Genomic DNA, 144179 nt, shown 5'->3' on the forward strand with positions numbered 1-144179 from the left:
TGCTGGGCTTGTGGCCAGCAGTATTGTTCAGCAGGTTTTCATCAAGGATCTCTCTGTACTTTGCTCCGTTCATCTTTGCCTCGATCCTGACTAGTCTCCCAGTCCCTGCAGCTGAAAAACATCCCCACAGCATAATGCTGCAACCACCATGCTTCATCATAGGGATAGTGCCAGGTTTCCTCCAGAAGTGACACTTGGCATTCAAGCCAAAGAGTTAAATCTTGGTTTCATCAGACCAGAGAATCTTGTTTCTTGAGCTCTGTCAGACCATCAGGTTCTTGGTCACCTCCCGGACCAAGGCCTTTCTCCCCCAATTGCTCAGTTTGGCCGGGAGGCCTGCTCTAGGAAGAGCCTTGGTGGTTCCAATCTTCTTCCATTTAAGAATGATGGGGACCTTCAATGCTGCAGACATTTATTTGTAACCTTCCCCAGATCTGTGCCTCGAAACAATCCTGTCACGGAGCTCTACGGACATTTCCTTTGACCTCATGGCTTGGTTTTTGCTCAGACATGCACTGTCAACTGTGGGACATTATATATACAGGTGTGTGCCTTTCCAAGTCATGTCAAATCAATTGAATTTACCACAGGTGGACTCCAATCATGTTGTAGAAACACCTCAAGGATGATCAATGGAAACAGGATGCACCTGAGCTCAATTTCGAGTCTAATAGCAAAGGGTCTGAATACGTATGTAAATAAGTTATTTATGTTTAAACATTTTTATACATTTGCTAAAATAAAATAAAACTGTTTTTGCTTTGTCATTATGGAGTATTGTGTGTAAATTGCTGAGGATTATTTATTTTTCAATCCATTTTAGAACAAGGCTGTAATGTAACAAAATGTGGACAAAGTCAAGGGGTCTGAATACTTTCCCGAAGACACAGTAAACACAAACACAGTGCATCAACAAGTTAATTTGCTCCTCCTCATGAAATAGCATCGCTTTCTTCCCAGTTTCTCCATGTCATAGCCTGGGTGAGGGGCTTGGGTGGGCAAGCCCATTGCACACACCAGCACATACAGTACACACACACAATGTGGGCATAGAGGAATGTATCACCCCATGTCCCTGCTCTGTTTCCCCTTCCACTCTCACTCTGCAGTATCTTCTCTCCTAGTTTTCTGAACATGTCTCATACCTTCTTCTTTATCAGGCTACATTCACCTCATTTCTCTGTGTTCATTAAGACAGATTTGCAGGCGACTCCTGATAGGTGCACAACAGATCTCCTCCCATTTGTTTTTCCTTCACCTGCATGGATTTGTCTCTATCGTTGTTCCATACAAACCAGACCTGACTACACCATTAATACATATATAAGTTAAGATACCTGCACCCACATTTCTCAACAAGCCCCTGGGGGGCCTCCCCTTCACTCTCAATGTGCTGCTTAATAGTTTTGTCTCCCAGCCACTTAGAAAAAGTGAACAGCACTATGGTGTGACTCACAGTAAGATGGCGCCGAAGAGGATGGCTGGCGGTTTATATGCTCCTAACCAACTGTGCTAATTTGTTCGTTTTTTGTGTTGTTTGTAACTTTCCCGAAAACAAGCCCAAATCCCCGTCATTTGCGTGAAGAAAAGACGAAGCAAAAGGCAGGTCAGGCTGCCTTCTGAGAATCCGTAGGCGAGCGAGTAAACTCCCACTGCCCTCCATTAACCTGGCTAGCATACAATCATTGGAAAATAAAATTGATGACCTACGATTACGATTATCCTACCAACAGGACATTAAAAACCGTAAATCTTATGTTCCACAGAGTCGTGGCTGAACGACAACATGGATAATATAGAGCTGGCGGGATTTTCCATGCACCGGCAGAACAGAGAAGAAGCTACGTCTGGTAAGACGAGGGGTGGGGGTTTGTGTCTGTTTGTCAATAACAGCTGGTGCGCAATGTCTAATATTAAAGAAGTCTCGAGGTATTGACTGCCTGAGGTAGAGTACCATATGATAAGCTGTACACCACACTACCTACCAAGAGAGTTCTCACCTATATTATTCGTAGCTGTGTATTTACCACCACAGACCGATGCTGGCACTAAGACCGCACATAACCAACTCCATAAGAAAACAAGAAAACAAATAAGAAAACAAGAAAATGCTCATCCAGAAGTGGCACTCCTAGTGGCCAGGGACTTCAAATTTTTACCAGCATGTCACATGTGCAACCAGAAGAAAGAAATTCTCCATTTGGCAAATCTGACCATTCAATCCTCCTGATTCCTGCTTGCAAGCAAAAACTAAAGCAGGAAGTAGTGGTCAGATGACACGGAGGCTATGCTAGAGGAATGTTTTGCTAGGACAGACTGGAATATGTTCCGTGATTCATCCAACGGCATTGAGGAGTATACCACCTCAGTCATCGGCTTCATCAGTAAGTGCATTGACGACGTCGTCCCCAGAGTGACAATACGTACATATCCCAACCAGAAGCCATGGATAACAGGCAACATCCGCATCAAACTAAAGGCTAGAGCTGCCGCTTTTAAGGAGTGGGACACTAATCCGGATGCTTATAAGAAGCTGTGCCCTCAGATGAACCATCAAACAAGCAAAGTGTCAATACAGGATTAAGATTGAATTCTACTACACCGGCTCCGACGCTTATCAGGTGTGACAGGGCTTGAAATCTATTATGGACTACAAAGGGAAACTCAGACGTAAGCTGCCCAGTGACGCGAGCCTACCAGACGAGCTAAATGCCTTTTATGCATACTTTGAGGCAACCAACACTGAAGCATGCACGAGAGCACCAGCAATTCTGGATGACTGTGTGATAACCCTCTCGGTAGCCGATGTGAGCAAGACCTTTAACTTCCTGGATATAGGGGGCGCTCTTTTAATTTATGGATAAAAAAAAACGTGCCCGTTTTAAGCGCAATATTTTGTCACGATAAGATAATCGACTATGCATATAATTGACAGCTTTGGAAAGAAAACACTCTGACGTTTCCAAAACTGCAAAGATATTATCTGTGAGTGCCACAGAACTCATGCTACAGGCGAAACCAAGATGAAACTTCAAACAGGAAATGAGCAGAATTTTTGAGGCTCTGTTTTCCATTGTCTCCTTATATGGCTGTGAGTGCGCCAGGAATGAGCCTGCCCTTTCTGTCGTTTCCCCAAGTTGTCTGCAGCATTGTGACGTATTTGTAGGCATATCATTGGAAGATTGGCCATAAGAGACTACATTTACCAGGGGTCCGCCCGGTGTCCTTTGTCTAAATTGGTGCGTCTAAATTGGTGCGTAAGGCATTTTCCCATGAGATTCAGAGGAGAACGCACACTTCCACGAACGATATATCATCGAAGAGATATGTGAAAAACACCTTGAGGTTTGATTCTAAACAACGTTTACCATGTTTCAGTCGATATTATGGAGTTAATTTGGAAAAAAGTTAGGTGTTTTGATGACTGAATTTTCTGTTTTTTTTGGTAGCCAAACGTGACGCACCAAACGGAGCGATTTCATTTCATTTGCGATTTTCATGAATAGTTAACGTTGTGTTATGCTAATGAGCTGCGGGGAGAATTACACTCCTGGATACAGGTTTTTTTGTAGCTAAACGTCAACCTCTCCCTGACCGAGTCTGTAATACCTACATGTTTCAAGCAGACCACCATATCCCATGTGCCCAAGGAAGTGAAGGTAACCTGCCTAAATGATTACCGCCCCGTAGCACTCACGTCAGTAGCCATGAAGTTCTTTGAAAGGCTGGTCATGGCTCACATCAACAGCATCCTTCTGGATACCAGAGCCCTTGTGTTGTCTTAAGGGTTAAAAATGACTCTCCACTATGTTAAACAGCAGAGAAAACCCCCTAAATTATATTTAATTCAACTTGAAATTTGTTGACTTTTCCTAGAGTGACCCCAACATTAGAAAAAGTGAAACATTGCCTTTGTTCATATTTCCATGAAAGCTGTATACCACCAGGGTACAAAGATTGTCTTAGGGTCATTTTTGACCTGGCAGTTATACAATCATTTACACACCACAAAAACCACAAAGACACACACACACACACACACAATGAAAAATGAGATTATGTGTGCTACTGATTGAACTCAGCCAGCAGCTCCTGAAGAAGAAGATCACCATAGTTGTCACAGTTAGAAACAACAAGCCTGAGCTCCCTCCTGCACTCCTCGCAACAAGGGGGATCAAAGCCTTCACCCCCACCACCACTCTAGTTTCTTACCTCCCAAAGAGGAACAAGAATGTGGTCCTCCTGAGCACTGCACAAAGCGGCTGAGTTCAGTGACCGTGAGGTCAGGAAGCCAGCCATCATCCTCGACCACATCCTCAACAAAGGGGGCATAGACAACCTGTAAAAGGTGATTGGAACTTACAGCTGCAGGAGGATGATTGCCCGCTGGCCCCTGGCCCTGGTCATCTTCCATAACATCATTGATGTGTCCTCATACAATTCCTTTGTGATGTGGAACAAGATCAACCCTACCTGGATGTCTGATAAGCAGAACAAGAGGAGGGTGTTCCTGGAGCAGCTGGGAAAGGCACTTGTAATCCCACACATTCAAAGAAGGGAGTGCCTCCCCCACACAGCAGCCTCTGCAGCGCTTTTGAAAGCTGTTCAGGGGGCTGAATCTTGTCCTGATTCACCAGAGGCTGCAGCTGGGGTAGGCAAGAGGAGGAGATGCCAATTCTGCCCCCCAAAGAAGAACTGTAAAACAAATACTATGTGCTGCACATATGAGAAATACATCTGCAAAGTTCATGCACACACACTTGCATACTGTCCTACATGTGCTAATTAGAGTTGATTGATTTATGTCCTTCATGTTTTTGTTTTGTATCTATTATCTTATTTTATTCTTATTTATTGTTGTTATTTATAAGACTAGTATTTTGTAGTTGAATTCCTCATTGTACAGTAGTTAAGAATATATCACTATGTTGCCAAAAAAGTTCAAGACTGTTATTGTTTCCCTTCAATAAAATGTCTTCAAAACTACTTTCTGCACATTTCTGCTACTTACTAAGGCTATACAAGTGATAACTCTTACTAAAAAATGTGTTTACACCTATGCAGTACCTTTAGTAATAATAAGAAACCTCTACTTTAGTAAAGCAAACAATTATGACAGGTTTATTGTAATAAAAAGAGTGGTGTCCACTGATTAAATGCAGTCTTTCTGCATTGTGTACAGGGAAAACCCAAATATTTACAAAGTTTGTGATGAATGGCATGTTCTTTCTTCATGCAAAATAGATGTGGGGGTTAAAATCCAATTAAGCTGCTTTATTTTAGGGTTTTAGTGAAGGTGGGTTATTTTTTAACCTTAGGACAAGGGGAGTATACAAAATGTTAAGACTACACAAGGGCTAGACTCACTCCAATTCGCATACCGCCCCAACAGATGAAGCAATCTCAATCGCACTCCACACTGCCCTTTCCCACCTGGGCAAAAGGAACACCTATGTGAGAATGCTGTTCATTGACTACAGGTCAGCGTTCAACACCATAGTGCCTATGAAGCTCATCACTAAGCTAAGGACCCTGGGACTTAACACCTCCCTCTGCAACTGGACTTCCTGACGGGCCACCCCCAAGTGGTAAGGGTAGGCAACAACACATCTGTCATTTGAATCCTCAACACTGGGGCCCCTCAGAGGTGTGTGCTTAGTCCCCTCTTGTACTCCCTGTTCACCCACGACTGCATTGCCAAACACGACTCCAACACCATCATTAAGTTTGCTGACGACAACAATGAGACAGCCTATAGGGAGGAGGCCAGAGAACTCTCAGTGCCGTGCCAGGACAACAACCTCTCCCTCAATGTGAGCAAGACAAAAGAGCTGATCGTGGACTATAGGAAAAGGCGGGCCGAACATGCCCCCATTAAGATTGATGGGGCTGTAGTAGAGCAGGTTGAGAGTTTCAAGTTCCTTGGTGTCCACATCATCAATGAACTATCATGGTCCAAACACACCAAGAAAGTCATGAAGAGGACACGACAAAACCTTTTCCCCCTCAGGAGACCGAAAAGATTTGGCATGGGTCCCCAGATCCTCAAAAAGTTCTACAGCTACACCATCGAGAGCATCCTGACCGGTTGCATCACCACCTGGTATGGCAACTGCTCAGCATCTGACCGGAAGGCACTAGGTGCTCCTCTACTGATCTTCTGCTTACCTCTTTAAATTAAGTATCTGTATCTATGACAAAGAGGATTGCATGGGGTCCCAGAGGACACAGTGACACACTGTGCACAATCTCCTTTTGAACCAGCTCGATGGTGTTTTCTATAGGGCTGTATCGCCACTAGCCTGGTGCATCGACCACAGTGACCTGCCCCCTAACACATTCTCTTGTCCCTTAACAAACTGGGCAGTTCTTTACAGTATTGAGTAGTGAAATTGAATGCTTCACGGGATGCTGTTTCCTACAGCACTCTTCCTACAATACCTGGAGCCTAGAACCACAATACTCTCTGAGAGATGAGGAATATCACCTAAACAAGGGAGGGAGTTGACCAAAATGAACATTAGTTTTAGATTGTTGAACTTCAAATCAATTTCAATCAATTTGTTTTATGCGCCGAATATAACAAGTGTAGACTTTAAACGTGAAATGCTTACCAAAATATTTACCAAGTAGACTAAAATAAAAAGTAATAATAAAAAGTAAGACAATAAGAATAACAATAACGAGGCTATATACAGGGGGCACCGGTACCGAGGCAGTGTGCAGGGGTACAGGCTAGTCAGGCTATATACAGGGGGCACCGGTACCGAGTCAAATTGTCCAGTGGCGATTTGATTAATTGTTCAGCAGTCTTATGGCTTGGGAGTAGAAGCTGTTGAGTAGCCTTTTGGTCCTAGACTTGGTGCTCCGGTACAGCTTGCCGTGCGGGAGCAGAGAAACCAGTGTATAACTTGCAAACCAGTATCAGTCAGATAAATATCTGATTCAATAAAATAAAAAATATTTTTGACATCTCACTGCCTGATCTGGTTTGAATCCTCTTCCACCACTCATTTGATCTTTTGTTTTCTTCCTACTTTTTCTCTTCAACTTCCTGTAAAATCAGTCTGTCGATTTCATAATGTTGGCCTCTGTTTCTTTCCACCATCTTCTTTATCTTCTTGAGCAGCTTTGTGACATGAGTGCCTTTACCGCTTTTCTGATTGTTGAAGACCTGACACCTTTTCTCATTTTTCTTTTAGAGCCACTGAAGAGCCTCCCCTTTACTGTCAACGTACTGCTCAATGGATGTCAGCTCGTCTCCTTTAGTGTACAGCACTATTGTGTGACACCAGACTCGCTCACTGAGAAGCTCCAAGTGCTCCTCTGCTACTCTTCAGAATTTCTCATAGAAGTTTTCTAAGTTCACATCAATGAATAGAAGGAAAGTATGGAGTCCTGGAGTACACCGAGACACACTGCACGCAATGTCTATTTTCACAGTGACCTGCCTCCCTGCTACTCTTCCCTTTCTCTTCACACACATAAGCGTTGCCCCTGAGTTAAAGGTTGCGCCTGTGTTAAAAGCCTCTCTGCCGAGAATGGTCTCTTCCCAACTTGTCTCGTCCCCAGCAGCTCAATCTTCAGTTCTGAAGGAAGAAGAGACAGAAATTATATACATAAATCTCACAAAATAAACTATAAGAATAGTTTCATAAATCAAGTAATCTCATTTACAAATGTTAAGATACTTTAGGACAAATTTTCTCACGACCTCTACAGGCCAGAATGCTGAATAAAATTACAGTTGACCAGTTGTCTGTTTGGTTGGTCCTTTTTGCAGGTAGAAATGTGCGACAAAATATCCACAAATTAGTGTAATCAACTCGACCTTAAGTCTGCTGGTCTGTATAGCGTTTGCATTTCCGTTTTTTATTTTCAATACTGTTGCAAATCAAACGTGACAAACACTTGTGTAATATGGCTGAGCCTAACAGTCGACTGCATTCGGTTACATTTCATTATTGTTTACACATTGTGCATCGCGTGCAATGAGGCAACAGATTGAAAATGCAAGTGACAGAATTTACCGGCGCCACAAACAGTAAACAACGCTTTCCTGTGGATACCCTACCTCCACCTCCTACCGTCAAAAGGACCAACAGCATGTTCAACCGGCAAAGTAAGTATAAATATACTTTTATTCAACATTCTGCCTTGTAGAGACTGTTTCGTCTTTTTTACAGCGACTTCTTTCAGACTGATAGTCATGGAGTAACCATGGTAACAGTCTGATGTTTAAGCAACTCCATACTCTTTCACTGTTCTACAAAAAAACAGTTTTTGTCTCGATCATTACTGAGATTGGGGGAATTCCATCCTCTGTCAGCCAATGATCTATCTACAGTGACTTCAGAATGTACTCACACCACTTGACCTTTTCCACATTTTGTTATGTTACAGTCTGAATTTAAACTGGATTAAATTTAGATTTTTTTTGTCACTGTTCTACACACAATACCACAATGTCAAAGAAATTATATTTTTCCCGAAATGTTTACAAATTAATTTAAAAGGAAAAGCTGAAATGTCTTGAGTCAATAAGTATTCAAGGACTTTGTTATGGCAAGCCTAAATAAGCTTAGGAGAAAAAAGTTGCTTAACAAATAGCCTAATAAGTTGTATGGATAGTGTTTAACATGATTTTTGAATGACTACTTCATCTCTGTACATCACACGTACAATTATCTGTAAGGTCCCTCAGTCAATTAGTTAATTTCAAACACAGATTCAACCACAAAGACCAGGGAGGTTTTCCAATGTTTCGCAAAGAAGGTCACCTATTGGTAGATGGGTAAAAATAAAAAAGCAGACACTGAATACCCCTTTGAGCCTGGTGAAGTTTTTAATTACACTTTGGATGGTGTATCAATACACCCAGTCACCACAAAAACACAGAGTCAGGGATTTCACCATGAGGCCAATGGTGACTTTAAAACAGTTACATAGTTTAATGACTGGGATAGGAGAAAACTGAAGATGGACCAATAACATTGTAGTTATTCCACAATACTAACCTAATTGACAGAGTGAAAAGAGGAAAGACTGTAGAGAATAAAAATATTCTTTTTGCAACCAGGCACTAAAGTAATATTGCAAAAAATCCACTTTTTATCATGAATACAAAATGTTATGTTTGGGCAAATACAATACAATACAATACATTACTGAGTACCAGTCTCTATATTTTCAAGCATAGTGGTGGCTGCATCGTGTTATGGGTATGCTTGTAATCGTTAAGGACTGGGGAGTTGTTCAGGATAAAAACAAAACAGAATGGAACTAAGCACCGGAGAAAATCCTAGAGGAAAACCTGGTTCAGTTTACACCAGACACTGGAAGATTAATTCACATTACAGCAGGACAATAACCAAAAACACAATGCTAAATGAACACTGGAGTTGCTTACCAAGACAACATTGAATGTTCCTGAGTGGCCTGGTTACAGTTTTGACTTGAAAATCTGTGACAAGACTTGAAAATGGTTGTCTATATAATCAACAACCGATTTGACAGGGCTTGAAGAATTTAGAAATTCATAAATGGGTAAATGTTGCACAATCCATTTGTGAAAAGCTCTTAGAGACTTACCAAGAAAGACTCACTATAACTGCTGCCTAAGGTGCTTCTACAAAGTCTTGACTCAGGGGTGTGAACATATGTAAATTATATATTTCTGTATTTCATTTTCAATATATTTTCAATAAAATCGCCTGCATATAAGTTACCCTTGTTTATTGAGGTGACAAGACATGTGTGCCCATTGACTAATTGGAACGTTATCTCAGGCTGAATGATGCTGGGGATACTTCAGTAGTGGAATGGTTAGTTGTCTGGTTGTGAAGGAGAGTCTGTGAACGGGCTGTCACAAACAGACCTGCTCTTAGATCTTTCCAACGCTCTTAGATCTTTCCAACGCCTAATTGACCTGTGGGTGGAGTTTTTTATGTTGAATGTGGCAAAAATCATGCAGGTTATTATTCCTTCATATTCCTTTAGAAGTCGGGTAGGATGATAACGTGGCCAATAGTAACTGTGGGTGGTTGGCTGGGATTACGGTCTAGGGCAAGCCTAGAAGGAGATAAGGAGAGTGACGGAACCGGTGAGGGTGTTCTCAAGATAACTAGAGCTAACTTGAAGTGTAGGTCATAGACTACGACTAAGAAGCGCTAAAGTTTTTGCAAACTCTGTAAAACATCAACTCAATCAGAGTGCTAAAAGATCTGATAGAATGGTTATGTTTTTATTAATAATTTTCCATATTTGACTAATGTTTGTATTGAACTTTTGTTTTTAGAGGCAAAAACAAGTCTGTTTTGAGTATTTGTCAACTCTGTCATTGGCTTGTCAACTCATCACTAATGGCTAACCTCCATTGAATGGTAATCACCATTCAGCAACATATACTATTTGCTGTGCTAGCCCTAAGGGATAATGTTTGCTTTATAAATGTTGTTTTATGTTCTAAATCTAAAAAAACATGACAAAATGCTAACACATTTAGCCCTCGAGCCTTTAATAGTGCTAAAATAAAAATGAGTTTGGAGATTTTTATTACATATTTCAATAATCTCATGTTATAATTAAACAATCAATGCCTTTAAAACACTTTTTGGAGAATAATTGTACAAATGAAATACATTTTCTGGTGGCTGACAGAGTCGACATAAATAGCCCCAAAGTTTTTTTTTTAATGGTTGTTCCTTTACATGGTGTGATAGTGGATACTTCGGTCTATCAAAATATATATCTCTAATTTTGTTAAGCCAAATATTTGAGATTGTACCTTCTTTCGAGAATCCCTGAGCTCTAAAACAGCAATATTTTCTCTCAGTCTCATTGCAAAATAGCATGAGATTGGCTACAAAACTGCACATTTTCCCCTTTGCTCCATGGCAACAGAAAATATGTATACAAAAATAAATAAAAATGATAATTGTTCTTTTTTTGTGTTGGGGGGGCTTGCTCGAACCTCGCGAAACTGCGCTAAAGCACTGATGTTCATAATACAATCTGTATGAGGAACTAATTGATACATTTTTTTAAAAGATGACAGCTCTGCATTATAAGAAAATAAGTAAAGCACAGGTTAATATTCATTTGACAGGTTTGCAAAAATGATCTTCCTTTGTGTTGCTTCAAGTTAAGGAAGGTTTGAAAGATACAGCGCAAAGTTCATTTCTCCCTCATAGCTACAAGATATAGGTTTAACCAGTCAAATGAGAGGAGTCTCTCATGAAAAGATACTGTACCTATGCCTAAGACATATAACTTGAAATAAGAATGCACACCTGATAGACATAGACTAGTCAATAGAAAAAACTGTGAAACAAATGTTGTTGTTTTTTATCACAATGACTTTGCTGGAGTTCCTATCCTGAGTGGACTCTTCTGTACTACTCTGAGAGAGACATGCCTTTAGTCTGACATCTAGTGATACAAACACGGCAAAACAACAAACTGGGGGGAAAAAGTGTTATTCTGTCTTCCTCTCTTTTTATCTACGGCTAAACACAAAGATAAAATGACCAGATTGACCATTTTAGGATGTCTCTGAAATCTTAAGAAAAAAATCACCACCGGTCAGTAAAAGCTTGTGCTTGGTAAATAAGATTCTTGAGTTGAGCTTCAAACTGAAAAATACTTTTCTCAGGCTGTAAGAAGGTTACATGGGTAAACATTGTCACCTTCTGGTGTGTTGGGGAAGTACACAGTATGAGGTCCCCCTTCTAAAATTACATTTGGCTCATTTGGCAAAAACGAATTGTGAGGTGTGGTAAGAAGATCACATACTTTATTGCAATGCTGATCTACTGATTATTTTCTGAATTTGAGTCTTTTTCACACTTTTGAGCTGTATGTGCACTGAACATTTGAGGCTTAATGTGTGTTCTATTTGTCCCTCCCTCCCTCCCTCCCTCTCTATAAAGTCAGTCTTACCTGCTGGGCTTGTGGCAAGCGGTCTTGTTGGTAGAGCAGAAAAAAGAAAAGAAGACAGGTGGGAGGAAGGAAGAGGCAGAGCAGAGAGGGAGAGGAAGGAAGGAAGAGGCAGAGCAGAGAGGGAGAGGAAGGAAGAGGCAGAGCAGAGAGGGGGGAAGGGAGAGGCAGAGCAGAGAGGGGGGGAAGGGAGAGGCAGAGTAGAGAGGGGGGGAATGAAGAGGAAGAGCAGAGAGGGGGGGAAGGGAGAGGCAGAGCAGAGAGGGGGGGAAGGGAGAGGCAGAGCAGAGAGGGGGGAAGGGAGAGGCAGAGCAGAGGGGGGGGGGGAAGAGTAGAGAGGGGGGGGGGGGGAAGGAAGAGGCAGAGCAGAGCAGAGAGGGGGGGAGAGGCAGAGTAGAGAGGGGGGGGGTAAGAGGCAGAGCAGAGAGGGGGGTGAGAGGCAGTGTAGAGAGGGGGGGAAGGAAGAGGCAGAGCAGAGAGGGGGAGGAAGGGAGAGGCAGAGCAGAGAGGGGGGGAAGGGAGAGGCAGAGTAGAGAGGGGGGAAGGAAGAGGCAGAGCAGAGAGGGGGGAGGAAGGGAGAGGCAGAGCAGAGGGGGGGGGAGGAAGAGGCAGAGCAGAGGGGGGGGAAGGAAGAGGCAGAGCAGAGCAGAGAGGGGGGGAGAGGCAGAGTAGAGCAGAGAGGGGGAGGAAGGGAGACGCAGAGCAGAGAGGGGGGAAGGGAGAGGCAGAGTAGAGAGGGGGGAAGGAAGAGGCAGAGCAGAGCAGAGAGGGGGAGGAAGGGAGAGGCAGAGCAGAGGGGGGGAAGGAAGAGGCAGAGCAGAGAGGGGGGGAAGGGAGAGGCAGAGTAGAGAGGGGGGGAAGGAAGAGGCAGAGCAGAGAGGGGGGGAAGGGAGAGGCAGAGTAGAGAGGGGGGGAAGGAAGAGGCAGAGCAGAGAGGGGGGGAAGGAAGAGGCAGAGCAGAGAGGGGGGGAAGGGAGAGGCAGAGCAGAGGGGGGGAGAGGCAGAGCAGAGAGGGGGGAGGGAGAGGCGGAGGAAGGGAGAGGCAGAGCAGAGAGGGGGGGGGAAGGGAGAGGCAGAGCAGAGAGGGGGAGGAAGGGGAAAGAGGTAGAATGGCAGAGATGAGGGAGGCCTAAGCCCATTGAGGCTAGAAGGAGAGAGCTGTCTTGATAAAAGACAATGTGTCACTTACATATGCAACACGCCATGCTCATGAGTTGTTTAAAACAACAGAGTTACAGGGTGTAAGCCTATGTTCTATACAGCCACGCTGAACAGAACACGCTATAGCATAACGAATTACACGTTTGTTAGGGCTAAGACTGTTAGCCCTCAGAGGTGTGAAATAACATGTATGACTGGGGGATATTAACACTTTCAGCTTCAAGCTAGAAAGGAGGGGAAAGAACAAGCACAAAATGTAATCATTTCAATCAAAGTCTTTTCTTACATCTTTTGGGGTATTTATGTACCTTTCTCCATATAATAATGATGGATTACATAACATTTAAATAGTGCTTTTCACATAGTTTTCCAAGTACCTAACCTGAGTGATGCACGGCAGCCATTTTGTGCTAGAATGGGCCATGTATCCACCTGCTCCTCTCTGAATATTGTGGATGGGTGGATGATGGATGAGAGTAAGCAGCAAGCTCCACGAGCTCCTTGACCCTTACCTTTAACATTCGGAATTAATGCTTAAACCTAACCTTCAAAATCTCTCTGCCTCTCCCTCCCTCTCTCTCTCTACATTGCTCTTTAAACCCGCATCTCTCTCGTTGAGGAACGGTCCATTCTCTCTCCTCTTCCTCCCTGTCTTCTATAGCGCATCTGGATTGCATAATTCAAAAAGCTATTTTATCACTGAGAATTGAATTTGTATGAATGAAGCAGACTGAATGACACACACACACATATAAGAAGGTTACATGGGTAAACATTGTCACCTTCTGGTGTGTTGGGGAAGTACACAGTATGAAGTCCCTCTTCTAAGTCCCCCCCTTGTCATTTTATTTGGCTATTTTGTGAAAAATAATTGTGGAATGCGGTAAGAAGATTACATCATTTATTGCAATACTGATCAACTGATTATGCCCCCCAGCTCTACACCTCTCTGTCACAGCTGGCAGGGACAGCCCCGGTCCAAACATAACCAGAAATCCAGAGAGAACACGTCTTATACAGTCAGTTATGATAATTCATGGTAATAACCCGAGTCTCCAGCATATCAAATTGTCAGTTCTCCCAATTAATGTCACCTCTCTGGGAGTACATTTAGCAGGCAGAGGAAAGAACAGTCACCTGTTTTGGCAACCTGAGCCTCACCACAGCAGACAGAGAGACAGATGTTTACCTACACCTGAAAACCTACCAAACAATGATTTACATGATTTTAACTTAAACCTATCCTATGCATTATATAATATTTGTGTATGATGATACGTTATGTAATAAAGCTTGTCAATAAGGAACCATAGAACAGGTTAACATTTAATCCATTGTTGAGGCTCTTGTAGGTACACACTAAAGCCATGTTAAAGTGAGGGAGTCGAGAAGAGTTGCAGAGGTTGAGGGGTATCTATAGATCAGATCTTTACTGGCCACATGTCCAAATACCTCCATGCCTCCACTCAGTTACCCAACTCTACCTAACTGGACTCAGGGGTAGACGTAACAGAGTAAATGTAAATCCGAGACACTCCAGTTGGTATGATATGTTCCCAAACCTTAAACCTTTAACATAAGCATTCGGAATGAATGCCTGAACTTAACCTTTGAAATCTGACGTTTATGGACAAACCTCAGATTCTGCAGTGAGACTGTGAGAGCTTGTTGCTCTCTCTCTGTCTGAGGAAGGGTCCATTCTCTCTCATTTTCCCCCTTTCATCTCTGTCTTCTAAAGCCTCTTTCTCTGGATAGCATAATTAAAAGAGCCATTTTATGACTGAGAATTGAATTTGTATGAATGTTGCAGACTGAATGACACACACACACACGCACACACACACACGCACACACACACAAACACATCTTGTATAACTAACACAATTCAGTCCCATTCAAAATTCTATTTTCCCTAACCCCTAAACCTAACCCTAACCCCAAAACTTAGCCCTGACCCTAAACCTAACCCTAGCTCCTAACCCTTCCATAACCATAAACCTAATTCTAACCGTAACCCTAAACCCCTAGAAATAGCATTTGACCTTGTGGGGACTAACAAAATGTCCCCAGTTTTGTTTGTTTACCATTCTTGTGAGAACTTCTGGTCCCAAAAAATATAGTTAAATGCATCCACACACACAGACGCACACACACACACGCATGCACGCACGCACACACACACACACACACACACACACACACACAGGAATAATTGCCTCTCTCTCTTCCCTCGTGTCTTTGGTGTCACCATCACCAAATGGACAATAAAATAATAGTCTACAGTGTGGTTCTCCAGTATGTGGCTGTCAGAGAGTTAAACTATTGTGTAAATAGACAATATTTTAAACAGACAGTGAATACATTATTACCTGTCAATACAGCATAATCATATTGACAAACCACTTCAAAAATTTACATTAATTATAATTCACATTTCCTTTTGGTGTAGGATTATTTTCCTGCTGTAGCAAACTGGTTCAAATTAAGATCCTACATCTGTAATTAGTCTAGGCTGGAGGGTTCCTTCCTCTGCCTCAGAGATTCATGTGATGCTAGTCATCTGCCCCTGCTTACCAAAAGTGTGTGTGTGTGTGTGTGTGTGTGTGTGTGTGTGTGTGTGTGTGTGTGTGTGTGTGTGTGTGTGTGTGTGTGTGTGTGTGTGTGTGTGTGTGTGTGTGTGTGTGTGTGTGTGTGTGTGTGAAGCAGGGGACAGTTAACTCTACTGTATATGGTGAAATATAGTCAGTTGATGGCGAGACTCTCCTCCCACACTCAGAACTCAAAGTCCTCTGAGTAATCCATGTGCAAACCACAATATTTCCGGCTGGTTTGCATTCATGTGTGCATGGTTGTGTGTGAGCACATGTGTGTGATCTCCAAAGGAACGTGTGTGCAACAACCCATTCTGGTCTTCAAACTGTATCTATCAGAAATCCTACTGGACATCCTACTGGCTCTTTACAGGCTATCCAACTGGTCCAGTTGACTTGGTTGATTTAAAGTGTTGGATTCAGCTCCTGCATTGGGCACACACAGTATATTGATTATACTAATTTCTGTCGCCAAAATATGAGGACACAAACACACACAGATTGTTCCCTCTCCTCTGCATATATTGGACCATTAAAATACCTGAGCAGAGTGAGAGAGAGAGATAGAGACAGAGAGAGAGACAGAGAGACTCAGCTCCATGTCCTGTTCTCTGTTTGCTTATTTCAATTTAAAAAATGTACCCCTTTTTCGTGGTATCCAATTGGTAGTAGTTACAGTCTTGTCTCATCGCTGAAACTCCCGTACGGACTCAGGAGAGGCAAAGAGCCATGCGTCTTCCGAAACACAACCCAACCTAGCCGCACTGCTTCAATGCACATCCAACCCGGAAGCCAGCCGCACCTGGTCAGCGTGCACTGCGCCCGGCCCACCACAGGAGTTGCTAGTGTGTGATGAGACAAGGATATCCCTGCCGGCCAAACCCTCCCTGACCAGGACGACGCTGGGCCAATTGTGCGTCACCCCATGGACCTCCCGGTCATGGCCGGCTGCGACAGAGCCTGGGCTCGAACCCAGAATCGCTGGTGGCACAGCTAGCACAGCGATGCAGTGCCTTAGACCGCTGCGCCACCCAGGAGGCCCATCTCTGTTTGTTTATTAAATAGTAAACCCCCACTTTGATGCCAGCAGCTCCCTGGAATAGATTTACATTTACTGTTAAGTTCTTCTCCTAACCCAGCACTCTGTGTGTTTGTGTATGTTTCTGTATGTGTGTACACTCTGTAATGAAGGACACAGCCAATCTAATCAGTCTAAAGAATGTTCCAGGCTGAGCTCCTGGCAGTTGTTCCATGCTGGAATAGATTTACATTTTCTGTTATGTTCATCTCCTCATCCAGCACTGTGTGTGTGTGTGTGTGTGTGTGTGTGTGTGTGTGTGTGTGTGTGTGTGTGTGTGTGTGTGTGTGTGTGTGTGTGTGTGTGTGTGTGTGTGTGTGTGTGTGTGTGTGTGTGTGTGTGTGTGTGTGTGTGTGTGTGTGTGTGTGTGTGTGTGTGTGTGTGTGTGTGTGTGTGAGAGAGAGAGAGACTACATTTCATTCATGTGTTTATTTGTGTTTCAATGGATTGTGCTGTTGTAAATACAGTATAAGACCACATTACTGAGCCTAATTCTATTTTGTTATTTATATGAACTAACAATGGTGATTCTAAATAGAGAATATAATGGACTATTCTGGGATAGAGAGCTGCTTTAAGAGCTGACCTTCCGGCCCTAATAATTATGTCATGAGCATAACCTTCTTTCTGCACTAATGACGACCTTAGCAAACAAGATGGAGATGGATTGCTGTGATTTTCTATAAGGTACATTATTATTTGCGTCAGTTCCATCAATATCAGGAAACTGAGACCATGAGATGACTTGGGTTTCCTAGGCTGTGCACACATCATATTTAATGCAAGATCATACCTGTGCATTTAATTTGGCTGTATCTCAAGTCATATGACACCTTATTCCTAGGGGGAAGTAATGCACTATATGAGGTATGGCAGATTTTCCCTTTGTGACCCACTACCCGTGGTGGAAAGTTGTTTAAAAGGACACCTCACCCAGAGAGGGTCAGATAGTTCCTGAATGAACAGAGAAGGTGTTGGGAGCTAAGGTGGCTGTGGAGGGTGAGGTGGCTGTGGAGGGTAAAATGAAATTAGGTCATTGAGGAAGGTGAGGTAGCTGTGGAGGGTGAGGTGGCTGTGGAGGGGAAAATGAGATTAGGTCGTTGAGGAAGGTGAGGTAGCTGTGGAGGGTGAGGTGGCTGTGGAGCGTAAAATGAGATTAGATCGGTGAGGAATGTGAGGTAGCTGTGGAGGGTGAGGTGGCTGTGGAGGGTAAAATGAGATTAGATCGGTGAGGAAGGTGAGGTAGCTGTGGAGGGTAAAATGAGATTAGATCTGTGAGGAAGGTGAGGTAGCTGTGGAGGGTAAAATGAGATTAGATCGGTGAGGAAGGTGAGGTAGCTATGGAGGGTAAAATGAGATTAGATCGGTGAGGTAGCTATGGAGCGAGAGGTGGAAGGTGAGGTAGCTATGGAGCGAGAGGTGGAAGGTGAGATAGTTGAGAGATGGTTGTGTTGATAATTCACCAGCAGAGGCGACGTAACAATGCACCGATGCAGATCAGTTATGTAGAACATGAAAACATAACAAAAATAGCCACTGACATACTTACTTAATGTAGGTAGACAGGAGAGGAGAGGAAGAAGACACCACTTCTGTCCCCACCCCCTCTCTCTCTCCCTTCCTTCCAGACAGTCTTGCCTATGGGGACTGTTGCTAGTTACATTTTGAGGGATTTGTGTTAATTCCACTGCAAGCCAATAATACAATTAATCCTATAAGCATCCAATCATCAGCGGGCCTTTGTTACCCTACTTCCTGTTTTCTGGCCTCATTCCGGTCAGGAACTCTGATCCTGACATCTGAACCCTCAGCACCATTGCCATCAGTTACAAAACAATCTTATGCACCGCAAAGACCACTGTTCACACCGGAACACCTCCATTGAGAGGTTCAACACGTCCCCGAGTTATTCAATGCTTTCATGTCTGAATGTCTATTAAATGTTGTTGGTTGGTTGTCCAATAGACAGTACCAGGTGAATATAGACAGAGGCAGGTACAGAAGAGTAGTCCTGTGTTGGCATCAAACATCTGGGGCCATATGGGCATAACCATGCCAATGGAATGCAGACAAGCCTGAATCAGATGCTGGGAGTTCGTATCTGTCTGAGGAATGTCCACTTCTATGTTAAAGCAACATGAGCTCTACAGATAACATTCAGAATTGTATTTTTCCTAGCTCTCCGTTCAAGGTCAGGTTTGGTGACCACTCACGGTTCTACAGACATAGTGAATGATTGTATGTCTCCTTTCAGTGGCCTTGTAAGTCATGACCACAATACAGTCTTACTGTCCTACCAAACAGCTCTCATGTATGACCATTCACATTAGCCAGCTGAGCTGAAGCCTAGATGTTAGGTTTTAAGGGTTAACCTGGGTATTCAGGTATCAGGGAAGGTTACTCATAAGGTGAGGATTGCTCAGGGAGCTACCCCTGCTACATTCACACTTCACTGAGTTCCCCACTCAATACTCATAGATGCTGACTCACACACAGTCACACACACACTGCTGAAATGGGCTGTAGTGGAGCCGGTTGAGAGTTTCAAGTTCCTTGGTGTCCACATCACCAGCGAACTATCATGGTCCAAACACACCAAGACAGTTGTGAAGAAGGCAAGACAAAACCTTTTCACCCTCAGGAGACTGGAAAGATTTGGCATGGGTCCCCAGATCCTCAACAAGTTCTACAGCTGCACCATTGAGAGCATCCTGACTGGATGCATCACTGCCTGGTATGGCAACTGCTCGGCATCTGACCGTATGGCGCTATAGAGGGTAGTGCGTACGGCCCAGTACATCACTGGGGCCAAGCTCCCTGCCATCCAGGACCTACAGTGCCTTGCGAAAGTATTCGGCCCCCTTGAACTTTGCGACCTTTTGCCACATTTCAGGCTTCAAACATAAAGATATAAAACTGTATTTTTTTGTGAAGAATCAACAAGTGGGACACAATCATGAAGTGGAACGACATTTATTGGATATTTCAAACTTTTTTAACAAATCAAAAACTGAAAAATTGAGCGTGCAAAATTATTCAGCCCCCTCAAGTTTACTTTGTAGCGCCACATTTTGCTGCGATTACAGCTGTAAGTCGCTTGGGGTATGTCTCTATCAGTTTTGCACATCGAGAGACTGAACATTTTTTCCATTCCTCCTTGCAAAACAGCTCGAGCTCAGTGAGGTTGGATGGAGAGCATTTGTGAACAGCAGTTTTCAGTTCTTTCCACAGATTCTCGATTGGATTCAGGTCTGGACTTTGACTTGGCCATTCTAACACCTGGATATGTTTATTCCATTCCATTGTAGATTTTGCTTTATGTTTTGGATCATTGTCTTGTTGGAAGACAAATCTCCATCCCAGTCTCAGGTCTTTTGCAGACTCCATCAGGTTTTCTTCCAGAATGGTCCTGTATTTGGCTCCATCCATCTTCCCATCAATTTTAACCTTCTTCCCTGTCCCTGCTGAAGAAAAGCAGGCCCAAACCATGATGCTGCCACCACCATGTTTGACAGTGGGGATGGTGTGTTCAGGGTGATGAGCTGTGTTGCTTTTACGCCAAACATAACGTTTTGCATTGTTGCCAAAAAGGTTTCATCTGACCAGAGCACCTTCTTCCACATGTTTGGCGTGTCTCCCAGGTGGCTTGTGGCAAACTTTAAACGACACTTTTTATGTATATCTTTAAGAAATGGCTTTCTTCTTGCCACACTTTTTGCATTTTTCAGTTTTTGATTTGTTAAAAAAGTTTGAAATATCCAATAAATGTCGTTCCACTTCATGATTGTGTCCCACTTGTTGTTGATTCTTCACAAAAAAATAGAGTTTTATATCTTTATGTTTGAAGCCTGAAATGTGGCAAAAGGTCGCAAAGTTCAAGGGGGCCGAATACTTTCGCAAGGCACTGTATATAATAGGCGTTGTCAGAGGAAAGCCCATAAAATTGTCAGACTCCAGTCACCCAAGACATAGACTGTTCTCTCTGCTCCCGCATGGCAAGCTGTACCGGAGCACCAAGACTAGGACCAAAAGGCTCCTTAACAGCTTCTACCCCCAAGCCATAAGACTGCTGCTGTTTATCATCTATACATAGTCACTTCACCCCTACCTACATGAAAATGTTCACCCCTACCTACATCTAACCTGAACCCCCGCACACTGACTCGGTACCGGTACCCCCTGTATATAACCTCGTTGTTGTTATGTTAATGTCTTACTCTTATCATTTTTTTATTACAGTTTTTACTTTAGTTTATTTGGTAAATATTTTCTTAACTCTTCTCGAACTCCACTGTTGGTTAAGGGCTCGTAAGTAATCAATTCATGGTAAGGTCAACACTTCTTGTATTCGGCTCATGTGATTAATAAAGTTTGATTTGAAATGGCTCTTCTAGATGTTATGTCATTACAACTATCCCCAGTTCAAAAATTTGTATTTATTTTACTTTTATTTAAGGTAATTAAGAAGAAATTCTTATTTTCAATGACGGCCGAGGAACAGTGGGTTAAACAACAGATTTGTACCTTGGGGATTTGAACTTGCAACCTTTCGGTTACCAGTCCAACGCTCTAACCACTAGGCTACCCTGTCGCCCCGCCAGTCAATTGTCACCATGTTCAAATAGTTCTCTCTCCTGTCACACGCACACACACACACGCACACACACACACACACACACACACACACACACACACACACACACACACACACACACACACACACACACAGTAGGAGGCATATTGAATTAGCTGATTAAAGTGAGAATCATGTCAACACTGCAGGGCTGGCTGAGGAAGGCTTGTGCTATGCTGAGCTGTGATTGGCTGTTGCTATAACAATGAGGGAGGGGGAGAGAGAGGTAGGGGGGTGGAGAGAGAGGCTGATTATAAAACCCTCCATATAGCTCTCTCTTTTCCTCTGGGGATTTTCTCTTCAGGTTTTCTTTTTCCTTTTTTCAGGCAGCGGAGTGATTGCATGCAGGAGGACGGAGGGGTTGAGTCGTGCGCTGTCAGAGGGGAAGACTGGAGTTGTTGTCTCTCTCTACCATTCTCTCTCTGTTTCTCGCTCTGGTCTGCGTCTTCTGCCTGCTCCGTCAGAATAACATTAAGACACACAGACACACCTGGGAAGTCTTTGGACACCGTGAACAGAAGGAGAGCGGCTTCTGTTTCCTTTAGCAGACAACCTCTTCACTCCTGTAAGTACAACTGTTGCTGCTCTCGGTCTTTATCCCTCCCTCACTCTAGATCTTTCTCTGTATATCTCTCTCTATGTCTCTCTCTGTCTGTCTCTCTCGCTCTCTTTCTATCTATTTCTGTCTCCTTACTTTGTCTTTCTATTTATCCCCCTCTCTCACCCCTTCCCCCCTCTTCTATGTCTCTGTGATTGTGCTGGTCTGGGACATGTCATCCTGACAATGATTGATCAGAACCAAAAAGGTGACATCAGGTTTAGACTGACCCTGGGACAGTTCTAAGGGCATCTTCTCTACTGTGCTGTGGACCATGCTCTGTTTTTACATATCTGGAACTTTGTGTGTTTCAGTTAATCCTAGTCACTCTGTGTTTGACTCCCGCAGTATTTTGTCAGAAATATTATTGTGGGAAGTGTGTGTGTGTGTGTGTGTGGGTATACAGTGAGTTCAAAAAGTTTTGGGACAGTGACACATTTTCTTTTTGGCTCTGTACTTGAGCACTTTGGAACGATACAATGACTATGAAGTTAAAGTGCAGACTGTCAGCTTTAATTTGAGGGTATTTTCAGCAATATCGGGAGAACTGTTTAGAAATTATAGCACCTTTTGTACACAGTCCCTTCATTTTAGGGGACCAAAGGTATTGTGTTCACTTACACAGTAAAGTACCAGCCAGAAGTTTGGACACATCTACTGATTTACTGACATTTTCTTTATTTTTACTATTTTCTACATTGTAGAAGAATAGTGAAGACATCAAAACTATGAAATAACACATACGGAATCATGTAGTAACCAAGTGTTAAACAAATCAAAATATATTTTAGATTCTTCAAGGTAGCCACCATTAGCCTTAATGACAGCTTTGCACACTCTTGCCATTCTCTCAACCAGCTTCATGAGGTAGTCACCTGGAATGCATTTCAACAGGTGTGCCTTGTTAAAAGTGAATTTGTGGAATTTCTTTCCTTCTTAATGTGTTTGTGCCAATCAGTTGTGTTGTGACAAGGTAGGGGTGATATACAATTTCAAGAACTTTCAAGGTTTCTTCATTGCAGTCGCAAAAACCATCAAGCGCTATGATGAAACTGGCTCTCATGAGGACCACAACAGGAAAGGAGGACCAGAGATACCTCTGCAGCAGAGGATAACTTCATTAAAGTTAACTGCACCTCAGATTGCAGCCCAGATAAATACTTCACAGAGTTCAAGTAACAGACACATCTCAACATTGACTGTTCAGAGGAGACTGCTGAAGATATTTCTGATGAAACCACTACTAAAGGACACCAATAAGAAGAAAAGACTTGGTTGGAAAACGAGCAACGGACATTAGACCAGTGGAAATCTGTCCTTTGGTCTGATGAGTCCAAATTTGAGATTTTTGGTTCCAACTGCCGTGTCTTTGTTAGACGCAGAGTAGGTGAACGGATGATCTCTGCATGTGTAGTTCCCACTGTGAAGCATGGAGGAGGAGGTGTAATGGTGTGGGGGTGCTTTGCTGCTGACACTGTAGGTGATTTATTTAGAATTAAAGACACACTTAACCATCATGGCTACCACAGCATTCTGCAGAGATACGCCATCCCATCTGGTTTGCACTTGTGGGACTAACATTAGTTTTTCAACAGGACAATGACCCAAAACACTCCTCCAGGCTGTGTAAGGGCTATTTAACCAAGAAGGAGAGTGATGGAGTGCTGCATCAGATGACCTGGCCTCCACAAATACCCGATCTCAACCCGTTTTGAGATGGTTTGGGATGAGTTGGACTGCAGAGTGAAGGAAAAGCAGCCAACAAGTGCTCAGCATATGTGGGAACTCCTTCAAGACTGTTGGAAAAGCATTCCTCATGAAGCTGGTTGAGAGAATGCCAAGAGTGTGCAAAGCTGTCATCTAGGCAAAGGGTGGCTACTTTGAAGAATCTCAAATATAAAATATATTTTGATTCGTTTATCTTTTCTGGTTACTACTTGATTCCATATGTTATTTCATAGTTGATGTCTTCACTATTATTCTACATTGTAGCAAATAGTAAAAATAAAGACAAACCCTGGAATGAGTATGTGTGTCTAAACTTAGGACTGCTACTAATATATATATAATATATATATATATTATATATAATATATATATATATATATACTGAACAAAAATATAAACAAGACAATTTCAAAGATTTTACTGAGTTACAGTTCATATAAGGAAATCAGTCAATTGAAATAAATTTAGTAGACCCTAATCTATGAATTTCACATGACTAAGCAGAGGCACAGCCATGGGTGGGCCTGGGAGGACATAGGCCTACCCACTGGGTGGGCCCCACAAAAGGGCTTTATTACAGACAGAAATACTCCTCAGTTTCATCAGCTGTCCGAGTGGCTGGTTTCAGACAATCCCACAGGTGAAGAAGCCGGATGTGGAGGTCCTAGGCTGCGTGGTACCTGTGGTCTGCGGTTGTGAGGATGGATGGATGTACTGCCAAATTCTCTAAAACGACATTTGGTAGAGAAATTAACATTCATTCATATGGCAACAGCACTGGTGGACATTCCTGAAGTCAGCATTCCAATTGTACACTCCTTCAAAATGTGAGACATCTGTGGCATTGTGTTGTGTGACAAAACTGCACATTTTGGAGTGGCCTTTTATTGTCCCCAGCACACGGTGCACCTGTGTAATGATCATGCTGTTTAATCAGCTTCTTGATATGCCACACCTGTCAGGTGGATGGATTATCTTGGCAATGGTGAAAATATTCACTAACAGGGATGTAAAACACATTTGTGACAGACCACCTCTATTAGGTCTTTTGTAGCAAAATTTGAAACTGTGTTTTTTACATTGGATAAAAGTAGAGACTAAGCGCTGGAAAATGGTATATCATACACTGCAGTTGAGGAACAATAGGAAAGTAATTCTGCTTTGAAAGTTCACACCTACTTAAGCCTGAGCCCCACCCATCTCTTTAAGGATTCACATGAGGCCATGTGAATGGCAGGAAGCACCAGTGACTAGATCAATACAAAAAATCATTGGTGTCCACATCACCAACAAACTAACATGATTCAAGCACACCATGACAGTCGTGAAGTGGGCACAACAAAACCTATACCCCCTCAGGCGACCAAAAATATTTGGCATGGGTGCACAGATCTTCAAAAGGTTCTACAGCTGCACCATCGAGAGCACCATCGAGAGCATCCTGACAGGTTGCATCACTGCCTGGTATGGCAACTGATCGGCCTCCAACCACAAGGCACTACAGAGGGTAGTGCGAATGGCCCAGTACATCACTGGGGCCAAGCTTCCTGCTATCCAGGACCTCTATACCGGGCGGTGTCAGAGGAAAGCTCTGAAAATTGTCAAAGACTCCCGTCACCCTAGTCATAGACTGCTCTCTCTGCTACCACACGGCAAGCGGTACCGGGAGCGCCAAGTCTAGGTCCAAGAAGCTTCTAAACAGCTTCTACCCCCAAGCCATATGACTTCTGAACATCTAGTCAAATGGCTACCCAGACTATTCACATTGCGCCCCCTCCCATCTCCACACCACTTCTGTGTTGTCATGTATACATTCACAGTCACTTTAATTAACTCTACCTACATGTACATACTACATACTAACCGGTGCCCCCGCACATTGACTCTGTACCGGCACACCCCTGTACATTATTTTTTACTGCTCCTCTTTAAACTACTTGGCACCACACGTCCCGCTAGGGCACCTCCCCCCACTGCTCAACTGACACAGTAGCACACAGAACGCAAAAAATATTCTTAGAAATATTTAACCTCCACACATTAACAAGTCCAATAGCTCAAATGAAAGATAAACACCTTGTTCATCTAGCCACCAAGTCAGATTTCTAAAATGTTTTACGGCGAAAACATAGCACATATTTATGTCAAACCACCACCAAAGATAGGCTAATTTACATAGCCATTTTGTAGAACAATAGATGCAATCACAAAAGCAGGATTAAAAGTAAAATAATTCACTAACCTTTTGAAAATCTTCATCAGATGACAGGAATAGGACATGTTATACAGTACATTTATGTTTTTTTCAATAATATGCTAATTATATCCATAAATCACGGTTTACATAGAAGGTCATGGCTAAAAAATGCTACAACAATGCCTGGAGAAATTATGGTAACTCTGCCAGATAACAGAAATACACATCATAAACGTTGACTAAATATACATGTTCTACATATACTTAGAAAGATACACTTCTTCTTAATAAAACAGCTGTGTTACATTTATTTTTAACTTTACAGATTTCGTTCACTAGGCTATAATGTGAGTCGGCGCTCAGGAATTAGCATTTTGGCTCCTCCACAGAAACCCAAATTTAACACGTAAATGTTCCCTTACCTTTGCTGTTCTTCCATCAGAAGACCTGGAAGGGTTTATACTTACCAAAAACAGCTTTAGTTTTGAAGTCTGTGTCTTTCGGTTATCAAAGACGACATATTTCGGTTGAAATGCAGCCAAAAAGTAAAGTTAGTTCGCACCAAAACGTCGAAATTACATATTATATGTCGACTAAACTTGTCAAACTTGGTTCAGAACACAGCGTTAGCATGCTATATAGCTTCACCGCAATTCTCAGGACAAAGAGAAACACACGCATCGTTTAATCAATCTTGAAAGAAAGACAGCACAGGCGCAGATTGCGCGTGGGAGTAACCTGTATTCTCGCGCGACCGAAAGGATTCGGCCGTCATTAATCTCGTGAGCGCACGATTCACACAATGAGAAGCCCCATTGAAAGCGGACACCGCGCTGAAGGCATAGGAAGTGTTCCCAGGACCGTAGGTGCTTGGGAAGGGTGGGGGCGATGACGTCAAAGTTGGGCCAACTTTTTGGATGACAAGAGAGAGTTTGGGAGAATGAGTGCCCTGAGAGTTCTGCTTTACTTACAGACATAATTTAAACGGTTTTAGAAGCTTTAGAGTGTTTTCTATTCAATAATATTTATTATATGCATATATTAGCAATTTTTTACAGATTTTTTTTCTGTTTACTATGGGCACGCATTTCACCAACGGGGGCAGTATTCTGCCCTAGCCTTAACAGGTTTAATTACTTGTTACTTTTATCTCTTATTCTTATCCATATTCTTTTTAAACTACACTGTCGGCTAGGGGCTCGTAAGTAAGCATTTCACCTGTTGACACACTATATCAAACAAAATCAATGTTTATTTGTCACATGCACAGGATACAGAAGGTGGAAACGGTGCACTGACATGGTTACTTGCATAGTAGCAATATCAAAACAAAAAGTGTCCAGATAAAACTATTTTATAATTATTAGATGACACCCTCTTCTAAATTGATGGGTCATGTGTTGGAAATGCGCTAACCACCCCCCCCCCCCCCCAGCCACATCTAGCTGAGTGGATGGGTCACTATAGTCTAGACATGTACACATGTTCATGAAATACAATAGATGGACGTAATCACCCCCAGACACACCTGGCTAATGTGATGGGTCATGTAATAATAGGGCCAAAGTGGAGTCTTTTGTTTAGATCAAAGAACCGGCATAATCAATGAACCAGCATAATCCAATCCCTGTAGTATGAATCTGCAGGTAGCTAAAGCTCCTGTTAAATTCAGGGCATCAATGTTGTTGAGAAAAGTAGCAACTTGTGTAGTTCTCGATGGCTAACGTTATATCTTTCAAAAACGGCACTATAGAAAGTACTATCAACACGTACTGAACAGCTCATGTTACAGACAGAAGCGTGCTACAAGGCAGACCAACTCTCTAGGTTTATTCCTAGGTTCTGGCCTTTCTAGGGAGTTTTTCCTAGCCACCGTGCCTCTACACCTGCATTGCTTGCTGTTTGGGGTTTTAGGCTGGGTTTCTGTACAGCACTTTGAGATATCAGTTGATGTAAGAAGGGCTTTATAAATACATTTGATTTGATTTGAATCCAAACTCATCTCCCGTCATGTCCGGCACATCCATTATCTCAGCCAATCATGGCTAGCACGAAGGTTCCTGACATTTTCTGTGGCTAAACCAACTCATATTTTAGCAATTTATTTATATTTATGGATGGAATACAAGTTTGTTATTAAGGCTCGTGAAAGATCACATGTTCCAAAAGGCATTTCTGCCCCCAAAAAAGTAATTCTGCTTTGAAAGTTGACAAACTTGTAACCCCACTTTTGAGAAAATAGCCCTTGAATATTTTTGGTACACCTACTGGAGAGCTATTCTTTGTCTACACACATTCAGCATTGTTCACACCCTCTTAAGCCAGCCCCACCTATCTCTTTAAGGATTCACATGTGAGGTCAAATGCTAAACAGTGAGTAGTGTAGTAAAGATTAAGACTAGTTGGTAAAAGTAGTAGCCAGCAATAAAGAATGGTGTTCTTGGGGTTGTATTCATCCTTCAAACACGGCGATTAGAGTTTAGACCAAAAAGCTCTATTTTTGTCTCATCAGACCACATGACCTTCTCCCATTCCTCCTCTGGATCATCCAGATGGTCATTGGCAAACTTCAGACGAGCCTGGACATGTGCTGGCTTGAGCAGGGGGACCTTGCGTGCGCTGCAGGATTTTAATCCATGACGGCGTAGTGTGTTACTAATGGTTTTCTTTGAGACTGTGGTCCCAGCTCTCTTCAGGTCATTGAACAGGTCCTGCCGTGTAGTTCTGGGCAGATCCCTCACCTTCCTCATGATCATTGATGCCCCACGAGGGGAGATCTTGCATGGAGCTCCAGACCAAGGGTGATTGATCGTCATCTTGAACTTCTTCCATTTTATAATAATTGTGCCAACAGCTGTTGCCTTCTCACCAAGCTGCTTGCCTATTGTCCTGTAGCCCATCCCAGCCTTGGGCAGGTCTACAATTTTATCCCTGATGTCCTTACACAGTTGTTTGGTCTTGGCCATTGTGGAGAGGTTGGAGTCTGTTTGATTGAGTGTGTGGACAGGTGTGTCTTTTATACAGGTAACGAGTTCAAACAGGTGCAGTTAATACAGGTAATGAGTGGAGAACAGGAGGGATTCTTAAAGAAAAACTAACAGGTTTGTGAGTGCCGGAATTCTTACTGGTTGGTAGGTGATCAAATACTTATTGCATGCAATAAAATGCTAATGAATTACTTAAAAATCATATAATGTGATTTTCTGGATTTTTGTTTTAGATTCCGTCTCTCACAGTTGAAGTGTACCTATGATAAAAATTACAGACCTCTACATGCTTTCTAAGTAGGGAAACCTGCAAAATCGGCAGTGTATCAAATACTTGTTCTCCCCACTGTATGTATATATATATATATATATATATATATATTGTGTGTGTGCATCTATCCATCTATGTCCTTAATCAGTATAAAGGAGGACATATTGCTTACTTGTTGAGCAAAATCAAAGCTGTAATACATCCTGATGTCTTTGCTTGTTGGTTCAGTAGGGACCCCCAGAGACAACTGCAGGTCTTGACAGGTGGTCTTGCAGTCAGCAACCATCTTCTGGTAGACAGACCGCTCACTCTGAACAAGTGCTTGCTTGGACCAGCTCTCTTTTTGATTGGAGGCGTTAGACCATTCTCCTTGTATGACTGGTGGAGGAGAGTGAAGCATGTTCTACTGATGCTAAAAGACAAATTCCAGATACAAATATTTTAGCATTATTATACAATAGATAGCCGTAAACACCGTCGGACACACCTGGCTAACTTGATGGGCCATGGGATCATCTGGCGAAGTGGAGTCTTTTGTTTTAGCTAGCTAGCTAAACAATTAACCAAAATCCCAATCCATAGAGTATTAGCAATACAAACCGATTGTCATAGCTAGTTAAAGTTAACAAAATAGGTTCAATGGCAGCTAGTTAGCTAGATAACATAAGGCTATAACTAGCAATGCAAATGGCTTTCTGAGATAATATTACTCCACAGATCATACACGTAATGTTAGCTAGCGAGCCAGCCACCTAACATCAGCTAGCTAGCTAACAGTAAGCTTTAACTTGCAATGAAAACAACTTTCTGACAAAATTAGAAACGTATATCATCTGAAACTGTAGCTAGACTCTTGCCCGTATACATGAATGAACGACAGACTGCAACCCCTTTCATTAAATAACACGTCCTGTTCCATTTTGTTTGTACAGCTTGCTTGGCTCATTGTGTCATGTCACTCTGGTTCACATTGTCTGATTCATTTTCAGAGTCAGAGAGAGCCTGCATGATTCGGTCGTCCTCCTGAAAGTAGTACATCACAACTTCTTCCCACTGATAGCGGGAAGCGCCTGATAAGCACCTAGACATATAGCGGCCTAGACATGTAGCGCTATCGACTAGCCTGAAAGTTCAGGGCAGCAATGTTATTGAGAGCAGTAGCAACACATTTGCACTTCTCCATGGCTAACATTATATCTTTAGAAAAAACTGCAGTTGAAAGGATTATCTACTCATAACGAGCATCTCATTATATAGACAGAAGATGCTATACGGCAGACCAATCCGAAACTCATCTCCCGCCGTATCCAGCCCATTCATTATCTCAGCCAGTCATGGCTAGCGGAAAGGTTCTTGTCTTTTTCTGTGGCTAAACCAACTAGGCTTGTAATGTAACAACTTTACTCGTATTTACAGATGGCATACAGGTTTGTTATTAAGGCACATGAAAGTTCAAATGTTGAAGAAGGCCTTTCTGCCAAAAAACGCATTTTGATAAAAAAAAAAAATGTTCAAACGCCTCTCCTGTGAAGGTAGTGACTTGCGACATATGCCTAGTTTGCTGAAATGAGTCACATTTGTGCAGAACATTTGAGAGACATTTTTTGGCAGAAAAATGAAAACTTTCTGGGATCTTTTACTTCATCTCATGAAACATGGGACCAACGCATTACAAGTTGCGTTTATATTTTTGATCAGTATATACATACAGTACATACTAACTCGTGGAGGCCATGGGTGTTCAGTGGCATGTGTATGATGTGCCACTCAAACCACCTCGTTGGCCGGATTGAATGGGCCTGCTGGCCGTATGTTTGACACCCCTGCTGTAGAGTGTGTGTGACGTGTGCATGCTGCCATGATTGGCTGCTCTGTGCCAGGAATGGAGTTTGCCCAGTGTTCATTGGCTGTGTGTATGTGTGTGTGTGTCACCTGCACAGACTCTGATTACAAGCAGGCAGTTGATTTGTGTCATGTTGGGTTGTATGGGCACAGTACACTATTTACATAACTCACGTCCTATTGTTGGCTCTGACTCATCGAACACCCTCAAACCCGTTTTTAATCATGTTAATATGAAGCAAGAGCCACGGCATAGAGAAACAATGGGCCTGGATTCATCAAAAAAATACCACGGATATAAATACACTCACTGTGAATACAATCAAGCCCAGATTTATACACACATGCTAAGCCACACACCAAGCTGGTATCATTGTGTGTGCGGAAAAGCGTGTGTGTTTCAGTCAAACTTCTCACCTCTCCCACTACAAGATGTCCAGGCTCGAAAGTGATTCCCTTGGTGTGAGGGGAGGGAGAGAGAGAGAGAGAGAGAGAGAGAGAGAGAGAAGACTGATCTGTTTCCCAAAACTATCGTTATTAACACACACAAATTTATTTCACCTTTATTTAACCAGGTAGGCTAGTTGAGAACAAGTTCTCATTTGCAACTGTGACCTGGCCAAGATAAAGCGTAGCAATTCGACACATACAACAACACAGAGTTACACATGGAATAAACAAAACATACCGTCAATAATAGAGTATAGAGTAGAATAATATAATTTATGCTATGAAATCCTGAGAATTTATTAGGGCAATTCCCCCTCATATCAAATAGCTGGCAAAACAATCCAAGCAATGATGGCATGGCCTATGCCCCCATGGAGGCAGAGCTGCTGCTGCTAGCAGACACTAATGGGCAGAGAAGTAAGTAACTGAACAGCTTGTTTTGAACTATATCTTTATTCAACGGGAAAATGTACACATTTACCACACTTTTATGAGCATTTAAAACATAATGGTGGGGCGCCACCCTTAACACCCTAATTGGTGGGCTGCCGCTGATTTAAATACATTTCATGTTCAATCAGTTGAGTTATATTTTGCTACTTGTAGGCTACTGTCTGTAATTTGTCTCAATATACTTCACGATGTGTAACAACATGTGCATAATAATGTGCCAAATCTTGATTTAGGGTAAGCATTAGAATAACCAGCCTCAATATTTGCAGCCATAGATGATATCTTTCCAGGAGATGATCCGTCATCAGTATTGGGGAATGATTCTAAAGTTAAGGTAAGCTTTCAATGGAGAAAGCTGATCCGAGCGCAGCTTGCCTTTCTTTTCATCCTATCAGCATCGACACATGCCTCAAAGACACATTTAGCGCATGTTTGGGAAACGAATGTTACATTTTTGCCTGTTGTAGGAAAGATGCTGTGTTAAAACACTAGTAAGCCTAAGTTCCATCGCTATCGGGAAACCGGGCCCAGGTGTCTAAGCCAAGGTCAGTCTGACATTATCAACCAACTCAGTGGAACTGTGATCAAACACCATGCTAAATCCAGTGATCTCTCCCTCACTCTCCTGGGGGTGTGCTTGAGGTTAGAGGAGGAAGGGGAATATCTGCACACTGTTTAGATACAACAGAGACACTAATGCAGCTCAACAGGAACAATCAGCACATATGAGCTTTCATGAAAGACACATAATAGCCTTAACCCTTACACCCCCCCCCCCCCCCCCCCAGCTGCAGCACATCATGTGCTCCTCAGAGGCCCCGGCAGAGACAGCAGATCAGGTGTGCTGCTCATAACAACAGCCATGTAATTCACATAACCCTTGCAGTCTGCAACTTTATTCCAGAACAATCAGTCATTTATACCTGAAAGCTACAGTGTTTTCACAGAAACCATCCGCCTGATGTCTTCTGCCTTGAGAAAAATATGTCTTAATCCGATGAGGTGTTTTCACATTTTCACATCCAGACACATAGTTGTTTATAGTAAGAGCTTCTAGTCTTCCAGCTTTATAGTCATGTTCAGTTACTTCTAATGAGATGCACACAGAAACTTATCTGAGGCAACAAATTCTCCACAATGATCATTGCAGTGACTTCTTCATCTTTGGCACTCTTGCACAATCACACTTTTTGAAAATAAGGATCTTTGTGCTAATTGTCTCTCTGTTTTTTTCCCCTCTGAGTGGTGAAGTGAACTGTTGAGACCTCTGCCTGCTGGTCTGGTAGACTGTATTCTAATCTGGCTGGCTGTTCTGAGGCAGTCTGATGAGGTGATTTTAGATAATTGCCAGCTTGGTTCTCCAGAAGCTAACTCTAGCTGGGTAAGAGCTCATTAAAGACACTGGTTGTGTCCGAATACGCATACTACATACTTAAACCGCATACTATTTACTCATCGTCGCACACTATTTATCACATACTGTTTAATCAAAAGTATGCAGTATGCCATGGCGGTAACGAAGTATGGGCTCCTAATTGGCTGAGTAGGTGGGATTTTTCCAAATTCAACAAACATGTAGTTGTTGAGCCAGCCAAATAATAAAGTCTGAATTGAATAGGAATGGATCTATAGGCCTACTCAGGTTGGTTATAGGCAGACTATCACATTCGACATACAGGTATTCATACCCTTTGACTTATGCCACATTCTGCTGTTATACTGCCTGAATTCAAAATGTATTCAATTGTTGTTTTTTCACCCATCTATAAACAGTACCCCATAATGACAAAGTGAAAACATGTTTATAGAATCACCTTTGGCAGCGATTACAGCTGTTTAGTCTTTCTGGGTAAGTCTCTAAGAGCTTTGCACACCTGGATTGTACTACATTTGCACATTATTATTAAAAAAATGCTTCAAGCTCTGTCAAGTTAGTTGTTGATTATTGCTAGACAGCCATTTTCCAGTCTTCCTATAGATTTTCCAGCTGATTTAAATCAAAACTGTAACTAGGCCACTCAGGAACATTCAATGCTGTCTTGGTAAGCAATTTCAGTGTATATTTGGCCATGTGTTTTGGGTTAATGTCCTGCTGAAAGGTGAATTTGTCTCCTAATGTCTGTTGGAAAGCAGATTGAACCAGGTTCACTCTAGGATTTTGCCTGTGCTTAGCTCTATTCCATTTATTTTTATCCTAGTAAACTCCCTAGTACTTGCCAATGACAAGCTTACCCATAACATGATGCAGCCACCACCATGCTTAAAAATATGAGGTGGTACTCAGTCATGTGTTGTGTTTTCCCCTAAACATGCCTCAAACATAACACTTTTGTATTCAGCACAAAGTTCATTTATTTGACAATTTGGCCTATGCCTGCCTCTGGAGGCTCTTCAATTGCATCACACCCTCCATATGGAGCCTCCGACGACATTTTCTAATCAAGCATAAACTGTCTTTTAGCCCTAGAGCTGAAACCTGTAGTGGCGGTCACTCTTCAACCATGATATGAGTAATGTTGATTTTTTTGGTCTGAGGCACAGACGTATGGGTGAAAGGCCAGCAGTCAGCGCTAACCTTCTCTGGCCTCTATTTCTCTCACACACACACAGTGTTAGGTTATTGATTGTGAGAGAGCTGGGGGACAGATCGTAATAGGCAATTTGAGAGTACTCTGACATAAAGGGCCAGATAAAACCATCAACAGAGCCTATTCGTCACCACTCAGCTGTCCAGGACATGATTACTTCACTACAACTGATCACATTCAAATGGTCAGGCCGGTGACATCATCAATGACAATCAGTACCGTTTAGATGGCCAGGTTGTGACATCATGAATAATTTATGAAAGAGAATTGTTCAGCTCACTTAAGGCATTCCCACTGCCAGCCATTGTTATATATTTTTTTTTTACCATTATGATAACAGTATGCCACCAGTAGGAGTATTAACACCAATGATGGTAACACTAATCTAACTTGAGTTCATGGCTCAATTTACCCCAAGGCAAACATTGACTATATTAGCCAACACAGCTACAATGATGCACTTTCATGCTAGGTTTAGGACCTCATATTGTAGCTTATAGAGACCAACTAATCTACTTTGATTGAGATACAAGCATCATGAAACCTATAATGCAATAAATTCCTTTGACATTGTGAAAATAATTTTTGAAACTAACTTGATTACCACTTTTTCTATGTGGTTTCTTCTTTCAGACTCCAAGAAATTATGACCTCTTCCTAAATCGTTGGTCACATTAATAATTGTGTGTATGATTTCCTAGAAACAAAGGGTGGCTCAAATAACCCTTTGGCTCAACTTATCCCACTCTCCCCTAGTTGGAATGCAAGCACACTGCTGAACATAACACGCACACACATCATACCCAACTGTGTGTGTGGGCTTCAGAGCCATACTACTCATGATGACATCCCTAACATGTTCTTATCTGCTCTCTCCCCTGTGTGGTGGGACAGACAGATTGACAGATGTTGAATCTAAAGGCCCTATTCCCACTATTGAATAATGCAACCAAACCATACTACACTCTTGAATAATGCAAGAATTCACAAGCATGTGCAGACAATTAAAGGGTTTATCTCCTCGTCTGTAGGTTACACTCATTGTCTTTCAGCTCCAAGACAAAATTACAGTTGCTAATAGCCGTCTTCATCAAGTAACAATAGACTAGACTATTAACCCTCTCATACGGATATAAAAGTACAGTAAGCCTACCATACAACATTACAACAAACCAAGCTTCATTTTTATCAACATCATGCAAATCATTGTGGTAAAAGCAAATTGTGAGTATTAGTGAATTCATTGCCACAAGCTGTTTTATATGGAAGCTCATACCTGCCACAAAAAAAAAAATGTACTCATGATTTGTCAACGTGCACAATTAGTCTGATCAACTGTAGCCTACTGTTAACCACAGCTGCAGGTAGTCTAGAGAAACCACCTGGGCCTGGCCAGGGCAAACGTAACGTCATATTTTTATAGCCTAAGCTATGTATTTATAGCTTAAAATAAGCCCATTTATTTGTGTTCTGGAAAATGTGAACATGATCAAATTGGGTTTATATTCAAACTTTGGCTGGCTAGGTTACATAGGCCTTTTAAATCCAAAATGATTGATTGACTGTATGAGTATATGTTTAAAGACAGATGCAAAGGCCTGAAACCCTGCATACAGCGAGCTCAGCTCCGTTAGTTTTATTGTCCAATCGCAGTGGTTGTCTCTTTGTCCATGTAAAGGGTTTGTTTTCGTCTTCACTAGGAGCAGGAGTTTTTCCAGCCTCCTGAGCATAGTGAATGACACTCTGCAGTAATACCCTCTGCAGCACACTGCGGTCAACACAGCCACGGTCGACATCGGATGTTCCAGGTGCAATTACATCACATGCATCTGCATATGTACATGAACACACATACATACTGTTACGCACGCCTCTATGAAGAGGGAACGCAACACCCTGCTACAACTAAACTCTCCGTGAAGCGAAAAAGGTATGGACTGTAGGTGCAAGTAAGGATGACAACAGGCAGAATGTGGTACCGTTTACAAGGACTTTATTCCTTTACACGGTAATATGGGGAAAAGGGGCTGGACGGAACCAAAGCAAAGAAAGTAAATCTCAAAGCCCCCCCCCCTCTCCTATCTTACCTGCCTACCCACTACTTACCTAATTTAGCACCACCTGGTGCCCTAACCAAAATACAGGGGGTGGTCCGCCCAGATCTTACCTAGTGTGCCTAGACAGTGAATATACTACGGGTATATGTATGCCCGCGGGCCTCTTGCCTAAACACTCCCAAGGTGCCTTCCCCTTTCCCCCTGGGAACAAATGAAACAGAATATTAAACAATTTCACAAACAAACTAAGAAACAAAGGACATCAAATAAGCTCTATCTGAGCAACAAACTCACAAAACATACCAACTCTCTGCAATGAACTCCCAGCAAAATCAACCTCTAGCAAAATCTCTCTAGCAAAATGTCTGCAATGACCTCCAGGAAAATCTCTCTGCAATGACCTCCCAGAAAATCAACCTCTAGCAAAAACTCTTTATCACAAACAATCGCTCTGCAATGACCTCCCAGCAAATCTCCCTCCAAAAAGATCTCCCTCCTGAACAGAACACTGGCTTTTATATAGCTTCAGAAGGAATGGGTAATTGGAGACGATGGGGCGGGGTCAGCTCTCCAATTAGCCCTGGAGTCGACCAATCAGCTGCTTGAGGGATTTCAGGAAGCCATTTCCTGAAATAAACACATGCAAATACACAAACTACAACACATAATCTGGGGAACGTAACACATACATATATACTTTTGCAGGCTCACAAACAGACATGCTCACACATATTTACAATAAACACTTTTACAATATTTATACTTGCTAACATTGAGTGCACACAAAGCCCTTGTGATTACAAGCACAATATGACTATAAGCAAAAAGCAATTGACCAAACATGATAAGAAGTGTAACATAAATGACCCATTACATAAAGCTGTATGTTCAGGCCTGGAACACAATGTTGCACTCTGATGTTGACCCAGCAGTGAGATATTTGTTTTTCACTCAGGCACATGGTTTACAGTAGGCCTTCTATTCAGAAAGAGAGAGCAAGAGACAGATACACAACAGACCAGAGGGGGAGAGACAGCGAGGGAGGACAAGAGAGAGACCAAAGAAAGGAGCATTTGTTTTATTACGAAGCATCACTGCCGCTGGCGAGAAAAATACAAAAGGTCATCTTTATTATTGTCTCACCACGGATTAGGAGAGAGGGATGGTTGGGGAGGAGGGAGAAAGCGGGGGAAAACTCCCACCATGCATTGTGCGTCTCTAGAGTGCATGAGACACGTGACACTGTGATGTTGGACACATGACAACAGTCCCTATGGAACATGACCACAGGAGAAACAACACAGCTCTTCACCATTGTACTTATTATCTACAGTCACACACAATTACCACAACAGCCCTTTAGAATTAGAACATTTCATTAAAAGCAAATCAGTGCTTCCAATTCTCTCTGTTTTCTTTGTGCATAATCATTGTTTTATGTTCTGAGAGTAGCCTGTCTTTTTTTCTCTTGCACCTGGAAATAACCAACTTTGCACAGGACAGCTCAGAGGCGGCATGTGTCTGTGTGAGCGTGTGTACATTGGTGCGTATGTGATCTGTACTCTGGTACATGGGGGACAGATGTTCAATGTTCCTGTGTGTGCCTTCTGTCTGCCGTCCATCTGCCGTCCTCTGGGGACATTCTCTGTTGGAGTGAGTTGTGCATGTTGCACATATGTGTAGAGACAGAGTGTGTGTGTGTGTGTGTACTTGTTTTCCTACCTTATCAGGACCCCAGTGTCCTAACTTTTATCATGTCCTGAATTTGTTCAAATGCTATTTTAAGATTAACGTTTTTTTAAAGGTTAGGGTTAGAGTTAGATTAAGGAAAATATGATTTTTAATGGTCAAACATTTTTACTCTCCAAAAAGTCCTGAGATTTCATGAAAATAAATGGAAATGTGTCTTCAGCATTTAACCCAATCCCTCTGAATCAGAGAGGTGCGGGGGGCTGTCTTAAATCAACATCCACGTCTTCGTCGCCCGGGGAACAGTGAGTTAACTGCCTTGCTCAGGCATTAAACAACAGATTTTTTAACTTGTCAGCTCGGGGATTCGATCCAGCAACCTTTTGGTTACTGGCACAACGCTCTAACCACTAGGCTCTGTGTGTGTGTGTGTGGCTATCGGCGGTTACACAGGCAGCACTTGAATGACCAGTCTTTCAGTGCGTGTGAACTGTTGGGGCGAGAGTTAATGTGACCAAAGGCCCAGCGTGATCCTTACTACTGCGCAGCTAGGCACACACACACTGCAGAAGAACAGTCTGTCCGTAGTACAGTAGAAAGACACACACGCATTCATTATTCTTCCTGAATTTCATTTCTAAAAATAAACACCAGTGCTCCATCTTTTCTCTTCTTCTCACACCCTCCTCGCATCACATGCCATTCCTGCTACATGTGCTTTTCATCTCTTTATAAACTCCTCTCTCATTTTGCAGAATTCCTAGAATGGACAAAGTCCATCAAACCATGTCAATGGAAACCCAATATGGCTGAGGTGGTATTCAGGATTATGATGCATACTTGCCATGGGACATTGAACATCTATTTCAATTTTCTCATCCTCTCTTTTTCCAAGGAAATATCTGTCTGTGTGTGACTGTTGTCTCCTCTCTGGTGACCAGAGCTAATGTTATTATGTTGGAGTGGACAGAAGGTCTGCCAGGTTCATATGAAGTCATTTTAAAATCACACTCATCAGATTAGACTGCTGACACACTGGGTGGTAATGGGTTTTCCTACCACTCAGCCCAGAAACACATTTCAGCCTATTACAGGCTAGTTCAGGTGTGTATGAGCCAGAGAAGGAAAGGCACAGAGAAAGGCACAGAGAAAGGCACAGAGAACAGGACAGAGAACGGGACAGAGAAAGGGACAGAGATGAGAGAAAGCGATGAGAGAAAGCGATGAGAGATGAGTCAGAGAGATCAGGGTAGCACCATTAAGTCCGTCTGTGTCCAGGAATGATCAGAGGGAATGAACGGCTGGACTGAGCACCCCAATACGACCAGATGCTCTTTGATAGTGTGACACACACACACACACACAGGATACTAATAGAGAGTAGGAGACCATAGAAACCAGCCTTCACTGCTGCTCAGAGAAAGATGAGAGAATGATGAGGGAGCGAGAACGATTAGAGAGATGGCTAGAGAGAGATGTAATGAGTGTGGGGGGGGGGGGGGGTATGGTTATATAAGGTATTGACACAGCAGTGTCTGGGTTGTGAACAAGAGGTGACTGTATTGATTAAATGCTATCCTGCTGTTTTTCTGCCTCATTATTCAATCCATCAGTGATCTGGATTAGCATCAACAACAGCCAGGGAACACCACACACAGAGTCTGCATCTTTGTCTCTCTGTTCCTGACCTCAACCAAAGACCACAAACCAATCACTGGCTGTTCTGTTTGGTGTTAAAGGGCATCCAGTGCACATTAGGTAAGGGAACATTGGCTCAGCAGAGATCCGCCTGTGCAATGGGCTGGCAGGATGATACCATCCCTCAGTTATACAATTTATTCATTTAGCAGATGCTCTTATCCAGAGAGATTTACAGTTAGCGCATTCATCTTAAGATAGCTAGATGGGCCAACCACATTTTTCCTTAATAAAGTAGCTTTCAGCAAAGTCAGAGCTAGTACAGGGGGGGGGGGGGGGAGTAAAGTGTTGGTTCACAAAAGGCATTTTGGGGGATTAATTAAGATGCTCTTGGGAAGAGTTAGGCTTACAGATGGTTCCACCATTGGGGTGCCAGGACAGAGAAGAGCTTGGACTGGGCTGAGTGGGAGCTGTCCTCCCGTAGGGGTGGGAGGGCCAAGAGACCAGAGGTGGCAGAACTGAGTGCTCGGGTTGGGGTGTAGGGTTTGAGAATAGCCTGAAGGTAGGGAGGGGCAGGTCCTCTTGCTGCTCCGTAGGCAAGTGCCATAGTCTTGTAGTGGATGTGAGCTTCAACTGGAAACCAGTGGAGTGTGTGGAGGAGTGGGGTGACATGGCAGAACTTGGGAAGGTTGAACACCAAGTGGGCTGCAGCATTCTGGATAAGTTGTAGGGTTTGATGGCACAAGCAGGGAGCCCAGCCATCAGCGAATTTCAGTAGTCTAGACGGGAGTTGACTAGCAACTGGATTAGGACCTGTGTGAGGTAGGGTAGTACTCCATGGATATTGTAGAGCATTAACCTGCAGGAGTGAGTCACAAATTTTATGTTTTCAGAGAACAACAGGGTGTTGTGTAAGGTCACGCTAAGGTTCTTTGTACTCTGGGAGGGGGACACCGCAGAGTTGTCAGAGGTGATATAAATGTCTTGGAGCAGGCAGGTCATCCCTGGGAGGAAGAGCAGCTCTGTCTTGTCGAGGTTGAGCTTGAGTCATAGGATGAGGAAAGGGAGAAGAGTAGGGTCGAGGAGGCAGAATCAGAAGACTGAAGCATTTAACAGAAGGGAGAGATGATAGGATAGAAGAGGAAAGAGGGGGAGAGAGAGAGCGAAGATTGAGACAGCGCATTAACATCTGGGTAGGAGCTGAGTGGATAGGGTTGGAGAGGGAGACAAAAAGAAACAAAGTAGTGATCAAAGACCTGGGAACAAATTCTTATTTACAATGACGGCATAGGAACAGTGGGTTAACTGCCTTGTTCAGAGGCAGAACGACAGATTTCTACCTTGTCAGCTCTGGATTTGATCTAGCAACCATTCGGTTACTGGCCCAACACTCTGACCAATAGGCTAGCTGCTGCCCCTAATATTAGTAGGCGAACAGCCTCTGGTAAAGATTAGGTCAAGCATATTGCCTGCCTTGTGAGTGGGAGGGGACTGTGAAAGGGAGAGATCAAAAGAGGCAAGGAAGGGAAAGAGAGTTGGAAATAAATGAATCGAAGGCAGACATCAGGAGGTTGAAGTAGCCAAGTACGGCGAGTGGTAAGCCATCGCCAAGAAATGAGCTTATCAAGGGGTCAAGCTCATTGAGGAAATCTCGAAGGGCACCTGGTGGGTGATAGATGACAATGTCAAGCTTGAGGGGACAAGTGACAGCACAGAATTCAAATGAGGAGATGGACAGGTGAGTGAGAAAGAAAATATGATTGAAAATGTAGTGAGATTAAGAGAGAGCAGCTGGAGTAGCAGTGTTATCTGGGGTGATCCATGTCTCCGTCAGGGCCAAAAAGTCAAGGAACTGAAGGGCAGCATAGACTGAGATGAACTCTGCCTTCTTGACCTCAGATTGTCAGTTCCAAACACTGACAGAGACCAGGAATTCCACACAGGTTGTGCGCGCAGGGTACACTAAATGAGAAGGGTTGCAGCCAAGGGGTGTGGAGCAAATAACAAGGAAAGCGAGAGGGTGGTATGGAGCTTTCCTCAATTTTCCTTCCTCGAATAACTCCGCACAACAACGAGACCACCGCTGACACGGCCACCGGTACACAGCTCCTGCTGAGAAAACAAAGGAGACTGAAGTACATTTATACGAATTGCCTTGCAGAGGTGAAGAGCACACATCCCGGTACTAATGACAAGTCATTTTTCCAACAACTGTTTACAAATCGATTATTTCACTTATAATTCACTTTATCACAATTCCGGTGGGTCAGAAGTTTACATATACTAAGTTGACTGTGCCTTGAAACAGCTTGGAAAATTCCAGAAAATTATGACATGCCTTTAGAAGGTTCTGATAGGCTAATTGACATAATTTGAGTCAATTGGAGATGTACATGTGGATGAATTTCATGGCCTACCTACATCTTTGCTCGACATCATGGGAAAATCTAAAGAAATCAGCCAAGACCTCAGAAAAAAATTGTAGACCTCCACAAGTCTGGTTTCCAAACGTACGCAAGAATAAACACCATGGGACCACACAGCAGTCATACCGCTCAGGAATCAGACGCGTTCTGTCTCCAAGAGATGAACATACTTTGGTGTGAAAAGTGCAAATCAATCCCAGAACAACAGCAAAGGACATTGTGAAGATGCTGGAGGAAACAGGTACAAAACTATCTATATCCACAGCAAAACGAGTCCTACATCGACATAACCTGAAAGGCCGCTCAGCAAGGAAGAATCCACTGCTCCAAAACCGTCATAAAAAAGCCAGGCTACGGTTTGGAACTGAACATGGGGACAAAGATAGTACTTTTTGGAGGAATGTACTCTGGTCTGATGAAACAAAAATATAACTGTTTGACAATAATGACCATCGTTATGTTTGGAGGAAAAAGGGGGAGGCTTGCAAGCCGGAGAACACCATCCCAACCGTGAAGCATGGGGTGGCAGCATCCTGTTGTGGGGGTGCTTTGCTGCAGGAGGGACTGGTGCACTTCACAAAATAGATGGCATCGTGAGGAAGGAAAAATAAGACCTCAGTCAGGAAGTTAAAGCTTGGTTGCAAATGGGTCTTCCAAATGTACATACAGTGCCTTGCGAAAGTATTCGGCCCCCTTGAACTTTGCGACCTTTTGCCACATTTCAGGCTTCAAACATAAAGATATAAAACTGTATTTTTTTGTGAAGAATCAACAACAAGTGGGACACAATCATGAAGTGGAACGACATTTATTGGATATTTCAAACTTTTTTAACAAATCAAAAACTGAAAAATTGGGCGTGCAAAATTATTCTGCCCCCTTAAGTTAATACTTTGTAGCGCCACCTTTTGCTGCGATTACAGCTGTAAGTCGCTTGGGGTATGTCTCTATCAGTTTTGCACATCGAGAGACTGACATTTTTTCCCATTCCTCCTTGCAAAACAGCTCGAGCTCAGTGAGGTTGGATGGAGAGCATTTGTGAACAGCTTTACTTGGATTAAATGTCAGAAATTGTGAAAAACTGAGTTTAAATGTATTTGGCTAAGGTGTATTTAAACTTCCACCTTCAAATGTATGTCCACTTAAGGCTAGGCGTCCCACTAGCGCGCAGTTCAAATAAATCATTTTTTTAAAAGCGTTGTCTGGGTTAGGGAGGGCTTGGCCGGTAAGGGATATCTTTGACTCATTGTGCACCAGCGACTCCTGTGGCGGGCCGAGCGCAGTGCACGCTAACCAAGGTTGCCAGGTGTACGGTGTTTCCTCCGACACATTGGTGCGGCTGGCGTCCGGGTTGGATGCGCGCTGTGTTAAGAGGCAGTGCGGCTTGGTTGGGTTGTGTTTCGGAGGACGCATGACATTCAACCTTCGTCTCTCCCGAGCCCGTACAGGAGTTGTAGCGATGAGACAAGATAGTAGCTACTAAACAATTGTATACCACGAAATTGAGGAGAAAAGGTTTTTTAATTTATTTTTTAAAGCACTTACCTTTTGAAAATCTTCCTCTGATATGCAATCCAAAAGGGTCCCAGCTACAACATGCATGTTTTGTTAGATAAAATCCTTCTTTATATCCCAAAAAGTCTGTTTAGTTGGAGCCATCGATTTGAGTAATCCACTCTTTAAACATGCAGACAAAAGGAAGCCAAAAAGATACCGCTAAACTTTGTTAAAACAAGTCACACAGACTGATTTCCAATTGTGACTCCCAGTACCAAAACTCAAAATTCTTCCTCGTTTGGGAAGAAACAAGCCTGAAACCTTGGACAGAGACTGTTGACATCTAGTGGAAGCCATGGGAATTGCAATCTGGGAGCTGGAATTGCATAGGACCCATAGCTTTTCATTGTACGAGCATGGGATCTCAAAATAAATCCCCTTGCTCTGCATGGGTAACGCTGTTGTCGCGGTGTTCCTGGTTCGAGCCCAGGTAGGAGCGAGGAGAGGTACGGAAGCTATACTGTTACACTGGCAATATTAAAGTGCCTATAAGAACATCCAATAGTCAAAGGTATATGAAATACAAATGGTAGAGAGAGAAATAGTCCTATAATTCCTATAATAACTACAACCTAAAACTTCTTACCTGGGAGTATTGAAGACTCATGTTAAAAAGGATCCACCAACTTTCATATGTTCTCATGTTCTGAGCAAGGAACTTAAACGTTGGCTTTCTTACATGGCACATATTGCACTTTTACTTTCTTCTCCACCACTTTGTTTTTGCATTATTTAAACTAAATTGAACATGTTTCATTATTTATTTGAGGCTAAATTGATTTTATTGATGTATTATATTAAGTTAAATTAAGTGTTCATTCAGTATTGTTGTAATTGTCATTATTACAAATACATTTAAAAAATTGGCCGATTAATCAGTATCGGCTTCGTTTGTCCTCCAATAATCGGTATCGGTGTTGAAAAATCATAATCGGTCAACCTCTAGTGCATAATTATGTCAAACACCCTCATCATCATGTAAGTAGACCCACCCCCAAATAGTGTCTAGTGGTGAAGTTTCCCTTTAAAGTAGATGGCCCTAGCTAGCAAAAAGACAGTACTAGACAACAGATGAAGACAAAAATGATACTTACCAGTCCTGGAGATATCAGGAGTAATAACAACAAAGAAGTTACATATTGACTTTCCTCTGTTCAGACAGTCTAATTGTTATTCTTTTTCACCCAAGGGGTTATGGTTAGTGGTGGTTGAAATTATATTGTAATGAAACAGCAGGGAGCAGGTCTCGAACCCTCGATCTTCGAGCCCGAGGTCCGGCGCACTATCGACTGTGCCGCAAAAGCATGCTCGTGCAGCAGGGTCGATTTCCGCGCTTATAAACCCAGGGTCGTTACAATATAAATGTGGTTGTAGAGTTGGACTCTACAACCAAAGAGTAAAGGACATGGTGTTGTTTGAGTAACTTTGCTTTGGTTCTGAAAACTTGTTGTAGCTCCCTGGGCTAATGCTTTGGCTTTACCTCAGTGGGCTAACATGGCTTGGAGTAATACAGAAAAACAGGGTTCAACACCCAGTCATTTCCCTACACGTATGCCTTGTCTGACTGTCTCGCGCTCTCTTCATCAGGTACTGCTCCTCTGCAACATTAACAAGATGAAGAACTTTAAGCGACGTTTCTCTCTGTCCGTCCCTCGCACCGAAACCATAGAGGAGAACGAGTTCACCGAGCAAATCAACCAGCTCAACATCCAACACACTCAGGGTAAGACCTTTAACTCTACCCAACAATGCCCAATGACACATCAATCCTCTCCCCTGTCCTTGTCTCCAGTGGGTCTTGCTGCTATGAGCGTTGCTAAGGAATGACCAGTCCCTTTCACAGCGTATTGAGACTATATTTAGACACAGGAAGCTCAAAGTCCTGATCCCAGATCTTACATTACTCCCTCCATTCATTCATGGATCAGGCCATTCTTGGATCCGTTTATAATCAAACCACCAGCCCAGTCATCTCTGTACCAGCCCCACTTAGTCTCCACAGCCTGATTAGTAGCACTGATTTCCGGCTGGGCTGAGGGAAGGCTGGGGGTTAGAAGAGGTTAAGACACATTTATACAAGCTCTGAGTGGAGAGATGGAGGAGATGTGAAGGAGAAAGAGAGGTGTGAGAGTGTAATAGGGGCTGCAAGGAGCCGAGGCTGATTAGCAGGGTTCAAGACACATTTATACAAGCAAATCTCCCTCGCTGTGGTCTACTGGGTCACACCCATCCTCTAATCTAGCACCAGTCTGCCCTGCAGCAGTGATAGAAAACAATATTCACAATATTGATTATTATTATTTTAATTATATCAATATTGTAAATCTATCTCCAAAGTGAGCTTTGGCAAAATGTACATTTTTACGTCATGCCAATAGAGCAAATTGAGAAGAAATTCAAAACCTTTTAAACAGTGTGTTCTTGGTGTTCATGCTGTTCACCATTTCTCATGCTGTTCACCATTTCTCATGCTGTTCACCATTTCTCATGCTGTTCACCATTTCTCATGCTGTTCACCATTTCTCATGCTGTTCACCATTTCTCATGCTGTTCACCATTTCTCATGCTGTTCACCATTTCTCATGCTGTTCACCATTTCTCATGCACACTTGACACAGCAACACTTGACCTCATAGTTACTTCTCTCACTATTGAGGCAGCTAACCTTGTACAGACGTTTAGTTTATTAGGATCCCCATTAGCTGGTACATATGCAGCAGCTACTACTCCTGGGTTCCACATAAAATACATGTACATGAAAGATTACAGAACAGTTATAGACAAGAACAACATGGAGCACACTGGGATTCAGAATAGAGGTCTGGATGGATGGGAATGTAGCGTTGTGTGATGCCAGCCGTCATCAGCTGTCTGGGGGAAGCAGCTGTGTCTGATCTAACCCCAGAGAATCCTGTACCCCCTGATGCAGAGAGAACTCAAGGTCTGAGTGAGTGAGTGAGTGATAGAAGTGTTAATAGGCTCTCTGTCAATCCAGACATTCTGCCCTTCACAACCCCTTCTTCCATCACAGCCTATTTTAGACAATAACTGAACAAAAATGTCAAAGTAATCCTTGATTTGAATCAGGGCAATGCTGTCCAACTGTCTGTCCATGTTTGGAGACAGACTTGGCTCACATTTTTCCCAGGATTAACCACATTCTCTGGATGTCCCTTTCAACTCCTAATGAGGTTGGGATACATCAGCAACAGACCTTCAAATAATGTTTTTTTCTCATGTTAAAATATAGTTCAATTCAATTCCCTGACACTTAAATACCATAACACACAATAAGTTGGTCACATCAGAGGAGCTGTCTTTACAGTGGTCACATTTATTACAAAAAAAGAGAATAACACAATCAGCTCGCAGATCAGAATTACCATCTACGTTCGTTAGGGAAGTTTTATCAACATAATATCCCCTTCAGTAGCCCTTCTCAGCTGGTAAGCAGCTACATCAAACTTAAAATGACAAAGAAAAGTCAGTCACACCTGAATTAGGCTGATTAATTCAGGATCATATCCCACAGGCTAACAATCTCAGACATGCACACACACACCGCACATCTACAGTGTTACAGCTAACCTAATGAGACATCCCAAATCAGTTTGGATTAGCACACAAGCCTAACACAATTACCACTCCACTACTGCAGGGCTAGCTGTGTGTGTGTGTGTGTGTGTGTGTGTGTGTGTGTGTGTGTGTGTGTGTGTGTGTGTGTGTGTGTGTGTGTGTGTGTGTGTGTGTGTGTGTGTGTGTGTGTGTGTGTGTGTGTGTGTACCAGGGAGGCCACCCGCCTGCCACTGCCAGTCTAATCTTTAAGTCGATCTAATACCTAGTTAATATCCAGTGCAGCTTCTCAATTAAATCATAATTTTTGATATTCTAACAAGTGTACTGATGGAAAGATAAATCTAATCAAATCAGTTCAGATGATTACATCAATCACTGTCATACTAACTTTTAACAGAGCCAGCCAGAGAAGAATGGATGTAGAAACCTATTAGTAGCCTACAACTCTGTAGAAACCTATTAGTAGCCTACAACGCTGTAGAAACCTATTAGTAGCCTACAACGCTGTAGAAACCTATTAGTAGCCTACAACGCTGTAGAAACCTATTAGTAGCCTACAACGCTGTAGAAACCTATTAGTAGCCTACAACGCTGTAGAAACCTATTAGTAGCCTACAACGCTGTAGAAACCTATTAGTAGCCTACAACGCTGTAGAAACATATTAGTAGCCTACAACGCTGTAGAAACATATTAGTAGCCTACAACTCTGTAGAAACATATTAGTAGCCTACAACGCCGTAGAAACGTATTAGTAGCCTACAACTCTGTAGAAACATATTAGTAGCCTACAACGCTGTAGAAACATATTAGTAGCCTACAACTCTGTAGAAACATATTAGTAGCCTACAACGCTGTAGAAACCTATTAGTAGCCTACAACGCTGTAGAAACCTATTAGTAGCCTACAACGCTGTAGAAACATATTAGTAGCCTACAACGCTGTAGAAACATATTAGTAGCCTACAACTCTGTAGAAACATATTAGTAGCCTACAACGCCGTAGAAACGTATTAGTAGCCTACAACTCTGTAGAAACATATTAGTAGCCTACAACGCTGTAGAAACATATTAGTAGCCTACAACTCTGTAGAAACATATTAGTAGCCTACAACGCCGTAGAAACGTATTAGTAGCCTACAACTCTGTAGAAACGTATTAGTAGCCTACAACCATAAGTTTCATTAGAAATCACATGTAGTGAGGAACCTAAAGTCAGCAGACAGTTCAGGCTCCATTTTAACAAACCTAATGCAATAGTAAATCTAAGGGCTCCATTTTAACAAACCTAATGCAATAGTAAATCTAAGGGCTCCATTTGAACAAACCTAATGCAGTGTTAAATCGAAGGGCTCCATTTTAACAAACCTAATGCAGTGTTAAATCTAAGGGCTCCATTTTAACAAACCTAATGCAGTGGTAAATCTAAAGGCTCCATTTTAACAAACCTAATGCAATAGTAAATCTAAGCACAGGCGGTAGCACTATAGGTCCAGGGGTGAGTCCAAAATATTTGTAGCTATTTTCACTATTACATTTTTCAGTGCACTTGCTGGCATTGGCGCATAATTCTATAATATTAATAATAAAACACAGCAGACTATGGAGGTTTTTTACACACATCCAAACTGTTCACAGTAGCTGGAAAAAGATCCAATATGCAGCACCAGTCAAAAGTTTGAACAAACCTACTCATTCCAGGGGTTTTCTTTATTTTTACCATTTTCTATATTGTAGAATAATAGTGAAGACATCAAAACTATGAAATAACACATATGGAATTATGTATTAACCAAAAAAATGTTAAATCAAAATATATGTGAGATTCTTCAAAGTAGCCACCCTTTGCCTTGATGACAGCTTTGCACACTCTTGGCATTCTCTCAACCAGCTTCCAGTTTTATTTTTGAATATTTTTTTATTTATTTCACCTTTATTTAACCAGATAGGCAAGTTGAGAACAAGTTCTCATTTACAATTGCGACCTGGCCAAGATAAAGAAAAGGAGTTTGACACATACAACGACACAGAGTTACACATGGAGTAAAACAAACATACAGTCAATAATACAGTAGAAACAGTCTATACACGATGTGAGCAAATGAGGTGAGATAAGGGAGGTAAATGCATAAAAAGGCCATGGTGGCAAAGTAAATACAATATAGCAAGTAAAACACTGGAATGGTAGATTTGCAGTGGAAGAATGTGCAAAGTAGAAATGGCACTGCATCCAATTTGTTGAGTAGGGTATTGGAGGCTATTTTGTAAATGACATCGCCGAAGTCGAGGATTGGTAGTATGGTCAGTTTTACAAGGATATGTTTGGCAGCATGAGTGAAGGATGCTTTGTTGCGAAATAGGAAGCCAATTCTAGATTTAACTTTGGATTGGAGATGTTTGATGTGGGTCTGGAAGGAGAGTTTACAGTCTAACCAGACACCTAGGTATTTGTAGTGGTCCACGTATTCTAAGTCAGAGCCGTCCAGAGTAGTAATGTTGGACAGGCGGGCAGGTGCAGGCAGCGATCAGTTGAAGAGCATGCATTTAGTTTTACTTGTATTTAAGAGCAATTGGAGGCCACGGAAGGAGAGTTGTATGGCATTGAAGCTTGCCTGGAGGGTTGGTAACACAGTGTCCAAAGAAGGGCCAGAAGTATACAGAATGGTGTCGTCTGCGTAGAGGTGGATCAGAGACTCACCAGCAGCAAGAGCGACATCATTGATGTATACAGAGAAGAGAGTCGGTCCAAGAATTGAACCCTGTGGCACCCCCATAGAGACTGCCAGAGGTCCAGACAGCAGACCCTCCGATTTGACACACTGAACTCTATCAGAGAAGTAGTTGGTGAACCAGGCAAGGCAATCATTTGAGAAACCAAGGCTGTCGAGTCTGCCGATGAGGATGTGGTGATTGACAGAGTCGAAAGCCTTGGCCAGATCAATGAATACGGCTGCACAGTAATGTTTCTTATCGATGGCGGTTAAGATATCATTTAGGACCTTGAGCGTGGCTGAGGTGCACCCATGACCAGCTCTGAAACCAGATTGCATAGCAGAGAAGGTATGGTGAGATTCGAAATGGTCGGTAATCTGTTTGTTGACTTGGCTTTCGAAGACCTTAGAAGAGGGGGATGACCGCAGCTGCTTTCCAATCTTTGGGAATCTCAGACGACATGAAAGAGAGGTTGAATAGGCTAGTAATAGGGGTGGCAACAATTTCGGCAGATAATTTTAGAAAGAAGGGGTCCAGATTGTCTAGCCCGGCTGATTTGTAGGGGTCCAGATTTTGCAGCTCTTTCAGAACATCAGCTGACTGGATTTGGGAGAAGGAGAAATGGGGAAGGCTTGGGCGAGTTGCTGTGGGGGGTGCAGTGCTGTTGACCGGGGTAGGAGTAGCCAGGTGGAAAGCATGGCCAGCCGTAGAAAAATGCTTATTGAAATTCTCAATTATAGTGGATTTATCAGTGTGACAGTATTTCCTATCTTCAGTGCAGTGGGCAACTGGGAGGAGGTGTTCTTATTCTCCATGGACTTTACAGTGTCCCAGAACTTTTTTGAGTTAGAAATTTGCTTCCTGCAAAACTAACTGCCTGTGTATAATGGTTTCTAGCTTCCCTGAACAGCTGCATATCACGGGGGCTGTTCGATGCTAATGCAGAACGCCATAGGATGTTTTTGTGTTGGTTAAGGGTAGTCAGGTCTGGGGAGAACCAAGGGATATATCTGTTCCTGGTTCTACATTTCTTCAAATCAAATTTATTTATATAGCCCTTCGTACATCAGCTGATATCTCAAAGTGCTGTACAGAAACCCAGCCTAAAACCCCAAACAGCAAGCAATGCAGGTGTAGAAGCACGGTGGCTAGGAAAAACTCCCTAGAAAGGCCAAAACCTAGGAAGAAACCTAGAGAGGAACCAGGCTATGTGGGGTGGACAGTCCTCTTCTGGCTGTGCCGGGTGGAGATTATAACAGAACATGGCCAAGATGTTCAAATGTTCATAAATGACCAGCATGGTCGAATAATAATAAGGCAGAACAGTTGAAACTGGAGCAGCAGCACGGCCAGGTGGACTGGGGACAGCAAGGAGTCATCATGTCAGGTAGTCCTGGGGCATGGTCCTAGGGCTTAGGTCCTCCGAGAGAGAGAAAGAAAGAGAGAAGGAGAGAAGGAGAGAATTAGAGAACGCACACTTAGATTCACACAGGACACCGAATAGGACAGGAGAAGTACTCCAGATATAACAAACTGACCCTAGCCCCCCGACACAAACTACTGCAGCATAAATACTGGAGGCTGAGACAGGAGGGGTCAGGAGACACTGTGGCCCCATCCGAGGACACCCCCGGACAGGGCCAAAAGATGGTTAGGAAGGCATTTAATATATTTTTTTTAAAATAAAAAAATAACAACCAGGCATCCTCTACTGACGGGATGAGATCAATATCCTTCCAGGATACCCCGGCCAGGTCGATTAGAAAGGCCTGCTCGCTGAAGTGTTTCAGGGAGCGTTTGACAGTGATGAGTGGAGGTCGTTTGACCGCTGACCCATTACGGATGGAGGCAATGAGGCAGTGATCGCTGAGATCTTGGTTGAAGACAGCAGAGGTGTATTTAGAGGGGAAGTTGGTTAGGATGATATCTATGAGGGTGCCCGTGTTTAAGGCTTTGGGGAGGTACCTGGTAGGTTCATTGATCATTTGTGTGAGATTGAGGGCATTAAGCTTAGATTGTAGGATGGCTGGAGTGTTAAGCATGTTCCAGTTTAGGTTGCCTAGCAGCACGAGCTCTGAAGATAGATGGGGAGCAATCAGTTCACATATGGTGTCCAGAGCACAGCTGGGGGCAGAGGTTGGTCTATAGCAGGCGGCAACGGTGAGACTTGTTTTTAGAGAGGTGGATTTTTAAAAGTAGAAGTTCAAATTGTTTGGGTACAGACCTGGATAGTAGGACAGCCTGCAGAGTTCTATCTTTGCAGTAGATTGCAACACCGCCTCCTTTGGCAGTTCTATCTTGTCTGAAAATGTTGTAGTTTGGGATGAAAATTTCAGAATTTTTGGTGGTCTTCCTAAACCAGGATTCAGACACAGCTAGAACATCCGGGTTGGCAGAGTGTGCTAAATCAGTGAATAAAATAAACTTAGGGAGGAGGCTTCTAATGTTAACATGCATGAAACCAAGGCTATTACGGTTACAGAAGTCGTCAAAAGAGAGCGCCTGGGGAATAGGAGTGGAGCTAGGCACTGCAGGGCCTGGATTCACCTCTACATCACCAGAGGAACAGAGGAGGAGTAGGATAAGGGTACGGCTAAAAGCAATAAGAATTGGTCGTCTAGAACGTCTGGAACAGAGAGTAAAAGGAGGTTTCTGGGGGCGATAAAATAGCTTCACGGTATAATGTACAGACAAAGGTATGGTAGGATGTGAATACAGTGGAGGTAAACCTAGGTATTGAGTGATGATGAGAGAGATATTGTCTCTCGAAACATAATTGAAACCAGGAGATGTCATCACATGTGTGGCTGGTGGAACTAATAGGTTGGATAAGGTATAGTGAGCAGGACTAGAGGCTCTACAGTGAAATAAGCCAATAAACACTAACCAGAACAGTATGAACAGCATTTATGAAGATAATCCTACACATTCACACATCTCCAGAATGTGTGAATGTATACAACGCATCCAACGTTGTCACCATAAAACCAGGAAGGTGAATCATACTATTTAATATATATTTAACTAGTCAGTTAAGAACAAATTCTTATTTTCAATGACAGCCTAGGAACAGTGGGTTAACTGCCTTGTTCAGAGGCAGAATGACAGATATTTACCTTGTCAGCTCAGGGATTCAATCTAGCAACCTTTCAGTTACTAGTCCAATGCTCTACCCACTAGGATACCTGCCGCCCCAATAAGACAGGTTGTAATCAAATTAACCTCAAAAACAAGCAAATACATGTCAAATGGAATGATTTAATCGACAGGATAAAAAGACACGCATTGCTGTTTGAAATGGAAAACAGGTTACAGTTTTCAGATAACTTCTAAATACGAGGTTCCCCGGTATTCAGAGGTACTCATCTCTCGTTTCATGATGGGCATGGACACGTAGCCTACATCATGGAGGGTTTTTTAATTACATCCAAAACGGGACCTACATGGCTAAAATCATGTGGGCTTCCCATCTGAGCGCAAGCGAGCTGATATAAGACAGGCGAATTGCCGAACATGGCATTATGGCTGGAAAATGATATAAGACATGATGACGAAATTGACATGACGAAATTGCAAACTAACATACGTTTGACACGAAAGCTGCCTTAACGCCAGCCAGAAATAGAGCCCTTCATGTCTTTGTCCACTTCTCCAATGATTGTGTTTCCTAACTTGCCATGTGAGAGCCTGCCCTTTACTTCATCATTCACTTCTATAGATATACATCTCCCATCTCAGACAGGATCGGACTACAACATTGTGTGTGTGCATGTCTCACCTGACCTGGCCCCAATTAAGAGCAGACAGATCAAAAGGTTGCTGTAACTGTGATATTTAAATGAGCCAAACAGGCTCCCTTTCTCTCTCTCTCTCTCTGTGCCCACTCACAGCAGGAATATTAATCAAACGTAGAACCATTCATCTATTGCCACTTCATTCCATCCAAATCCCCCTCTCTCTCCTTCGTTGATCTCTCTATCGCTCTTTTGTCACATCTGTTTTTGTCACCTTATTTTTCTAAACACTGAGAGCTACTTGCCTCCTAACTTGTAGCTCAACTCAAATCTAACATCTAAATCTACATCATCACCTGCATGGATGTACACCCAAAAATGGTCTCTGTGTGAGTCTCTGTGTATGTAGGAGTAGCCAGGGCTTTTTAATTTCCACTAATAACAGGCTGTGATACTGTATCTGTCAGAGAGAATAAGTAGACAGAGAAGGATACAGACAAATCAAATCAAATTTATTTATATAGCCCTTCGTACATCAGCTGATATCTCAAAGTGCTGTACAGAAACCCAGCCTAAAACCCCAAACAGCAAGCAATGCAGGTGGAGAAGCACGGTGGCTAGGAAAAACTCCCTAGAAAGGCCAATACCTAGGAAGAAACCTAGAGAGGAACCAGGCTATGTGGGGTGGCCAGTCCTCTTCTGGCTGTGCCGGGTGGAGATTATAACAGAACATGGTCAAGATGTTCAATGTTCATAAATGACCAGCATGGTCGAATAATAATAAGGCAGAACAGTTGAAACTAGAGCGAGAGCTCACTGAGCACACACTGTGTAGGACAACACTCTGTACCAGTACCCCCTGTATATAGCCTCCACACTGACTGTGTACCGGTACCCCCTGTATATAGCCTCCACATTGACTCTGTACCGGTACCCCCTGTATATAGCCTCCACACTGACTCTGTACCAGTACCCCCTGTATATAGCCTCCACACTGACTCTGTACCGGTACCCCCTGTATATAGCCTCCACATTGACTCTGTACCGGTACCCCCTGTATATAGCCTCCACACTGACTGTGTACCGGTACCCCCTGTATATAGCCTCCACACTGACTCTGTACCGGTACCCCCTGTATATAGCCTCCACACTGACTCTGTACCGGTACCCCCTGTATATAGCCTCCACATTGACTCTGTACTGGTACCCCCTGTATATAGCCTCCACATTGACTCTGTACCAGTACCCCCTGTATATAGCCTCCACACTGACTGTGTACCAGTACCCCCTGTATATAGCCTCCACATTGACTCTGTACCAGTACCCCCTGTATATAGCCTCCACATTGACTCTGTACCAGTACCCCCTGTATATAGCCTCCACATTGACTCTGTACCGGTACCCCCTGTATATAGCCTCCACACTGACTCTGTACCAGTACCCCCTGTATATAGCCTCCACATTGACTCTGTACCGGTACCCCCTGTATATAGCCTCCACACTGACTCTGTACCAGTACCCCCTGTATATAGCCTCCACATTGACTCTGTACCGGTACCCCCTGTATATAGCCTCCACACTGACTCTGTACCGGTACCCCCTGTATATAGCCTCCACATTGACTCTGTACCAGTACCCCCTGTATATAGCCTCCACACTGACTCTGTACCGGTACCCCCTCTATATAGCCTCCACACTGACTCTGTACTGGTACCCCCTGTATATAGCCTCCACACTGACTCTGTACCGGTACCCCCTGTATATAGCCTCCACACTGACTGTGTACCGGTACCCCCTGTATATAGCCTCCACATTGACTCTGTACCGGTACCCCCTCTATATAGCCTCCACACTGACTCTGTACCAGTACCCCCTGTATATAGCCTCCACATTGACTCTGTACCGGTACCCCCTCTATATAGCCTGGCTACTGTTATTTTACTGCTGCTCTTTGATTGTTATTTTTAACTTATTTTTTAACTTAACACTTTTTCTTAAGTGCATTGTTGGTTAAGGGCTTGTAAGTAAGCATTTCACTGTAAGGTCTACACCTGTTGTATTCAGCGCATGTGACACATTGATTTGATTTGCTGTTATCACTTCATTTCAATGAAATGACGTTGAATAGTCATTGAGTTGATGTCTTTGCCTTCTGAGAGAGAGAGAGGAGATCTCCCTCCGTTTAGCCACATGCTCACACGCTTTTGTTAACAATCAGTGTCCCCATGGAAACACGGAGTTAAAGAGCTCACCGCAGTCTACATCAAACACCCCGAGAGGCAGCGGGCTGAACACACATACGCATGTGCACACACACATACACAGAGGTGTCAGTCGATGCGATGGAACAGACATATCCACTCCAAACACATCCAACAGCAGCTAGACCAACAACCCATTCACACACAGGATCAAACCAAGGCTGAAACACAAGCTGTTCAGAGGACTGTAAACACATGCACATATTTCCACACTGTAGCTGATGCAGCCTTGTGTAGTGTCTGAATGAGTGCTGTGTCTTTTTTATTTGTAAAGTGTAATTGTCCACTCAATCTGCTGTGTACAACACTGAAGAGAGGATGTTCAAGCAAGCCTGTCCGTGTGTGTTTAAGGCTACAATGTGGAGAATTTCTCAGCATCTGTGTGTTAAATGTTTTCCATAACTCTAAAGAGTGCGTTCTCTCTCTCCGTCTGACCTGCAGCACTGACTCCAGACAGCCTGACCCTGCCGTCGCTGCACCCTGAGGCCAGTCCCAGTCCAGTGAGCCCTGAGCCAGCCACGCCCGGAGCACAGTCCCCCTCCCAGCTCCAGTACCGCAGCAAAGCACCCCACCGACACTTCTCTATGGTGGTGAGACAGGGAGGGAGAGTTGGGGAGAAGGAGAAATAGGAATGTTTAGAAATGATAAAGTTCACATTGACATGCCAATTAGTATAGTCTAGCTCACAACATCAAAGTGGTTCCAATCCGAGAGGAACTGCTATACTGAGAGGGACACTAAAGCAAGTGTAGCCTCCTGTACAAATGTAGCCTCCTGTACAAATGTAGCCTCCTGTACAAATGTAGCCTCCTGTACAAATGTAGGTCAAACCTTACTTGAAGGGGGTATACATAAGACATTCATTTACAAAACCAGTTATTACACCTTTATAATATAAGAGCTACTGACTGGGTTCCTCTCCTCCCTCTCAAAACAGAGTGGTCATAACTTCCTCTCAGCCTCAGAGCAGCAGCAGCTGCTACACAGCCCACAGGGAATTACAAGCCATCGTCTGAATGTTCTTTCTTTTCCACATAACCCGCCGGGCCAGACACCTTTAGTTCGAAAATTCAGCCATCTTACTTTTCAACAAAAATAACTGCAAAGAGCGACAGTCACAAACACGTGTTTGTGCATGCACACACACACACACACACACCCTGGGGAAATTCACATACACACAAACACCTTATTTCAGACAGTTCCAGAAGTGTGGTGCAGAGGGGGAAGTGTGAGATAGATAGTCACTCACAGGAGAAACTGTGTCATAGGGTGGAAGAACAGATTAACAGAAGAGGATTGATTCGTCTTGTCCTACATTAAGACAGGTCTGCATTCAGAACCACAGACAGAATAGAAACACAAACAGAAGATGACTTTCTCAAACTAATGATCGTCTAATCATCCCTAGCTTTAAGTAGACACAATCACTCCTTACCTTTACACTGTAAAAACCGATCACAACATTAACCTAAAACTAACCCTGCAAATAGCATTGTTGGCCATTTGGAAAGTCAGTCAATCATTTAGCATTACATAATAATACTGTTAGCAATACTCTTTGGATACTATGAGATTAGAAATGTTCAGAGTTCAGAAGCACAGTTGAAAAATATATGGCACATGGAAATTGAGAAAGGATGGGCTACGGAGATAGGCGGGGTGGGCTACGGAGATAGGCTGGGTGGGCTACGGAGATAGGCTGGGTGGGCTACGGAGATAGGCGGGGTGGGCTACGGAGATAGGCGGGGTGGGCTACGGAGATAGGCGGGGTGGGCTACGGAGATAGGCGGGGTGGGCTACGGAGATAGGCGGGGTGGGCTACGGAGATAGGCGGGGTTGGATTAACAGCACATGATCTGTAATAGTTAGGACCGAAAATACCATATACCATTTAATGTGTAGATCAAACTATATTGTGTGTCATGTAATACTGTGTATAGAAGTACCATGTATGTGAAAGTTATGAATAATGTATGTAAAAATAAAAATAAAATAAAAAATAAAACGCATTTATTTTAGTAAAACAAAGTCCTCCAAAGAGGGTGGTGGATGGAGGAATAAATAATAACAATAACAACAATAAACCTGTTCTGGTCCAATGTGTCATGTGAGAATATTGCCCATTTATGATGTGTGTATTTGCACAAATAATGATTGTGTGAGTGTTGCATATCGATGACTGATTGATTCTCTGCAGGATGTGAGTAAGCGTATGTCTCTGCCCATGGACATCCGCCTGCCTCCAGAGATCCTCAAAAAGCTGCAGATGCAGAGAGAAATGGAGAATGAGAAAAACTCTCCTCCCTGCAAACCCCTCAGCCGCATGTCCCGACGGGCTTCACTGGTTAGTACCCCTATACCCTAATACAGTTGTTCCCAATCTTTTTCAGTTACTGTACTACCAAGTGATTTTTGCTCTGCCTGGAGTACCCCTGAAGAACCCCCTCATTTGAATTTTACCAGTAGGCCTGTGGTCTCATGAGTCTTCAAGTACCCCTTGTGGATAGACCAAGTACCCCAACTGGTCCTAGTACCCCTTGTTGGGAACAACTGCTCTAATACCACAATACCCTAACCCAAACCCCTCAGCTGCATGTCACTACAAGCGTCACTGGTTAGTATCACATACCTCAAACCCCTATATACCCATACCGCAATACACCCATACCCATCCTAAATCAAGCCACTCAAACACGTCATGACAGTCATCACTGTTCAGTACCCTGTACCCCTTTACACCCATACTGCAGTACCCTAATACACGCATACCCTAATACCCTAAATCAAACCCCTCAGCCGCATGTCCCAGCGGGCTTTACTGGTCAGTAGACTACCCCCTGTACCCAACACCATGATCCCTAAACCATATGGTCATAACCTTACATACAATGCCATGAAAAAGTATTTTCCCCTTTATACATTTCTCAGATTTTACATGTTTTTTTTATACTGAATGTTAGAGCTTCAACCCAAACCTAATATTAGATTAAAGTAACCTGAGTGAACAAATAACACAACAATGACATATTTATTTCATTTAATTGATAAACAAAGTTATGCAACACCCAATTCCCCTGTGTGAAAAAGTAATTGCCCCCTTACACTCAATAACTGGTTGTGCCACCTTTAGCTGCAATGACTGCAACCAAACACTTCCTGTAGTTGTTGAGCAGTCTCTCACGACGCTGTGGAGGGATTTTGTCCCACTCTCCCATGCAGAACTGCTTTAACTAGTGACATTTGTGGGGTTTTAATCATGAACTGCTCATTTCAAGTCCTCCCACAACATCTCAATTGGGATTAGGCCTGGATTTTGACTAGGCCATTCCAAAACTTAAAATGTGTTGCTTTTTAGCCATTTTCATGTAGACTTGATTGTGTCTTTTGGATCGTCTTGGTCCTGAGGCAGCAAAGCATCCCCAAACTATCATATGACCAACATGCTTGACTGTTGGTATGAGGTTCTTCCTGTGGAATGCAGTGTTTTGGTTTTCACCAGGCATAATGGGACCCATGGCATCCAAAAAGTTATACGTTTGAATAATCTGTCCATAAAACAGAGTCTTGAAAACATTGTCAGAGTCTTGATCATCCAGATGCTTCCAGGTGCTTTTTGGCAAACTTGAGTCAACTTTTTGGACGACATGGGTCCCATTATGCCTGGCGAGAACCAAACACTGAATTCTACAGTAAAACCCTCATACCAGCATTCAAGCGTAGTGGTGGTAGTATGATGGTTTGGGGATGCTTTGCTGCCTCAGGACCTGGACGACTTTCCTTAATATAAGGAACCATGAATTCTGCTCTGTATCAGAGAATTCTACAAGAGAATGTCAGGCCATCTGTCAAAGTCCAGACCTAATCCCAATTGAGATGTTGAGATGTTGTGGCAGGACTTGAAATGAGCAGCTTATGCTTGAAAACTCACAAATGTTGCTGATCTACAGCAGTTCTGCAAGCAAGAGTGGGCAAGAATTTGGCACAAACAGCTATTGAGCGTAAGGGGGCAATTATTTTCTCACAAAGGGGGAATTGGGTGTTGCATAACTTTATGCTACCTTGTGTATTTTTCTGACAGTCTGACATTGGCTTTGGAAAGCTGGAGACGTACGTGAAACTGGGGAAACTGGGAGAGGTAAGAATGTCGCTATGGTTACGTGCTTTCAGCTGCAGTTTAAGGCACACATCCAGCTGTTTTAATAGGTGCAGGATACAAAGAAATGAGAATCGTTGAAACTAAAAGGTGTGGGTATTCCCAGTGTAGCTATTCAGTGTGTGGATTTTCACCTTCTATTTAACCCATGAGATGAGGAATTTGTGTATTTCATAAAATAAAGTTCTTTATAAATCTTTAGAACTATGAAATGATGTTTGTTGAAAAGCAAAAAGACTCCATCCCAAACCTATTTCTAAGTTGCTAGGTCAAGCCATGTGGTAATTAGCATTGGGGGGGAATTGTCACATGGTTGTCCCTATCAACTCCATTATAACCATATATTAATTGGGGACATTGCCACTGCCAGTATACAATAAATCCCAAGCTCTTTTGTGCTGTTGCTATAAAGACCTCCCTTACCAGTAAACACAAACACTTTTGGCCGACATATCAAAATGTCTTGGGAATATGTAGTGTGGAGAGCGTTTACACAGAGGAAAGACGTCACCGAGACACCAGGAAAGAATGTTGATGCCTGGCCGACGTATAAACAATGTAGAATTTAGAATGTAGATATTCTAAATACATCGGAGACGTCTTGCCAATTTGCAAACGATGTCTAAACGGCATCTTCCCGATGCATCATGTATACATCCGTTGGGCAGAGGAATCTGCTCCATCTGGGTTTGTTGCCGCACACATAGTTTCTGACACACACCCACACAAACCTACTCAAAATGTCATATGTTGTTCTCAAGTCATAAAATGCAGAATTTTGTTTGATCAAAGGAAGGCTTGGCTATTTCTAAGACTATGTATGCTATAGTGCTTCTTTTCCTGTTCCAAAAGGAGTAAGCTACTAACAAACACTGTGACAACCAACTACACACTGGTTGTCACAAGTGTACAGAGTGTGTTTGATTGCTTATAACTCCATGTTGGAATAAAATGAGGATAAAAATGGTCCCCATTTCAACCCAAGGCCTTTCTTTCTATAATGTTGAAAAGAGTTGTAAGATATACTGGTGCTGAGAACTACACGAGAGTAAAACGTGTGACAACCAACCCCGGTCTCCCCTACTGCATACCTAGTTCTACAGAGCAATATTCGATTGATTTATAGAACTGGTGTGTGTAGTCTCACACACAGTGGCTACTTATCTGTTGTCTCAGACTGTACTCATGAACCCTGAGTTACTGTTAGTGCAGAGGAGCAGTCAGACTAAATAGGCTACATCTGTCCTAGTCATGCTCAGTCATTAGGGTCAACAACTGGGCTACATCTGTCCTAGTCATGCTCAGTCATTAGGGTCAACAACTGGGCTACATCTCATAACAGAAAGTTGTCCCCTGGGCCTCCCGGGTGGCGCAGTGGTTAAGGGTGCTGTACTGCAGCGCCAGCTGTGCCATCAGAGTCCCTGGGTTCACGCCCAGGCTCTGTCGTAACTGGCCGCGACCGGGAGGTCCGTGGGGCGACGCACAATTGGCCTAGCGTCGTCCGGGTTAGGGAGGGCTTGGTCGGTAGGGATGTCCTTGTCTCATCGCGCAACAGCGACTCCTGTGGCGGGCCGGGCGCAGTGCGCGCTAACCAAGGTTGCCAGGTGCACGGTGTATCCTCCGACACATTGGTGCGGCTGGCTTCCGGGTTGGATGCGCGCTGTGTTAAGAGAAGCAGTGCGGCTGGTTGGGTTGTGTATCGGAGGACGCATGACTTTCAACCTTCGTCTCTCCCGAGCCCGTACGGGAGTTGTAGCGATGAGACAAGATAGTAGCTACTACAACAATTGGATACCATGAAATTGGGGAGAAAAAGGGGTAAAAAATTCTACAAAAAAAATAGAAAAAAAAGAAAGTTGTCCCCTTCCACCTGTCCTCAGTCACTCCGTTTCACAATAGCTGGATAGGTGTAAGCAATCCCTGTATTTAGTTTCCTTCATATTGCGTCATATTGAAACCTATGCAGTCCTGCCAGATCTGTGGAGGAGTGAACATGGAAGACAGCAGGGTGGGAGCAGTGTTCTGGAATGGCATGCAGTCTAGGTCGAGGGGGCGGGGGTTAGTTTACTGTAAACACACAGAACTAGTGTCTGGTCAACTATGACTGCTCATCTACATAACAAGGTGCTCATGTTTAAAATACCTTACATCCTGCCATGAGACAAGCCAGTGTTTCAAAAAAAGAGACAGCAATGACAAAAGATACCTGGTAGCCAAACAAACCTTCTTTATAAGTTAGGGCTAAGGTTATGGGGTAGGGTTTGTGTTAGGGCTAAGGTTATGGGGTAGGGTTAGGGCTAAGGTTATGGGGTAGGGTTAGGGCTAAGGGATAGGGTTAGGGCTAAGGTTATGGTGTAGGGTTAGGGCTAAGGTTATGGGTTAGTGTTAGGGCTAAGGTTATGGGGTAGGGTTAGGGCTAAGGTTATGGGGTAGGGTTAGGGCTAAGGTTATGGGGTAGGGTTAGGGCTAAGGTTATGGGGTATGGTTAGTGTTAGGGCTAAGGTTATGGGGTATGGTTAGTGTTAGGGCTAAGGTTATGGGGTATGGTTAGTGTTAGGGCTAAGGTTATGGGGTATGGTTAGTGTTAGGGCTAAGGTTATGGGGTATGGTTAGTGTTAGGGCTAAGGTTATGGGGTATGGTTAGTGTTAGGGCTAAGGTTATGGGGTATGGTTAGTGTTAGGGCTAAGGTTATGGGGTATGGTTAGTGTTAGGGCTAAGGTTATGGGGTATGGTTAGTGTTAGGGCTAAGGTTATGGGGTATGGTTAGTGTTAGGGCTAAGGTTATGGGGTATGGTTTGTGTTAGGGATAAGGTTATGGGGTAGGGTTAGTGATAAGGTTATGGGGTAGGGTTAGTGATAAGGTTATGGGGTATGGATAGTGTTAGGGATAAGGTTATGGGGTATGGTTAGTGTTAGGGATAAGGTTAGTGTTAGTGATAAGGTTATGGGGTAGGGTTAGTGATAAGGTTATGGGGTAGGGTTAGGGGTAATGTTATGGGGTAGGGTTCGTGTTAGGGATAAGGTTATGGGGTAGGGTTCGTGTTAGGGATAAGGTTATGGGGTAGGGATAAGGTTACGGGGTAGGGTTAAGGTTACGGGGTAGGGTTAAGGTTACGGGGTAGGGTTAAGGTTACGGGGTAGGGTTAAGGTTACGGGGTAGGGTTAAGGTTACGGGGTAGGGTTAATGTTATGGGGTAGGGTTAATGTTATGGGGTAGGGTTATGGGGTAGTGATAAGGTTATCAAATCAAATCAAATTTATTTATATAGCCCTTCGTACATCAGCTGATATCTCAAAGTGCTGTACAGAAACCCAGCCTAAAACCCCAAACAGCAAGCAGTGCAGGTGTAGAAGCACGGTGGCTAGGAAAAACTCCCTAGAAAGGCCAATACCTAGGAAGAAACCTAGAGAGGAACCAGGCTATGTGGGGTGGCCAGTCCTCTTCTGGCTGTGCCGGGTGGAGATTATAACAGAACATGGTCAAGATGTTCAATGTTCATAAATGACCAGCATGGTCGAATAATAATAAGGCAGAACAGTTGAAACTAGAGCAGCAGCACAGTCAGGTGGAAGTTGAAACTGGAGCAGCAGCATGGCCAGGTAGACTGGGGCCACTATGGGGTAGGGTTAAGGTTATGGGGTAGGGTAGGGTAGGGTTAGGTTTAATGCTATGGGGTAGGGTTAGTGTTAGGGATAAGGTTATGGGTTAGGCTCAGTAGTCAGGGTTAGACATTTGGCATGGCCATAAAGTGATGAACATTGTATATGTAAAAAAACTGATGTGATTAACTAATTATTCCCGTTTCCTATTTCCTGTTTCAATTACTTCCTGTTCCTGTGTAGGGGACATATGCCACGGTGTTTAAGGGGCGGAGCAAACTGACGGAAAACCTGGTGGCGCTGAAAGAGATTAGGTTAGAGCACGAGGAGGGAGCGCCCTGTACAGCTATCAGGGAAGGTAAAAACACACAGCACCCTATACAACCATAGTCTCGGAAATGCCCAGGCCTAGAGCTACAGTGGTAGGTCTGGGAATGAGGTTGGATTTGGAGGACTCTCTTCACACAGACAACTCCCCCAACAAATCACGAGTGGGTGCTTAAAAATAATCCCCTCGGAAACATGACAGAGGTGGACACACAATATGGACGAAGATAGCTAGGTTAGTTTTATCCACAGCCAAATCAAATCAAATTTTATTTGTCACATACACATGGTTAGCAGATGTTAATGCGAGTGTAGCGAAATGCTTGTGCTTCTAGTTCCGACAATGCAGTAATAACGAACAAGTAATCTAACTAACAATTCCAAAAAAACTACTGTCTTATACCCAGTGTAAGGGGATAAAGAATATGTACATAAGGATATATGAATGAGTGATGGTACAGAGCAGCATAGGCAAGATACAGTAGATGATATCGAGTACAGTATATACATATGAGATGAGTATGTAAACCAAGTGGCGTAGTTAAAGTGGCTAGTGATAAATGTATTACATAAGGATGCAGTCGATGATATAGAGTACAGTATCTACGTATGCATATGAGATGAATAATGTAGGGTAAGTAACATTATATAAGGTAGCATTGTTTAAAGTGGCTAGTGATATATTTACATCATTTCCCATCAATTCCCATGATTAAAGTGGCTGGAGTAGAGTCAGTGTCATTGACAGTGTGTTGGCAGTAGCCACTCAATGTTAGTGGTGGCTGTTTAACAGTCTGATGGCCTTGAGATAGAAGCTGTTTTTCAGTCTCTCGGTCCCAGCTTTGATGCACCTGTACTGACCTCGCCTTCTGGATGACAGTGGGGTGAACAGGCAGTGGCTCGGGTGGTTGATGTCCTTGATGATCTTTATGGCCTTCCTGTAGCATCGGGTGGTGTAGGTGTCCTGGAGGGCAGGTAGTTTGCCCCCGGCGATGCGTTGTGCAGACCTCACTACCCTCTGGAGAGCCTTACGGTTGAGGGCGGTGCAGTTGCCATACCAGGCGGTGATACAGCCCGCCAGGATGCTCTCGATTGTGCATCTGTAGAAGTTTGTGAGTGCTTTTGGTGACAAGCCAAATTTCTTCAGCCTCCTGAGGTTGAAGAGGCGCTGCTGCGCCTTCCTCACGATGCTGTCTGTGTGAGTGGACCAATTCAGTTTGTCTGTGATGTGTATGCCGAGGAACTTAAAACTTGCTACCCTCTCCACTACTGTTCCATTGATGTGGATGGGGGGGGTGTTCCCTCTGCTGTTTCCTGAAGTCCACAATCATCTCCTTCGTTTTGTTGACGTTGAGTGTGAGGTTATTTTCCTGACACCACACTCCGAGGGCCCTCACCTCCTCCCTGTAGGCCGTCTCGTCGTTATTGGTAATCAAGCCTACCACTGTTCTGTCGTCCGCAAACTTGATGATTGAGTTGGAGGCGTGCATGGCCACGCAGTCGTGGGTGAACAGGGAGTACAGGAGAGGGCTCAGAACACACCCTTGTGGGGCCCCAGTGTTGAGGATCAGCGGGGAGGAGATGTTGTTGCCTACCCTCACCACCTGGGGGCGGCCCGTCAGGAAGTCCAGTACCCAGTTGCACAGGGCGGGGTCGAGACCCAGGGTCTCGAGCTTGATGACGAGCTGTCCAGTCAGTGGTTGTAAGCTTGTAACACTAACGTCATAGCGCATGCAAACGACTCGCTTGCAGAATAGACTCGTGGAAAATATCTTCGGCAAGCTCCATCTAGCTAGCTGCTGGAAATGTTTACGGCAGGGCTCTGGGCCAACTCCAGCCTTTCCTCTCTTCCAAACTGACGGCGGTCTAAGTACAGACGTGTATGCTGGAACATTGGTACATTGTGGGAGGCATCATGTCCATCTAGAGAGACTAATACAACCGTCAAACCTCTCCTAACCTCTTCTCACAAAACACATACTGTACCAACAGGGTTTTTGTCTCAGATTTACTACAGTAGCTTTTCAGAAGAACTCAGGAGCAGAACACCACCACCCAGTGGCGCTAAAATGTCATTAGGATGTCCTCACTCTTCCATGCAGCATCCAACCATTTTCTCTGTGCGTCTCTGCAGTGTCTCTACTGAAGAACCTAAAACATGCCAACATTGTCACGCTGCATGACATCATACACACAGAACGCTCCCTCACTCTAGTCTTTGAGTACCTGGTGAGTAGTACACACCTTTCAAATACTTCATGATCAGTATAATAACCTGTGTTATATCTGCTTGTTTTACTTACAAGTTAAAGTTCTGAAAATGTGTGCATGTGTGTCTCTCAGGACAGTGATCTGAAACAGTACCTGGACAACTGTGGAAACCTCATGTGCATGAACAATGTCAAGGTTAGTCCAGCCTACTGAACACCGTTAATCATCATCAGACAGAGACGTTATGGCTTCTCTCTCTGCCCCCTCTCCTTCTCGCTCGCTCTCTGCCCCCTCTCCTTCTCGCTCGCTCGCTCTCTGCCCCCTCTCCTTCTCTCTCGCTCGCTCTCTGCCCCCTCTCCTTCTCTCTCGCTCGCTCTCTGCCCCCTCTCCTTCTCTCTCGCTCGCTCTCTGCCCCCTCTCCTTCTCTCTCACTCGCTCTCTGCCCCCTCTCCTTCTCTCTCGCTCTCTGCCCCCTCTCCTTCTCTCTCGCTCTCTGCCCCCTCTCTGCCCCCTCTCCTTCTCTCTCGCTCTCTGCCCCCTCTCCTTCTCTCTCGCTCTCTGCCCCCTCTCCTTCTCTCTCGCTCTCTGCCCCCTCTCCTTCTCTCTCGCTCTCTGCCCCCTCTCCTTCTCTCTCGCTCTCTGCCCCCTCTCCTTCTCTCTCGCTCTCTGCCCCCTCTCCTTCTCTCTCGCTCTCTGCCCCTCTCCTTCTCTCTCGCTCTCTGCCCCCTCTCCTTCTCTCTCGCTCTCTGCCCCCTCTCCTTCCCTCTCGCTCTCTGCCCCCTCTACTTCCCTCTCGCTCTCTGCCTCCTCTCCTTCCCTCTCCTTCCCTCTCTGCCCCCTCTCCTTCCCTCTCTGCCCCCACCTCCTTCCCTCTCTGCCCCCTCTCCTTCCCTCTCTGCCCCCTCTCCTTCCCTCTCTGCCCCCTCTCCTTCCCTCTCCTTCCCTCTCGCTCTCTGCCCCCTCTCCTTCCCTCTCTGCCCCCTCTCCTTCCCTCTCTGCCCCCTCTCCTTCCCTCTCTGCCCCCTCTCCTTCCCTCTCTGCCCCCTCTCTGCCCCCTCTCTGCCCCCTCTCTGCCCCCTCTCCTTCCCTCTCGCTCTCTGCCCCCTCTCCTTCCCTCTCTGCCCCCTCTCCTTCCCTCTCGCTCTCTGCCCCCTCTCCTTCCCTCTCGCTCTCTGCCCCCTCTCCTTCCCTCTCGCTCTCTGCCCCCTCTCCTTCCCCCTCCTTCCCTCTCTGCCCCCTCTCCTTCCCTCTCTCCTTCCCTCTCTGCCCCCTCTCCTTCCCTCTCGCTCTCTGCCCCCTCTCCTTCCCTCTCGCTCTCTGCCCCCTCTCCTTCCCTCTCGCTCTCTGCCCCCTCTCCTTCCCTCTCGCTCTCTGCCCCCTCTCCTTCCCTCTCTGCCCCCTCTCCTTCCCTCTCTGCCCCCACTCCTTCCCTCTCCTTCCCTCTCTGCCCCCTCTCCTTCCCTCTCCTTCCCTCTCCTTCTCTCTCGCTCTCCTTCCCTCTCCTTCCCTCTCGCTCTCCTTCCCTCTCTGCCCCCTCTCCTTCCCTCTCTGCCCCCTCTCCTTCCCTCTCGCTCTCCTTCCCTCTCCTTCCCTCTCCTTCCCTCTCGCTCTCCTTCCCTCTCCTTCCCTCTCGCTCTCCTTCCCTCTCGCTTTCCTTCCCTCTCTCCTTCCCTCTCTCCTTCCCTCTCGCTCTCTGCCCCCTCTCCTTCCCTCTCGCTCTCTGCCCCCTCTCCTTCCCTCTCGCTCTCTGCCCCCTCTCCTTCCCTCTCGCTCTCTGCCCCCTCTCCTTCTCGCTCTCTCTGTAGATCTTTATGTTCCAGTTGTTACGTGGTCTGTCCTACTGCCATAAGAGGAAGATCCTTCACAGAGACCTCAAACCTCAGAACCTGCTCATCAATGACAAGGGAGAGCTCAAACTAGCAGACTTCGGTATGACACACACACACACACACACACACCAGATAGTCTCACCATACAGATACACTGACATTGGTAACCTAGTTACAGATCTCCCTCTATATTATCTAGGGCTGGGACGATACCATCACGTTACTCTTTAGTATCGTGTCAAGGAAAGAAAACACGATTTAACTTCTTTAGGAAAACTGCCCTAATGTTAGAAACAAACAGCAGTATGTTGTCATCCAGAGTAATTTATTTATTTTCCAAGCTATAGCACACATTCATTTACCTACAGATTGTTTGGTCTGCTTCCTGTTTTTATTCTTGGCATACAAACAAAAATTGCGAAATTGGTATTGCCCCAGACCTAATATTATCTCTAACCTTTTCAACACGTATCCTGCATGTAGATAGAAGACCAGATCAGTAGATAAAATGCTCCCTCTTTGAGATCCAGCTCATGACTGTTTGTTTGATTGGTCAGGTCTGGCCCGGGCCAAGTCTGTGCCAACTAAGACCTACTCCAATGAGGTGGTGACTCTATGGTACCGCCCCCCTGAAGTACTGCTGGGTACCACAGAGTACTCTACACCCATCGACATGTGGTGAGTACATTCCACACATATACACACGCATATGCGAGCGTGCGCACACACACACACACACCTCCATTCTGACTCACAGAGACAGAGGCATTTCAACAAACCTACTCAGTGTCACATTGTTTAAAACCCCAACCTCTTGGAGCTCGGGTCTTTTTTTTCAACATTTTGTTAAAAATCGCGCAAATTTTCAACGTCCTGCTACTCAGGAATATAGCACATGCATATGATTAGTATTGTTGGATAGAAAACACTCTGAAGTTTATAGAACTAGTTAAATCATGTCTGTGGCTATAACAGAGCGTGAGGGGCAAGCGAAAGCCCAAGGAAAACTGTTCACAAAAACAAAAAAATGATATCCTTCCGCCAGTTGCCTGTATTGTCAATGGGAAGGGAAAATAGATAGCGATGAGGTTGCAATGCCTACAGCTTCCACACGATGTCGCCAGTACTGTCATTTGCATTGATTTTAATCCTTGGTCAGATGAGAAATAGACCCTGCCTGTCATCAAGTACACATCATGAACTTTATGGAGAGAGAAAAACGGAGCTTCATTTCAAGAACTGCTGCTATTGAATACAGATCGCCCCGTGATCAATTTGATCGATTATTAACGTGTACTAATACCTAAAGTAGGCTTATAAAAGTAGTTTGAAGTGTTTTGTCTAAGTTTATCGGCAACTTTTTTAATTTAAAAAAATGACGTAGCGTTTTGTAAAGCTGCTTTTTCCTGGATCTGACTCGCTTCATAAATGGACATTTTGGGCATACATGGATGGATTTAATCGAAAAAAAAGACCCAATTGTGATGTTTATGGGACATATAGGAGTGCCAACAAAGAATCTCGTCAAAGGTAATGAATGTTTTATATTTTATTCCTGCGTTTTGTGTAGCGCCGGCTACGCTAATTCCTTTGTTTACGTCTTTTTCCGGTATTGCGGGGTTGCATGCTATCAGATAATAGCTTCTCATGCTTTCGCCGAAAAGCATTTTAAAAAATCTGACATGTTGGCTTGATTCACAACGAGTGTAGCTTTAATTGAGTACCCTGCATGTGTGTTTTAATGAAAGTTTGAGTTTTAGCGAGTACTATTAGCATTTGGCGTTGCGCATTTCCATTTCCTGTAGGCTGTGAGACGCAGACGTCTCACCTTGCCCTAAGGATCGGCCTCTCTTTTTTTTTCAATTTTCGACTAAAATTACATACCCAAATCTAATTGCCTATAGCTCAGGCCCTAAAGCAAGGATATACATTTTCTTGGTACCATTTAAAAGGAAACACTTTGCAGTTTGTGGAAATGTGAAAGGAATGTAGGAGAATATAACACATTAGATCTGGTAAAAGATAATACCATCATCTTTGAAATGCAAGAGAAAGGCCATCATGTATTATTCCAGCCCAGGTGCAATTTAGATTTTGGCCACTATATGGCAGCAGTGTGTGTGCAAAGATTTAGACCGATCCAATGAACCATTGCATCCATGTTCAAAATGTTGTACCAAGACTGCCCAAACGTGCCTAATTTGTTTATTAATAACTGTTCATGTTCAAAACTGTACAGTCTCATCAAACAATAGCATGGTATTCTTTCACTGTAATAGCTACTGTAAATTGGACAGTGCAGTTAGATTAACAAGAATTATAGTTTACTGCCAATATCAGATATGTCTACGTCCTGGGAAATGTTCTTGTTACTTACAACCTCATGCTTATTGCATTAGCCTACGTAAGCTCAATCATCCAGCAGGGGACCCACCGATCCTGAAGAAGTTTTAACCTTCATTAACACTACCAGAGTGAAAACCTAAATGAGGGAGAACATGTTTTGATTAGATATGTTTACCACACTATGAATCGTCACAGCAACATAGCTAAGCTGTTCCTTTACTTAACTCGCATGTAAGCCACCACTCTTGATGTGAGCAATCACCATGGTGATCATTTCTGCATCACATTCATTAACCTTGAATCTCCAAAGGCTATTATCCAGCAACACAACAATACAGAACCTTTCATAAACTCATTTGCAAAACATTCCTTTCATCAGTCGATGGGTCTCCATCGGCGTAGACACCCTCAGTGATAAACAAAGGGAAGCGGTGTACTCTGACACCCTGCCTCTTACACAGGCCGGCTCGTGATCCCTACACACAGTCTTTGATGTGTGTCTGTGTCTCTGTTCTACCGACGAACCTTTTGCTGTGTGTGTGTGTGTGTGTGTGTGTGTGTGTGTGTGTGTGTGCGCGCGCGCAGGGGTGGGGCAGATTAGTGTGTGTGGACATTTTTAACTATACTTATGTGGACCAGATGTCCCCATAAGAATAGTAAACAAACCCCCCAAAGGAAAAAGGCTATTTCTAAGGGATTTAGGTTTAGAATTAGTGCTAGGGGTTAAAGGTTAAATTTAGGTGTTCGGTTGAGGGTTAAGGTTGGGGAAAATAGGATTTTGAACGGGAGTCAATTGTGTGTCCCCACAAGTTTAGCAAAACAAGACTGTGTGTGTGCGCATGCTGGCTCCCATGTGATGTAATGTTATGATTCCATCAGTGTGTGTGTGTCTCTCCAGGGGTTTGTTATTTCCATGGAGACACTACCAGAGGGGACCGTTTACACGGTCCCAGAACCCACGGGACTGAGTGTCCTCAATTTATCAAGCAAGATATTGAGCCCTGCACATGTCTCCTTGCTTTATGAAGGGTTATCCTTTGTGCCTACAACTCAGTGCAACGATTTCGATGTTAAGGTTGACATGTTCAAGTTAAGAAACATCCGTTTAAGGGAATACTTCAGCTCCCCTAATCATGATGTTTCTACTGAACCAGTAGGTTGCTCACCTGCAGGTACTCCCACTCCTTTTAGAGGTAAGAGTTATTTTGTACCTCCATCCAATCACAATCACTCTATTGAGACATATTGCAGACTTGTTGAAAAATATGTTGTTCATCTCCTTAAGAACAAACAGGAGTACATCTCTTTCCATAATTTATCTAAGGATGAAAAACAAGCTTTGCTTGATTTACAATCCGTTATGTCAGTCCTTACCCCCCTGCTGATAAGGGTGGGTTGGATGTACTCATGGATAGGACTGTTCATGTATAAGAGTGTCAGACAACTGCTTGACAACACCTTTTTACAAGAAACTCAGAAATTACCCTACTTCCCAATTTCAGAACACGATCTTTACCGTCTTAGGATGGGTATTTATGTTCTGGTCAGATAACCAAAAAAATAACAACTTTTTGGCTATTCAACACTTAAAATTGCTACTTTTTATACTTTGCCGAAATTACACAAGAATGTTACAAAACCTCAGGGCGCCCTATTGCAGCGGGCATTGATGCAGAAACGGCACCTTTATCATTTTTTGTTGAATTTTTGATTAGACCACATGCAGAACAGCTCCCCTCCTTGGTAAAGGACACCAGCAGTATGATCTCTATCATTGAATCTCTTGATCCTCTTCCTGAGAATACTTTGTTAGTTACTTTTGATGTTGAGTTAATATACATTAATATTCCACATGAGGGCGGTATTGAAGCTATTGAACATTTTCTTCTGCAACGTGATACCTTCCAGTGCATGCTTTATAACATTGGCTGAAATAGTACACAACACACCTATTTCATGTTTCTTTATGTCTTTATTCAGACGAAGGGTACTGCTATGGGATCCCCCATGTCTTTATTCAGACGAAGGGTACTGCTATGGGATCCCCCATGTCTTTATTCAGACGAAGGGTACTGCTATGGGATCCCCCATGGCTTTATTCAGACGAAGGGTACTGCTATGGGATCCCCCATGTCTTTATTCAGACGAAGGGTACTGCTATGGGAACTGCTATGGGATCCCCCATGGCTTTATTCAGACGAAGGGTACTGCTATGGGATCCCCCATGTCTTTATTCAGACGAAGGGTACTGCTATGGGATCCCCCATGGCTTTATTCAGACGAAGGGTACTGCTATGGGATCCCCCATGGCTTTATTCAGACGAAGGGTACTGCTATGGGATCCCCCATGGCTTTATTCAGACGAAGGGTACTGCTATGGGATCCCCCATGGCTCCTAACCATGCTAATTTGTATGTGGGTTACATGGAGAAACAGTCCATTTTCAATCCTCTCAAAAATACTTTCTTGCCGAACATCACTATTTGGCAACGGCATATTGATGGAGGGGTGATGTCAAAGAGCTCCAGGCATTCCATGCTATTCTTAAATCTTGTTCTGATCATCTGAGATTTACTATGCAATCTGACACGCGTCAAATCAGTTTCTTGATCTTCTGTGAGGATAATGTTCTATACACTGATCGTAACAGTTTGTTGAGGGCTGATAGTTGTCACCCGATTCCCTTGAAAAACAGTTTGCTCTACAGCCAATTCTGTCGAATCAAAAGAATTAGCAAAAAACGAATCACATTTCGACAGAAAGAGACGCAAAGAAAATTAAAGTAGAGAGGGTACAAAAATGGTCAGATTAATACTGCCATTGAGAAAATTCAAAACAAACCGAGACATGATCTTTTTCAAGGACAGTCTCGCAAAAAGAAGCATTCTTGCGTTCTAACTACCCGCTATTCAAAGTGCTCTGAACAAATTAAGGAAATCGTTCACAAATATTGGCACATTCTAAGATCCGATGACAGTATCGGTAATGCGTTTTTCGACCCTCCTTTGATCATATTCTTGCGGGGCAGAAATCTCAGAGATTAACTGGTAAATGTAGATCCTTCAAACACCCCCAAACAGGGATACAGATCCCAATCAAAGGTGTTATCACGTGCTCCACTAAGGCAGTTATCTTATAACTTGTCCTTGTGGTAAAAATTATGTGGGTAAAACAAAACGCGAATTAAGAGTATGAATCGCGGAGCATCGTAGCACCATTAGGTGCAAAAACTCGACTTACCCAGTTGCAGCCCACTTTTTGGACGCAAACCACTCGATTTCGTCCCTACGTTATATCGGCATCGAACATGTCACCCTCCCTAGGAGAGGATGTGACCAAAACAATTTGTTAAAACAAGAGGCTGCCTGGATCTTTCATTTAAAGACCCTTGCTCCCTTCGGACTCAATGTAGACATTGATCTGAAGACTTTCTTGTGATTGCGATTTGCTATTGTAAATGTTTGTAGTCCCATATGGCTGAATTGTATCTATGATCGTATGCTATCCATTTATGTTTTTGGAATGTTATTTTTATATCTGAAGATTAACCAATGATATCAGGCCACACCCGGCCATGATTACAGACACCTGTGTGTCCTTTGACACTATATAAAACTAGTGACCCACAGTGTTTGTCATTATACCCTGATGAAGACAGCACTTCTGTCGAAACGTTGGTTATTAGGTTATTACATTATTGCATCTGAGCTCCTAGAGTGTGTGGCTCTCCTTTAATTTTTCAAGACACTACCACCATCCTTCAGGCATTAGTCTCCAAAGATCAATTTGGCTGTGTTTTGTGAGCAGCAAATCCATGATGCATCATGGGTAAATGGTGACTGACTGACCTACAAATAATACTGAGTATTTATTTATGACGCAAGGTGATTTGTAGATCAGTCTTGACTCAACTTTAAAGTCTGCTGCTATGTCAAATGTTCCCCTTCACTTTCCATTTAAATCATGTGTGTCTGTGCTTTCTGTGTTAAAAGGGGCGTGGGATGTATTCTATTTGAGATGGCGACGGGTCGTCCCATGTTCCCCGGCTCCACAGTGAAGGAGGAGCTGCACTTAGTCTTCAGACTCATTGGTAATTATATTCTTTCATTTACACCACAGGGAGCCATCTTGCTGGGGTAAGTAGTGAGGATTCAAATACATACAGACATAGAATATGAAGAATGACCCTCTCCCGTCTCTCTCAGGTACACCAACCGAGGACAGCTGGCCAGGTATCTCCAATAATGATGAGTTCAGATCCTACATGTTCTCCCAGTACAGACCTCAACCACTCATCAACCACGTGCCCAGGTTACACAACCACAATAAGACCACTTACCAACCACTTGCTCATGTAACATAAATCACAACTAAACAAGTACTGTGTTTCTTCTCCAGGCTGGATAGTGAGGGGATTGACATGCTTACTGCTCTACTCCTGGTAAGAAACCACTCCTACACCAACCTGTAACCACTAGTGTTGTATACCAAACCGCTATTCTGGTTTTAAGTGTGTATCTCTGTGTTATTTCAGTATGACACTAGGACCAGAGTCTCGGCTGAAGCATCTCTTAGACACCCCTACTTCCTCAGCCTGGGAGAGAACATCCACAGCCTTGTAGACAGTAAGACACACACACAGATGTATTTGACATCAGTCATGTGCTGAGGATGATGTATTAAGTGGCAATTTGTTTTGTGCATTATGTGCAGAAAACACCATTGACCAATATTTCTCACCCCCCACCTTAGCTTCCTCAGTGTTTTCCCTCAGAGAGATTCAACTGCAGAAAGACCCAGGCCACCGCAGCTCAGTGTTCCAGCCTCCAGGTACATTCTCAACACAGTGCAACACATATTACGTCCATAAACCATCACAACAATACGAAACGACTACTGGAAATAAACCATGTTCAGTCATGTCATGCCCGTGTTCTCTTTACCAAACCCAGGTCATGTTCAGTCATGTCATGCCCGTGTTCACTTTACCTAACCCAGGTCATGTTCAGTCATGTCATTCCCGTGTTCTCTTTACCAAACCCAGGTCATGTTCAGTCATGTCATGCCCGTGTTCTCTCTACCAAACCCAGGTCATGTTCAGTCATGTCATGCCCGTGTTCTCTCTACCAAACCCAGGTCATGTTCAGTCATGTCATGCCCGTGTTCTCTTTACCTAACCCAGGTCATGTTCAGTCATGTCATGCCCGTGTTCTCTTTACCAAACCCAGGTCATGTTCAGTCATGTCATGCCCGTGTTCTCTTTACCAAACCCAGGTCATGTTCAGTCATGTCATGCCCGTGTTCTCTTTACCAAACCCAGGTCGAGGAAAGAACAGAAGACAGAGCATATTCTAAAGGATGACCAGCCAGAGGGGTGCAGACCGGGAGAGTCTATTCTAAGAAAGCCTCAAGGAGGAATCGGATTTGAAGACAAACACACACCAATCCCCCCATACAAACACAAATACAAACATGGAGGTCATATCCAGAGCCCTATACTACGAATGTAGTTTGAGGAGTTAGCGAGGTCTCCTCTGAGTTCAACTTGGGTAACTGGTACCACGAAAGTGTCTCACCTTTTAGCCAGGTACATTTATGTCAACTAACCCTTCAGATCTAACCTTCTCTGGGCCAGTCTAACTAAAAGACATTTAAGTGTCTGAGCCACGAGTTAAGGACCAATGAAATCAGATTCCCTCTCCCTCAAAGATTGCATCATCCACATCATTTGAGGAAGACAAGTGATTAAATATTTTATTAGTCAAATGTTTGCGTGTAAAAAATCCTAATGTTAAAATACCTATCACATTTTATTAATGACAAATGCATTTGAGACATCACACACAGTAAAAATGTTGTATGACTTTATAAAAGTATTTTATTGATGGAGTGGGGAGAAAATGTGCTCATGCATTGATAACCACACCAAAGAAAGAAATCAAAACGTCACTTCTGAAAGTCGATTTCAAATAATATCCTGCTGAATTTTGATTTTGGCACAAATGAAAATGTGGCACTGACTTGCCCATGAATTGATGTTTCAACATTGTCTCAATGAAGAGTTTGGGGTTCGACTAGTCACATGCACGCACAGTTACAACCCTGCTAGGGTTAGCGGCAGGCGGACGAGCAATATCCACCGTTGTAGAACGGTTGAAGCCCGAGCTGGAATTGGAAGCTAACTGAAGCTGGCTAGCTTCAAAAAACACTGAGTAGATAGATCTAGTTTGCATCGTAGTATACCCCTCTGCTCAACCTCAAAGGTCTTTCCTGGTTAAATAAAAGTTCGATGAACAAACATATCTGATCCCCTCACGCTCCCGACAACAGAGAATGGATACAGACAGGGTTTCTGAGAATGAGCTTGCACTGCACCTCAAAAGGTTTGGAGATTAGGTCCCTCACTCCATACAGATCCTATTAAATTGCTAAAAGGAGCCATGTCATAAACCCTCAAAGTTCCAGAATGGGATGATAATGGCAGCTATTTTGGTCAGGGAGAAATCCAAAACAGTCTAATTGGAATGAATGGCAGTAGAGGCATAATCTTGATTTTACTTAAGCAAGAAAATAAAAGTAAGACGTGGTTTAGCAGAAATTGTGTAAAACATTGTCATATAATTATACTGTTAATGGGGATTTTTTTTTTACAATTCTCTATAGCCTATAGAATGAATATATATTATATAAACAGACAATAAATGTCTAAATTATTGATTCCTTCAAAAGCTATATGTGTTATATGATACAAAATCAGTACTTGTTGCATTTGCAACTTGTCAGGGTATTGCTATTGATTGACAGCATTGTTTGTATGGAATGTTGGCATATTGGCAGTTAATTTGACAAAATATTGGAATCATTCCACTTAAAATGGTTGGCTAGTTAGATAAACATACTGTGCAGATAATCTTCAAATTCATTGTTTTACACAATATCTTATCACAGAACTGGCTTATCAACTCCCTTCCCAAAATGGCTGACCTTTTATACCATCATAAGAAGGTTAATTTCCATTCTCTGATGCGCAGTCGGGCATCAACCATAAAATGAATGTTCAAAACAATAGTGACGAAATGTGCAACCCATGAATATTAGCATTCTACTGTCATGTTAGTAATACACTGGATTCCCACTGCTGATTCTGGGGACTGCCCAGGAACTCTCTCCCATTCTCCTACTCAGTAACCTCCCCTCAGCCCCATGCAGACATCCAAGCCAACCAATCACTCTGCATGTTTCACCGACCTCTTCTCTTTTCGCAATTTCTACTTCTCCCTTTCCATTCCTTCTGTCCATGCCTACCGTGAATCTGCTAAAAACGGTCTGCCCAGCACTTTCACATCTGATGAAGTAAAGGAGACAAGGAAAAGAAGCCACTTTAGACTAATGAGATGCAGTTAGCTTTACCGCACACGGGAGAAGAAGCCAATACTCTTATAGAGCTACCTTTCCATGTGTCCTTTGCTTTCTCACCCCCAAACTGAAAGAATTGAAGAGGTGAAAGCAATATGGTGGACACTGTCAGTGGTCATGAAGGAAAGAAGGTGAGAGTGAAGCCATGTAAAATCGTTGGGATCCACTGGGAGAGATGGTGATGTGTGTTACACTTTAAAACTTCCCCTCTCTCTTTTAGCAACCCATGAGGCAGAAGTATTATTGTATGTGTTTTGTGGTAAATTAAGATATTTTAAGTACTGTAATGAAAGGAAATATGTATTTTAACAGATGTTTTCATGTTCTTTCTCAGTGAATTTTATGCCAGATGAAACAAGAGAGGACTCTATTAAATGACTGTAGATGTCTAAATGTTTTATAAAAGTATATTTAGATTTTGTATGAAATGTGATATTCTTGTGTGATTTGTTTACTGCGCTATCATTAAAACCAGAAACTGAATGTATTGTGACCGCCAAGAAGCCAAAAGTGATCGAATAAGAAATAACAAATAAATGAATACATTATATCACTCTGTAGTACATTGACTAGCTCTCATTCAGTACTAATACAGTATACAATACAGTCTGAGTGTCTTCCATTATGATTGAAAAGAAAGAGAACATTTGAAGTGTTCAACAGGCCTTGCCACAATTCCCAATATGTCTTTAATACCACTTTGGCTATCTAATCATCCTTATTTTGTCACTTATGATCCTTTGTATGATATTGACTAACCTACCTATTGAGACCATGAGGACCGACAGGTGGCGCTAGATCCACGACAGAGGCCAAATAGACAGGTCTACAGATATATTTCATAAAGAGATCCAGAAAATGTAGTCATCCATACAAATGCATTACACGGAAAATAACGTGTAATCATGACACTTCACATCGCCGTGGAAGTCTCCTACACTGCGGCACAGTTAACTGATGGACATCGGTTTCCAGGGGAGGGCACTGCTAGTTCGACAGGTTTATCAGCGTGACGTGACTGAAAGGCAAATAAAAGTTTATCAACTCTCCTTAACAACCATATATGCTAGCCATATGCAGGCATCCCAACTTTGCCAGTCCACTTAAACGTCAAGGGTTGTGTTGTCGGCGCGCTTAAAGATTCCTTAAAACCTTCCTACCAATGAAACCATAACCTGCTCCAGCGTTTATCACGCAACCCACTAGCAACAACGAGATGATGTTAGTAGATGATCGTGTCTGGGCTCTGTTCAAGGGACACTGGCAGCACACACTGACTTACTGGAGCGTGTTCTTCAGTTTCGGGCTGTGTATCGCGTTCCTGGGGCCGACCATCCTGGACCTGAGGTGTCAGACTCAGTCCACTCTTCAGGAGATCACTTGGGTCTTCTTCGCCCAACAGCTCTTCCTCATGCTGGGGAGCGCCCTGGGAGGACTCTTCAAGAAGACGTGAGTGAAAGCTGTCTGGTTTTGACTAGATGGTATACAGTTAATGTCAGAATTTACTTCTCGTAGCAGGTAAGGATAATTTACATAGGTTCGAGGAATTCGGTTAAGGTTAGGCTAGCCCAGGGTTTCCCAAACTCGGTCCTGGTCCCCCCTCCCTGGGTGCACGTTTGGATTTTTGACACAGCTGATTCAAATAACCAACTCCTCATCCAGCTTTGATTACTTGAATCAGCCTTGTAGTTAGTGCTAGGGAAAAAACAACAAATTGCACCCAGTTTCTGATGAACTCCACCAATGGAGTTGAGCAGAGACCAGGCTTTGTAGAACTCAGCTTGGACTACATTCACCCCAAGTCAATACTTACAATAATTGTACTATGAAACGCTTACCTTGTACCTATGTTTGTCCCCTGTAGTGTTATGATTAGTTACTTTTAATAAAACCTTAATCAAATACAACCAGACTATATCCTTGTTGCCATCTTAGAGCAGCAGCAATTAGCAAACAGTCATTGGTTGATTTGATTAAATGTTTATTTTAAAAGTATATATTTCAGCAAACAAAGGCACGCACGCAAATACAGAGGACAAACATAGGTACAAGGTAAGCATTTAATTATTTACATTTTTGGAAGTATTGACCTTGGGCAAATCGATGTAGTCGGAGCTGAATTCCACAAAGCCTGGTCTCTGCTGAACTCCAACGGAACCTTGTTCATCATGGAGTTGAGTTGTCAGCTAGGTTTATGCAGGTACAGACTGGGACCAGAAACTGCCCAGCATCTATTACACACCCGCCCTTTTATGTTGAGGTCCCCATTATTAGCCAAATAATAATTTATGCAGGCTAAAGATGGCCCAGCGGATCTGACATTTACCACCAGAACTGCTCTATGACAAAGATGGCCTCAAACTCAGCTCTGGACCTCGAAGCCAGTTCCAGTGCTTTTTCTTCTTCTCATTGTTCCTCTCTAATCATGAACTGATTTAGATTTGGGACACCAGGTGGGAGCAATTAATTATCAGGTAGAACAGGAAACCAGCAGGCTCTGGACCTCATAGGGTAAGAGTTGAATTCCCCTGGTCCTATAATATTGATAAGACAGTAACCACTCTAACAATGGAAATGCGTCCTCAAAGATGGGAGGCGGCGAGATCAGGTGGGACCATTCTAGCCAATGAGGGCAGATATGCTTGTAACAGGCCATAGAGATAGATAGAGGGGTGATCTTTATCTGTGTCATTTTAGCTTCTGTGACAGCATGGGCAGCGCTATAATGGACCCTTTGTGTCCGGAAGTAATTTAGCCATTTATTGTAGTCATTGCGCTCTGTAGAGTTGCTATTTTCTTTTCACGTGTCAATGAACTTGTGATATTACTGGAATGCTCATTATACAATGATCAAAAATATAAACACAACATGTAAAGTGTTGTTTTCATGAACAGAAATAAAGGATCCCAAAAAATGTCCATACGCACAAAAAGCTTATTTCTCTCATTTGGTGGACAGATTTGTTTACATCCCTGGTAAGCACCTTGCTAAATTGTCTGATACCAGCCACCCAAACAGCTGATGAAACTGTGGCTTTGCACAACTGAAGAATGTCTGCACAAACGGTCAGAAACCGTCTCGGAAGCTCATCTGCATGCTCGCCATCCTCACCAGGGTCTTAACCTGATTGCAGTTCGGCGTCACAATCTACTTCAGTGGGAAAATGCTCACTTTCGATGGCCACTGGCTCGCTGGAGAAGTGTGCTCTTCACGGATGAATCCCGGTTTCAACAGTACCCACCAGATGGCAGACAGCATGTGTGGCATTGTGTGGATGAGTGGTTTGCTGATGTCCACCTTGTGAACAGAGTGCCCCATGGTGGCGGTGGGGTTATGGTATGGGCAGGAAGGCATAAGCTATGGACAAGGAACACAATAGCATTTTACTGATGGCAATTTGAATGCACAGAGATACAGTGATGAGATCCTGAGGCCCATTGTCATTCCATTAATCCGCCATCACCTCATGTTTCAGCATGATAATGCCCTGCCCCATGTCGAAAGGATCTGTACCCAATTCCTGGAAGCTGAAAATGTCAGCTGAAAATGGCAGTTCTTCGATGATATAGTTATTTCAATCAAATGAAAGCATACGTTTGTTTTTTTAACCAGGAATAATGCGTAGAAAGCCAAGATCACAGACTGTTACCGTACTCATTCATTCAGGCTCTCTACAAAAAACTTGTTACAGGCCACGGTCAGCGCAACAACCAAGATGACAAACTCCTGAAAGTCCACTTCGCCGTCTTTGTTTTCATCCAGATCACTCATGATCTTCTCTACCATAGGGTCCTTACTTGCCGCCAGGAAGTCACTCACCAGACATTGAGCATGTTTAGGATGCTCTGGATTGACATGTATGACAGCGTGTTCCAGTTCCTGCCAATATCTTGCAACTTCGCACAGTCATTGAAGAGGAATTGGACAACATTCCACAGGCCACAACCAACAGCCTGATCAACTCTATGCGAAGGAGGATGTGTCGCGCTGCATGACTGGTTTTTTGATTCACCCCCCTTCCTTTTATTACGGTATCTGTGACCAACACATGCATATCTGTTACCCCAGTCATGTGAAATCCATAGATTAGGGTCTAATTTATTTCAATTGACTGACTCCCTTATATGAACTGGAACTCAGTAAATCTTTGAATTGATTGAAATTGTTTCATGTTGCATTTTATATTTTTGTTAAGTGTATTAATAGTCTGATTTAATCCACAAATATGATAGTCCGTTTAAAAAAGGTTAAGGCAGCGGTTCCCAAACTAGGGGTCGCGACCCCATGTGGCTTTGCCTGATATAAATCCAGAAAAAATACAACAAAATATATATTATAATATCGTCTTTGCATCTCAATCATTGTACTGTGGTTAACCTTAACATTAAATTCAACCAGAGAGCACCTTTAGATCATGGGTAAAAGCTGCACTTGACCATTACACTTGAATCATTCCCACAGTGAATGGCTAGGCTTGCTACGCTATGAAACCACACACTATCGCAGAACACTTTTATATTACCGGCCGGCGGCCGCAATTGATATGGTGAAAAAAATGTGTGGGGAGACACAGAAACTCACATCAATACCTTCGTCAGATAACTGTTAAACAAAGCATTTATGCTATTGCTAGCAATCAAGAGGAAACTCTGACTGAACGACTCAAACTCCCGAGTTTACGCTCTCCAAATGGACGTTAGCTGTGAGGGCCGAGATGCCCATGCAATGACTTATGTTCGGTATACGTGTCGATGCCAACAAGGCCTTGAGCCTGGCTGAGTGTGAATCTCAGTGATGCTCATGAATTGGAAAGTTTAGTATTTTGCTCTCTCACCACCCCAAAATATAACAAATGATTTCCCTCTGACAACTGGAAATATTGTTCCTATACTAATTACGTTTGTTTGAACCACATGTATCGGTCTGTCCTTGTGACCTTCACATACCTCCAGTCCAATAGTTCTGCTCCGATATGTTTCCTGAGCTACTGCCACATGACTGGTGTTTAAATACACATACACCTGTATCAGAGCTGAAGAGATAGAGGAGAGAGAGAAAATGGTGAGAAGAGCGCGAGAGATGTGGGGGAGGGAGAGACCTAGAAAAAAATAGAGATTTACATTCTGTTTTTAATTGCAGCTTGTTGAACAGAACATTACTACTGAGGCCACTACACAGTTAGTGGAAAGTTGGCAAGGCAGCAGTGTAGATAAGGCGTCTCCTGCTGTACACAAGGTGCCTCAGGGGGTCTGATAAACCAGGTAAATAAATGGCTCTTACCTAGGTATTGGGTCAAGGTGACATTCCAGCTACAATACTGCCCACGTTAGCAAAGCTGGAAAAACAGCCCCTCATCTGCCCCTCCATGGAGTTGCCTCTAGCACCGGGCTAAGGCCAGAGAGGGAGCAAAAGAGGTCTTGGTCCCGTCGCTTCCTGGATGGCAGACCAGATGAGACTGCAAGTGGAGAGAGAGGGTCAGTAAGGGTGCTCAATTCAATCAAACAGAGGGAGCTATAAATTGTAGTTAAATGAAAACAGTTCTTTCCCAAAAGCCACTATTACCCAAAAGAGTGCTCTAATATCCTCTCTTCCCCCCCCCCCCACCCCCACCCCTTTCCAGGCTCCGCTGCTCCCTCTCAGCTCTCTTCGTCTCCAGTCTTGTCATCTCCGTGGTGTTTGCCATCATCCCACTTTGTCACCATGTGCTGATGCTGGCTGTTGCCATGGCGATATCTGGCACGGCAATGGGGGTGATTGACACCATCGCCAACCTGCAGCTGGTGAAGCTCTACCAGAAAGACTCAGCCATTTTCCTACAGGTCAGGGAGAGGCAGGAGGAAGGGATGGGGGGGGGGGGAGTAATGGGGGTCAGGGGTATTTCGATCACAAATTATGCAAAGATGATTCAAAGAACAGGGGTCATTTTCTCTCCTTCTCCCACCATACCCCCCTCCATTTTCCTTTCTTTCTCTCCCATTCCTCCCTGTCTTCTACCCAGGTCCTGCATTTCTTCATAGGGCTGGGAGCGTTGGTCAGTCCCCTGGTAGCAGACCCATTCCTGTCGGAGGGGAGTTGTGTTCTGGGGGGGAACATGACAGCCAACTCCTCCACTGACCTCCATCACCTCCGAAGCTACCTGGCAGGTAAGGGGACAACCCCTCTGCACAACGTATCCCACCACTACCACCTCCACACAGAGGGCATCATCACCACCAATGTGTCCTACGCATTCTGGATCATGGCTCTTATCAATGTAAGTGTATGAACACTTTGTTAGCAGTTGGATTGTGGTGATGTGGCTGTTGGTTGGTGTTGTAGGTTGATACTGTAGCTGCAGGTTAGCAGTAGCGACTGGTACATTTGAATAGCAAAACAAAAGGGAGATTGTTCTGCAGGGCAGGCTTCCTCGATCACTGAAATGGCTCTTTTGCATAGACCGTAACGAGGGAGTCACAGAGAGAGACGTGTTTTATTTTTTACAACTGCGTGCGTGTTCTCTCTAGCTGCCTGTACCAGTAGCAGTGTATGTGTTGATGTATCGTGAGAGGCTGTTCCCCTGCTCAAACCACAGCCCACGTCTACTGGACAAGGAGAAAAACTCACAGAAGAACCAACAGGACCACAATATCCAGGGTAAGACCACCCCTTACCCAACTCAGGGTAAGCCTCACAATGCTCCCCTCACACCTCCACAGATCCCGTGTTAAACCCTCCCACACATTCACACAACAAGGAAAGACCCCCCCCCCCCTCAAATATATACAATGGCTGCCAGGGTAGAATCCCATACAGCCCCATCTCCAAATGTCTCACCAACTAAAACATGGATAGTGCTGGGCTGGAATAAAAGCCTGCACAACCTGTAGCGCTACAGGTGTGGGGTTGAAGACCCCTAAACTAAACCTTCCTGTGCTGTCCATCCAGGTCATGGCGGTTTGCTTGGCTGCTGTAACTATGCTGATGTGAAGGATCGCCCTGCCTCCTATTTCCTCCTCTACATTCTGGGCGGAGCCGTGCTCTTCATCACAGACGGCATAATAGTGAGACTGAACCTTGCCCCCCCCCTCCAACACACACGACTGTTAGTGCTAACTATCACCATCAGCCTTCTAACATACAGATGTGTTCTCTTACATAGGGTTCTTACACAGGATTCATTTACACCTACGCAGTGTCTCCTCCCCTCTCTCTGCCTCACAAGACGGCAGGCTGTCTGACCAGTGTGTTCTGGGCATCCGTCACCGCGGGCAGACTGGCGTCTATATATCTGTCATACAGATACACACAACAACGACTCATCTCGGTCAGCCTGGTACGGACACACTTGTGTTTTTGCATACTGTATGAGTAGTGAAGTGAAACCGCTTTTAAAACAGATGTTATTTGAGAGATGAAATATTTGATGGGTGTTTTTAAAACAGTCCAGTGGATGGCTTTCTTGCACACGCACAGTATACACACACACACAATGCATCCATGCACACGTGAAGAGCAAGAAACGCAATTTGAATTCAAATAGTCATACATATCTGCATCAATGTTATTTTGTGTCATGCGAAATGCATAGCAAGCATATAGATTACAGGTGGTAGATATGCTGATGTCCTTACAACATTTAGGGAAAAAGGCATGGACATGATATGACCATGTGAAAATAAATCATTTAGCTCCACTGTCCTGCGCTCCCTCCCTCTCTCTGTGTTTCAGGCAGGGATGATGGTGGTGCAGTGTCTGCTGTTGATCCTGTACTCCAGCCCTGTGTTCCTCTTCATGGGGACGTGTGTGTTAGGCCTCTTCATCAGCAGTGTGTTCCCCTGCATGGTGGCCCTCACAGAAGACATGGTCAACTATAAAGGTATGTGCGCACACACACAGTAAGAAAGCTTGTATTTAAAGGGTAAAGTGTCCTCTCCCTATCTTAGGGTGTGCCACTACTGTCCTGGTGACCAGTGCTGGTACAGGAGAGATGGTGCTGCAGCTTCTCACAGGACAGGTAAGGAACTCAGGGGGTTACTGCTCTGTGAATAGGCCAGCCTGTGTTCTCTAGGTGTAATGAGTCTTTCTCTCTTCAGTTGATCCACAGTAAAGGCAGTTATAGTTTCATGTTGGTTGGTATGATATCATCCTGCATCGGATTCACAGTATTCCTGGGCCTAATCTACATCCAGCATCTACACAGGAGCTCCCAAGCAGGTACACACTCACACATACATCAACAGGTTGTGAGGAAACTATTTTAGTCAACTAAATCTCAAATCGTATTTATTTCCCTCCACAGCCACTAGTAAGGAAATCGCCATGACAGAGAAGCCTTCAAGTGAGTAATGGAGAGGCCGTGAGGATGAATCAACGGAATGAGAGGACTGTTTAAACAAATGACGGAAAAACAGAAATGACCCAAATGTTTAAAATGGCTGGAGGAAAGACAGTCCAATGTTAGACTTCAGTCCCTCTGCTCCTTTCATCCAGCTCTCAACACCCAGACAATCAAGTTAAACACAAAGACTACCCCCCCCCCCCAGATCAATGGGTGATTGATTCAGCTGGCCTTATATACCAAAATACATCTTCCAATTTATCATTCTAAGCAGTATTTGAGTGGAGACAGTATTGTATGTTTTTCAACTGGGAAATGTTTTATGCACTACCTGTCTGACCATGACTGTAGCATTCGTAAACCAGGAGTTGGGAGAGTAGATGTTAACTTGTTCATGTCTTTTTAAATGCTCTCTGACCCATGACACAGTGTAAAGCCATGAACAGGTGGAGACCAAAGCTTCCTCCATTGGCATGCTGTTTATTCAAACTCAACGGCAGCTGGTATCCTGCTGGATCCTTGCTGCTCCATGTCTTATAGAGCTTTCATGTAGACAGTGACCCGTGTGACTCCAGTGGAGTGGTCACATGAGGACAGATGGTGTTGCTATGTGAGCAAGGTGTGGTGGTTAGTTACCTCGTAAAACTCACTGGATTAGGAAAACAAGTCTTGTGGGGACATACTTCCAAATCTAGTCTTCAGAGGCTAAGGAACAGACAAACAGGGTGACTAGAGCAAGGTTTTTTTAATAGTCTTCTGTTAAACGTTTCCTATTTCACCTCAAACACAAACAGCTTGTAAACATTTGAAAAGCATTGAACAAATAATTTACAGAAGTGAACAAAACAAGAACGATAGAAGCAAATGTACTGGTTTTATAATTGAATTGTGATTCAAATAAAAACAATTGTTAAAATGTAAAATGCAGAAATATCCACTAGGTGTAATGCTGGGTTGAATAGGGTCTAATGAATGAAACCTGAATCAGAATGATCACACCTACCTTCATCTACAATATGGCTGCCTATTCAGAGGTTGTCTTTATCAAAACTGGTCATATTATAGAACTCTGACTACTGTATCAAGTTAACAAATCTAACTCTTTAGAAAATACACATTTGTAATAGGGCTTAACTAAAGGGACTCTGCCACTTTAAGAGGCATTAGGATTTTAAATGAAGCAATCAGCAGTTGAAATGATAAAGCGGTGACTCACCCTCGTTTCGGTAAAAAGCTGAGGATGGGGCTGGAGAAATGTAAGCACTCATTCAGATGGATGCAAGGACTATATCAAAACTATAGTTTTAAACATGTTTTGAGGCTATATAGTGTTTGTTTACATTAACTTTTTTTTTCAAACACGAGTAAAACAAGCTTATTCTGGGTTCTGTTGGCCAGGAGATTTGAACTAAGCTCATGAACCATTAAGTTATATTCTTCAAGAATCAATAGGTACATATTCGTAGGTCAAATGGATGTAGCAACTGCTGATTGCCCCTTTAAAGACACACTTCCTTAGAATAAACATTTTAAATGTAATCTTTAGATTTGCAATATTAAAGTATTTTGTGCATAGTTTTACTGTTGATTTGGGAAAAGAAATGTACAGAATTCATTTACAACTATAATTAGGGTTAATATAGATTTTTCAAACACAGGAAAAAAAGTTATTTAAAACAAAGGACAAATCCAATACGACAGGTACCCTATTGTTCTAAGTGACAATGTTGACACACACATACACACACACAATATTAAAGTCCAATGCATCAGTTTCTCAACATCAAATATTTTATGGGCAACAATTACCTTACTGATTGTTTAATAAAATGTGTCAAAAAGCAACAAAAATAGCAATATCTCAATCAATAATTTTGCTAGGACTGTCAGGGAGTGGTCTGAGTGGGGAGGGGAAAACTGAAAAGGAGTTAGGTTTGGAATTGTTTCTTATTGGTCTATTAACTAATTTACCGCATGGTGTCACCATAGAAGGCCAAAACTCCATCCCACCAAAACGGGCTTAAATTTCAGGCAGTCTTTTCAAACAGCTCTTAAACAGCAAGGGCATTATCATTTTCACATTATCATTTTCACAATTTCATTATTCTTCCAACCTCTGTAGATGGATGGATAAAAAACACATGAAATCAAGTCTGACTGCACTGGGCCTTTAACAATATCAAAATACTTAACAAAGACGGATTTAAGTTTCCCTCTGTAAGGCTTTGATTTGAAAATAGTCAATGTCATCATCCCTTCCCAACACTGAGTAAAGAAAACCCACGGAAAAAACTAAATCAAACAAGACATCAGCGTTAAAAACAGACTACAGAACAGCATTGAGCCTAGCATCTGGCCATATTACAAAAACACATTACAATTCAGTCGGGGGGGGGGTAAATGGAATTCAGCTGAAGTAAATACACACTTTTGTTATTTGATTGTCTTATTTACTTGTCAGATACAGAGGGAAAGGGAGCTTTGATTGTGTGCTGAAAATGTCTTTGTTGTGCAAAATCAAGCTTAGCAGAATCACTCTAAACAGGATTCTGGTACATTAAAACCTCATTCATTTTCCTGATTCACAGGACTTGCAAATGTGGGTGACGATATTCCATACTTAAAGCTGGAATCCTTAATTGTGAAACAGCCACGTCCGTTTGCGATATTAGAACAAAGAAGTTACTGCAAACAGTTTTTCCCCCCCTCGGACATCACTGTACGCACGATAGAAGACCTATGTCCTGCATTTTTTTTCTCAGCTCGGCCAGAATAATAACAACAACAACAATGGTGGTGTGGCCAGGGGCACAGATTCCATCTTTAAGGCAACTGTCATTAAAATCAAAATAACTATACAAACCTGTTCTAAAACATGAATCATACAAAGAAAATGTGTTAAGTCACAAACCATATTGCTTTGTGTCATACTTTGAACGCCCTCTGTGTGGGTTTTCTCCCAGTAGCCTGGGTACCAGACTGGTTATGCCTTCAACCATGCCACATCAGTGCCCTTCCCAAAGTCTTGGCAAGGTGACATGTTGGCAAAGCAGAAACAGACCGACACCAACCAGGCTATTCACTGGCCATGTCATGGGAATGGCTGTTTCACCCCCACCTGTTAGTTCAATGGGAGAGGAAACATACTGTACATAGGAGAGCAGACATTAGACAAGTAAAGGACTGGTAGAAATCTAGAATACTTACACTCTGTATTCTAGTACTTCACCAAATACTGTTGTAGTGCTCTGTTGAAGTTTGCGCCCAGGGAGACCAGGGCAGTGGGGAGGAGGGTAGAGAGTGGACAGGGGAGGGGATGGCTGTTCCCTCACTCCTCAGGTTTGGCTTTAGAGGTTTAAGGCACCACGTTATCATGGCTGATTCTTATGGAGCAACCTTACAGGTCAGTGACAAACTCCTCTGCCATCCAACAATTCAATTCTCCCGATGTGATTTCCCTTCACACATTTCATGTTTTCCTTATAGCTTCACAACAGAAATGCACAGCCTTAGGGTTAGTTTATGGCGAGGATCCTTATTTGCTCAATCTCCACAAGGTTAGTAGTTATTTGGCAAAGGATGTGATATTAATCTGTCCAACTATCTGAGGCGGCAGGGTTGTTTATAAGTTAGGAATGTGGTTAAGGCTAGGTTTTAGGTTGGGGTTACAGTAAGGGTTATGGCTTCTCATAAATTGACCTACAGGCATAGGGCCTTTTTGCATACATAAATTCAATATCTTCCAAGCATCACACATGCATAAGTCCCATAAATATGCGTGTTTTTCTCTGGGAGAGACTGAAGTGGTTTGGCTCTGTTCTGATTTGGCTGCCTGTATACTGGTCTAAGTGAGAGAATTACAGTAAGGACTTCATTAAATAACACATTTTGTGATGGCAAAAGACCATTACACACCGCAGAGAGCAGAGTCACGACCTCACGCTGCTTCACTTATACTGGCAGGCCTCACACTGCTTTATATATACTGGCAGGCCTCACACTGCTTCACTTATACTGGCAGGCCTCACACTGCTTTATATATACTGGCAGGCCTCACACTGCTTCACTTATACTGGCAGGCCTCACACTGCTTTATATATACTGGCAGGCCTCACACTGCTTCACTTATACTGGCAGGCCTCACACTGCTTTATATATACTGGCAGGCCTCGCACTGCTTTATATATACTGGCAGGCCTCGCACTGCTTTATATATACTGGCAGGCCTCGCACTGCTTTATATATACTGGCAGGCCTCGCACTGCTTTATATATACTGGCAGGCCTCGCACTGCTTTATATATACTGGCAGGCCTCGCACTGCTTTATATATACTGGCAGGCCTCGCACTGCTTTATATATACTGGCAGGCCTCGCACTGCTTTATATATACTGGCAGGCCTCGCACTGCTTTATATATACTGGCAGGCCTCGCACTGCTTTATATATACTGGCAGGCCTCGCACTGCTTTATATATACTGGCAGGCCTCGCACTGCTTCATACAGTTGAAGTCGGAAGTTTACATACAGGTTGGAGTCATTAACTCGTTTTTCAACCACTCCACAAATTTCTTGTTAACAAACTATAGTTTTGGCAAGTCGGTTAGGACAAGTCATTTTTCCAGCAATTGTTTACAGACAGTGACTTATAAGTGAAATAATCTATCACAATTCCAGTGGGTCAGAGGATTACATACACTAAGTTGACTGTGCCTCGAAACAGCTTGGAAAATTCCAGAAAATGATGTCATGGCTTTAGAAGATTCTGATAGGCTAATTGAGATAATTTGAGTCAATTGGATGTATTTCAAGGCCTACCTTCAAACTCAGTGACTCTTTGCTTGACATCTTGGGAAAATCTAAAGAAATCAGCAAAGACCTCAAATTGTAGACCTCCACAAGTCTGGTTCATCCTTGGGAGCAATTTCCAAACGCCTGAAGGTACCACATTCATCTGTACAAACAAAAGTACACAAGTATAAACACCATGGGACCACGCAGCCGTCATACCGTTCAGGATGGAGACGCGTTCTGTCTCCTAGAGATGAATGTACTTTGGTGCGAAAAGTGCAAATCCCAGAACAGCAGCAAAGGACCTTGTGAAGATGCTGGAATAAACAGCTACAAAGGTATCTATATCCACAGTAAAACGAGTCCTATATCGACATAACCTGAAAGGCCGCTCAGCAAAGAAGAAGCCTCTGCTCCAAAACCAGCATAAAAAAGCCAGGCTACGGTTTGCAACTGCACATGGGGACAAAGATCGTACTTTTTGGAGGAATGTATTCTGGTCTGATGAAACAAAAATAGAACTGTTTGACCATAATGACCATCGTTATGTTTGGAGGAAAAAGGGAGAGGCTTGCTAGCCAAAGAACACCATCCCAACCGTGAAGCACGGGTGTGGCAGCATCATGTTGTGGGGGTGCTTTATTGCAGGAGGGACTGGTGCACTTCACAAAATAGATGGCACGAAAATTATGTGGATAAATTGAAGCAACATCTCAGGAAGTTAAAGCTTGGTCGCAAATGGGTCTTCCAGATGGACAAAGACCCCAAGCATACTTCCAAAGTTGTGGCAAAATGGCTTAAGGACAAAGTCAAGGTATTTGAGTGGCCATCAAAACCCTGACCTCAATCCCACAGAAAAATTGAGGGCAGAACTGAAAAAGCGTGTATGAGCAAGGAGGCCTACAAACCTGACTCAGTTACACCAGCTCTGTCAGGAGGAATGGGCCAAAATTCACCCAACTTATTGTGGGAAGCTTGTGGAAGGCTACCCGAAACGTTTGACCCAAGTTAAACAATTTAAAGGCAATGCTACCAAATACTAATTGGGTGTATGTAAACTTCTGACCCACTGGGAATATGATGAAAGAAATAAAAAGCAGAAATAAATCTCTTATTCTGACATTTCACATTCTTACAATAAAGTGGTGATCCTAACTGACCTAAGACCGAATTTTAGCTAGGATTAAATGTCAGGAATTGTGAAACTTAGTTCAAATGTGTTTGGCTAAGGCATGTAAACTTCTGACTTCAACTGTATATACTGGCATGTAGATGAGGGGATTGACAGTTAAGGGAAAAGTAGAGTTGGTGTTGGCAAGCATTTTCCATCTAAGAGAGCCGGTGAGGAGAAACATTATGGTTAGCTGGTTAAAACACGTTAAAAACATAACTAATAACTGGGAAATTATCCATTAAAAAACATCTAAAAACTGAGTTGGGAATTGACAACACACCATCAAACAGTTTGTTGTGAAAGTGTGAAGTTCCACAAAAAGAATAGAAGGAAACTATGAAGGCTCAAATAGAAAGAAAAAGGTCTGTAATCCCTTTGGTCTCAGAGCGGAGACACAATTGGCTGTTCAGGTAAAGTGATGCACATTTCTGACTGGTCAGCATCAAATCACTAGTCTTTGCAGCACCGGTTACCATGGCAATTCCTAAAAATACTTCTTTAGAAGAGGTGTCAATGGAGACCTGAAGATGGCAAGTTAAAAGAACAGGAAGTGTTCAAGGAATCAAGATGTGTGCGTGTTGGAAACCTCTAACCGTCTCAGTCCCTCCTGGCAGTGGATGGTCCTCATTTATCCAAATCATCAACCCCCATGTCTCCTGTGTCTGTTTGGGAGTGTGCGGGTAGAGCAGAAGTAGGGCCTCTGCGTCTGGGGGCTCCACAGGTTCCAAGGGTAAGGTCACTTATGTCTTATGGGAGTCTGGAGTGAGGGGTCCGGGGGTGTTGGTCCCATCCAGACTGTGTGTGGGGATGTGGAAATGAGGGGTGAGCACTGAGGGGAACTGGAAGAGAACACAAGAGAACACAGAACAACTTCAATGGGTCATATAGAGCAGAATTTGGGTCAAAAATAGAAGATACAGTATAGAGCAGAGACACAGAGACCGAACGGGCTCGAGCAGGAACCAACGAGGACAGAAAGCGTGATGAGAGAAAGACACTGAAGTGCAGAAAGGGATGAGAGAGGATTGCAATGAGAGAGAGGGGTGTGTTCTGACCTGGAACAGGGTGTGTGCTCCCTGCTGGCGGCGGGTGGCAGGGCTGAGGGGAGCCACCGGACTGAGCGTGCTCCAGAAGTGGATGTTAGACAGCAGTGGACTGGGGGTCAGCAACAGAGTGGGCGTCTGTAAACACACACACACTAGTAGTTAGGAGAAAGACAGAAACAATTTCAGGAAAAAAACTTAAAACATACTCAAATTGCCATTTCGGAATATCTCAAAATTATCACCAATTGGTACAAAAATATTTTCAATGCTGAAATTAGAGCTGTAAGTGATAGTATTTTAATTGAAAACAACATTCTCTTTTGTATCCATAATGGAGGTTTTGATTGTTTACCAGCAGCCCAAGGCAAAGCCAACCCAGATGAGAAGCTGGCCAGGGGCTGGCTCCAATGGAGCCATCTCATGACCGCAGTAGCATAGATGTTAACCCACAGAGGGAAAATCTGAGAGAATAATGAGACCATTGTCAGGTCCTGCTGATATAATCTAATATTATGATCACAACAGGAACATGTGGTCAAACGACCAACATCCCATTGACAGGCCAAAGGAATGACAACAGCTGTTGTCTTGGCATATCAGTTCAGTCAGAGAGGAAGTGTGTTCAATAAAACTACAACACTGCTGCCATCTGCTGGGGAAAAACTATCAATGACGTTTGTCACCTCATCCCTAATCGTAAATGTATCTTCTCCTAATCAAGAATACATCTTAAACAATATTGTGAGTGTGGAGTGTAAAGATTGTGGAAAAATGTGTGTGTGTGTGTGTGTGTGTGTCTCACCTGTAGCAGTGCTGGCGTGAGAGAGGCGGTGGGTAGTGAGGGGCTGTAGAGGTTCATAGGTGAAAGGTCAGAGGCAGTGACCACCAGTGTAGGAGTGGAAAGCTCCAGGACTTTAGGAGGCTTGCGGGCCTTGCCCCCTGTGATATGGCCACTCACACACACCGGAGACAAACTCATCTCCCTATTCCCTCCCTTGTCCCCGTTTCCTCCACATACCTCACCACTTGACACATGGCCAGAACTCTGCACCTGACAGAGAAAGGGAGAGAGAATGAGGAAGCACACAGTCAGCTGAATCACAGAAAGCAAAAACATGAATGCTAAATTCATCTTCGTGTTGAGTAATCTACATCTCAGTGGATTGGACAAAGATGGACTCCATGTCGCAGAAGGTGTGTGTGCACATTATTCTTACCGCCTGTATCTGAATCTCTGTAGGTTGGGAGGAGATTGACTCGATGTCACTGTCAATCACCAGCTCCTGGGTGGAGTCCGGCACCATGCTGGGGGAGGGACTCCGAGAGGGCAACTTTGATAAGCTGAAACTATGCAGGATTCGAAGATTCGAGGATTCCAAGGTCTTGGCTTGCTCAAACGCGTACACAGCCTGAGGCAGGAGGGTGGAGTGTGTCCTCACTACATCATCTATGGGAGGCGGGACTTGGAGAGGGTACAATGGCGGATTGGATGTTTCTATAGTAACCTGAGGTGGTGGAGGGCTTCTCTTGGGGGGGGTGGTCCCAAACTTGATGACTGACGGCGATGGCATTGGCTGAGAGGGTGGGTCTTGGGCCCGGGTATTGGACTTCCTGTCGGCAATCTTGTCTCCGGGGTTCTCCATCTTGATGGACTTGAACAGCTGCCGTCCATTTTGCAGCGAGGTGAGGGTGAACGAGGTGTACAGACCAGAGTGGATGTAGTCATTACGGTTGGACGGCTTAGTACTGGACCCCCGTGTCGCTGTCACACCTTCACTCCTGTCCCCACCCTCATCATCTCTGGATGTGTTGTCCCCCCTCTCTGAGAGGGGCAGGCCACCCCCTACACCCCCCTCCCCATCGGGCCGAACAGAGGCATCCCCTTTCAGAATGTCTGGGTATGAGACAAAGCGGTACACAAACTTCTGCCCGTTCACCTTCTTAATGATGTTCTACAGGAGAAAACAAGGAGAGGGATGTTACATTGTGGAGAAAAAGTAGACAGCTGAACGAAAGACAGACAGACACTCTCCTCCCTTTGACTGTCTTTTCTCCTTCTCTTACAAAAACAGCCCACAGAGTAACTTCTGCGTGGGAATGTTCCATCCTTCCTGTCTGTGCCAAACAAACAGCCAATCAGGCCTGTCGTGCTCGGTCTTCAGCTAAACACAACTCACCACCCCACCCACTGACAGATGCAGACTGTCTTTAGGCCAAACCAGAGAGAGTGGGCAAGATACACAGCAACCGAGCAGTACTCTGAAGGACTGGTGCTGGGTGGTGACATGTCACAGGAGTGCTTAACCACAAAGAATTCCTTGCCCACAGCTCTACCCAGCCTAGCACTAAACTAAACCTAGGGCCCTATAAAATCCGCAATGCTGAGAACGCGGACAGAATTATTATTTGCATCAATCCAGTTGCGATTTATTTAGCAAACATATATGCACTACAGAAACACTGCCAACCAAACAAGTCTCTTGCTGGTGTGTACACGAATTAAAGGGTATCTACACCCAAAAATGAAAATGTCTTAGTGGTCTCCTTATGTGGTTTAAGCATTGTTGTAAACTTAGAACACCCAACTTTGTTGTTTTTCTATTTAAAAAGTGTGATTGAGAAGTCAGAAACCTGGACAAATCTGAAACTAAACTGAAAAATAAAACCGATTTTATAGGGCTCTATGAACCCTGGCCTCATTTTCTCAACTTGCCTCATCGATGGGCCCCTTGTCTATGCTAATGTGAGGTGTGTGTACCTTGTCATAGTAGTATCTCAGGGCTCTGCTAAGCTTGTCGTAGTTCATGTTGGGTTTGTTCTTCCTGGCGCCCCACAGCTTGGCCACCTCCTCCGCCTGCAGCAGCTTGAACTCGCCCTCCTCATTGGTCCAGCAGATCAGCTGATCATTGGTGGGGTCCAATAGGAGCTGGAGCAAGAACTGCCACAGGGTCACAGAGCTGTCCATGCTCCCCGCTACAGAGAAAAAGAGAGGGGATGAAGACAGATCAGACATGCAGAGTGTCACCAACAGAGTTATCAAACTGTTGAATTGCGACTACTCATTGCCTGATAGAGACCCCGATTCAGAATCTGCAGCCTCAGTCAACAAGCCTAACATACCTGCCTTTTTCTGCACTCAACGCGAAAGCAAAACATTATAATTGGCACCAATGCTATCAGACATCAATATAAGTGCCAGCATTTTCTAATCATCTAATAATAGGTTTCTGTTTGGAATTCAAGGTGATTTGAAGATCGGTGATTAAGCACAGCCTAGTGCCTTGGTCAGGCCTTTCATCTCAAACGTCCTTAAAACAGCGTTTTTTTATTCAATCAGTCGTAACGACGACAAGCTGTTTTCTAAAAAACGTTTGGAGAAATGCTGTACACATTCCGTCATTTGCTCCAAGACCTCTCCATCACGGTTGACAACTCCACGATGTCCCCCTCCCAGAGTGCAAATAACCTTGGCGTGACCCTGGACAATAGCCTGTCGTTCTCTACAAACATCAATGCAGTGACTCACTCCTGCAGGTTCATGAGTTCGACTCTTAACTCACACGAGGAGCAGAGCAGGTCCATTTCCAGGCTCTTTTCATCTCCCTACTAGACTACTGCAACTCGCTGTTGGCTGGGCTCCCTGCTTGTGCCATTAAACCCCTGCAACTTATCCAGAACACTGCAGCCCACCTGGTGTTCCACCTTCTCAAGTTCTCCCATGTCAACCTGCTCCTCCACTGGCATCCAGTCGAAGCTCGCATCCACTACAAGACCTTGAACACTTGACGTGCCCCAGCCCACCGAAACATTTTTGACTTGTAGAGGTGCAGATGACACTTGGAGGACAACAAAGGAGCAGGGAGCTTTGTGCTGTAGTCCTCAGCTGTGAACTTGGCAGTGAGCGAACACACAGGCTTTGAGAGGAGAGCTCTACTGTATAAATGTCATATATAGGAAGTAAGGGGGATGCTACTCCAGTCCAGGCCCATTAAATGGCAAGGTGGAGCCCACACCTATCCTGTCCCTTAAGATACCACAGGGATAGGGACAGGATTAGGTTTGTTTTCAAACTCAGGAACAGCATTAGATTTTCAAATGAAAAGTAATTGACAAGGAAAGCTCAAAACTGATTTAAATGGATTGATTGGGCCTATAAATGCTAAACAGGAAAATTATACTACATTAATCATAAATAGCTTAAAGTGTAACTACATTTAAAAAAAACAATAAATCCATTTGTAACTGGCATCGATATGAGTCAGAAACAGTTATTCTTGTTTCATAATTGACACAAAAAAAGTCAGTCTTGCCTAAAACGGATCTTGGAACATCCGTGCGTCACAACGGGTAATTTTATTTAACCAGTTAAGAACAAATTCTTATTTTCAATGACGGCCTAGGAACTGTGGGTTAACTGCCTGTTCGGGGGCAGAACGACAGATTTGTACCTTGGGGGTTTGAACTTGCAACCTTCTGGTTACTAGTCCAACGCTCTACTAGGCTACCCTGCCGCCCCAAATGAAGGTTGGGTTTTGATTTGACGATGTACACTTGCACATTAACATGGGGTGAGCAGTTGAGGTGATGGTGCTCGATCCAATAGCATAGACAGAGACAGGTCTACCCAGAGAAAGACTTTGTTTACATAAGACAACACACGTTGCATTGTTTTACTTCAGAAATACTGCACAAAACACCTTTAGATATAAAATTGCGCAACCAAAACATACTCTGCAAAAACGTTAAAATTACAAACTTCTTGAGTTATCATTCTGGGAATTTTGAGGAAGTGAAATGTGCTTCTGCAGAATCGGTCGGGAAACACACCTCCAAGACTGAAATCGTGTTTTTCTAATGAGCAACAGAAATGCCCATGCCAATCAGTGGGTTGATTGGTTTTATAACATCAAAGTAAGCTACAGTGCATTCGGAAGGTATTCAGACCCCTTAACTTTTCCCACATTTTGATACATTACAGCCTTATTCTAAAATTGATTAAATATATATATATTTTTTAACTCAATCTACACACAATAATGAAAGTGAACAGTTTTTTCTTTTGTTGCAAATGTATAAAATAAAAAACTGATACCTTAATTAAATAAGTATTCAGACCCTATGAGACTCGAAATTGAACTTAGGTGCATCCTGTCTCCATTGTTCACCTTTGATGTTTCTAAAACTTGATTGGAGTCCACCTGTGTTAAATTAAATTGATTGGACATGATTTGGAAAGGCACGTCTATATAAGGTCCCACGGTTGATAGTAGAGGTCGACCGATTATGATTTTTCGATACATATTATTGGAGGACCAAAAAAAGCCTATACCGATTAAATCAGCAAATTTCATATATATATATATATATATATAATGACAATTACAACAGTACTGAATGAACACTTATTTTAACTTAACACATCAATAAAATCCATTTAGTCTCAAATAATGAAACATGTTCAATTTGGTTTAAATAATGCAAAAACAAGTGTTGGAGAATAAAGTAAAAGTGCAATATGTGCCATGTAAAAAAAGCTAACGTTTAAGTTCCTTGCTCAGAACATGAGAACATATGAAAGCTGGTGGTTCTTTTTAACATGGGTCTTCAATATTCCCAGGTAAGAAGTTTTAGGTTGTAGTTATTATAGGACTATTTCTCTCTTTATCATTTGTATTTCATACACCTTTGACTATTGGATGTTCTAATAGGTACTTTAGTATTGCCAGCCTAATCTCGGGAGTTGAAAAGCTTGAAGTCATAAACAGTGCAATGCTTGAAGCATTGCGAAGAGCTGCTGGCAAACGCAGTAAAGTGCTGTTTGAATGAATGCTTACGAGCCTGCTGCTGCCTACCATCGCTCAGTCAGACTGCTCTATCAAATCATAGACTTAATTATAATATAGTAACACACAGAAATACGAGCCTTAGGTCACGAATATGGTCAAATCCGGAAACTATCATTGTGGCATCCACAAGTCTAAATATTGCTGTTACATTGCACAACCTTCAATGTTATGTCATAATTACGTAAGATTCTGGCAAATTAGTTCGCAATGAGCCATGTGGCCCAAAATGTTGCATATACCCTGACACTGTGTGCAATGAACGCAAGAGAAGTGACAATTTCCCTAGTTTAATATTGCCTACTAACATGAATTTATCTTAACTAAATATGCAGGTTTAAAACAATATACTTCGGTGTATTGATTTTAAGAAAGGCATTGATGTTTATGGTTAGGTACATTCGTGCCACGATTGCGCTTTTGTTAAATCATCCCCCATTTGTCAAAGTTGGCTGTCTTTGTTTGGAAGAAATGGTCTCCACACAGTTCACAACGAGCTAGGCTGCCCAAATTGCTGCATATACCCTGACTCTGTTGCACAGAACGCAAGAGAAGTGACAATTTCCCTAGTTAACTTCTTTAGGGGGTGTGGGGCGGTAGCGTCCCACCTGGCCAACATCTAGTGAAATTGCAGAGCGCCAAATTCAAAAACAGAAATACTCATTATAAAAATTCATAAAACATACAAGTGTTGTACATCGGTTTAAAGATTAACTTCTTGTTAATCCAACCACGGTGTCAGATTTCAAAAAGGCTTTAACAGTAAAATGCATACCATGCGAGTTACCAGCAAAGTAGAGGAGTTATAAGTCAGAAATAGCGATAAAATTAATCACTTACCTTTGATGATCTTCATATGGTTGCACTCACAAGACTCCCATTTACTCAATAAATGTTTGTTTTGTTCGATAAAGTCCCTCTTTTTATCCAAAAACCTCTGCTTTGTCTGGTTTTCCGTCCGTCCAAACTGTGCAATTCGGGTAAAAAGGGCCTTGGTCAGGGAGATGACCGAGAACCTGATGGTCACTCTGACACAGCTCCAGAGTTCTTCTGTGGGAGAACACCACTCCTAAAAGGCATGACAGCCCACATGGAGTTTGCCAAAAGGCACCCAAAAGACTCTCAGACCATGAGTAACAGAATCCTCAGGTCTGATGAAACCAAGACTGAACTATTTGGCCTGAATGCCAAGTGTCACATCTGGAGGAAACCAGGCACCATCCCTACGGTGAAGCATGGTGGTGGCAGCATCATGCTGTGGCAATGTTTTTCAGCGGCAGGGACTGGGAGACGAGCCAGGATCGATGGAAAGATGAACAAAGTAAAGTACAAAGAGATCCTTGATGAAAACCTGCTCCAGAGCGCTCAGGACCTCAGACTGGGGTGAAGATTCACCTTCCAACAGGCCAACAACCCTAAGCACACAGGCAAGACAATGCAGGAGTGGCTTCGGGACAAGTCTCGGAATGTCCTTGAGTTGCCCAGCCAGAGCCCGGACTTGAATCTGATCTAACATCTCTGGAGAGACCTGAAAATAGCTGTGCAGCGATGCTCCTCATCCAACCTGACAGAGCTTTAGAGGATCTGCAGAGAAGAATGGGAGAAACTCCACAAATATAGGTGTTGCAAGCTTGTAGCGCCATACCCAAGAAGACTAGAGGCTGTTGCCAATGGGGCTTTAACAAAGTACTGAGTATTCAGAAATGCTATCAGATCCCCAAATGAGTACATTTATAGTAGCAGTCTAAAGTTTGGGCACACCTACTCATTCAAGGGTTTTTCATTATTTAATTTTTTTACAATTTTCTACATTGTAGAATAATAGTGAAGACCTCAAAACTATGGAATACTGTAGTAACAAAAAAAGTGTTAAATCAAAATATATTTTAAATTTGAGATTATGTATGTACGTACATTTGAAGTCAGAAGTTTATGTACACCTTAGCCAAATACATTTAAACTCAATTTTTCACAATTTCTGACATTTAATCCAAGTAAAAATTCCCTGTCTTAGGTCAGTTAGGATCACCACTTTATTTTAATTATGTGAATAATAGAGAATAATAGAGAGAATGATTTATTTCACATTCACAGTGGGTCAGAAGTTTACATACATTAAATTAGTATTTGGTAGCATTGCCTTTAAATTGTTAAACTTGGGTCAAATGTTTCAGGTAGCCTTCCACAAGCTTCCCACAATAAGTTGGGTGAATTTTGGCCCATTCCTCCTGACAGAGCTGGTGTAACTGAGTCAGGTTTGTTGGCCTCCTTGCTCGCACAAGCTTTTTCAGTTCTGACTACAAATGTTCTGTAGGATTGAGGTCAGGGCTTTGTGATGTCCAATCCAATACCTTGACTTCGTTGTCTTTAAGACATTTTGCCACAACTTTGGAAGTATGCTTGGTGTCATTGTCCATTTGGAAGACCAATTTGCGACCAAGCTTTATCTTCCTGACTGATGTTTTGAGATGTGGCTTCAATAAATCCACATAATTTTCCTACCTCATGATGCCATCTATTTTGTGATGTGCACCAGTCCCTCCTGCAGCAAAGCACCCCCAAATCATGATGCTGCCACCCCCGTGCTTCACGGTTGGGATGGTGTTCTTTTTTTCTCTAAACATAATGATGGACATTATGGCCAAACAATTATATTTTTGTTTAATCAGACCAGAGGACATTTCTCCAAAAAGTACGATCTTTGTCCCCATGTGCAGTTGCAAACCGTAGTCCGGTTTTGGAGCAGTGGCTTTGTTCTTGCTGAGCGGCCTCGGTACATCCGAACATCACACCTGCAGGACAGATACAGGATGGCAACAACAACCGCCCGAGTTACACCAAGAATGCACAATCCATCCATCAGTGCTCAGACTGTCCGCAATAGGCCGAGAGAGGCTGGACTGAGAGAATGTAGGCCTGTTGTAAGGCAGATCCTCACCAGACATCACCGGCAACAACGTCACCTATGGGCACAAACCCACCGTCGCTGGACCAGACAGGGCTGGCAAAAAGTGCTCTTCACTGACGAGTCACGGTTTTATCTCACCAGGGGTAATGGTCGGATTCGCATTTATTGTCGAAGGAATGAGCGTTACACCGAGGCCTGTACTCTAGAGCGGGATCGATTTGGAGGTTGAGGGTCCGTTATGGTCTGGGGCGGTGTGTCACAGCATCATCAGACTGAGCTTGTTGTCATTGCAGGCAATCTCAACGCTGTGGTACTCTTCCTGCAGGCTCATCCTGACATGGCCCTCCAGCATGACAATGTCACCAGCCATACTGCTCGTTATGTGCGTGATTTCCTGCAAGACAGGAATGTCAGTGTTCTGCCATGGCCAGCGAAGAGCCTAGATCTCAATCCCATTGAGCACGTCTGGGACCTGTTGGATCAGAGGGTGAGGGCTAGGGCCATTCCTCCCAGAAATATCTGGGAACTTGCAGGTGCCTTGGTGGAAGAGTGGGGTAACATCTCACAGTAAGAACTGGCAAATCTGGTGCAGTCCATGAGGAGGAGATGCACTGCCGTACTTAATGCGGCACATCAGATACTGGTGACCACACCAGATACTGACTGTTACTTTTGCTTTTGTCTGTGGAACCTGTTCAGTTTATGTCTCAGTTGTTGAATCTTATGTTCATACAAATATTTACACGTTAAGTTTGCAGAAAATAAATGCAGTTGACAGTGGGAGGACGATTCTTTTTTTGTTGAGTTTAGCATTAGTTCCTTTCACCTCTATAGTGGCATCCAGCTTAAGCAAGGCCCAGCTCCACTTGTTTAACAAGCAACACCTCATTTTCACCCACCCCACCCCACCTTTTCTCATCGGATCTACACGAATCATGAAGGTCACCTATTAAGGATGACTAGTTTGTAACACTGCAAAATACTATGCCATTAAAGCTCAAACTACGCTAAACAGCACTATCACAATAACCATGTATTCTTGGCGGCATAAGAGTGGACATTATGGGCATAGTTTTAGTTTGACTGTTTATTGGCCTAACATGCTGACCACACCACTCGCGTTGCAAAATAAAATGTACACATAAATGTTATTTAATCATTGCCCCCAAACTCCTCGTGAGCGTCTGCATGCCCAGGCCCTGAAACAGAAATTGCTTATATTTGTGATGCTCAACGCGCTGCATATCGGGCCTCTCCCTTCTCCTCATTGGTTTTTAGGAGCATATACCCACGTGGGTGATTGAAAGATGAACTTAGGTCCACACTCCGGTAGGTTGTAGTAATGCTGTAAAGTTGGTTGCCAACCGCCTTATATAGTCCAAAGAAGAAAGGCGCCTTAAGGGAGGAGAGATGACGAGAAACACATTTGGTTTACCGTTTTATATGTGGATTAATTGTCGGAGTTAAGGACCTTGTGCATTTCAGGTAAAATAACAACACAATGTTTACTTGGGCTCCAGAGTGGCGCAGCGGTCTAATGCACTGCATCTCAGTGCAAGAGGCATCACTACAGTCCCTGGTTCGAATCGAGGCTGAATCACATCTGACCGTGATTGGGAGTCCCATAGGGCAGCGCACAATTGGCCCAGCATCGTCCGGGTTTGGCCGTCATTGTAAATAAGAATTTGTTCTTAACTGACTTGGCTAGTTAAATAAAGGTTAAATAAAAATACAAAAATGATATACCAGAACAAATTAGTTAGCAACAGCAAGCTAGCTAAATTGCCATACATGTGTAATGCTTTTTGACCTGTCCCCAAATTAATACAATTGGTTCTGAGTTTGTTTTGATATTTCTACCTGTGTCATGATTGCTTCTGGTGTGGGTGAACAAAATCAACATTCACGCGCGTCCAGTTCGGTCAGCATGTGGAACGAACTGCAAAAATCACTGAAGCTGGAGACTCATATCTCCCTCACTACCTTTAAGCACCAGAGCAGCTCACAGATCACTGCACCTGTACATAGCCCATCTGTAAACAGCCCATCTATCTACCTCATCCCCATACAGTATTTATTTATCTTGCTCCTTTGCACCCCAGTATCTCTACTTGCACATTCATCTTCTGCACATCTACTATTCCAGTGTTTAATTGCTATATTGTAATTACTTCACCACCATGGCCTATTTATTTCCTTATCTCCCTTATCTTACCTCATTTGCACTCACTGTATATAGACTTTTGTTTTCTTTTTTTATACTGTATTATTGACTGTAGGTTTTGTTCATTCCATGTGTAACTCTGTTGTTGTATGTGTCGAATTGCTGTGCTTTATCTTGGTCAGGTCGCAGTTGCAAATGAGAACTTGTTCTCAACTAGCCTACCTGGTAAAATATGTTTATTTTAATTTTAAATGTGTCATAAATACCAAAAAGCCTCTTACATCAGAACTGATAATGAGTATACATTTGTTGCACTCTGCATATATATTTTTTATTCAAGCAAGCAGGCCAGATCAGGTTGTGTAATGAACACTACCTAGTGTGTGTGTGTGTGTGTGTGTGTGTGTGTGTGTGTGTGTGTGTGTGTGTGTGTGTGTGTGTGTGTGTGTGTGTGTGTGTGTGTGTGTGTGTGTGTGTGTGTGTGTAAGAGGCTTAGATGAAAAGTAAATCTGCCCTGACTCATCTATCCCTGACACACCCCCACTCACAATCCGTCTCATTCTCACGGTGTAAAACGGTACAGACTGGCTCACAGTGAGGCCACCAAGGGACACAAGATTATAGATATGATTAGAGCGTTTCTGATTATGTAACGAGGACGAAACAGCACTCAGCTAGGACCCACAGAGCAAAGAGCACAGACAGTGATGTCACTTGTAATATATGTTGCAGTTAAGTTGTCGTTTGGCCACCCAAACAATATCATAATATTATATAACAAAAATCACTAAGATATGATGTAAAAATGTGATGCATAGTTAGCAGTTAGAAAAAAGTAATGTCAACAACTAACAGTTGGCTAGCTTTAAATCACAGACTCTGTGAAATGGCCATGTTGTAACAGTTAACGCTAGCTGCACGAAATCAACCACTTGTTAGCTTGCCAAATGCTGATATTTTGGCTAGCTATGCATTTACCTAGATTGCAGCTAGTGCAATTACTTATATCATAAATTTCCCTACGTTGTCACATATCTTACAGTTTAGAGTAACTAGCTATCTAGGTTAACTGCAGTAGCTTACCTTACTAGTCGAGCTCGTTGAAAATTTGAGACACCCAGAAGTGTCGATACAACTCCCAAAACATGACAGAAAATGAGCTTGCTAGCTGAGTAGCAAATGGCTATCTAGTACGCCCTTTAAGTGAAAACTATAAAATTGCCATATACATTTTTGGAAGGGAAAATGTGTGCTAATCTTTAAGAACAGGAAATTAAACGCATGCTGAGATCACTTCCCCTTGTTTGCGTTCCATATGCGGGTTGTTTTCTGTCCCCGCTGTGGTTTTGAAGTGTCGTCGCGCCAACCACTTTTACTTTCAGCTACATTTGTCTCGACAAAAATGTTTACAACGATGCTTCACTTTTGCTGTTGACCGAAAAACACGTTACATGTTACATTATAATCTAATATCACAAGTTACATTGTAACAGGCAAGTTTGCAAAGACTTGACTGTTGTTGTCATGCCTCTGCTATGCTCGTCGCGAGAAGCATTCGCGCGTGGGAGGCATGGTGAGAAATATTGCGGCAACAGCTTCTTCTTCTTCTTTGTGTGAATTTCCGGGAGACTATATGCTGTGTTGCTTATTGTTGCATTCGCAGGTCGGAGTGCGGATTGCACGTTTAGGTCCCCACCAAAAAGGGAATGGGAAAATCTTTAAATTGCACCTCCATCTAACCCTGCACCATCTAACCCTTACAAGCATTTCCTAGATCCTCACCAAACTGCAGATGTCACAAACAACAGGAATAGTATTTTTCATTTGATCTAACTCTACACTCAACACTAGCCCACTGATCACCCTGTTGAACAGCGCCCTGTTCCAGTGAGAAAGCACGCCACAGTTTGATCCCAGAGCTCAACAAGACAGACAGGGTATGCTCAGTCTCTCAATTGCCACTGGGTCTACATCTCACCAAACTGCAGGTGTCACAAACACGAGACATAGTTTCTTCATTTGATCTACCTCTACACTCAACACTACTGATCACCCCGTTGAACGGCACCCTGTTCCAGTGAGCAAAGCATGCCACAAATTGAGCCCCAAGCCAAGTGATGTGAAGCACTCGCTTCCTCTGGGCGAGGATGCACAAAATAATCTAAACAATTCCACTTCTTAAAACTTTCACAGATTTAACCATTCCCAGTTTGTCCTTTACCCAGCTTGACACAACATATGGGTTGGGCAAAATGCAGGAATCCACTCTTTACAAAAATCTCACTTCCACTGGTCCAACATCTTCTCCGGTAGGATTCACAGGGAAAATATTGGAAGTCTCTACCACACCTGTCGCCACAGGTAGGCCCCCTTCATCCTGGTCTGGCTCAACCTCAGAGCTCTCACCACTGCCGACCGACTCCATTTCGAGATCCTCAAGGTTCTCAAGAGAGCATGAAGAACTAAAGGTAAGTTTAAATGGTTTGTATTCAGGAGACAAAAGTACATACTCAGGAGTCGAAGGTGTGTACTCAGCAGACCAAGGTCTGAACTTAGCTTCATTCTTACGCTTTTGTGTCATCGCACCTCTTCCAGAAAAACCTTTACATTTTCTAGCTAGCTAGTTATGGCTCCATGCATTTGATTTCCTCAAATTTTACCCATATCTAGCTAACTATCTGGTTGTCTTCAGAGAAAGCTATGAACGAGACTACAGACACAAACTCACTTCCCTTGCAGCAACCAGGTGTGCCCAAATTAGCGCTGAAGGCTATTCGTTTTTTATGGGGTTCTTTTATTCGTTTTTTTTTACAAGTTGTAAATTTGTGTTATGTCATTTATTTAATAATTGTGCATTCACAACAACATTTGTAATTTCGTAAATACCAGCATATGACTGGGTAAATACAAATTGTTGATACAAAATATATTCCTTTTGATTTAGAAAGTGAAAGCACCTCTGGATATTATTTTATGCACAAAACAAATGGATAACAATCACAAGCCTTCTAGTGACCTCCGTTTAATGGTATTTCCCAGTTCAAAACGTGAATGCACCCAACTCGTATTTACAACTTAACAACTGGTAATTACCACTTTCCCACTTGGTTATGAACAAAGCATAAAAAAAAGCGTATTTATTTCAGCCTTTCAGGTGTCCCCGTTATCCAGAAACACGAATCCAGGTAGGAGCCACATGTTCTGTTATAAAATAATAGGTTATAATAGGCTCTTTTCTGTTTGATAAGTGAATCCGACATGTAAAATGTGTTTATGCTTACATATGCTTTTGACAGTACAATGTTCAGAGCAGTACTAAAAGGTCAGAGGTCAAACTAAATTCAGGACAACTTGCTCAACAAATACCCCATCTGACCATAGTGTGGCAGCCTGGCACCAAATATTGATTTTATCGATCATCAGGTTTTCAAATGGGGAAAGAATGTACCCAATGTACTCAGTGTCTACTGTCCAGAGATGGATTGTATGCTGCCCCAGGAAAAGAAAAGCCTTTTTCTGTACCGTGGAGGTATCTGGGGTGTGGTATTCGAGTGTCTAACTCATACCTCTATTGATCAGATGCTTCAGTGGCTGTGGTGAACTTAAATTCAGCTACTTCCATGTCGTGAATATATTTCATTATCACGAACTAGCCCCAAACAAAGTATACAAAGGTCATAACAAGCATAATGTATGTAAAGGGAACTTGTATGAGACACAGTAATATAGATTAGTAGGTATATTATACCAAAACGGTGTAATTAATGTAATACTTTAGTAATGTTATGTTAGTTTAGCTAAGTCTGCGAGAGTGTGTTACCTGTGCAGTTCACAGTATTGAGGGCACTAGATTAAGAATTATTCATAGAATAGTCATGCCAGATTGGAATTGCTGCATGACTGTACCCACGGATATTTACCAGATCAACAAAAAAACACTAGTTTACTATAGAATACTACAGTACCTACTGTAGAATTCTTTAGTAAACTGTAGAATCCTATACTCTACACTGTAGTATCCCTCGATCGTGTAGTGCTTACTGTAGGCTTTTGTAGTATACTGTAGAAAACTTTACTACACACTATACTATCCCTTGATCAAGTGTAATACTTACTTGAGAATTTTCTAGTATACTATGGTAGAAAGAATATACCTATGGTGCCTTTATTATGTCATGAGACATTTTTACATCATGTGTGTTTCCGATCAAATAGCCTAAATGGCGCCATAGCAAATACAAATTGCTTCGATGTAAATATGAAATAAAATGTTAACAAACACACCATATCTCTCAGTTCTATTACATTACATATTAGAGTCATTAGACAAAGGAGTCTTCTGTATTGGGGAGTTTTGTTAAGCACTCTAAAGCTCGGTCTGAACATTAACACACATTGCTTCAGCACGGTTTGGAAGCAGAAGCACCTTATCTTTCATATCAGTGAGAAACAATAATAAATAAACCTTCAATTGATACTCACCTTTAAAATATTGGTGTTAGTGTTCCCACACACCCATTTCTCCATGTTGCAGCACGTGTTTAGGGAAGGTGACCCCCTGTGCTAATTAGTTATCTAACACTCTTTAAAAAAAAATATATATATATATTTTTATTATGAACACAACAAATGAAATAAAAAACAGAAATATACAAACAAGAGTACATAAACCTAACAGACAGAGGTATTACATATCAAGATTTATTTTCAATTTGTTAAATACTTTTATGGTGCGTATTGCTTTTTGGTTTTTACATTTACTGATCATTTCAAAATAATATTTACATTCTATCTTAAATAATGTGAAAAGGGGTTTGTTCTCTGCCCACTTCATTTTACAAATAATCTTCCATGAAAGATAAACAAATGAACAATGAAAGTTAAATCAGGGTCCATATCATTTGGTTCAAAATAAAACATAATATCAGTCTTTCAAATTAACATTAATAGTCATTTATTTTTAAATAAAATCTTCTAACTCACACCAAAATCTTCTGCCATAAGAGCAGTCCCAAAATAAATGCTCAAGAGTCTCTGGGTCACAATCACAAAATACACATTTGTTATCAATAGCTATTTTCAATCTGTGTATAATAAAGGTCTTTACAGGGTAGATGCTATGAATGAGTTTGTATGATACTTCTTTCACCTTATTTGATACACAATATTTACCAGACAACAACATGACTTTGTTCCAGTTCACTTGTCCTAGGGCTGCAGTCCAGTACATTTTAGCAGAGGGAATAGTAACATATTGACATAGTTTCCTTATATACATGTTATTACATTTATAGTTTAAAATGTCAATTCCTTCTAATTGTATTGAGGCTACAAAATCCTCAACAGTTGCACTTGGAGTATTGTTATATTCTCCTAAAAGATGAATAGCACCTTTAGGGACAGCTCTAACAGCACCTTTAGGGACAGCTCTAACAACACCTTTAGGGACAGCTCTAACAGCACCTTTAGGGACAGCTCTAACAGCACCTTTAGGGACAGCTCTAACAGCACCTTTAGGGACAGCTCTAACAACACCTTTAGGGACAGCTCTAACAGCACCTTTAGGGACAGCTCTAACAACACCTTTAGGGACAGCTCTAACAGCACCTTTAGGGACAGCTCTAACAACACCTTTAGGGACAGCTCTAACAACACCTTTAGGGACAGCTCTAACAACACCTTTAGGGACAGCTCTAACAACACCTTTAGGGACAGCTCTAACAACACCTTTAGGGACAGCTCTAACAGCACCTTTAGGGACAGCTCTAACAACACCTTTAGGGACAGCTCCAACAACACCTTTAGGGACAGCTCTAACAGCACCTTTAGGGACAGCTCTAACAACACCTTTAGGGACAGCTCTAACAGCACCTTTAGGGACAGCTCTAACAACACCTTTAGGGACAGCTCTAACAACACCTTTAGGGACATCTCTAACAGCACCTTTAGGGACAGCTCTAACAACACCTTTAGGGACAGCTCCAACAACACCTTTAGGGACAGCTCTAACAACACCTTTAGGGACAGCTCTAACAACACCTTTAGGGACAGCTCTAACAGCACCTTTAGGGACAGCTCTAACAACACCTTTAGGGACAGCTCTAACAACACCTTTAGGGACAGCTCTAACAACACCTTTAGGGACAGCTCCAACAACACCTTTAGGGACAGCTCTAACAGCACCTTTAGGGACAGCTCTAACAGCACCTTTAGGGACAGCTCTAACAACACCTTTAGGGACAGCTCTAACAACACCTTTAGGGACAGCTCTAACAGCACCTTTAGGGACAGCTCCAACAACACCTTTAGGGACAGCTCCAACAACACCTTTAGGGACAGCTCTAACAACACCTTTAGGGACAGCTCTAACAACACCTTTAGGGACAGCTCTAACAACACCTTTAGGGACAGCTCTAACAACAATTTGATACTCCTCGGGAGTGAATGTAACATTGTGTGTTCTAATAAATTCTGTATAATCATATAATTGTCCATCACTATTCAGTAATTGTTTAACCCAAATAATGTTGTTGTCAAACCAGTTCTGGAAAAACAAAGACTTGTTTTTGTATTTTATGTCTTTATTATTCCAGATTGTATACCTATGAGGGGGAAAATTGTGTTTGTACATGAGGTTCCAAGTTAGAAGTATTTGTTTCTGAAAGTTTGCTAGCTTAATAGGGATTTTACCCATATCAACGTTGCATTTGAGTAAGAATTCTAGACCACCAATTTGTTGGAATATTAAATTAGGGATGATATTCCAGATGCAATCCTTATATCTTAAATAGTTTTGTATCCATTTAATCTTAAATATTATATTAGAGGTTTTAAAATCCAGAGTGTTCAACCCTCTCTCACCTTGGGTGCTACATATTACCGCTTGTCTTAAATAATGAGGTTTATTCCTCCATATGAAGTTAAATAATTTAGTATCAACCATTTTAGTTACTGACAGAGGAACATCCAAGGCAAGGGAGGTATAAACTCATCTGGACCTTCAGATTTTGATAAAAGTACACATCCAGATAAAGAAAGATCTCTTAATAACCAGGAGTTAAATCTCTTTCCAATGTCCTCTACAATAGGAGATACATTTAAGTTGGCCCTTTCTCTCTGATCTTTGCGAACTGTAATACCAAGATATGTGATCACATCTTTTACAGGGATATTACATACGGAGTTTAAGTCACATCTTTTCTCTACTGTAATAATTGACATTTCCTAATATTCAGAGATAAACCTGATACGTGTGTGAAGGCATTAATACACTCAATAGCTTTCTTGACTTCATTATGATATTTTTTAAAAATGGTGGTGTCGTCAGCCAATTGTAAACATTTTATCTCTTTGTCTTGTATCTGAATACTCCTAAAATCGATCCTTATTTATATGAAGTGCCATAACTTGTGTGACCAATATAAATAAGAAGGGAGAAATTGGGCATCCTTGTTTAATTCCACATCTAATGTCGAATCTTTGTGAAGTTCCATGGGATAATTTAACAGAGCTGTTACTATTATTGTAAAGTGTCTTAATTACACTTTGAAAATATTGACCAAAGCCAAAAAAAATCGAAGAGTCTCTAAAAGAAAATAACGTTCAACTGTATCAAATGCCTTGTAAAAGTCTACAAATAAAATAAAGCTATCTTCCATAATGTGCTCATTGTAGTCTATCAAGTCCAATACTAGTTGAATATTATTACATATATGTCTGCCCTTCATAAAACCAGACTGGGTTTCATCAATGATTTGGTCAAGACCTTTTTTAAGTCTTTCTGCAAAGATGGATGCAAGTAGCTTTCCATCATTGTTCATTAATGTGATTGGTCTCCAATTTTCTAACATCATAGAATCTTTATTTTGTTTGGGTATTACAGAAATTAGGCCCAGTGTCATAGAAACAGGCAGGACCCCTAAATCAACTGCCTCCTTAAAAACATTAAACATAAATTCAATAATATCCTCCTGAAAATATTTATAGAATTCACTGATAATGCCATAATTCCCTGGAGATTTGTTCTCTTTTAACTTGCTGATACATTTTTTTATTTCATTGATAGAAATAATTTCATCACAAGACTTTTGGAAGTCTTCATCTATGAATTTAGCACAGTCTTTGACAGAGTCTAGAAAGGCAGATATGTCACTAGTAGGACAGGCATTACTGGTATAAAGGTTACCATAGAATTCTGAAACATATTTTGAAATATCTTTGGGGTTTTTATTTTCTTTGCCATCTATATTGAGCTTATCAATAGATGTAAATTCAGAATTCTTTCTTTCTAAATTGTAAAAGTATTTTATTTTAATTTTTTTACCTTCCTCCAACCATCTCCTTCTTGATCTTACAAATGCCCCTTTTGCTCTCTCTTGATACATTCGGTCCATTTCTAGTATCTAACACTCCCTTGTAACCAGTGTGAAATTGCTAGCTAGTTAGCCGGGTGCGTGCTAATAGCGTTACAATCGATGACGTCACTCTGAGACTTGAAGTAGTTGCTTTTGTGAAGAGACAGGTAACGATGCTTCGTGGGAGGCTGTTGTTGATGTGTGCGGAGGGTCCCCGGTTCGAGCCCAGGTAAGGGCGAGGAGTTGAACGGAAGCAACACTGTTACACTCTGAACACCTGTGTGTAACGGAAGAAGGCCACCAGAAACGTGTTGTCACTGACAGATAGTGTCAGCTGCAACTGTGATAAAGCTGGTTAAAAAAGTAAGTGTATATTTTGCATTTTTTAAATTATTTTGATGTAATATGAAAGGAAAGGGCTTTATGTTTGTAGAACAACATCGCCATTGAGAATCAATTCACATTTAGATTAAGAATTTGGCTGTTTTCGCTGCCAGAGTCAGTCTCCCTCTGAAAATAACATACACTACATAACCAAAAGTATGTGGACACCTGCTTGTATCATTCCAAAATCATGGACACAAATTTGGAGTTGGTCTGCCCATTGCTGCTATAACTGCCTCCAGTCAAGTTCTTCCACACCAATCTCGACAAACCATCGCTGTATGGACCTCGCTTTGTGCACAGGGTCATTGTCATGCTGAAACAGGAAAGGGCCTTCCCCAAACTGTTGCCACAAAGTTGAAAGGACAGAATCATCTAGAATGTAATTTTATGCTGTAGTGTTAAGATTTCTCTTCACTGGAACTAAGGGGCCTGAATCATGAAAAACAGCCCCAGACCATTATTCCTCCTCCACCAAACTTTACAGTTGGCACTATGCATTTGGACAGGTAGCATTCTCCTGGCATCCGCCAAACCCAGATTCGCCCATCGGACTGCCAGAGGGAAAAGTGAGATTCATCACTCCAGGGAACTCGTTTCCACTGAGTCCAATGGCAACGAGCTTTACACCACTCCAGCCAAACGCTTGGCATTGCGCATGGTGATCTTAGGCTTGTGTGCGGCTGCTAGGTCATGAAAACCCATTTCATGAAGCTCCCAACAAACAGTTCTTGTGCTGTCCCTTTCTGTGAGCTTGTGTGGCCTACCACTTTGCGACTGGACTGTTGTTGCTCCTAGATGTTTCCACTTCACCGAAACATGACCCGCCAAACCGCACTTCTTAACGCCCGCCTGCACCAATGTGTCAGAGGAAACACCATTCAACTGACGACAGGCTGACCTTGGCCTGCCACAATTACTTTTTTTATTTAACCATTATTTTACCAGGTAAATTGACTGAAAACACATTCTCATTTACAGCAACAACCTGGGGAATAGTTACAGGGGAAAGAGCAAATTGTAAGCTAATCTCAAGAAGTCACTAGAGCCAAGTAAAGACTTCCCGGCCAAACCCTCCACTAACCGGGACAATTGTGCACCACCCTACGGGACTCACGATCACGGACGGTTGTGATACAGCCTGGGATCAAACCCAGGTCTGTAGTGATGCCTCTGGCACTGCGATCAAGTGCATTAGACGGCTGCGCCACTCGGGAGGCCCCACAGCACAATTATTAACTTGACCATGCTTAAAAGAGCTTTTCAATGTCTGATTTGATTTGATATTGTTACAGATCTACTAATCACTGGCCTTTTATGAAGCTTTCAAAAGGCTCCCTGGTCTTTGTAATTTAATATGTGCTTGAAATTCAATACTTGACTGAGAGACCTGACACAGAGGAAGTGTTAGTCATAAAAAAATCCTGTCAACCCCTATTATTTCACACAGAGTCCATGCAACATATTCTGTGAATTGTTAAGCCACATTTTACTCCTGAACTAATTTAAGCTTGCCTAAACAGAGGCTAAATACTTATGCAATGACTGTATTTTAGTTGTCACGTTTTTTTTCTTCATACAGAGTATTTAATTCCCCTTTTTAACACAATAAAATGTTAAGAAAACCAAGGGGTATGAATAATTTTGCAAGGCACTGTATACTTATAGTGTACTTGATCGCTCACAGAGTTTCATTATAAAAGTAATCAATGCTTCAATTAAAAACAACTCTATGCATTTCAAATGGAAGCACAATGAGTGTGTTTAAGTTCAATGATAGTGAATATATAGTATACTTAAAGACTAAAAAACTATTCATTTAAAGTACACTTTTAATAAGTGTTTTGATGACAGTATATTTATAGTATACTAAAAGATTGAGGTTCTGGTACTTTGCTCCATTCATCTTTCCCTTGATCCTGACTAGTCTCCCAGTCCCTGCCACTGAAAAACATCCACACAGCATGATGCTGCCACCACCGTGCTTCACCGTAGGCATGGTGCCAGGTTTCCTCCAGACGTGACGCTTGGCAAAAACTATTAATATAAAATACGCTTTTAATGAGTGTTTTGAAGGTTGATGATAGTATATTTCTGTTATACTAAAATACTGAAAAAAATACTAATTTTAAGTACACTTTTAATAAGTGTATGGAAATGTAATGATAGCATATTTATAGTATACTTAAACACTGAAAAAATAATGTGCATTCGGAAGTATTCAGACCCATTAACATTTTCCGAATTTTGTTAAATTACAGCCTTGTTCTAAAATGTATTAAATTGTTATTTTCCCTCATCAATCTACACACAATATCCCATAATGACAAATACAGTGCCTTGCGAAAGTATTCGGCCCCCTTGAACTTTGCGACCTTTTGCCACATTTCAGGCTTCAAACATAAAGATATAAAACTGTATTTTTTTGTGAAGAATCAACAACAAGTGGGACACAATCATGAAGTGGAACGACATTTATTGGATATTTCAAACTTTTTTAACAAATCAAAAACTGAAAAATTGGGTGTGCAAAATTATTTAGCCCCTTTACTTTCAGTGCAGCAAACTCTCTCCAGAAGTTCAGTGAGGATCTCTGAATGATCCAATGTTGACCTAAATGACTAATGATGATAAATACAATCCACCTGTGTGTAATCAAGTCTCCGTATAAATGCACCTGTACTGTGATAGTCTCAGAGGTCCGTTAAAAGCGCAGAGAGCATCATGAAGAACAAGGAACACACCAGGCAGGTCCGAGATACTGTTATGAAGAAGTTTGAAGCCGGATTTGGATACAAAAAGATTTCCTAAGCTTTAAACATCCCAAGGAGCACTGTGCAAGCGATAATATTGAAATGGAAGGAGTATCAGACCACTGCAAATCTACCAAGACCTGGCCGTCCCTCTAAACTTTCAGCTCATACAAGGAGAAGACTGATCAGAGATGCAGCCAAGAGGCCCATGATCACTCTGGATGAACTGCAGAGATCTACAGCTGAGGTGGGAGACTCTGTCCATAGGACAACAATCAGTCGTATATTGCACAAATCTGGCCTTTATGGAAGAGTGGCAAGAAGAAAGCCATTTCTTAAAGATATCCATAAAAAGTGTCGTTTAAAGTTTGCCACAAGCCACCTGGGAGACACACCAAACATGTGGAAGAAGGTGCTCTGGTCAGATGAAACCAAAATTGAACTTTTTGGCAACAATGCAAAACGTTATGTTTGGCGTAAAAGCAACACAGCTCATCACCCTGAACACAACGTCCCCACTGTCAAACATGGTGGTGGCAGCATCATGGTTTGGGCCTGCTGTTCTTCAGCAGGGACAGGGAAGATGGTTAAAATTGATGGGAATATGGATGGAGCCAAATACAGGACCATTCTGGAAGAAAACCTGATGGAGTCTGCAAAAGACCTGAGACTGGGACGGAGATTTGTCTTCCAACAAGACAATGATCCAAAACATAAAGCAAAATCTACAATGGAATGGTTCAAAAATAAACATATCCAGGTGTTAGAATGGCCAAGTCAAAGTCCAGACCTGAATCCAATCGAGAATCTGTGGAAAGAACTGAAAACTGCTGTTCACAAATGGTCTCCATCCAACCTCACTGAGCTCGAGCTGTTTTGCAAGGAGGAATGGGAAAAAAAATTGGTCTCTCGATGTGCAAAACTGATAGCGACTTACAGCTGTAATTGCAGCAAAAGGTGGCGCTACAAAGTATTAACTTAAGGGGGCTGAATAATTTTGCACGCCCAATTTTTCAGTTTTTGATTTGTTAAAAAAGTTTGAAATATCCAATAAATGTCGTTCCACTTCATGATTGTGTCCCACTTGTTGTTGATTCTTCACAAAAAAATACAGTTTTATATCTTTATGTTTGAAGCCTGAAATGTGGCAAAAGGTCGCAAAGTTCAAGGGGGCCGAATACTTTCGCAAGGCACTGTATGTATAATAAATAAAAAACAAAAATATCACATTTATATAAGTATTCAGACCCTTTACTCAGTACTTTGTTGAAGCACCTTTGGCAGCGATTACAGCCTTGAGTCTTCTTAGATATGACGCTAAAAGCTTGGCACACCTGTATTTGGGGAGTTTCTCCCATTCTCCTCTGCAGATCCTCTCAAGCTCTGTCAGGTTGGATGGGGAGAGTCGCTGCACAGCTATCTTCAGGTCTCTCCAGAGATGTTCACTTGGGTTCAAGTCCGGGCTCTGGCTGGGCCACTCAAGGACATTCAAAGACTTGTCCCGAAGCCACTCCTGCATTGCAATGGTGGAAAAAGTACCCAATTGTCATACCTGAGTAAAAGTAAAGATACCTTAATAGAAAATGACTCAAGTGAAAGTAACATAGCAAAATTTTACTTGAGTAAAAGTCTAAAAGTATTTGGTTTTAAATATACTTAAGTAACAAAAGTAAATTAAATTGCTAAAATATACTAAATTATCAATAGTAAAACTATAAATCATTTCAAAGACCTTATAATAAGCAATCCAGGTGGCACCATTTAAATTTGTATTTATTTACTGATAGCCAGGAGCACGCTCCAACACTTAGACATCATTTACAAACTAAGCATGTGTTTAGTGAGTCCGCTAGATCAGAGGCAGTAGGGATGACCAGGGATGTTCTCTTGATAAGTGTGTAAATTTGACAATTTTCCTGTCCTGCTAAGCATTCAAAATGTAAAGAGTACTTTTTTGTCAGGGAAAATATATGGAGTAAAAGTACATCATTTTGTTTAGGAATGTAGTGAATTAAAAGTAAAAGTTGTCAAAAATATAAAAAGTAAAGTACAGATACCCCCAAAAACTAAGTAAGTAGTACTTTCAAGTATTTTTACTCAAGTACTTTATACCACTGCTACATTGTCTTCCAGGTTTTCATCAAGGATCTCTCTGTACTTTGGTCTGTTCATCTTTCTCTCGACCTGACAAGTCTCCCAGTCCCTGCCGCTGAAAAACATCTCCACAGCATGATGCTGCCACCCCAATGCTTCACCGTAGGGATGGTATTGGCCAGGTGATGAGCAGTGACTGGTTTCTTCCAGATGTGACGCTTGGCATTCAGGCCAAAGAGTTCAATCTTGGTTTCATCAGAAAAGAGAATCTTGTTTCTCATGGTCTGAGAGTCCATTAGGTGCCTTTTGGAAAACTCCAAGTGGACTGTCATGTGCCTTTTACGGAGATGTGGCTTCCGTCTGGCTACTCTACCATAAAGGCCTGATTGGTAGAGTGCTGCAGAGATGGTTCTCCTTCTGGAATGTTCTCCCATCTCCACAGAGGAACTCTGGAGCTCAGTCAGAGTGGCCATCAGGTTCTTGGTCACCTCCCTGACCAAGGCCCCCAAGTAAGGTGGGGGTGAGTTGCCCCCAAAACTCTCATCCAACATATTACTACTTTACAAAAAAGTATCTACATTTCTTTGTCTAAACTGGTGGATTATTTATCTTAAGGCTTGCCTTCTTGTATGTAAAAAAATATATAATTTGAATATATCTACAACTTTTTCAACATTTAAAAAAATTTGATGAACTTAGATGAAGATGAACTTACCAAAATCGTTTTGTTGAAATATCTCCAAAGGTTGTGCTGACACAGAGGACATTTTTGTTGTTGAGCAAGAGCAGCTAAGGAAAATAATTTGGTGACAGCATGTGGTCTTTGTCTTGTTTTGCACACGTTGTACAAAATAATAAAATGCAGTACTACAGGATATTTCTTAACGTAGCTCTTTATTAGCTAGCTATAACTGGCATGTTCACCTATCGCCAACCAGGATCAAACTGACCATGACCTAACCATTTGGATGGTCTTAACCAATCATAGCACAGTATGATATGGCGGTAAAATGCAATTACAATTCAGTATGTTTACACATATGAATAATACAGTCTTAATATGAATTACAAGGGCAGAGTTAGCCCCCAGGGGGCTAATGACACATGTTCATAATTGTTACACTTTTATTTTGCAGATGCTCTTATTGGTAGAGCATGTCCTGGCGCTGCTAATGACATGCTCTACCAACTGAGCCACATGGGACCACATACTGCGTTTGTTATGATATCTAGGCCTTCTTTATGGCTATGCTTGCTACTTTTGTTAGCTTTATATTGTTTGTTTGCCACGTTATGTAGCCATTGATAAATTAGCTTGCTATAGCTTCGGCCTACCATGCTATATTTATGCATAACTTTGCTAATTTACACTGAGTGGACAAAACATTAAGAACACCTGCTCTTTCCATGACATAGACTGACCAGTTGAAGCTATGATCCCTTATTGATGTCACTTTTTAAATCCACTTCAAATAAGTGTAGATGAAGGGGAGGAAACAGGTTAAAGAAGGATTTTTGAGCATTGAGACAATTGAGACATGGATTGTGTATGTGTGCCATTCAGAGGGTGAATGAGCAAGACAGAAAATGTAAGTGCCTTTGAACGGGGTATGGTAGTAGGTGCCAGGCGCACCGGTTTGTGTCAAGAACTGCAACACTGCTGGGTTTTTCATGCTCAACAGTTTCCTGTGTGTATCAAGAATGGTCCAGCACCCAAAGGACATCCAGCCAACTTAACTGTGGGAAGCATTGGAATCAACATGGGCCAGCATCCCTGTAAAACGCTTGTCACCTTCTAGAGTCCATGTCCCGGCCAATTGAGGCTGTTCTGGGGGCAATATTAGGTGTTTTTAATGTTTTGTACACTCAGTGTATAGTATTCACTGTAGTGTTTTTGCAGACATGACTGTAGTTACACCTGCCAACTAGGGTTAGCTAAAATGGCACAACTACCAGACTAGACTGTTAATGTTTTGTATACTGTCACGTTTGTAGTCAGACGGCATGGACCAAAACACAGCATGGTAAGTGTTCATGACACTTTATTACTCAAAACACTTACAAAATAACAAAGAGAAACACAAACAGTTCTGTAAGGCAAAATGACTATACAGAAAACAACTACCTACAAAACACAGGTGGGAAAAAGGCTGCCTAAGTATGATTCCCAATCAGAGACAACGATAGACAGCTGCCTCTGATTTGGGAACCACACTCGGTCAAAAACAAAGAAATAGAAAACATAGAAATAAAGAAACTAGAATGCCCACCCTAGTCACACCCTGGCCTAACCAAAATAGAGAATAAAAGCCTCTTTATGGCCAGGACGTGACATATACTCAGTGTAGTATACTAGTCATGTTCGCAAAAACTCAACAGTAAATACTACAGTATACTATGGTCATGTCTGCAAAAACACTACAGTGAATACCAAGGGTTGGAACCGGTTCAGGGAACAGAACCAAAAACCATAAAATAACTAAATTATTTGATGAATAGAACCTGAACCGGAAGCAAAAGTTATCTATACTGTTCCGGAACAGAACCGTTATTTTAAAAGCATGGGAACCGGTTAATAACGTTATTTTACTTTCCGGGCATTTTTTTCCATTGCCACAAAAATCCTAACAAAGCTCCTATGCAAAGCCCTGACTCTGTCACTCAGAAAGCAGCATCTGCCTGCTAGCTGAAAATCTTTGCCAGTGGATGTGCTTATGTGTAGGCTACCTGCCCCACTCCTCTGAAGCATAGGTTACTATAGTCTACTGACAACTTTACAAGCATGATTCAGAAATTAGGGAGAAATGTTTAAAATAATGGATTCACTTTTTAAATGCTAGTTAAAGATACTATAGTCATCACGTTTCACATTGGATTTATTAACTACAAAAAGGTAAGACATGTTTTTAATTCTACTGCTGCTTTGCACACACAAGCTTGTTAGCTAGCTAGCCAGCTAACTAACTAACGTTTGCTCTGGTCCAATGTTAAACCAATTTGGATGTTCAAAGATATTCAATGTTCCTCCATAGAAGCCGCTCCTCCGCAGTATATTTCTGTGCGCCTAATTCAGATAATTCATGTCATAACAAGATGCCCAGCGCTTCAAGGCAAGCTTCCTCCTTCCTTCCTCTCTTGCTCTCTCCTCACCCACAAAATGTCAGTTGCATTGCATACCCTACACTGACTGGCAGCACAGTGTGTTTGTCTTTCCTTATGAGTATACCATGCTGTTACCGCAAAATGCAATTTACTCTTAACGACTTCACTATACAGCTTACCCGCTGCATAGCAAGCTGCGCTATCCACACTGATTGGTGAAGTAATTTAACGTTGTGCTAAATGTAAAAAGAAAAACGATATATATTTCAGAGGTTTAAATAGGAACAGAAACAATCTATATAAACCTGTAATTTCTTTAGGTTTCCACCAGTTCAGAATTGTATTTTGCTGGTGGAACAGTGGAACGGAACAAAAAAATTGATATATTCTGTTCATAATGAAACGATAGGAAAATAATTACAACCCCTGATGAATAATATAGTAATCTACAGTCATGTCCTCAAAAACACTACAGTGAATACTATAGTATACAGTATAAATATAGTAATACTACAGTATTTAGACCATAGTAGACTAGTGTATTTTTTTATGTGGGTCTGCAAAGTACACTGAGGTTTTCAATTAAAGAGAAAATGTATGCTACTAACATCACACTGGTTCAAGCGCTGGACAGAAAACACAGGAAACAAATGTTAAAGATTTGTCAAACCATTTAATCACTGTTGGGGTATATAAAAATTGTGAACAAATTATTCACCTTTTCAAATTCTGTGAGGGTTTAAGGAGATGGACTGTAATGTATTTTTTTACTGAGAAGGGCCTAGGTACCTGCACATAGTAGAAGTAGCCCGTCGGCACAGATTTAGGATCAGTTGGGATACCCTCCCTCCCCAATCTAAACCTCAACCACTAACCTGTGAAGCGTGATGTCACCTGTGGCTCTCATTGGAATGCATCCACAGCTATAGGGCCAAGAATGATGTATGTTTATTCTAGAACGACAGTAACCCCTGGGCCTGGGCAATATGGATGCTTATTTGCAGCCTCACAATTCCTCTAGCGATCTCAGGACTGCACCTCATTCCAAAAAGATGTCTCCTTCCCTCTGCTCTCGTTTACTTCCTTTCACAGATCTGGATAGATGAGAACAACACACCGGGAACTAGGGTGAGTGATGGAGGCTTACACCTACCCAGTTGTCTCAGGTTTGTGAATGGGAGAGTCAAGTGAACAAGGGCAGAGGGGAGGGGATGCTATTTTTTTTTAATGAAATGCAGTCCAACCTTCTTCCAGACAGACATTCCAGTCTTACACGCAGGCTGGTTTCTGAAGCACACTGGGAGAATTTCTCTCTCTCTCTAGCATTGTAAACTCAAATTTCTTCACTCTGTAACAGCGGAATCAATGTTAGAAATATGCCAGGGTTCAGAGTACTAAAGCCTACGGCATTCTCTTCCGAGGCAGAGACTTGTAGGAACAGCCTCCCACTGTGCCACAATCAACACCTTTATTTGGGGCAGAGACAAAGCAACAGTTTTACAATCTTTGAATGTCACTCCAATGAAAGAATAGATGGACATAATGACTTTCCAATGAAAGCATGGATCATTTTGTTTCTTGAAATACACAACAACAACAAAAAGCCATGACTCAAATAATGACGAGGATCATGTTTACATTTTCTTATCCTTTATTCTCATACATAGGAAAATAGCATTTCTGGTATTCAATTCTTTTTTGAACGTGTATTTCAGCAGAACTGAATTATTACAGTAGTTAGATAGAGTTACTGGGAGAGAGCGACCTATGATTGAAAGTAAGGCAGAAAGGGGAAAATGTACAATAGGACTGAATCAGAGGGACCCGATCAGCCATGGACACACAGCTGGGTCAGACGTATGTCTAGGTGGGTTGATGTGGTCGTGATCTAATCAAACGAGTCATGTCCAAAGAAAGAAATACACAAACAATATTAAAAAACAACAAACTGTTTCTGTAATGGCAAGATATCCATTTAATGATGATGATTGCCCGTGATACTGATGGAGTTTACCCATCCAAATGGGTAAATGTGTTTAAAAAAAAAGGTTGGCTCATCATAAATTCTGAATCACTGGGATCGATGGCAAATGTGAGTGATGGACTGGACATTTGAGTACAATATAAGTGGGTTTAAAGCGCATGTACCCACTCTGGTTTCTCTGAAGGAATATGGGCCAAAACTGCTACCCTGAAAAGTCCATTGTTTTCTCTATATGGTTTCCTAAGTGCAGTAGCCTGTTGAAAAAGCACATTTTACACTCAAATCCAGAGCTACAGCTTACATACTGGTAGCAGAGCCCTCCAGTCCTTGGCATAGCATTTAGAAAACAACTTTATTGTCCATGTCTTACAGCACACATCACACACAGTTGAGACAAGCACAGGGTAAAGCTGCAGTGCAGGGCCCCTGGATGGAAAGCATGCTGTGGTGTTAAGGGCCCAACAGTAGAAGAACATCTTTAGGATGTGAATCCAGCAGCCCTTCAGTTACCAGATCAATTCACACCTATTTTTCCAGTGCCCGCCACAGGATTTGAACCAGACACCTTTCAGCAACAGGTCCAATTCCTTAGCCGTTGGGCTCCCTATAACTTTTCTCCATGCTTAACCCTCTCCTACTGGACATGCTAACATAAGTGCACTTGAGAACAGAGGGCTCATATTGATGAGGTGTGATGGGTTAACTCATTAATGGAAGAGTGAGTCTTATAATTAACTCCCGTCTGGCTGATCTGATGACCCCTCAATAACATTCCACAGTTTCACTAAGCACAGACACCACTGGATAGCTTAATGTACTGACTAAGGGTTTTTCTGGAAAGGAGCTTCTATATGTTCTGTACATGTTAAATTTTACAGACACAGATTGGACAACGATCAGCTGCCCTTTTCAGGTACAGTACTGTACACTATAAATGACTAGCTTTGCTTGCTGGCCTAACCTACTAACCTTTACTACTGTAAATGACGAAGCACTTCTTCATATCGGATTGCTTTGCATTGAAAAGCCCATGTATAAAACATACAGTATACACATAAGTAGCTTTTGCAGAGTCTCTTTTGTCAGTTTAACATTGATTTCAAAGACATATAAAGAAAGTAAAAGAGCTTATAGGTTTAAGAGTGTGGACCAGGTGGGCTGCGGTGTCTGCTGGTTTTCACTCAGTTACTTGCCTTCAATCAGCATCTGACGCAAACCAGGTGGCTGTGAGTGGACTCTTAACTAACCAGTTATTACATAATGGACCAGTAAAGCACCATGGTGAAAACCAGCAGACACTAGTCTGCAGCCCTGACGTCTTTTAGGGAGTGGGAAGAGGCACGAGGTCAGGGAAGCGGTGATAACAGTACTGAATTGGCTGTTAGGTCAGGGGGGGGATGTGATTGGGCCAGAGGGTTGGCACTATGGGGAGCAGGAGGGGATATGTAAGAGATTTAGACTCAAACCTGTTCTCTGAGAGAATCTGGCAGCTCACATATCAACACAGTACTTTCAAATTTCAACTGGGCTAATAGCACAGATTATGGGCTAGAATGAGCTGGGCCAGTGCATTTACCTCAGACTGTCTTGAGGGTCTAACTCCTGAAGCAGATTCACAGAGCAATATAATATGTAGAATAGAATGTGTGACAGTGTAGTCTTTTAAACACAATCTAATGACATATACAACATTATCTTCTGAGAGTTAGACCTTGTGCAGCTGCCTGTCACACTTGTCATCTGCTAAGGGTAGCGAGGTGTGTGTGTGGCAGGGGGATTTGATTTAACCTAAAGGCCTGAAATCCGCTTTAAGCTGAACAATCACATCCTTGAGATGGCCGTTACCTGTTAGTTCACTGTCTAGCACCAGGACAAGCCCTCATCTGCTCTGCTGCAGGAGGGAGGAGAGGAGAGGGTAAAGAGGGCAGAGCTCAGCAGGGTCTGAATCAGATTCAGAACCCTACTCTAAGTTCTGGCCCAGGTCTGCTCCTGTAGCACCAGTGTCCTGATGAGGACTCAGACTCCCTAACGGGGCCTTCCCGGGGAAGGTCTGGGTGGATGAGTCTGATTAGTCTGTTCGCCTGTGGTCGGGTTGAGGTTGGACTGGGCAGGCACAGCCAGGGTGTAGGTGTGGGACCAGGCTGCTCTGAATTCTAGAGGCAGGTACTAATAATTCTGCCGTCCAGGTCAAGTGCTGCAACGGGGTTACGGGTGGCATCAGGATCACGACTGGGCTGAGCTGGGTTTGCTGTGTCGAGATGCTGGCTGGGTCAGATGGTAGTTCTGACGATTCTGCCAGGCCGGGGGCTGCGGTGCACCTTGGTGTGTTTGGAGAGGTGGTCACTGCGGGCAAACTTCTTCTCACACAGAGAGCACTCGTAGGGCTTGACCCCGGAGTGGGAGCGCCGGTGACGAGACAGCTCATCAGAACGAGAGAACCTACAGAGATAGAGGTGCTTTAATGATTTCTCAGAATTTTATTTGTTTCTACGCTAAATACTTAGTTCAGTTGGTTCCAGCTAAGTGTGTCAGGAGGCCTGTTATTCCCACTGTTTGATTGCCCCCAAAATAGAGCTCAGACCCAGCTCTGAGGGAAATAGGAACACTAAATGGTGGGTCAAACAGTATTTACAATATACAGTGCCGTCAGAGTATTCATACCACTTGACTTATTCCACATTTTGTTGTGTTACAGCCTGAATTCAAAATGGATCAAATATGTTTTATTCTCACCCATCTACACACAATACCCCATAATGACAAAGTAGAAATTTGTGCACATTTATTGAAGATGAAATACAGAAATCTAATTTGCATAAGTATTCACACCCTTGAGTCACTAATTTGTAGAAGCACCTTTGGCAGGGATTACAGCTATGAAGCTTTCTGGGTAAGTCTCTACGAGCATTCCACTCCAGGATTGTTTAACATTTGCCCATTATTCTTTTCAAAATTCTTCAAGCTGTCAAATTGGTTGTTGATCATTGCTAGATAACTATTTTCAGTTCTTGCCTTAGATTTTCAAGTAGATTTAAGTCAAAACTGTAACTCGGCCACTCAGGAACATTCACTGTCTTCTTGGTAAGCAACTCCAGTGTAGATTTGACGTTGTGTTTTCGGTGATTGTCTTGCTTAAAGGTGAATTAGTCTCCCAGTGTCAGGTAGAAAGTAGACTGAAGCAGGTTTTCCTCTAGGATTTTGCCTGTGCTTACCTCCATTACGTAAATGTTTTATCCTGAAAAACTACCCAGTCCTTGTTGATTAGAAGCATACCCATAACATGATGCAGCCACCACCATGCTTCAAAAATATGAAGAGTGGCACTCAGTGATGTGTTGTGTTAGATTTATCTCAAACATAACACTTTGTATTCAGGACAAAGTTAATTGATTTGCCCCTTGTTTTTGCCGTATTACTTTAGTGCCTTGTTGCAAACAGGATGAATGTTTTGGAATATTTGTATTATGTACAGGCTGACTTAATTTCACTCTGTCATTTAGGTTAGTGTTGTGGAGTAACTACGTTGCTAATCCATCCTGTTTTCTATCACAGCCATTAAACTCAAAATGTTTCAGTCACCTTTGGCCTCATGGTGAAATCCCTGAGCTGTTTCCTTCCACTCCAGCAACTGAGTTAGGAAGGACAACTGTATCTTTGTAGTGACTGGATATATTGATACATCACCCAAAGTGTCATTAATAACTTCACCATACTCAAAGGGATATTCAATGCCTGTTTTTTTTTATATATATATTTTTTTACACCCATCTACCAATATGTACCCTTCTTTGCGAGGCATTGGTAAAACTCCCTGGTCTTTGTGATTGAATCTGTTTGAAATTCACTGTGCAACTGAGGGACCTGTGTGGGGTACAGAGATGAGGTAGTCATTCAGAAATTATATTAAACACTATTATTGCACACAGAGTGAATCCATGCAACTTATTATGCAAATATTAGGCTTATTTAGGCTTGCCATAACAAAGGGGTTGAATACTTATTGACTCAAGACATTTCAGCTTTTCATTTTTAATTCATTTGTAAAAAATTCTAAAAACATCATTCCACTTTGATATTATGGGGCATTATGTGTAGGCCACAAAAAAAGGAATCTCAATTTTATCCATTTTAAATTTGTGCTGTAACACAACACAATGTGGAAAAAAGTTAAGGGTTGTGATACTTCTGAAGGCACTGTACAAACATTATAAGTATATCCTTTCACATCTTCTAACTACTTTAATAACCCAATCATTTCCTTACAGAGCTCACTGCAGTTACATATTGGGAAACTGTAACTGTTAGCAACAGTGAGTGTGTTGTAATATCTAATATTTGCTGAGCTTCTATATTGTTACCATATCATACCAGCTATACTCCCTACCTCTGCAGAGACAGAACAATATTTTCTTTATGCTCAGCTTTGTAAAATAATTACAGTGAAATACTGTATTTCAATATCCCAACAAAAATAACAACCGTGATAGAGCATCTGTTTGTCACTGTCATCATCATAACCACTTCATTTTAAACCAGTCATTACAGGCTTTTTTCTTCTCCCTCCGTTTTAGTATCCTATCACATGTTAATGGCTAGCCTATATAGTAATAAACTACATTTAACAAACCCAAGGTTCCTGTGTTTTCTCTGCATGTTGACTAGCATTGTTATGATTTAACCCACCTCCAGACACAGTCAGGCCAGCTGCAGGTGTATGGCTTTTCTCCGGTGTGTCTGCGGAAGTGGGCCTTCAGATGGCTGCTCTTAGTGTACATCTTCTCACAGCCCGGGTGAGAACATTTGTGTACCCTCAGCGTCTCTTTAGGAGGGGGTCTGTTGACCCTAGGGGGGGCCATAGATTTGACCACAACCCCTCCACTGTGACCCCCAATGACTGTTGCCCCAACAAGCCCCCCGGCAATCCTCACAGTGATCGGTAGAGGGGCAATATTCACGTACTTCTGGTCTGGAGCGTCCGTGCTGGCTATGTTGAGAAGGGTGGAGGGCACCTGTGAGGCCAGCAGGGTAACATTCTGTCCTCCGTGGAGTCCCAGAACCAGGTGGGCCAATCTCAGCCCACTGGATGCACCAGGAGGAGAGCCTGTCTGGGGGTGAGGCTGGGCCAGAGGCAAGGACTGGACCTGGAAAACCAGGGGTGCTCCCAGGAACACTGAGGGGGTGAGGGGGGATGGGCTTCGGGTGTGAGGGCAATTGGGGGTTTGTGGGGTGGGGGGTGACAGAGCATTGCTGGTCCCTGGCTCACTGTGTCCCCCTGAGGAGAGGGGTTGTTCCATGGAGCTGGAAGGGGAGGGAGCTGGCTCCTCTATGGGTTCACTAGAGAAGAGAACCCCCTCTCTCACCAGCTCCATCTTCTCCCTGAGGAACTCCTCGATGTCCTCCATGGTGGGAGAGAAGGGTGAGGGCAGGCAGGGGCTGAAGTCAGGCAGACCCTCTGTGGGGGTCAGATTTAGTCGGAGCAGGCCCCCTTCCTCTTCGTCATCCTCCTCCTCTCCAGGGCTGAAGCTGAGTCGAGCCCCCATGTCCCCGGCCTCGGGACTGTAACAGGAAGTAAAGCTCCCCCCCTCGCTCCCCCCCTCACTGCCCTCTCCCTCTACAAGCCCCAGGGAGACCAGGCTAACACCTTCCCTAAAGAGGTCATTATCAGAGACCAGCGCTCTGTTGCTTAACGACACCATTGATACAGTCCAGATACAGTCCAGATACACAGGAGAACCACGCTTCTCACTACACCTGCATAGAAAACGTTGGGGATACCGCAGTTAAAAACGTAATTGCTGAATCATGAATAAGAATATAATATTTAACACCGATTTAATTAAGTACCTAATTATAGGGCAAAATAAATATCATGGGGATGTATAGAAAGGGTAGTTGAAAGCATTCATTCTCGTAAGAAAGTCAAACTCATTCAATTGAATGCGTTTCATTAGCAAGATCTCTTTAGTTATTACCATTTCGCAACCTGGTAATAATAACTGAAACCTGACAATCTACAAATGACTAGGCCAAACATCCAATCCAATGGGATCAAGGCCTACACGCATGTACTGAAACAGAGCAAATCTTATCACCAAATTAAAAATAATGAACACGTTAGTGCTTTTTAATGTTTTCCTTTGAAAACCATATCGGCGGTTTTCCTTTGAAAACCATATTGTGGGTGAAAATGGCATTTCTCTTTTATTTGTATTACATTTCACTGTGACCTACTACGACTGATAATCAGGGAGTGATGCAGGCTGTTGCTGAGTGAGTAAGTCAGTGGCCGTGTTCGAGGGGATCATAACCACAATATCATGGGTAAACTGTGACTGACCGATCTACAAATAATAATGAGTTGTTATTCATGATGCAAGGTTATCAGTCAGTTGGCAGTCACCTGCAGTTTTGATGTTCTCGAACACTGCCAATGAGTGGTGGGGAGGGAGCGCCGGAGGGGTGTGTGTGTGTTGAGCACAGTCATTGGTGTTGACAGAGCGCTGCAGAAGGAAGTCATGACACGCGATGTGAGAACAACAAACTAATAAACTAGCACTAGCTAGCTACTTACTTCTCCCTCATAATTCTTGTTTGCCTCGTTCGCTGTATCCTGACCACCCCCAGTCCTACCAATCATTACTAGAGCCAACACTGCAAGGGAGAGAAACTGAGAAATAATCATTCAACAGTTTCAGCGAGAGGATCGAACTATGTGCTTTCTCTCTGGGTAAACTATGTAGCCAGGGCTCAAAATTAAGGGCCCGTCGTCGTCCCGGGACGATAAATAAAAATGTCTGGGATGATTTGAACAGACTCTAGGACAGTTCTAGGCCGATAGATTCTAAATCATACAACTACTGTACATTTAAAAAAAAAAAAAAAAAAGTTAAGCAATGAGGCTAATGCAACAGATCAGAACATTTAGCTTAAAATAATGAACTATTTCTTCACATTAGTGCAGCAATGTGCACACAGCAGTAACCTACACGCGAATGTTCCAAAATGCAATTAGCGGGAACGCACCTTTCTAAAAAGCGCACCACGCATGCGAGGGGTTTCATGTGACAGAAATGAAAATATCATTTTGAAATTTTGAAAGAGGGGAGATCTAAAGATGCAACAACTAGCATGGGTTGCTAATATGGCTAAGTTTGAGTCTTTGCCTGCTGGACAATGAAAAAGTTGATTTGAAAATCAATAGAAAAATAGAAAATGTTGGTTTCAACGGCATAAGGATTTTACTTCTTTTTTTTTATCATTCCCTCAACATATGGTCTGATTTTGGCTAAGCTACTTTGAAACAAGGGAAGACATGCCTCATGAATAAAATATTACCTAGTCTACATTTCCATGTACCTAATTCTTTTTGTACATTTATGCTAAATAGATTTAAATATTATTCCAATGTCTTTTTTAGAGGATTCTTTTGACAGCCCCATTTATCTATTTCGGTAGTAGGCTACTCTTATTAGCCTTTTAAATCTATGAATGACCTATGTCCTATGAGTAGACCCAATTTAATTTGGGACGATTCATCTTCAGTTTAGGACAGTTTAAAATTGCACTTTGGAACGATTTTGGGACAGTGATGAAAAAACGATTGAGCCCTGTATGTAGCAAGCTAACATTGGTCAGAAAGTTGAAGTCAGAGGAGAGAGAGCGGCACGCTGCGGCACAGAGCGGAACCGATTAACTCCATTACTAACTATCAAATTATAATAGCAGTGATTGATTAATAGTACAATAAACTCTGTTGATCCACTGGACTCATGATGGATGGCTTCTCTCCATTTCGCTTTCCATGTTGCTCCAGAGGGGTGGATGACTAGACATCAGACTGCAGCCACACATTAACTTACTTTAATTAAATAAAGGAAGCCAAAAAGCTAACTTTTTGGGCTTTTCGATTTATAGTTCAAATTAAATCATTTGGTGTGATAAACCATTAACAAAGGGATACATGTAGAGAACAAGGTAAAGCAATTTTACCAGCTGTATTTAGATTGTCATTATGGAGACACCTATTGAATAAATGTGTCAATTCTTCACTTGCTGCGAAAAACATTTTTGGGCCTAGTTCAGGCCTTGTGGGAGGGTTTTGAGCAATAATTGGCTCAACATTGAAGCTGGACCTGGCAACCCTGAACATTGGCCACATGACGCGCATATGTGTATCGGGCGCAAAACAACATTGAGCAGGACCGTAATAAGTGCGTATTACACCGAAGTGAAAACTGTCATAGTTCATCGATTGTAGGCCTATCTTCGACATCCGCAAACAGTATTATTTACAACTTCAACTGCTTTTAAATGCAGCGTATGGGCAGGTGAGGCACATGGCAAAAGGGACCTGACAACAGCCAGACAAGGAATTCACAAGTTCGGAGTGTAGGGTCAACCGAAAACAGCAAATACCACTAGTGAGGGTGAACTTACCGTAGATAATCATTAACTATATTAAAACCTTTCGAAATGACCGTCCTGGAAGTTTTTCGCCGTCTTATTTTTGCAGAAAGGGATCCCGTCCTTGCCACAGTTCCATGTTGGCATTATTTCTGTGGTCATTACATGACTGCATTGCTGTACACTAGGAAGCATTGATCCAATTCCGCCGTTCTGATTGGCTAAGCGTACGGAGGCTCGCCCTAAAACAAGGGATTCTATTGGTTTCCGCTCGATGGGCGCGTTTTGCCATTATTTTGGGAACTGTCACTATTGTAGGTTCCTGTCCAAGTAGCCTACTTGAAGGGTGCCGCATTCAAGTGCTAATCGGAACTAGGAAACTGACATTTGACTTAACTGGTCTGCTTGTCGTTATACACGTGTCGCCTTCAGTTAACAAGTCGAACATTTCCAAGTTTACTAGTACGTGGCAAATGTATCCAGTGTTTTCGAAATGTCATATGCAACGTAGCTCATTCAGTAACTATGTCAGTCATGAACTGAACAAGGTAGAGCTTTGCACTGCAGGTATGGTACAATGGCCCTTTTGTGAAACTGTAGCCTATGCATTGCTTAAGTCGTATTAACAGGGACAGCCTTCTTCATTGCTTAACCAAATGTTGGTGTCACTCAGCCCCGTGGAGAGCACATGTATGAACATGAAACTAGAGACCTCCATTCTGATGTTTGGGAGAGTGCAGCAATACAACCTTTATTGCACACAAAGGACTGTTAAGGTCATCATTTAGATTACAAAATGTTTTGTTTAAAATATTTTATTCATTAAAAAAAGAGAATGCTTGCATATAACCTATTAACGTGTGTAATAACTTAACCTTCAATTATTATTATTTTAAAAAACTGGATACATGCAGTGAAATGTGTTTTACAGGGTCAGCCATAGTAGTACGGCACCCCTGGAGCAAATGAGCTATTACCCTGTATAATAACTCATCCTTTCCCTTGATACAATTACAAACAGTTTAAACCGTGAAAAACAAATCAATATATTATGTAAAAAATATTTACCACATTTTTGCATTAGGCGAAAGCATGTCTAAGGACACCATGCCAGGAAAACATGGAATAACTGTACATTTCCCACCTGATGACAATGTATTATGACATTCAAGTACATGGTTTAAAAATAAGGCATTTAGCTAGCAGCCTACAACAGAAACTGATTTACCTGCACTGAGTTCCCTGAAGAATAAAATGCCACATTCCCAATGCATACGTTATCAATACATACCATATCACTCTTCGAGTAATTATGATATCATAGCATCCCGAAAACAGAAGATATACATGTTGGGTTAAGGGATAGGTGACAGACTCTTGATGTTTTATCCAAAACACAATTGGCACCGTTCATATGACTACCTAGTTCTTTGTCAACATAAGAAACTAGAAGGTTCGTAAATTCATTACAATTCCAGATAAAGAAATGCCATAGTGGAATGAGACACCAACCAACAGCAGAGAAATACATCTACAAAACTATATGAAATGTGCCCAGAAGTAACTGCACACAATGCGATTCTGTGGCTGGAAGAAAAAAGGTATGTGCAGAAAGAATGATCTGTCTCTTCGATTGTGTTGTTAACCTCTACCTGTGTCAACACAGCACCTGTCTGTCTCAGAGGTACTGATGTCAGAGCTGCAATCCCCAACCCTTTGAGTCATACGGCATATTTTTCATGCTACAGGATTCTATAACGGACTGCCAAAGTCCAGTAAAAATCTACAATTCCACAATAGAACACAGATACCAACTAGAATCCACAATGGATTAATCCTTTTGCCCCCTCAGCGTTGGAGTGTCGCCCTTTGACCCTGTGAGCTTGTGGAGGTCGCTGCGTGTGAAGACGACCCCGGTGGAGCAGAGCAGGGACAGGAGGCTAAGGAAGCAAGCGGAGGCCATATAGGCACTGACGCTGTGGGATTGCTGCACTATGGAGCCCAGACACAGAGCAGGCAGCACCTGCAGGGGAGAGAACAGTACATTATTAGCCATAATTGTTGAGACAAATATTTGTCCCAAGCAACAAAGACACACATACAAGCACAGGTCAACCGGTCTAACTTGTAGAGAGACGAGCAGCTGTCCTTACCTGGGAGAGCAGGTAGGCACTGTCCAGGATAGCCATGTCCAGACACATCCCTCTCTGAGGCAGGGGTATGGCCTCTCCCTCTCTCTCCAGGGGCAGAGACACATGGGGGGAGGCAGAGGTGAGAAGCGGGGTCTTGCCATGGTCGGGGGTAAGGAGCGGCTTTGAGTTGGTGTGGTCGTCACTTTCTCCTTGGTGAGAAGGTCTGGATTTGGAGCTGGAGAAAAAGACCTGAGAGAGAGATGGGGGTTATCTACCGTGATTACTTCTGTCAGAACGTGACGTTTCGGTCGGCGCCGGCCATTCATCTGGCTCCTGTGTGTGGGGGTTCTGCAGGTCTTGTCCCAGGCCTCTCACCTAGCTGCCCCGCTCTACCCACAGCGCCCTTGCTGGCTAGAGTGGTAATGTATGTGTGTGTGTCTTACCCGTTTGTCTGAGTGGTACAGACACAGCAGGGTGTAGGGCAGGACCTGCAGCACACAGAAGGTATATCCAGTAGCTGCAGCCATGACAGTGACCATCACTACACTCTTTGAGAAGCTCATCACAGCTGTAGCTAACGCTAGCAGGATCACACTGCTAACGTAAACAGCCCGGGTGCCTAGCAACACCATCCAGCGCTCCATCAGGATGGAGCAGACCACTGAGATCAGGCACTGCAGAAACAGACCCACACTCGCCATGCGTACACCTGGTAGATACGAGGGGAGAGTAGATCTATGGCTGCATTGAAATGGGTGTATTGAAAATCTTATAAAAATGTCACAGGGTAAGAAAAACGAAAAGGTCAAATTCGCAGCAACTTTTTGCAGTAAATGAAAAGGATCAAGTAAATGTCTGCCCATCCTACCTTCGTCGTATCGTAGTCTCTCCTGTGTTCCAGGTGTAGCGTTGGGTACTCCACGGTACAGCCCCACTCCCATAAAGTCTGTATAGAACAGCATGAAGCTCATCAGAGCCATCCAGCTGAACAGCTCAGCTACAAACAGCCGCCGTATCACTGCCGGCAAGCTCATACACACACCATACACACGTGGCAGTGCCGACACGCACAGCGACACAAACCACCCCACAGCCATCCGTACACACTGGGTCCGCGATAGCAAGGGGTGTCCACAGTATCGGCTCCTCCAATGGGAAGGGCTCAGGGTGGAACTAACGCTAACGCCCTTCCTGGTTTCCTTTCCTTCCGTCCATCTGTCCTCTGATATGAAGACTGTGCTGAGGAGGCAGGTGAGGAAGATGAGGGTGATCAACGCATAGATAAAGGCCTGCTGGCCACCTAGGTAGGCTGCTGTGGGTGCATGGCTCCAGTCCAGGGCTGGGAGCAGGTATCTAGGATGAGACAGAAGGATCACAGAGGTGTATTTTCTGGTTATCTTTTATGACTTGATCTCTGTCCTATCCACTTTATCTCAGCGAGAGATGTAACCTGCCCCAGGCAGCTCCTGAGGCTGATCTTGAGAGGTCCCTTACCCAAGGCATCCTCCCAGGCTGATCATCAGTGAGTAGACAGAAAAGGCTCTTCTGCTCTCCTCCTCTCCGGGGAACTGGTCTGAGATCAGCGCTTCCAGCGGTGTGAAACAGGCCTGTCGAGAACAGTCATTTAGGCGCTATAAACTCCATAAACACACACACAGTAAGGAGCACTCAAATGAAGAATTCAAATAGTCAAACATCTACATCAATGTTATTGATTTAACAATATATTGAGTTTCTGCTCCACCTGTCCTGAGAACTCCAGCAGACAGGCTGCCCCCACCAGCAGTATCCCCTCCAGCCATCGGGGGCGCTGTGGGTAGAGCAGGGCAGCTAGGTGAGAAGCCTGGGGCAAGACCTGCAGGCCCAGCAGAACCCCCACACATAGGAGCCAGATGAATGGCCGGCGCCGACCAAAACGACCACGCCACGAGTCACTATACGAACCGATCATGGGCACAAAGATCAAACCCAGAACCGGCCCGACTCCTGAGAGAGAGGTAGAGAGGGAAGATCTACTTCCAAGCTCAAGAACAAATCACTTATTTCAACCATGGTTATAGTGTTTACACCCAGGTCACTCATCCAGAACTACGGTCATAGAGTGTTGACTCACCCAGCACCATGGTCATGTAGCGTTCCTCCATGCCGGCCTGCAGCAGTAGAGGGGGGATGTAGAAGGTCCCTGCAGCCATACACACCTCCAGACCACAGGTTAAAGCATTCACCAGCAACAGCTGACACACACGGCCCTGCATGACTCAAAGTTGCTTCCTCTGCCTAAACCTATAACGTCCACTCTATATCTCAAGCTCTGGTCTCTCCCAAACAGTTCGAGACACCTGTGATACAAGAGTTTATAGTGACTGTGTGGACAGTACAGAATGCTCTTCTCTATGCACGTGTTCTAAGGGTGACTCTTCCAGAGGGAAGTCCTTGGGGTACCTGCACATGTAAACAAGTGGGTGGTGCAGAAGAAAAGGTGGCAGGGTTCTGGCTGGTGTTTGTGTCCCATGCTTCTGTGAGGAGGTTCCAGTGTCTCTACTCAAGATAGTGGAAAACAGACAATATAGCTGACCGGGCGGCTTCCCCATGTATACAGTTGTCCGAGCTCACATTGTACTTCTGGCAGACAGAGGTAATGGTAGAGTTGTCTTTCTTGCTCCATCTATTTCGGTCTTACGCAGGTAGAGCAGCAGGGTCAATGGAGGTAAGAGAGTCCAATCCTGTGGTCATGCCTGTTGAGGCCTGATGTAGTTTACTCAAGTCTGCCAATCGCCAGAGAAATCCACACTTGGAAACATGGACCCTGACAGAAGTGAGGGAGAACAGGCCGACATGAATAGAGGCACACCGTGACAATGGATACTATATCATATCTTTAGTCATTACAGGACACAACAAGCTTCCTAATTCTTCTATAGTAATGAGAGCTAGGTTCTATCTGCATTTTTGTCAAAATTGAGTTGACATAACATTGAACAGAACAAAGCTCTACCTATATAGTATTCTAAATATCCCAATTCATGTCGTTAGGAACAAAAGAACACAAGGCAAAAATTGCTGACACCATTCAAAACAATGAGGGGTCAGAACTTAAGCCAATTATCTAGGAAATCATATTTTTGCAGATACAGTAGAACCTTATAGTCTTAAGCTTTCAATATTTAATTGCCCTAATATTGGGTCTGGACTCGGGACTCATTGGTGGGCTTTAGAAATGGGTCACAATGCTTAGCGACTGCCTTTAAAAAGCAATGAATCCATTTGAAAAAGGTCTACGTGGCATCGATATGAGTCAGTTATTTAGTGTGAAAATGTACTAAAGTGTAAATATGATCATTTTGGTCCACTAACATGGGCTGAAGAGCTGCAGTGATTGCTCTCCATCCAACAGCATAGACAGTGCGACAGACCTGCCCAGCAGTTCTGAATTTGTTTATATAAGACATCTTGACTTTTTTTTTTTACTTGAGAAATTCCTCATTTAACACCCGTTGGATGTTCTAGTTATAGAATTTTACATCTTCGGCAAAAAACGACAAATTCAATTACAGATCGAGTTATCTGATTCATTCTGGTTATTTTGAGAAAGTGAAATAGGCTTCTGCATCTACAGTGTCTCATGGGGGGGGGGGGGGCAAGGTTCTATTGTTAGCTGCCTCATCCTGTAACTTGCAGGAGAAACAGGATGGAACTCCAGTTGATTAAGATTCTAAGATGTGATGAACTCCAATAAGACTCTTCAGGTGAGCTGGAATGTACCTGCCCAGGAGGGAAATCAACTGAGTCACTGTGTACATACACCACGACAGGGTGTATGTAGTGGTTGATTCTCTGGAAGGGAAAAAAGACCAGCCCCCCCCACCAAGTTGAGTTCAGCCCAGCCTGACTTGCAGTGTGTACACTGAGGTGTGTCCTATTCTTTCAGTCGCGCACACAATACCCTAATACCCAGTATCAAAACATGTGTACAATGCCTAGATAAAAGGTGTCTGACTTGCATCAGCAAGAAACTGACTCCTAAAGACTTGGCTTCACAGTTGAGGCAACTTGACAAACGAGAGGAAGAATTTGCACATGACTAGTTTGTTCTTTTTTTAATGTTAGTGAGAGTCCGATTGAGGACGAGTCAGGAACAGTAGCTCTCAGAAAGCTGTTCGGAGCTTGAAATGAGGATTTCACAGTGAGCTCTGTTGATTATTTCCCGATTATATTACACATCAATTATTTATTACAAAACATCTTGACATTTCTAATTATCTCACCTCAATGAATAAGGACATTTTAAAACCTACACTTATTTAATTATGTTGAACATGAACCTTGTACTGCAGTGGGCTAAATCAGGGTCACAGTGTGTTTCATCATAGTACTGCACAAATCTGCTTTAAATCAAAAGTATAAACTTCACACATATGGTTATGGAATTAGAAAAAAATAAGACACCTGCACCATGTCAGACAGAGTTGAAATGCATTACATTTTGATTTTGCATCCCAATATTACACTTCATATACATCACAGAAGACTGAAATGTAACAACCATTTGACAGCGAAACAGATTTTTGGCATAAAAAAAAAAAAGTTTAATTCTGAAAAATATTAATAACATTCCACTCATGAGGCCACTAGAGGGCGATTTTGTCATTTGACTGCAGGAAAGTATATACTACGTAGGGCCTAATATACTGTTACATCACTTTGAATTGTTACACTCTTCCTTGCATCAAAGAAAGGTTGTAAAGTCAATAAAAAATTCAAAACTCACTGTCCAACCATAAAATAATCCTGTGTCTCTCGTAGAGCTGTGTCCACTCCTCATGTGCCCATGTCCGTCATCTCTCAGGAGGAAGTAAGTCGTGTGTGTGTGTGTGTCATTTCCCATCAGCCAGGCAATGCTAGGCGTATCTAGGAATAAACCATATTCCTAGGTAACACACCTGTTGTGATGTGTGTTGCACCTGTCTTGAGGTAACACCTGTAACCTATTGTCAGCTGTCGGGAGTGCCAGGCTCAGGTTGGGAACTGGAATATCAGCATCCCCATCACGTCCGGGAGAAAGGAGTCACATCAGCAGGGCAAACAACCACAACAGTGTCCCTGCCAGCCAATAGCAGCAGAAGGGTGTGGCCTAAGAACAATGGTCATAACTGATTATAGAAAACCATCTCCTCAGGACACACTCCTGACAACAAACCCCTTAGAACAATGGTTTCTAACCCTAGTCCTGGAGAGCTTTAGGGTGTGGCGACTTCTGTTCCAGCCCAATATAATTGACTCAACAAATCAAGGTTGTTATGATTGGTTGACTAGTACTGTAACAAAAGCCTATACATCATGTAGCTCTCCGGGACCAGGGTTGGTGACCACTGCTGAAAAATAGAGACACTCTCTGACTCTCAGTGTAAAGATCTAATGATATCCCAGAGGTAAAGAAGCTATCAGTCAGTCACTACCCAGCATGGATGTTTACCGAGGCCGCAATAAAGCTGAGAATCACATCCTGGTCCAACAGACCCACACCTGCCAGGGGAGCATATCAGTGACAACAGGTAGGTAACCTAAACCACCAGGACAGTGAGAGGACACTGCTTCAATAAATCCAAATGAGAGGGCATTGAATGGTCATCTTGTTACCAAAGAAACCCAGCTCTGAGCTCTAGCTACCTTTTCACTGGCACAGAAATTCCAGATGGGTATGAATAATGTTCTAGTCAGGAGAATCAAGTGTTGCTTAACATGAGCAGAGAAATGAGTAATGTAGTAGAGCAAATCAGCACAGCGCTCAATGCTGAAACAAGCACTTTGAAGGCGAACAACACCAAAGTGTTCATGCGGCAGTTATTCAAATTGCTGAATTAAGGGAAAACGGCGCCTGAGGTCACACACACAAAGTCAGTTAACGGAACTATCAGTGTAGCAACAAAGGATCCTTCATGAGTGTATGTTTATCCTCCAAAAACAATGAAAGCGAGAGCACCCTGAGATGTTCATCTCTGAACAATCAGCCACCACTCCCTGGACACACTACGTCATTGCAATGTGGTTCATATTTGTCAGTTCAAAAGACAGTTGAATTTCCAATGTGTTATCATTATGCTTCAACCATCTAAAAGCACAACCAAACAGAAACACAATGTCTGATTTATTTTATTTTTTGCAGTTTTTTGTAACAGTATTTTTATTGGAATTTCACAATTTTCACCCATATTAAGAGATACAACAGAGACAAGGCACACAGAACAAAAACAAGAAAAACAGCACCCACTTACACACAACACATACCCATGCATATACATACGCGCACGCTCACACACACACACAACCATTTTCCTCTTCCCGCTCGGTGCTTCTCTCACCCCATCACCATCATTGCGTCTCTCAGTACATACATTTTAAACAAACTTACAAACAGAAATTAAACAAAAAGGTTCAGTTTAAACCAAGAGGTTAGGTTCCACACATGGAACGTACAGTGTAGTTCTGAAATACATAGATCCCTGCCATTCTAAGAGAATCCTTGCAGCATAATAGCTGATACCTCAGGTTCTAGGTAATTTAGATAAGGTTCCCATACTTTGTAGAACTGGTCTGTTTTAGAATGTACATGTCAGATATTCCAGAGGCACCCATTCAAATAGTATCTTATGCCAATCTTTAATAGAAGGAACCTTATCACTAATCCACTGTAAAAGCATGTTTTTCCTCGCTGCGAAGGTAAGGATGTTGTAAAGCCTCCTTTTACCCACAGAAGTAACATGCCTACTAGGGAGACCTAACAGTAAAGAAACAAAGTCCAATTCTAGATCAACCCCTAGGATCTTTTCAATTTCTTGCAGAACACCAGACCAGCATCTTTGTATTTTGGTACATGACCATAAACAATGTGTTAGGGTGCCTGTATCAGTTTTGCATTTAAGACACTGAGGGGAAGAGGAAGTGGGGCTAAAAGCATGTCTGCGATTTGGGGATATATGCAATCTGTGTATTATTCTTAATTGGATTGCTCTAGTACGGTTACATATACAGTGCCTTGCGAAAGTATTCGGCCCCCTTGAACTTTGCGACCTTTTGCCACATTTCAGGCTTCAAACATAAAGATATAAAACTGTATTTTTTTGTGAAGAATCAACAACAAGTGGGACACAATCATGAAGTGGAACGACATTTATTGGATATTTCAAACTTTAACAAATCAAAAACAGAAAAATTGGGCATGCAAAATTATTCAGCCCCTTTACTTTCAAAGGGAAAGCAAACTCTCTCCAGAAGTTCAGTGAGGATCTCTGAATGATCCAATGTTGACCTAAATGACTAATGATGATAAATACAATCCACCTGTGTGTAATCAAGTCTCCGTATAAATGCACCTGCACTGTGATAGTCTCAGAGGTCCGTTAAAAGCGCAGAAGGCATCATGAAGAACAAGGAACACACCAGGCAGGTCCGAGATACTGTTGTGAAGAAGTTTAAAGCCGGAATTGGCTACAAAAAGATTTCCCAAGCTTTAAACATCCCAAGGAGCACTGTGCAAGCGATAATATTGAAATGGAAGGAGTATCAGACCACTGCAAATCTACCAAGACCTGGCCGTCCCTCTAAACTTTCAGCTCATACAAGGAGAAGACTGATCAGAGATGCAGCCAAGAGGCCCATGATCACTCTGGATGAACTGCAGAGATCTACAGCTGAGGTGGGAGACTCTGTCCATAGGACAACAATCAGTCGTATATTGCACAAATCTGGCCTTTATGGAAGAGTGGCAAGAAGAAAGCCATTTCTTAAAGATATCCATAAAGTGTCGTTTAAAGTTTGCCACAAGCCACCTGGGAGACACACCAAACATGTGGAAGAAGGTGCTCTGGTCAGATGAAACCAAAATTGAACTTTTTGGCAACAATGCAAAACGTTATGTTTGGCGTAAAAGCAACACAACTCATCACCCTGAACACACCATCCCCACTGTCAAACATGGTGGTGGCAGCATCATGGTTTGGGCCTGCTTTTCTTCAGCAGGGACAGGGAAGATGGTTAAAATTGATGGGAAGATGGATGGAGCCAAATACAGGACCATTCTGGAAGAAAACCTGATGGAGTCTGCAAAAGACCTGAGACTGGGACGGAGATTTGTCTTCCAACAAGACAATGATCCAAAACATAAAGCAAAATCTACAATGGAATGGTTCAAAAATAAACATATCCAGGTGTTAGAATGGCCAAGTCAAAGTCCAGACCTGAATCCAATCGAGAATCTGTGGAAAGAACTGAAAACTGCTGTTCACAAATGCTCTCCATCTGAGCTCGAGCTGTTTTGCAAGGAGGAATGGGAAAAAATGTCAGTCTCTCGATGTGCAAAACTGAGAGACATACCCCAAGCGACTTACAGCTGTAATCGCAGCAAAAGGTGGCGCTACAAAGTATTAACTTAAGGGGGCTGAATAATTTTGCACGCCCAATTTTTCAGTTTTTGATTTGTTAAAAAAGTTTGAAATATCCAATAAATGTCGTTCCACTTCATGATTGTGTCCCACTTGTTGTTGATTCTTCACAAAAAAAATACAGTTTTATATCTTTATGTTTGAAGCCTGAAATGTGGCAAAAGGTCGCAAAGTTCAAGGGGGCCGAATACTTTCGCAAGGCACTGTATATATTGTTTTTGCATATCTCCAAATGTCCTCCCACATCTCTTCGTCAATAGTAACAGACAATTCTTTCTCCCACACTTGTTTCACCCTCTGTGTTTTGACAGCAGAAAAGGACCTTAAAGTATCATATTACAGACTTAGACATTTTCCTTTGTGGGAGAAAAAAAAAGCATTATTTCAATGACAGACACATCAGGGTTACCAATTAAGGTGGTGGTCTTCAGAATATAATGTCTTACTTGTAGGAAGCGGAAAAAGTCCTGCTTTGGGAGTCGATATTTCTCGACCATCTGCTCAAATGACAACAAAATCTTATCAGCAAATAAGTCATTTAGCCTGCGTATGCCCTTATTAAGCCATAAGTTAAAGCCAGCATCCAGCAATCCTGGACTGAAATCTGGGTTGTTAAGAATTGGGGTAAGAGCAGAGGTTAGTTTGGACCTTCCCAGGAAGCGTTGAACTGACCTCCATACTTTGAGTGTGTTAAGTGTAACGGGATTATTGCAGTGATCTTCTACAGACTTGAAACTTCTAAAAAATAAAAGATCCTGTAAGGGGTATTTTGAAAGAAGTCTCAATGTCTAACCAAATAGAGGAGTCATCATTTGTGATCCAGTCAGAAATATAACAAAAAGGTAGGCACACCATTGATAGAACCTGATATTGGGCAGGTCCAAGCCACCCATAGAACTTAAAAAATATACCCAGATACATGAAACCTGAGGGAGACCATTTAAAAGGGAAGGGGGGAGAAGTATTAGGTACAGAGTGTAGACTACCAAGTGGCATAGCCTCTGACTTAGTAAGGTTAATATTGTAGCCTGAGAAGTCGCCGAATAATTCAATAATATTAATAAGAGATGTAATTGAAGTCTCGGGACTAGAGATGAATATCAGGACATCATCAGCATACTAGCTTATTTTAATGGTGAACATCACCAATGAGCAGCCCCTGTATAGCAGGCGTTACTCTGATGGCCTCGGCCAGTGGTTCCATAACGAGTGCAAAGAGGAGGGGGGATAAAGGACAGCCCTGTCTGGTACCTCTGTGTATAGAGAAGCTATTTGACCTTAGCCCATTAGTAAGGACAGCAGCCTGAGGATCATCATATAAAACTTTCACCCATTTTATAAAGTTGTCCCCCAGACCAAATTTATTTAGAGCAAATAATAGGTAAGACCACTCCACACGATCAAATGCTTTCTCAGCATCTAGGGAGAGCACAAGACCATCCACAGCACATTGTTGGTAGGCTTGAATTACATTAAGCCGCCGCCTGACATTGTTGCATGACTTACGGCCCCTAATGAAGCCAGTTTGGTCTCCTTTCACAATTAGTGGCAGTGAGTCCTCTAATCTTGTGGCTAGAATTTTAGAAAGCTATTTTCTATCCACATTCAGAAGGGAAATTGGTCTGTAAGAGGAACAAGACTGGACATTTTCCCTTTTTGAGAATAAGTGAAATGTTGGCTTCTCTCAGCGTTTGAGGGAGTTGGTAATTTGAAAATGAGTGGTTAAACATATCACGCAATGGCTCAAGGATCAGGCCATGGAACTCTTTATAGAACTCACTACAAAACCCGTCTGGTCCTGGGGCCTTACCATTTTGCAGTTTCTTAATTGCGAACATTATCTCTTCCTTGGTAATAGGGGCATTAAGGAGGGACCTCTGCTCTTCGGAGATAGTAGGGAGCTCAATCTTACAAAAGAAGTTCTCCATTAATTTGGGTGCATCCTTTGGCAGTTCTGAGGCATAAAGGTTTGTATAAAATTTCTTAAATGAGTCACTCAGCAATTTATTTTCATATAAATGATTACCATCAGTATCAGTAATAGTAGCAATTGACTGAGAGTCAGCCCTCTTTTTAGCTAGGTATGCCAAGTACTTTCCTGGCTTATCGCCATGTTCATATAGCTTTTGCCTGACAAATCTCATTTTCTTTTCAGCATCCTGTGTTAGGAGAGAGTCTAACGTTGATCTAATGACTGATATTTCCTTTAATAGGGCAGGAGTTTTAATGTAGTCTCTCTCTTTA

The 144179-nt window shown here is 42.8% G+C and overlaps 5 protein-coding genes across 8 annotated transcripts in view; 2 read left to right on the top strand and 3 right to left on the bottom strand.

The window, feature by feature from the left end:
• Nucleotides 1-21697: 21697 nt before the first annotated feature.
• On the top strand, nt 21698-78607 carry LOC109874709 (cyclin-dependent kinase 18-like). The gene is made up of 16 exons (XM_031818153.1): nt 21698-21965; nt 45469-45604; nt 56603-56751; nt 58362-58508; nt 60243-60299; nt 64162-64276; nt 66380-66474; nt 66589-66651; nt 68262-68385; nt 68843-68963; nt 74624-74721; nt 74837-74942; nt 75030-75072; nt 75166-75256; nt 75384-75461; nt 75952-78607. Exons 2-16 carry the CDS (start codon nt 45496-45498, stop codon nt 75984-75986), a joined length of 1431 nt encoding a protein of 476 aa, XP_031674013.1. The 5' UTR covers nt 21698-21965; nt 45469-45495; the 3' UTR covers nt 75987-78607.
• Nucleotides 78608-79040: 433 nt separating this feature from the next.
• On the top strand, nt 79041-89060 carry LOC109896214 (major facilitator superfamily domain-containing protein 4A). Its single transcript, XM_020490519.2, has 10 exons — nt 79041-79496; nt 83669-83867; nt 84047-84301; nt 84552-84681; nt 84973-85088; nt 85187-85360; nt 85756-85903; nt 85971-86041; nt 86121-86241; nt 86327-89060. Exons 1-10 carry the CDS (start codon nt 79264-79266, stop codon nt 86371-86373), a joined length of 1494 nt encoding a protein of 497 aa, XP_020346108.1. The 5' UTR covers nt 79041-79263; the 3' UTR covers nt 86374-89060.
• On the bottom strand, nt 87291-105876 carry LOC109896200 (ETS domain-containing protein Elk-4-like). 2 transcript variants are annotated; one of them, XM_020490508.2, is made up of 6 exons: nt 105375-105876; nt 96135-96349; nt 94594-95328; nt 94179-94421; nt 93386-93511; nt 87291-93169 (listed from the first exon to the last, which is right to left on the bottom strand). In XM_020490508.2, exons 2-6 carry the CDS (start codon nt 96339-96341, stop codon nt 93071-93073), a joined length of 1410 nt encoding a protein of 469 aa, XP_020346097.1. In that variant the 5' UTR covers nt 96342-96349; nt 105375-105876; the 3' UTR covers nt 87291-93070. The 2 variants fall into 2 exon arrangements, with proteins under 2 accessions (XP_020346097.1, XP_020346089.1); XM_020490500.2 differs by having other exon boundaries at nt 94179-94427.
• Nucleotides 105877-122606: 16730 nt separating this feature from the next.
• Nucleotides 122607-131561, bottom strand: LOC109896191 (Krueppel-like factor 15). Of its 2 annotated transcripts, XM_031818298.1 has the most exons (3): nt 131399-131561; nt 127646-128713; nt 122607-125401 (listed from the first exon to the last, which is right to left on the bottom strand). In XM_031818298.1, exons 2-3 carry the CDS (start codon nt 128656-128658, stop codon nt 125233-125235), a joined length of 1182 nt encoding a protein of 393 aa, XP_031674158.1. In that variant the 5' UTR covers nt 128659-128713; nt 131399-131561; the 3' UTR covers nt 122607-125232. The 2 variants fall into 2 exon arrangements, with proteins under 2 accessions (XP_031674158.1, XP_020346077.2); XM_020490488.2 differs by lacking the exon at nt 131399-131561 and having other exon boundaries at nt 127646-129817.
• Nucleotides 131562-132471: 910 nt separating this feature from the next.
• Nucleotides 132472-144179, bottom strand: part of LOC109896177 (solute carrier family 45 member 3) — a 15693-nt gene continuing 3985 nt past the window's right edge. The window contains exons 1-8 of one of the 2 annotated variants that reach the window (XM_031818381.1): nt 138266-138621; nt 135611-136303; nt 135242-135483; nt 134992-135104; nt 134366-134850; nt 133941-134206; nt 133519-133746; nt 132472-133388 (exon numbers count right to left, since the gene is read on the bottom strand). In XM_031818381.1, coding sequence (XP_031674241.1) covers nt 133197-133388; nt 133519-133746; nt 133941-134206; nt 134366-134850; nt 134992-135104; nt 135242-135483; nt 135611-135752 — 1668 coding nt within the window. In that variant the 5' untranslated portion in view covers nt 135753-136303; nt 138266-138621 and the 3' untranslated portion in view covers nt 132472-133196. Of the gene's footprint in view, nt 133389-133518; nt 133747-133940; nt 134207-134365; nt 134851-134991; nt 135105-135241; nt 135484-135610; nt 136304-138265; nt 138622-144179 lie in introns of those variants that run through there. The other variant, XM_020490469.2, reaches the window with a different exon arrangement.

The sequence above is a fragment of the Oncorhynchus kisutch genome, linkage group LG1 (genome assembly GCF_002021735.2).
Source record: "Oncorhynchus kisutch isolate 150728-3 linkage group LG1, Okis_V2, whole genome shotgun sequence".
NCBI classification, from domain to species: domain Eukaryota; kingdom Metazoa; phylum Chordata; class Actinopteri; order Salmoniformes; family Salmonidae; genus Oncorhynchus; species Oncorhynchus kisutch.

What these genes read in the sequence shown, in the direction of transcription:
- LOC109874709 (XM_031818153.1), top strand. Translation starts at nt 45,496, where the DNA reads ATGAAGAACTTTAAGCGACGTTTCTCTCTGTCCGTCCCTCGCACCGAA. An exon ending in CAACATCCAACACACTCAGG is followed by an intron (nt 45,605 to 56,602) that starts GTAAGACCTTTA and finishes TCTGACCTGCAG; the next exon opens with CACTGACTCCAGACAGCCTG. An exon ending in TCTACACCCATCGACATGTG is followed by an intron (nt 68,964 to 74,623) that starts GTGAGTACATTC and finishes CTGTGTTAAAAG; the next exon opens with GGGCGTGGGATGTATTCTAT.
- LOC109896214 (XM_020490519.2), top strand. Translation starts at nt 79,264, where the DNA reads ATGATGTTAGTAGATGATCGTGTCTGGGCTCTGTTCAAGGGACACTGG. An exon ending in TGCAGCTTCTCACAGGACAG is followed by an intron (nt 86,042 to 86,120) that starts GTAAGGAACTCA and finishes TTCTCTCTTCAG; the next exon opens with TTGATCCACAGTAAAGGCAG. An exon ending in ACACAGGAGCTCCCAAGCAG is followed by an intron (nt 86,242 to 86,326) that starts GTACACACTCAC and finishes TTCCCTCCACAG; the next exon opens with CCACTAGTAAGGAAATCGCC.
- LOC109896200 (XM_020490500.2), bottom strand. Translation starts at nt 96,341, where the DNA reads ATGGACAGCTCTGTGACCCTGTGGCAGTTCTTGCTCCAGCTCCTATTG. An exon ending in TGAGATACTACTATGACAAG is followed by an intron (nt 95,329 to 96,134) that starts GTACACACACCT and finishes TTTCTCCTGTAG; the next exon opens with AACATCATTAAGAAGGTGAA. An exon ending in GAGCACACACCCTGTTCCAG is followed by an intron (nt 93,170 to 93,385) that starts GTCAGAACACAC and finishes GTTCTCTTCCAG; the next exon opens with TTCCCCTCAGTGCTCACCCC.
- LOC109896191 (XM_031818298.1), bottom strand. Translation starts at nt 128,658, where the DNA reads ATGGTGTCGTTAAGCAACAGAGCGCTGGTCTCTGATAATGACCTCTTT. An exon ending in TGGCCTGACTGTGTCTGGAG is followed by an intron (nt 125,402 to 127,645) that starts GTGGGTTAAATC and finishes CTATCTCTGTAG; the next exon opens with GTTCTCTCGTTCTGATGAGC.